Genomic DNA, 144179 nt, shown 5'->3' on the forward strand with positions numbered 1-144179 from the left:
TGAATAACATTCCTTCTCCTTGAAGCAAATAAATGGGAATCAGAATGGTCAGGAGTGTTCTATAATGCCACTATCTCTACACAGAAATGTGAGGAGTAGGGGGTAATTGTGGTAGAGGTGCACTTGTCTTCTCAAGTCTGTACTGTCTTTTTTCCCTAATGTTATAGCTTCTAATTTCACAGATTTGCAGTGAAACCTTGAATAAACAAAATATTTCCTTGCAACTAGATGTAGAGACATGACAAAATTCTGGCCCATCATAAGTGAAATGTGGTAATTTCTTTAAAAGATAATTGACACATATCTTTTGCCTTTCACTGATTCTTTTCTCCTTCATGTGGAATCCAATGTCAGGATAGTTAGTACCAGAACATCTTTCTTGGACCATGAGCTGATCTTGGGAGTGGAAATCATGAATAGTAGAATAAGACAGAAGAAACTTGAGTTGCTGAAGACTTCTTAGATACAGTACTGGACTGGGAACTCCTGCTGGGTCACTCACTCACCACCCCAGTCCTGGGTGGCTCTGGAAGTACACCACTGTGAGAACATGCCATCTTGGGACTGCATCCTATCCTCCCTTAGGAATCACAGCTCCTGTGTCTCCACATAATGGGAGTCCCTCTGACATTCCCCAGTGTATATCTAGAGGGCTTCAGTGCCACAGCACTGATTAGAACAAGGGTGTTTTGGGGTCTCCAGTGCTCTAGCCCACAGGGAGTACTATCTCACAGGAAAAGGGTGGTGCAACATGGCAAAAAGGCAGCTCTGGAGACAAAGGAAACTAAACTGCATACTTTCCTGCCTCACCAGCAGAGAGTGAATTCTCCTCTCACTGGCAGAGCAGCCTCTATGTTCCAGATCATGGGTAGAGAATAGGAATCCTCCCCACGTCCACACACCACTGCAGGCCCAGTCACTGCTGCTGTTTCCAGGAGAAACCAGAGTACATGAGCCAAGGGGTTGCTTCACTGAGGCCATCAGTGGTGACTGTGACCATACTGGTGGCATGCTTTCTGTGCCTAGGGATCCTGGGCAAAGAGCAGGACTCATCCACTCCTCTACCATTTCTGAGCAATGCTTTGGTACTAATGTTGCTGAGAGTAGGATAGCCTGAGAGCTGCATGCTTGGGCCTGTAAGTGGTGTCCCCACACTGTAGCCATTGGCATCACCTACCAGAATCATCCTGTCATTGCTATTAGAACTCACACACTTGGCTTGCCCACCACCTGCATCCGAGCAAAAACTACCACCTCTGCTGAGGAAGGGCAGGGCTCGCAGTCCTCTCCCTCAATTAGCTGCCCCTTCTGGAAGGAACCTATCATCCTCTGGCACAACTACACCTCCCCCACTAGAGCATTTGGGCCACAGCCCACAACCAATCTGGTAGTGTTGCACACAGCACGTTGAGATGTCTACACCACTTATGCTGCAGCTTGGCCAGGTTGTGAGCTGGCATCTGGGCAGTTTCTGCCCCTAAAAGAAAGAGAACACTGTCACTATGAAGAGAGGGGGGTGCAAGCAGTTGGTGTACCACACAGCTATCAGCCTCTGCTAACCTCAAGAGGGGTCTGCCCCTCTTGTTGCAGGCTCACAGTGCATCTGCCCTTCTCTTGCCTGAACATTCTTCCTGACCAGGTGATCATTCTACCCTTCACTATCATAGCCAGAGCCTGAACTCAGGGAATCTTGAGGACAAGTTTGCTAGCCTGGTCTTGTCTGGTACCCCAGGACTCAAATGCTCCATCCAGGGGATGGGGGCTGAAGATTACCTAATCTAGTTCACTGATGCTTGCACCTGAATACTCTCTCAGGGGTAAGAGGACCAACCAACCCAAATTGCAAGCAACATGACAGTGGATATCTACCTTCATAGCTGAAAGGCGGTGTACTTCTGACTGTACACTGAGAAGCAGAGTTCCCAGAAGAGGAGAAAAGATGAACAGCAAAGCTATTTGTCTTAAGCTGAGAGAAGAGGTTCCAGATGGGAAAGAACCAGCATAAAAGTTATGGCAATATAAATATAATAAAACAGGCTGTTTCAACATGCCCAAATAGACTCTAACCAAAAGGAAATGGTTAAAATGTCACATATAGAATTCAAAATATGGATTGCAAGTAAGCTCAATTGGATACATGAAAAGTTGAAAACCAGTCCAAAGAAAACAGAAAAATAATTCAGGACATGAATGAAAAATTCACTAAAGAGATAGATAGTTAAAAAAAATAACAGAACTTCTGGAAATGAAAGAGTCATTTAGGGAATTTCTGTTTTAACAACAGAATAGAACAAGCAGAGGAAAGCATCTCAGAGTTTGAAGGAAAGTCTTTTGAATTAACCGAGTCAGTAAAAAATAAAGAGAAAAGAATCAAGAGAAATGAACAAAGTATCTGAGAAATATGGGATTATGTAAATCACCCAAACATTAGAATCATAGATATCCCTGAGGGAGAAGAAGAAAAAGCAAAAAGCATGGAAAACCTATTTGAGGGAATCATGGAAGAAAATTTCCCTGATTTTGTTAGAGGTTTAGACATCTGGATACAAGAAGATCATCTAACTCCTTGAAGATTTGTTGCAAATAAGACATCACCAAAGCACATGGTCATAAGACTGGGCAAAGTGAAAGGAAAGGAGAAAATCCTACAAGCTAAGAGATGAAAGCATCAAATAACTTACAAAGGAAAACCCAGCAAACTAACAGCTGACTTCTCAGCAGAAAGTTTACAAGCAAGAAGGGAATGGGGTCCCATCATTAGTCTTCTTAAACAGAATAACTGTAAGCCAATAATTTTGTATCCTGAAAAATTAAGTTTCACAAATGGAGGAAAAAGAGTCTTTCCCAGACATGGAGATGATGAAGGAACTTGCCATCACTAAACCTGCCTACAACAAATGCTCAAAAGTGCTCTAAACACTGAAAAGAACAGTTGATAGCCACCAATGTAAAAAAAAAAAGAAACTCAAAAGTAAAACTTACAGCTCTTATAAAACAGTAATACAAGGGAGAATAGTAAGCAAATACACTCAACATGATGACTAGAACAATTTCTCACTTATCAATATTAACTTTGAATGTAAATGACCTAAATGCCCTACTTAAAAATATAGATTGGTGAAATGGATAAAAAGATACAACCCAAATATCTGCAGTTTCCAAGAAACCCATTTAACTCATATAGGGTTTCACAGACTCAAGGTAAAGCAGTGGAAAAAAATGTTTCATGTAAATGGAAACCAAAAGTGAGCAGGAGTAGATATTCTTATAACAGATAAAACAGATTTAAAACTAACAATAGTAAAAAAAAAAAAAGACAAATATGGCCATTATATAATGGATAAAATGATCAATTCCACAAGAAGATATAGCAATCCTAAATATATATGCACCTAATATTAGAGCTACAAGATTCATTAAAAAATACTATTAGACATAAGAAATGAAATAAACACCAAAAGAATAATAGTGGGGGACTTCAACACTTCAGTAACAGAAATAAATCATTGACTCAGAAAATCATCAAAGAATACTGGACTTAAATGGGGCTCTAGAATGAATGCACCTAGCAGACATTTACAGAACATTCTGCCCCCAAACCACAGAATATACTTTCTTGTAATCGGCACATGGAACATTTTCCAAGATAGACCATATGTTAAGCCACAAAATAAGTCTCAGAAAATTTTAAAAAATTGAAATCGTACCATGTATTGTCTCAGAACACAGGGGAATAAAACTAGAAATCAATTCCAACAGGAACTCTCAAAACTATACAAATATATGGAAATTAAACAACCCACTGTTAAATGATAAATAATGAAATCAAAATGGAAATCAAAATTTTTTTGAACTGAATGACAATGGCACCATTAGCTACCAGAATCTTAGTAAAAGCAGTGCTGAGAGGGTTGTTTAGAACATGATATGCCTACATCAAAAAGACAGAAAAATCACAAATTAAAATCTAATGTCAAACCTTAAGGAACTAGAAAAAAAAGAAAAGAACAAAAAGAACAAACCAAGCCCACAGTTAGCAGAAGACAAGAAATAACAAAGATCAGAGTAGAACTGAATGAAATTGAAACTAAAAATACATAAAAAGTATCAAGAAAATGAAAATTTGTTTCTTTTAAAAAGATAAATAAAATTAATAGACCACTAGTTAGATTAACCAAGAAAAGAAGAGAAAAGATTCAAATCAGTTCAATCAGAAATGAAAAAGAAGACATTACAACTGATACCACAAAAATATAAAAAATCATTCAAGACTACTATGAAAACCTCTATGCACAAAAACTAGAAAACATAGAGGAAATTGATAAATTTTGGGGAAATACACAACCCCACAAACCTGAATCAGAAAGAAATAGGCATCCTGAACAAACCAATAATGAGTAGAAATACTGAATCGATAATAAAAAATTTTTTCAATTAAAAGAAATCACAGGACCAGATGATTCACAGCCAAAGTCTACCAGACATACAAAGAAGAACTGCTATATATCCTGCTAAAACTCTTTGATAAATTGAGATGGAGGGAATCTTACCTAATTCATTGTATGGAGCCAGTATCACCCTGTTACCAAAGACAAGAAAGGACCACCCCCCCACACACACACACACAAGAAGAAGAAAAAGAAAGAAAGAAAATTACACAGCAATATCCTTTATGAACATAGATGCAAAAATCCTCAGTAAAATGCTAGCCAAAAAACCTCAACAGTATATCAAAAAATAATTCACCATATTCAAGTGGGTTTTGTCACAGGGACACAAGTATACAACATATGTAAGTCAATAAATGTGACTCACCTCATAAACAGAATAAAAATTGAAAACCATATGATCATGTCGATAGAGGCAGAAAAAGCATTCAATAAAATCCAGCAACCCTTCATGATAATAACTCTTAACAAACTAGTAATAGAAGGAATATACCTCAAAATAATAAAAACCATACATAACAAACACACAGCCAGCATAATACTGAATGGGAAAAATTGAAAGTATTCTCCCTAAGAACTAGAACAAGACAAGGATGCCCACTTTTACCACTTCTATTTCAACATAGTACTGGAAGTCCAAGCCATAACTATCAGGGAAGAGAAAGAAATAAAGGGCATCCAAATCAGAAAAGAGGAGGTCAAACTATTGCTGTTTTCCAATAATATGATCTTATATCTAGAAACCCTAAAGAGTCTTCCAAAGACTCATGGAATTGATAAGTGAATTCTGTAAAGTTTCTGGTTACAAAAATCAACATATTCAAATCAGTAGTATTTTTATAAATCAATAATGACCAAGCTGAGAATCAAATCAAGAACTCAATACCATTTACAATAGCTGCAAAATAAAATAAGTAGGAATATACTAAACCAAGGAGGTGAAAGACCTCTACAAGTACAACAACAAAACACTGATGACAGAAATGACACAAACAAATGGAAAAAATCCCATGTTCGTGGATTAGAAGAATCAATATAGTTAAAATGTCTATGCTGCCCAAAGTGGTTTACAGATTCAATGTGATTCTCATCAAAATACCAGCTTAATTTTTCATAGAATTAGAAAAAAACAATCCTAAATTTTATATGAAATAAAAAGAGAACCAAACAATAGCCAAATAATCCTAAGCAAAAACAGCAAATCTGAAGGCATCACATTACCTGAAATCAAATTATAGTACAAGGCTATAGGACCCAAAACAACATGATACTGGTATAAAAATAGACATATAGATCAAAGGAATAGAATGTAGAACCCAGAAATAAAATCATATGCCTATAACCAACTTATCTTCAAAAAAGCAGACAAAAATATACACTGGGGAAGGAAGGCCCTAGTCAATAAGTCTTGCTGGGAAAATTGGGTATCCTATCTCTCCCCATATACAAAGATTAACTTAAGATGGATTAAAGACTTAAATGTTAGACCTGAATCTACAAAAATTCTAGAAGAAAATTTAGAAAAAAATTCTTTCAAACATTGGTCTATCCAAAGAATTTATGATTAAGACCCTAAAAAAAAATCAAAATAAATAAATAGAACTTAATTAAACTAAAGAGCTTCTGCATAGCCAAAGAAATAATCATCAGAGTAAATAGACACCTACAGAATGGGAGAAAATATTCATCAACTTTGCATCCAGTGAGGGACTAATATTCAGAATCTATAAGAAGCTCAAACAAGTTAGCAAGAAAAAAACAAATAACTCCATTATAAAGTGGTCAAGAAACATGAATGGACATTTTCCAAAAGAAGATATACAATGGCTAACAAACATATGAAATAATGCTCAGTATCACAAATCACCAGGGAAATTCATATTAAAATCATAAGATACCACCTTACTCCTGTCAGAATGGCCATTACTAAAATGTCAACAAATAATAGATGTTGATGTAGATAAGTGAAAATGGAATGCTTATATACTGCTGATGGGAACGTAAACTTCTACAACCTCTATGGAAAATATTATGGAAATTCCTCAAAGAACAAAAAGTGAACCTACCATTTGATCTAGCAAGCCCACTAGTAGATATCTACTGAAAGGAAAATAAATCATTATATCAAAAAGACATGTACTTGTATGTTTATCACAGCACAATTCACAAGTACAAAGATGTGGAATCAACTAAGTGTCTATCAGTTGATGACTGGAAAAAGGAAATGTGGTATATATTTACACCATGGAATACTACTTAGTTATAGAAAAAAATTAAAGGATGTATTTTGTCTTGGATGAAACTAGAAACTATTATTATAAGTGAAGTATCTCAAGAATAGAAAAATAAACACCACATGTTCTCACTTATAAGTGGGAGTTAAAGTATGGGTATACATGGTTACATAGAGTGATATAATAGACTTTGGAGACTCAGAAGCAGGAAGGGTTAGAGGGGGTGAGGAGTCAAAAATTACCTATGGAGTACGATGCACACTATTTGGGTGATGGGTACACTAAGAGCCCTGACTTCACCATTATATAATTCATCCACATAACAAAAAGACCACTTTTATCCCCCAAATTAAAAAGAAAACTATGGAGATAATAAAAATTATCAGTGGCCAGGGGTTTGTGGTGAGTGAGGGATAAAGAGGCTCAGAACATTTCTAGGGTACTGAAATTACTCTGCATGACTCTACAATAGTGGAAACATATTATTATACATTTGTCCAAAGCCATACAATGTACAACTATAACAGTCAACTCTAATGTAAATTATTGACTTTAGGTGATAATGACTTGTCAATGTAGATTTACCAACCATAACAATCCATAACAATGTGCCACTCTCATGGAGGATGTTGATAATAGGGGAGGCTCTGCATTTATGGGGTTAGGATGTATATAAGAACACTGTACCTTCTGCTAAATTCTAATATGAATCTTAAACTTCTCTAAAAAATAAAGTCTATAAAAATAAAATTTATTAAACTTTATCGAATAGGACCTTTATTCTACTAGATTTTCCCAGTAAAATACACTTGTCCCTAGTCCAGAACATACTGTCACATCACAAACTCAAACTCCTGTAGAGGCCAGTTGAGTGACACAGTGAGTTAGGACAATCAGAGACTGTGGTAAACTGGAGACTACACAGAGTATCTAAAGGGAGAAGCTGATATTAATATTTAGCAACAACAGATTGTTCCATTGGAGCATGTGGGCCTTTGACGGACAGATTACCAGTCAGGATAGGCTAGATTATGCCGTCGTGACAACCCCAAGGTTTTAGCAGCCTATAAGAACAAAGAGTTGTCCCTCACTTACACTGTGGGTCCAATGCAGGCCATCAGGACGTGTCTATTCATCACAGTCACTCAAGGACCTGTGTTGGCAAAACTTCCATCGAGACTCAGGTTTCCATAAGTGCTAAGGGAGGGGAAAGTGGACACTGCAATTCATAGACTGGTTCTTAAAGTTTCTGCCCAGAGGTAATACATCTCACCTGCAGTCACAATTTATTGGCCAAATCGAGTCATATAGTTTAACTTCAAATGACTAGAATATGAAATCTTACCACATACCTAGAAGGAAAGATAATAGTTTGTAAATAACACCAACAACTTGTATTGCCCTGTTTTTTTTTCTGTCTTCTGTTTTTTCTTCAACATAGTGTGCAATCCAAAATATTATGTGGAATTTCCTATACATAAATATGGGCAGCTAGTTACATTTTAAAAACATATCTATTGGACGATGCTTGCTTCCGTCTCGTTTATTATTTCATGTTTATGAGCTCACAGCTAGGATTTAGTTGGCAGCTGAGTAGAAGCAGTGAAAGATCTGGGAAGAAATAATGGAAATAATACAGAGTTAAGTTGAAAAACACATAGTTACTCCTTCCTATGCTTGCTGGAAGGACCTGCTGGAAGGACAGGCAGAAGTACACAAATTGTTACTCACATCACAATTTATCTGCCCAGAATGGTTAAAATTTAAAAGATTGAGCATTCAAGTGTTGGTTGGGATACAGAATGACTGGAAATCTCATAAGTTGTTTCAACCACTTTGGAAAACCATTTCGAAAGTATCTACTAAAACTAAACATATACTTATCCTATGACCTAGAAATCCCACTCTTAGGTATATTTTCAAGAAAATTGCACATGTTTGCCAAAGGACATGTACAATAATATTCACAGCAGCTGTATTCATAACAGTTTCAAAATGCAAATATAGATTACCTGGAATGAAACAAGCCAAAATGAACAAAATACATACTGGATGATTCCATTTATATGAAGTTCAAGATCAGATAAGACGAATCTATGGTGATAGAAGTCAGAATAGTGATCACTGGGATAGCATGACTGGGAAGGAATGTAGGAACATTCTAGAGTGATAGAAATTTGTATACAGGTGGTTTTGGACCTGTGCATATGCATATAATATTGAATAATAATTATGTGCTCACTTAAGATTTGTGCCCTTACTGACTGCAAGTTAATCCTCAATTAGAAATGTTAAAAAGAATTTTCTTGCCAATTTACTGATACTTATTGAAGATAGAATTCTCCACATTTTGGTAAATGATTGAAAATCTTATAAGTTAAATATTAGTATGCTTAGTATAGGAAACACACACAGATCAAGGCTTTAACAGAAGATACCTCTGAAAAAGTAGAATTGAAAGAGCTCATCTTTATTTTAGATATTTCCACATTCCTTATATTTATGAAAATAAATATTCATTTCATAATTTAAAAAATTAAAGAAAAGTGGAAATACTATTCCTATAGCTGGAAATGCCCTAGGATACCACTTTTAGGCTATAATTTAGGGCTAACTAAATTATTAACTAAATTATTAAATTATTAAATAACTAAATTATTAAATTAACTGAAGGAACATTAACATTTACTGGAAACTTTTCCTAATAGCAGCACAAGGGTCTTGCCCCTAGAAACATCAATTAATTGTTCTGGTGTGGGATCTGGGCATGAGTACTGTTTAAAAGCCTCCTTGGTGTTTGTTAGGTGTAGGGCAGGTTAAGAAACACTGGACATCAGTCATCAGCTCCTTGCAACTGAAGAGTCACCTGGAATGCCTTGAAAAACTCTACACCTGGCCGAACCCACAGCAACTGCACTGGCATCTGGAGTTCTCCAGGTGATTCTAATGTGTGGGCAAGTTCGAGAACAGCTGTTACTGCCTGAAAGCCTCCAGGAAACTTTCCCCTAAGTTGCATGTAAGCCAATAAAATAAATTTTCTTGCTTTCTCCATGTCTTAGCCAAGTTGCTAAGTAAAATACATGATGCCAGATTAAATGAGAATTTCAGACATCAATTTTTAGTAAAAGTGTGTCCCATGCAATATTTGAGACTTACACAAAAAATTATTCATTGGTTATCTGAATGTCCCTGAAGGAAGTCAAATTTAATTGGAGGGTTTTCTGTGTTTTCCTTTATTTTTATCTGTGAAATTTGGCAGCCCTACAAACAACACAGAACAACACAATGGTAGTCTGAAAAGCACTTTAGAGTAATGTAGATTTCTTCTGTATGTGAAGTAGTGTTAAGGAGATTGAACATTGATGAGGAAGCAAAGGGGAATCTTCTTGCTAATGGCCAATAAAACCTCCAAATATTCTTTATTCATCTCCCTTCCCAAATACTCCTAAGCTTTATTAACAACTGGCTCAGTTTATTTGCTGGATTTTCTCACTTGACTCAACAAATAAGCACCCAACTCCCAAACTCTAATCCTATTACCCCCACCCTCAATCCATCCTCCTTTTGACCAGTTAAACCTACTTCGGTTTTTGCTAATCTTTTTTACTGAACCACACAGAAAGGTTCTACATCAAGAGAATGTACAGGTGGACTAGCCAGTATGTGTGTGTGTGTGTGTGTGTGTGTATCTGTGCACATGTGTGTAGAATTCTTAGGATCCTTTCTCCATGTATCATCCTGCTTTTATTCACGTGGAAATAGAAGCTTCGGGGTATAGCTGTCATTATTAAACTAGGAATTTGTGTAAATTTATCTCTTGACTGCTGCTTTCAGTGTCAGTTTCAGATATAAACTATAGAGTTTCCTTCTGTAAATGGTTCATTGAAGGGAAAGATGCACTATTATCTCTGCCAATTTGTAAATTCCATTTTCTAGAACCTCCACTAAAAACACAAATTGCCACTATAGATAGCCAGTATACAATAAGAAAGTGACAAATGCTTAAGGAGGAAGAATGTATCAAGTAAGTATGGGGTGTTTTCTACAGAGACATTGTGATGTACTAGAAAGAATCTACTAGATTTCATGGGGCCCAGACTTTGGCTGAGGCCAGTCCAGCAGCCATCGTGCTAAGTGACTTTAAGCTAGACAGGAAGCTCTGTGCTCTTCTGCTTCTACATCTGTAAAATTTAAGCCACAATGCCTGAATTGATTTGATAACTGTGTTACTATAAGAATTCTAATGAGATAATACATGTGGATAAAAATGGACTTTGAAAATTTAGCAGTTTTACTAGGCAAAAGAAAAGAAAGAAGTATAGTAACTGGGCTTGTTTTGCTCTATCCAAGGTAACTTAATCAGGCTCTTTTAAAGTCTTTTATGAGCTATCAAAGCAAATGGACACAGAAATACCCTTAAGGGATAAAATAAATGTTTGGTTAGCAGGCCAACTGTAAGCAACAATTTTTTTCAAGGAAAAAGAAAAGATGAAAAGTGCCAAGCCACAAGATTAGCCCCCTTGAGGCTCCTGGCATCCTAACTGGAGAGCATGGATTTGTTAAATAGTCATGTTCCCTTCCTTTGATTAGATGGAAGTATGAAGTCATCTGAAACTAAAACTGAGTCACAGACAAACTTTCGGGAAGATACCCAACGTCTCAGCGGTAAAGTAAATGAATTGGGAAAAAATGTGTATGGATACCATGTTTCCACATGTCTGTGTTAGCTAGTTTAAAGTTTCCCTAGTGAACCAGAACCCAGTTCTGTTTTTAGAGTTCAAGGGGATTGCATTGCTTTGGGCTTACGTCTGAATGTGTGATCATTTGGGCAAGCTCTGGTCTCAAATATACTGTTACAGTTTTCATGAAGAATTAAAAAAGTATATATACACCACATTTAACTTTCCCCAAAAGACAAAGAAAGCAATATGAGTAAGCAAGTTATTTGTTTACAGATAACTCAAATGTTCAAGTTTTAGACATAGTAAATTGTTCACAAACATAACTGCCTATTATATATATATATATATATATATATCCAGTGTTAACAATATATTTATTCTTAGTAGGCACTTATTTGTGGTGAGGATGGTGAGAGAAATCTCCTAAGGTCTCTTTGGCTAATATGTTTTGGAAATCATCTCTTAGAAATGACTCCCCACCCCCAAAATTACAAAACCCAGGTTTTACTGTAAACTCTATGCCTCAGTGGAATCACTTACCACATTCACACACTTATCTCAAATCCACTTTCAGAGATTTACCAAATTGTTACTCCCCTCGGAAAGCCTCCAGTGGCTTTCTATTTAAACCCACAAAGCAAGCTTTGTTTCCTCAAAAGGCCCTGGATCACTCTTCTTGTGTCTTAAGATAGCTTATTCTTTTTCTTCAGAAAAGCATGCCCTGACCCCTCTCTCTAAAAATTTCCAGTTCTCCAAGTCATTCTCTCTTTTTTCTCAGCACTTAACACCATCAAAAATATAATTTTTATATTGTTTGCTTATAAGCCTCGAAAATGCAAAGGTTTGTGTGCCATGTTTATACTATATTCTCACTGCCTACAACAGTGGCTAACAAGAAGCAGGGACTCAGTCAATGTTGGACAGATGCCATTAAGTATAGGCCTCAATGAAGAAAATTTCAAAAGAGGAGTTTAAAAAGAATATAGATGAAAATAGCATCATTAGAATAATTATGTCTCTATGATGGCTACTTTGAAGCAGACACAACTTATTTGAAAACATCCATTGGCCATAAAATGCAATACATTATATAATTTTTGTTTAAAAATGCAATACATTATATAATTAGCTTGATTCCCTCCTTTTATAATCTTCTAAGCCTTTTAGCAAGAGACATTTAACTTATGGCTAGAGTTTTGTCCTGTGATAAAAATCTGGGAATAACTTTTCTCCTCAGTGAATTGTTCTGCAGAGCCTTCCTGCTTTTGGAAGCTGAGGTTAGGAATGCAATATGTGTCTCAGAAGTAGGCACAGGAGCCTAGGGAGCTGTTAGTTGGCCTCTTTTATTTACTTTTGAATCTCAGAACAACCATTTGCTGGTAAATGAAGCTACTATTTGAGAGGACAGGAGTTATTATATTGTTTCAGATATTTGTTACAAGAAAATCAGATAAGATCTTAGTCTGTGGTCCCCAGCCCCCAGGCCACGGACCGATACCCATCAGTGGCCTGTTAGGAACCTGGGTGCAGGCAAAGCTTCATCTATATTTACAGCCGCTCCCCATCACTTGCATCACTACATAAGCACTGCCTCCTGTCAGATCACCTGCAGCATTAGACTCTCAAAGGAGTGTAAACCCCACTGTAAACTGCACACATGAAGGATCTAGTTGCATGATCCTTATAAGAATCTAATGCCTGATGTTCTGAGGCAGAGCTGAAGTAGTGATGCTAGCACTGGGGAAAAGCTGCAAATACAGATTATCATTAGCAGAGAGGTTTGGTTGCACAGAGACCATAGTAAATCAATTGCTTGCAGACTCATATCAAAACCTGATCAGTGAGCGGCAAGTGATAATTAAGCTGCACTGGTGGCAGGCTTTGTAGTGGCAAGTGAGTATCTTCATTGTAAAGCTGCATCTGGTGGCAGGCTTTAAGTCAGAATCTGACTCTTATTTTAGTCCATGTATATCCCGCCCATTATTTTATTTGCCACTTACATCTGCGCCTCTTTCCCACACTGCACACGTATCTCAGTCACAGTTTTGGTAAGCCCACAAGCTAATATTAACTAGCAAAAATGAGTAAAAACAAACATCATTGTAGAGCTTCTTTGAAAAGGAGGAAAGACCCGATGAGATGGCAGAAGACTCTAAGACTGCCAATAAAATGAAAGCTGCATTTAAAAGAAAATACCAAGAGTCCTACTTGAATTACAGGCTCACTGCAACAGGTGATTCATTCTCCAAGCCCACTTTGTATAATATGTGGTGACTGGCTATCCAATGAAGCCATAAAACCTTCAAAACTGCTTTGCCACGTGGACACCATGCACCCTGCATTAAAAGTCAAGCCTTTAGAGTTTTTCAAAAGAAAATAAATGTGAACATAAGGAACAGAAGCAATCACTGAAGGCCACAATTTCATCAAATATGCCTGCACTGAGAGCATCATTCTCAGTGGCTAACGGCATTGCTAAAGCTAAGAAGCCCTTTCCTATTGTTGGAGAGTTAATCCTGCCTGCTGCTCAGGACATTTGCCATGAACTTTTAGGAGAGGCTACAGCTCAAAAGGTGGCACGTGTTCTTTTGGCTACCCCCATAACTACACGAACTAATGAAATAGCAGAGGATATTGAAACAAAATTGTTAGAGAGGATTAATGAGTCACCATGGTATGAAATCCAGGTTGATAAGTCTACCAGTGTTGACAAGGCAGCAATGCTTGTTTTTGTATGATGCATTTTTTTCAGGAAGATGTGCATGAGGATATGTTATGTGCACTTTTGTGCCAGCCAACACCACAGCTGCAGAACTATTCAAGTCTTTGAATTATTGCATATCAGATAACTAAAATGGTCATTTTGGGTCAGTATATACATGGATGAAGTGGCTGCCATGACTGGACAGCTTTCTGGTTTCACTACTCAGGTCAAGGAGGTTGTTTCTTAATATGAGTCTACACACTGTGTCACCCATAAAGAAATGCTAGCTAGCTGAAAAATGTTACCTGAACTAAACAATATTTTGCAGGATATGACTAAAATTATCAGCCACATTAAAGTACATGCCCTTAACTCACATCTGTTCACACAGCTCTGTGAGGAGATGGATACAGAGCATACACATCTCCTCTTATACACAATAATGAGATGGCTTTCTAAAGGTAGATCACTGGTCAGAGTTTCTGAGTCATGAGAGCTGCTCCAGAGATTTCTTTCAGAAAAACAGTCACCACTGGCAGCCCATTTCAGTGACACAGAATGGGTCTCAAAAGTTGCTTACTTGTGTGATATATTCAACCTGTTCAAAAACTCAATCTGTCACTTCAGGGGAGAGTGACAACCGCGTTCAAGTTCGCAGATAAAGTGGTTGCATTCAAAGCCAAATTGAAATTATGGAGGCAATGAGTCAACATTGGGATTTTTGACATGTTTCAAACATTAGCAGAGATTTTGAAAGAGATTGAGCGAGGGCTTTCTTTCTCCCAGCTGGTGCATGATCACCTATCTTAGCTTTCAAAAGAGTTTGAGCATTACTTCTCAAGCATATAAGATTCCCAAACTGGGAAGGAATCGATCTGTGACTCATTTGTGAATAAGGCAGGTGAATAAACTTTGTTTATGCTAGAAGAGGATCAACAACTTGAGATCACAAATGATGGTGGCCTTACAAGTATGTTTGAGACAACTTCAAATCTCTGTACGTTCTGGATTAAAGTCAAGGTGGAATATCTTGAGACTGTCTTCAAAGCACTGAAAAGCCTTCTTCCATTTCCAACATCCTATCTTTGTGAAGCAGGATTTTCTGCAGTGATAGCAACCAAAACAAGATTATGGAGTAGACTGGACATAAGCAGCAACACACTTCAGGTGTCACTGTCTTCCATCACCCTCAGATCCTGCCCATCTAGGTGCAAGAAAACAAGCTCAGGGCTCCCACTAATTCTACATTATAGTGAGCTGTATAATTATTTTGTTATATATTACAACGTAATAATAATAGAAATAAAGTATGCAATAAATGTAATGGGCTTGAATAATCCTGAACCCATCCCTCCCACCCCCACCCCCACCCCAGTCCATGGAAAAATTGTCTTCCGTGAAACCAGTTCCTGGTGCCAAAAAGGTTGAGGACCACTGCCTTAGGTGGCCAAGTGTGCACCATGGGGTCATCTCAATAGTTTCTGTAAAAGATGAGTAATGGTTAGGGTAGTAACTTTTTCTTATCTTCTTTGCTGCTGTTACTGCTGTACCAGGAATGGCACATTGATGGAAGATGGCAGAGTCTGTTTAATAGGGCAGAAGCTTTGTTGTAATTGAGTCTTTTACCTTAGGTTTATAAATAGGAGTAATTAGTAACTTTGTTACCTTCTTGGTTGGAAAGTCTTTTACAAATTGATAAATACTTAAAAAGACAATAATAACAAATACTCAGGCAAGTTGTTGGCACCGTACCGAGAAACTTAGACAAGAGGGAACCCTTTCAACTCTAACTTAGCTGATTTAGTAGAAGTGAATAAAGCTGAAATATAAATCTCTTCAGTTGGATGCCAATGAGAAGTAAGCCAATTCTTGAGTTGAAAGACAGGACAAGAAACTGTCCATTACAATAATTGTAATGTTGCTCCACATACATGCTCACAGACACACACTATAGATAAATCACAAAAATCCATATGTACATACACAATACTAAAAGAAACACATCAAAATGTAAAATCTGGTTACTTCTGGGTGATTGGATTATGAGTGATTTAATTTTCTTTATTTTTATGGTATTCTCCATTTTCCTTCCAAGCTTTTCATTCAATCTCTTCATACCCAGCTCTGTTACCAAAGAACCTTTGATCCTTCTCAAGCCCAATCCAGCTTAGTCCCAAACTTGTCAAGTTTACCTCTGACTCCCAGGGCTCTGAAGCCTTTTGTTGCTTTCTTCTTTGTTCCCTATGCTGGGTCCAAGCTCACAGGATTAGACTGTTCTTTTACCATAAGCTCTAGGAATAGTTTCCTTGTCTGGAACTCAGGAAGCTTTAAAACATGGCCACAAAATTATGTGAAAGTACTCCTACAGAGAAATGGGGTCTTTGTCCCCTACCCTTGAATGTGGGCAGTCTTGTGACTATTACTGTCTAAACCAGCTGAGTATGGTGGGAGTGACACTTCAGGCTTATGAAGCCAGGACACAAAGGGCAATGTGGTTTCCAGCTTGTTTCTGGAACACTCCTGCTTAAAGCCCTAAGCCATTTTGCAAAGTCTGATTACCTTGAGGCTACCACATTGGGAATTAGCTCAAGTTCTATGGAGAGATTGCGTGTAGGCACTGAGCCCAAAAATGAGAGTGAATGACACTTCAGATGATTCCAGCTCTGTCGTGTTTCCCTCAGCCTTTGAATTTTCCCACCTGAGACACCAGCTGTGGAGAAGTGGAGTCAAGCTGTTTGTACTGTGGCCTGTCTGAATTCTTGATGACAGAATCCGTGAGCTTAATAAAATGTTTTTTGTAAGCTGTACTGCCAAATTTCGGGGTAATTTGTTACACAGCGATAGTAACCAAAACAGGAAATTTGAACCTAACTTGAGCCAGACTTCTCACAAAGGGCTGGTCAGCTATAGTTCTGTGGCCCAGGAGCCAAATGCAACTATTCTGCCAGGCTGACATAATGGTTTTCTCAAATGTTCCATCAACTCAAGGAGCCTGAGTTCTTCTTACAGAGATGCTTAAGGAGGCCCTAGGAATAGTTAGAGATTTCTCTCAATAAGTCATTGCCTTCCCTTAATAAGTCATATGCTTCACCTATGAAACTTTTGGAATCTGGGATTAGAGGACTCATTTACTTTGCTCTTCCAAATTCTAGACATTTTCTCACTTCCTAAAAAGCATGAATTAGCCTGTCTCCTGGTCCTCCAATTTAGATTTTTGTGGAAGATTTTAACCTAAGAATTTTCTTCAGTCAGGACCAAAGGCCACGTTTCCTGAATGTCCAATGCCAGAAGAGAAGACAAGGTGAAAGTAGAGAACATAAATATGAATTGAAAGCAGCGGAGAAAATTAGAAGTAAATGAAATGTAAAAAAGAATTATCATTCTTGGTCATTTCCTATGTGCCAGTATGTTACATAACAGCAATTCTGATCCTTTTGTAGTTCATAAGAATGAGATTGGGTTTTCATGAACATGTATGAGATGTGCCCCCACTCCCGTAAACATTGTTATGAAGTCAGCACATTACCCGTCTAATGTGAAAAAAAGTTCTAATGATATAGGTATTTTTGTTATACCTACGGTAAATGAAGGCACATATTTTTCTCAAGGTGGGCAGAGCTCATAGTCATATGTACTAATCTGACACCATACTCTTCTCCCTTAATTGCTAGACATACTATCTAGAAATAATCAAAACTATTTTTATAACAATATTAAAGTATAATTTACTTTTACTGCTCTCATTATTTCACAAGTATGTGCTGGAATTTTCCACTGTATATTTGGAAGATCTGCACAACTCAATAAACCAATATATTCCAAACTTCCAATGTTACAAAATCATACATGGGTAAAAGGTCCATTCAAAGTACAAAAATATTAATGGATTTGCATATAACAGAGTACCAAACATTCATTGACATGGTTTCAGATATTAATCTAACTAAAATTGTGACACACATTAGGAGAATTGGAGATGGAGTGTGTGTGTGTGTGATAAAAATATTGAATCTTTAACTTCCTTGATAGGTAGTCAACAAATAGGTAATGGACTATGTTGGTTATCTAATCATTTACACATTCTTCCTAATGGAACCTAAATTTTGTTTTTCAAATCAAGCTCTCTCCCATGTGATTAAGAGAAATCTGACCTCATCTATAGCTCCAGTGATAGATCCTGATCAGATAAATATGAGTGGCAACCACTTTCCCCTGCCACAGTTGGTTTAGGAATGACCATATGACCTAATTCTAGCCAATGACACAGGGGAAGTCTTCCGGGCGGTTTCTGGGCAAAGACAGAAATAAAGGCAGTTCCTTTTCTTTTTCTGGATAACTTCATTCCAACATATGCCCAGAACTGTTGCAAATATGTCAAAGAACTGTAGGAGGGTAGAGCCAAGAGCATCAGGGAGAAATAGAGATAGAGATCTCTGCAATGTGCCTGGCGACACATTGTCTCTGGGGACTTCCCTACCTTTGGACACCTTTATTTATTTAATATAAATTTTATTTAATTTCAGCCCAATCAAGAGGCTAAGAAACCAGCCCAGGATTCACAGATATTAAATGGCAGAATCAGGACTGAGATTCAGGTTGGCCAGAGTCAAAGACCTGAGTTAAACATGTCATATTGTCGTTGATGAGTAGTCTTTAGAGTGTCCTTTGAAAAGGGAAATCAATTTTGTGACAGAGAATGAAGTTTAGGACATACAAAAGTTAGGTGACATGCCCTATTGGTCAACAGTAAAGACTAGCAAAAAAATCCTAATAACTTGCCTTTCATTGCTTTTTTCTTGCAATAAAAGGTAACATTCTTGGTAATTTTTTTAGGTGGTTGCAGTATCAAAATTATTTCCTTGATTATGGAGTAATTCCATAACTTTTATTATTTAATTATACATCAATGTCAAAAACACCTTATCACTTCAAATGGCAACAAGACACTATGCTGAAAGGATAATTCAAATTATTATTTTATCTGAGTCATTTAAATATATTCAAAATAATCTAGTATCAAAAAATTCAGACCACTTAGTTTTTTCTTAATAGATTTTTATTTAGATATATTGTAGACTAAGGGAACTCATAATATGATTTAATTTATTATTTAGCACAGTGATTTGCTTTTGCATGTAGGTATTCAAAAACAGAGCAATGTCTAATTCATTTCAGAATCCTGAAGATGAAATAGAGTCTGGAATATGGTGCCTGCACAGTATTTGTCAAATGAATGAATGAACTACTATTCACCTACTTTGAGTAGAATAAAGAGAAAAAGATTTTCCACTTTTATGATTGATTTTTGGAAATCTTGTTGTGTGGCTACTAGATGTAACCTTTACTGGTTTTGATTTAGGCAATAAAATATTATTAAAAAACTGAAGAATTCAAAGAAGGCATTAAAGTAAATTTGATAATAGTTTATACTATCAGAGATTTAAAAATGTTTAAGGAAAAAACAATTTTTATTTAAAACTTGTTCTTTAAATAATTATTTGCCTTTTATAGTATATACCTGAAAAAAATTTTTGTTGGTAAATACTGATAATCCTTTCCACTTACATAGTATCTTCACTTTGTGATAAAACTGGTGTTAATAATCTCTAAATTGTAATTTTAAGAAAAATATTAACAGCTGAAAAAATAAGAAGGCCCACACACATTAACAAAATAACAGTATAACAGTAATTAAGAAAAACACTGTGATTGAAGTAAAAGATAAATTAGAGGGCAGTCACGAAATGGCTACCTTTCAATACTACAGTGGTGTGATGTTAATGTCAAAGAATTTTACAAAATATGATGTCTGCAGAGAGTTCACTGGACATTTCACATACACCAGTAAACGGGCTACATGATCATTATGGCAATCTTCAAAAAGGATGAAGGGGCTCTGTGCATTGTGATCTGTGCCTATAATATAGAAAATTATACCTGATGCGAACCATCTCTTTTGGAAACCTGTAATGAAAAATACTCTAAAAAAGACAACACTTAAAATTCTGAGGTGCTGTGTTCAGACTGGGCATGGCAGGGCATGTTGGCCAATGCCATGCTTTTCTCTACTGGCACACCCTTTAAAGTAAATTCTCCTTCCTTTCAGTTCTATTGCAAAAATATTTCCTTTAGTGTATGCCACATAATACATTTCCCAGATTTTAGAAAAGACAGATTAAGAACAGTATTCGCACTTCTTTGGCTTATTTCTGAATAATAACTACTTCCCTAAAACCAAAGACATATAATTTTCTATTATTTTATCTTATCTGTTCTTTTATAACATCTAATATTAGTTACTTACATCTTTTTATAATATCTAATACATTTATTGACATTTGTTTTTGTTGCATAATAGATCTCTATATTTTCTCAGGCTATGCATCATGCAAGTTATCATCCTTAGAGATCTCACCAAGTGGATTTTAATAGAATTATTTAAATCAAAGTATTCTAGTTGAATCAAACACCAGAATCAACCTGTCATAACAAATTTTAGAGATGACCAGAGCCAGTAGACCATCAGCCACAGGACAGGGCACATAAGGAAACACTCAAGAGCAAGTGGTAAGATAGCAGAATCAAGAGGCCTTGAGGAAGTTAGGAGGTTTGGGAAAGATACAAAACTCCATTCTCTGGAGACTTATCAGAAGATAAGGAGAGCGGATAAGGAACCTGTGGCCTTGGAGCCATTGTGTGGCCTTCTGGATCCTTGAGTGTGACCTTTTGACTGAATACAAATTTTACAGAACAAGTTCTTTGAATGAAGGGATTTGTTCTGTGAAGTTTGGACTTGGTTGAGGGCCCACATGTGGCCTTGAGGTCACAGTTTCCCCACCCACAATACCATTATTGAAAACTGGGGATAGCATATAAGCAGAGCTGACTCAGGAAGGCCCAATTCTATTCTGAGCCCAGGAATTATTGCTCATAGACTCCTTATATTCTCAATACTTATGGAAAAAGTGGTTCTAGATTCCAGGGGTAGGACAAGGAGCCAATCAAGGTTTAATAGGGGTCTAAAGCTTATACTAATTTAAAGATCTTTAAGAAAAAATTTATAAGAGTTATAAACATAAGATAAGATAAAGAAATATTTATTTATGATAAAAAAGAAAGGCTAATAATTTACTAGATCTTTGGAGCGCAGGCTCTTTTTTTCTAAGATCTCCACAGGCAATCTCTGAGAAATGCTTTCTTAGTGATTGTTCCCAATTATAATCTGGCTTCTTTCCCAATCTAGTGTATTGTACAACTCCCAGCCACTCCTAACCCCCACGGGGACTCTTGTAAGTGAGGGGCACTGACATTTAAACTTTATTAGTTCCAGGGCAAATATATCTCTGGGCAGAACAGATTCCAGAGAAAAGAGATGGTCTTGAGAATCATATTAACAGCATTCTCCTGAAGCAGGAGAATGAGGGACTATAAATGGCAGAGCCATAAAAAAAAAATATTTAAAACTACTGTTGAACAAGAAAATGTTCTCAGTATATTGTGGTTCATCATCATTAATGTCATTCTGGTGTGACCTGTGCCAACAAATATGTCATAGAATGGAACTTTGGTCAAACACATTTGGAAGACTCAATGTGAATGCTACAAATGATTGTTGACCCTGTACGGTGACTCATGGCCTAGACAGCTCTGTCCCAATAATTTCAACTAGTCACAAAACATCTGCTAGAATCATCTTCAAAATACTTGTGTGTTCTCTGGCACTCTTTGCTATTCTTGCCTGCTCTTGTTACTTTGAACTTGGCTGAATTTAGTTTTACATCTGACCTCATTTTGCTAAATACAAGGGTTTCACAACTCTTATCTACCCAGGGAAGATTCCAACTAAGCAGGCTAAGATGACTAAAACATATAATCAAGGTCAACAAAGTGATACTTTGGCTGGAAGTGTTGAATGTGAACTAGGATTTATAAATAAAGTGTCCTTATCCTTTCCTGAAGACAAATAAGAAACCAAAAGAGTAAAACACTTCAGAAGATAACTCATACTCACTTCCCCTGTGATAAATAATTGTTTTTATTGGGTGAAGAAACTTATTTTACTTATTATGTGTTAAGTAATTCACTTTATTTTCTCTTACTGGATTTATATGAAAGGATGTTCAACCTAGAAAAAGTGACCTGCTAAATGATTCCTGTCAAATTGCAGCTTAAAGAATTTAAAAAGAAAACTGCTGGGGCCCATGGAGTATGCTACAAACCTCTCATATATAAAGCACAGCTTTAGCTTTATGGCAACTTAATCACCCTAAAATTAGAGAAGTCACCCCTGATATCTGTAGGAGGGACTTGCTTTAGACTAAGAGTAACAGAATGGCTGCTCTGCTGAATGCTGTCCTCTATGCACTCGTCTCAGTTCCTATCTTATGTTCACTGTGGCTTCTGGTCTCATCTAAAGTTTTTATCTTAAATTTGTGTCCTCACTGCTAAATTCAATGACTTTCTCTCAGGCTTCCTCCTATTTCCCAAATCTCTCTTCTGTAGATATTTTCGGTTTTTCTGACTTTATCAGTCTCCTTTGCTGACTCCTTTTTCCTCCCTCCCCAAAAGGTTCTGCCTTCTCCGAGTTTCAGCTCTTGGTCATTTTTCCTCCTCATTCTTTCATTAACTTCCCCTTCTCTCTCCACTCACAGGGTTATTACATGTATTCTCAAACCTTTACTTCTTATTCACTCAACAAATATCCACTGAATAAATAGTCTCTGACTCCTTTTCCTCTCTCACATCACATTCAAACCATCAAATTTTGTTGCCTTTACATTAAAAATCTATCTGGAAGTTAACTCTCATTTACTGCTACAAACTTGGTTAAACCCACCATTGTCTCTCTCCTGGACCACTGCATTAGCTGACAAGTTGGTCTTCAGGCTTTGTGTTTCATTTTCTCCACCTCCTTCACTTAGTTTTCATCTAACCTGGCAGCTGGACTCTGGGATCCTTTTTAAACTCTACTTCAGATCATGTCACTGCTCTGCTTATAATTATCCAAAGGACTTTCCAATTCATTCAGAGTCTAGGACAAAGTTGTTATTGGGCTTTACACTTATTACACTATCTGTTTGCCTGCTGGCCTCTGCCCTATTTGTTACCTCCCAGGCTTTATCTCCTACTATTGTTACCCACAGTCACTGAATGCTTGTCACCCTCTTGCCTTCTTATGACACTCCAGATGCATTACAGCTTTGGTCTTTGCACTTCTTTTTTCTTCTGCCTAGACCACAATTCCCCCATACAGTATGGTCACCTCTTTCTCTCACCACTTCCAGGTCTTTGCTTAAACTATCATTTACTTGGTGAGGCCTTTCCAGGAACCCCTATTAAAGTTTCAGCATACCCCCTCCTTTTTGGTCCTTCCTAGTTATCATTCCTGATTTCCTTTCTCTGTACCACTTAATGCCATTATCTCTTTCTTCATCTGAAAGTTCTTTCTTCATCTGAAAGTAAAAGCTTCATAAAGATAGAGATTATTGTTTTTTTTTTTTCTTCACTGATATATTTGTTTCTACTAACATCTAGAACAGCACCTGAAATATAATAGCTTGGAATATTTTTTGAATGAACAAATGAATGAATGAATAACATGCTACTATGTCCAGTTACTTAGTATCCAACAATGAAGAACTGGATCCTGCACTCAATAAACTGTCTGACAACAGCAGCAGCAACAACAAAAAATCTGTCACAAATGAGAAAGGTTTGCTTAACGAGAGCATGAAACAGTGACACCTAACCCAGCCTGAGGTAGGGCAAGGTACTCCAGTGCCTGTAGGAAGTGGCACCTGAGCTGGATCAAAGTTAGCTTAATGAAGGAAGCAAGAGAGTTTTGTTATCCCTTTTTTAGATACAGGGATAACATGAACAAAGGCATTGTGGCTGAGTTGATGCCACTTCTCTTGTTTCTCCTTAGATTTCCTTACCATTTCTGAGCATGCTACCCTAACTTCTTACAGTCAAGATCTGTATCATCATTGGAGGGCTGCTATGCCTTTGAACCTAGCAGGCTGGAATGTCTGGGAATTAATGAGCATCCCCCAGCCCTTGCATCAATGACTAGTGGGTGTTTGGGTTAAACATTGCTCAGTTCTCTTGCCCCTTGGCCAGGATATTTCTTAGTGGTGTATTATACATCAGTTCTGTGGGATCAAGCTGCAGTCACACTGTGGTAGATTTTAAAATGCACCTATTTCTGGCTGTCTTCCCTTTCCTTTGTCACTTTAGCCTCACCTACCTTGTTTTCTTAAAACTCCTGACAATCTGCTGGTCATTGAATCTTGGCTCAGAGTTGGCCTCTAGAGGAACCCAGATGAAGATAGTGATTCCTACCTAAACTGTACAGAATAAAAATGACAATGTATTTAGTCTGCTTTGGAAGATAATAAAGCAAACCAGGTTAGTTAGGTATAAAGTATAGGAGAAGTGGTTTAGTTTGATATGAAGGAATTTGGATTGTTTTCAAGTTTGTTATAAAATCTGTGAGTTTGGGGATGAACTAATCAAAAGGATATCTGAGTATGATTAATCTATATCTGTGGTATACAGTGGCATTATATTAGGGGCAGGGAAATTCCACAGGAAGGGTGGCCAGTTAGGATATGGTTAAAACAGCACTATTAGGATATATTCAGGAGTGCATTAGTTAGTGAAGTGGCAGTGTGAATGGAAAGGGATTGATGGAGAGAAAATGTGAAGGGAAAAAATGACAGGATTTGGAGTCTAGCTCTGTGAGTTGGCAGGTAGCGGGTACAGGAAGAGGGAAGTAAAAAAGTGTCTGAGGCCATAGGCATTAGAGAGCAGTAGTGGTATCATTAACAAAGATGAGGAAGCTATGAGTGGGATCTGGATTTGCTGAGTTAAAAACATGTTGAGTTTGTGCCAGTGGAACATCCAAGTAGAAGTGTTTAGCAGACATCTGGAAATATAAGAAGCCAGGAAGGATTTGGTTTCAGAATTGGGGCTTTTTCAGACTGGCGATAGAAGTGTCTGGCTATTTTGAAGATCCTAAAGAAACACTTGTTTTATACAAGCCTTACAGTTCTGATGTTGTGACTCTAACAGAAAAGGAGGAATAACATACTCATCTGCAATTATTGGCAGACCTTGCAGTTTAAACACACATAAAGGTGATGCAGAGAGGCTGTACCTGTGTATAGAGGCAAGAGAAGGTGTGGGAGGGCAGAAAGCCAGGTTCTAGACATGCAAGTTCTTGAAGATACAGGAGATTGAGGGATGTGAGAAGTCAAGTTCAAAAGTTTGGTGGAGACAGGTTTGGAAATCTGGAGTTTGATATTTAGCCAAAAGACTAACCATTGCTAGCAGAGTCCTGCGACTCTGAAGATTGATGCTATTTGTTTTTTGCCTAGTTTTATGAAGCTGGGTGTGTCACACATGGAAGAATGGTATTAAAGAATCCATCTCTTAGCTTTTTCTTCTTCAGACTAAATAAACCTCATTTCATTTTTCACACAGGTCATACTTTCCATTTCTTTAATTATTTGTTACTCTTCCCTGAAGTTTCTCCAATTTTCCTCTTCTCTTAAAAAAAACTGAGACAAAACCTTCAAAACACAGTAATAGCTGGCTTAGTTTGGGACACAGGAAATGGTTCTTTTTCTAAAATGTCACATCCCAGGCAATATTTCTTTGCAAGGTTTCCACCTGCTTTTAATGCTTCCATAGTGCTCATCTTATCTTAACATCATGGTAATTTTAGACAATATGTGATCATACTGGAACGCATCTTTTCCAACTATTTTTTTTTTTTAATCTCAAAGGCTCAGAGTTAAAATGAGTGTTGGCTCGGATCTATTTTTTTTTTTTTTCTGTTTCATGAAAATGGTAGGTAAAAGATTCCAGAATGCTACCAGTCTGATTCTCTTTCTCCTGTAAGACAAACATGAGGCAAAATTGTCAAGCTTTCTCCTCATCTGTGCTTTTGCCCCTGCTCATTCCAACAGAGTTAATCCTGGGCCAGCTAAAATGTGAGGAAAAAAAAAAAAATATATATATATATATATATATATATATATGAATTTGCTTAGACAGTAGCAAAACTAGAAGCAGTGGGGGACCTGCCAAAGAACCAAGAGATCCCTCCGACTACATATTTGGGAGTAATTTTCCATGTGGACTGGAGGAAGATCTTGTAAAGCACAGTCCCAGATTACACACTCTGGGCTCCGATTCCGCAGGATTTACAAGACTCATTACTGGAAAGAGTCTAAGGCTCTCCTGGCACAAGCGGTGGAGGAAGAAATGTTCACCGGACAATAAAAACTTTCGGTTTACAGAGTAAAACAAAAACATGGCCTTTCTTTTACAGGGTGATGAACCTGAATTAATGGAGGGCGATCTATTTCCACGGCTTAGAGGCTGGCGAGGTCCCTTCCAGACAAGCTTGCTGAGGAACTGCCGTCACTCCTGCCTGGGGCGGAGGGCTGGGTGTATCCAAGTCCAGAGAAGAACAAATTATCACCCTTTGAGGCTGCTGTGGAAGCTTCTGGTGCTGAAGCAGCAGAGAGAGGCTCAGACAGGGCAGCACCGCCCTCCAGCCAGACTCCCGGCGGCTCCTCCTCCTCTCCCAGGCCCACTCCCACTCCCAAACCTAAGTGCAGGCTTCCCTGTTCCAGCCAGAAGCGCTGCGTGAGTCTCCACACGTAGCCGCAGACAGCTCCTTAAATAGTGTCCGAGCCGGGCAAACAGTCCCGACGTGGAGCCCGGGAAGGCGAGCGGAGGCGACCGCACCGGCGCACGCAGCGGCGCGGGTCAGACGGCGGCCAATAGCCGGGGCGCGGCCCGCCCCGTCGCCTCCCCCTCGGGGAGCCTATAAGTCGCCCGCGGCGCGGGTGGCGCTCGTTGCTCCGCGCCTCCGCCGACGGCCCGACTGCAGCTGCTTCTCCGCGCCTCCCGGGCTGCCGGCCGCGGCGACCGCAGCTCGCCCGCTCGCTCCAGCCAGCTCCCGCCGGCCGCGGGCGGACCAGGGGATTCCGCGCTCTCGCGAGAAGTGCGCCGCCGCAGGGCAGTGGGGGCGCCGGAGCCGGCGCGGGCCCTCGACGGGCCGAAGATGGGGTGGTGCGTGGTGATGCCTCCTTTGCTGCTGCTGGCGCTCGTCCTCCCCCTCTGGAGTCCCTGCCTAGGAACGGACTCGGAGAAGCCCTCTAGCATCCCCACAGGTGAGCAGCCCCGCGGCCCGCCGCTGTTCATTCATCCGCCGGCCCTCCGCGCCGGGCTTGTCAGGTGTGTAGGTGGGCGCCGCGCCCTCCCGTCCAGAGGGCCGAGGTCTTCCCCGGAACCGCGGTCGGGCGGCGCCGGTCCACAGGGAAGCGTGGGAACACCCGCCCTCGTGGGCTCTTGGAGTCCTCCGTGTTCTGAGCGCGCCCGAAATTCCCTTCAGAACAAGTTGGGGTTTCCTTTTGGTCTTGCAGGTCACTGGGCACCACCAACACCTTTCCTGCAACTTTTCCTTTCTTTTTCCATGTGGGAGTTGGCATGGATTCGTCCGTCATGGACGAGGCAGCACTCCCCCTGTGACCTAAACACGGAGCTCAGTGTACTTTTTGATTGATGGTGACACATTCCTTCCAGCACCCCAGGAAGCGGCCGGTAACACTTACCTCTTGCCAAAACCAACGCTCAAAAACCTTAGTTGTTTTCAGTAAGGCTGCCTGGCTACCTAATATCTCCAGGCGGCGGCTTTCCTCCTTTTGGGATTTGGAGGGGAAGCTGTGGATACACAGCTTCTCCCCTTAGTTACCCGTTTCTTAAGCCTGGTGCTGTTTCTTGTTTTTAGAAGCTGGAACTGCAGCGAATAGTCTAGTCAAGTTCATGTAAAACAAAACTTTCTACATTTAGCCAGTTTAAAGAGAGTCTCACCGTGTTTGTCTAAGCATGTTTTGCTACCATTTGCCACACATGAGAAATCCTTGGAGATTTCCACTTTTGTGCTCAACTCTCTGAAATTGGATCTTGGATTGAAATAACCTTTTCTTGATGTATCTCTTTTTTTTTTTTTTTTTTTAGTTAAGATCATTTGGGTACCTTCCCCTCCCCCCTTTGGTAAGTTAATAGGGTATTTTTCTGCTTGAATTTAACATAAGCCTAAAAACAGAAATTCCTATTTCGGAGTTATATTCAGAAGGTGACATTTGGTGTAGGGTGCAGATAATCCATGTAGCAATGGTTTGTCTTTATCTTTAAGTGTGTCAGAAAATTTCAACAGGCCACACTGCCCATCTTTCTACATTCTTGCCAAACAGAACAGTGCTTGCTTTGTTAGCTTGAACTTCAGCATTCAGATGGATTTCTGTGTTAAAGGATGCTTTTCTTTATGGCAGGTATTTGTGATGATTTAAAGACAAATTTCTGAAGCTGTGTGATTCCTCTAAATTTGAACTAAACTTTTTCCTAATTTAAAAATATTTCTTTTTTTTTTTATTTCGGCATATTATGGGGGTACAGATTTTAAGGTTTCAATAAATGCCCTTCCCCCCCTCCCCCCACAAGTCTGAGTCTCCAGCATGACCGTCCCTCAGATGGTGCGCATATCACTCGTTATGTATGTATATACCCGCCCCCCCCCAATACCCTATTACTGTAGTACCTATGTGTCCACTTAGGTGCTACTCAGTTAATACCAGTTTGCTGGAGAATATATCTGGTGCTTGTTTTTCCATTCTTGGGATAGTTCACTTAGTTAAAAATATTTCTTTTAGTGTAGTATTTAGAAAACAGACAAGTAAATGCCTTCAGCAAACTTGGAAATGGAGACATTAAACAAAACAAAACAAAACAAAACAGCAAACTTTCCCTAGAAAAATGTCTTTCTTTGTTAAAACACCTAAAGATACTTTTATCGGGGAAATAAAATAACCTCTAAGGACTTTGTTATATTTAGAAGGGCCTTTCTGGCCTTTGTATTTTCTATTCAACTTCATTACCAACACCCTTTACTTTTCCTAGAAGGCATCTCTTTTGTAGAGGCCTTTAAATTTATATTCGAAATTGACTTCCTTCTCACTGTGGCTTTTAAATTTCATGGAACTGAATGGTAAAGTTTTAATTGATTGTGTAACAACCGAGAAAGGGAATTTCAGATATGAATGTTTTCCTCAGAAAAAGAACACATAAAATTCACTGTTGGAATCTGAGGACTGTCACTTTTGGTAGGTGGGCATTCATTCAGTTATGGCCTAAGTGTGGGAAAATACTAATTTGTAATAGGTGGAGCCAGCAGCAGCCAGTTTGATCACAAACTTCTTTGTAGGTAGATGTTCTTATAGGTTATGCAATAAGCTAATACATGTTGAAGGTACACTGCTTGATAATGTGGCCAGAATCATGCACTGAGTAAATATTACAACTGAAAATTACTAAATGGAAATGTATTAATGTATATAAATATCAAGCTCTTTTTAAGGAGTCTATGTTGTCCAGTTTAATAGGAAGTCTTTAAGAAGTGTGTTTATCATCTCTAACCCCTTATATTTGTTATTATGTCTCAGCTAGCTGGAAAGAAAGGGTTTAGATCAGAATTTTTTGGCCCTGTTGACATTTTGAGCCAGACACTTGTTTACTGTTGGGGGCTATCTTGTGCATTGTAGGATATTTAGCAGTATCCTTGGCCTCTGTGCGCTAGATGCCTATAATACTACCTTCCATATATAAGAACAAAAAATGGCCAAATGTCCTCAGAGGGACAAAATTGCCCAGGGTTGAGAATCACTGAATTAGACAAATCTATGTATATCCGAGACAATGTGGCATTATGGTATTACTGGAATGATAATAGCAACTCTTTCTTGAAAAGAAATATTTATAGTGATTTTCCTTTTTTCATCTGTAGTAGGGAGTGTGCTGTTTGAATCACATTCATCAGTTTTTGGAATATAGTTTTTCCTAGCTTTGGTGCTTTGTTGAACAGGGTTGAAAAAACTGCTTTTTTGTTACATTTACTTAGAGTTCTGTGTTGATTCGTTTTTGGTTGCCACTTTATTCTTAGCATGAAAAGAATCTAAATAAGATTTTAGTTAAAAGTAACTATTTTCTCATAGAATCATTTATAGAAATGGTACCTGCAAATGATATCCTTATGGAAACTTTCACAGGTAGAATCCTCCTAATCAGTGTCAATAAATCATGTTCATACCTTGATTTATCTTTCCTGTGCTTTCTGCATTCTAGATGAGAGAAGGAGGGGGATGTAATCCAGCCAAATCTTTGCAATCAAGTCTGCAGATCTGGACCAAAACTTGTGTGTTTTCTGAGGCACCTTGACTATTTTATGATCTAAATTTGGGCAGAAACCAAGTTTTGGGCAAAAACAAAGGAAATGTTTCAGATGTTTCTGTCAAGACTGGTATTTTTCAACCATGTTCATTTATAAACTCTTTAATTTACCGTGGTACATTCAAGGAGGCAAGGGAAGGTTTGTTCCTATCTACTGATGCAAACTAGCAATTTACAGGGCAGAGAGGGAAAGAGCAAGATCCTAGAGAAACCGCTGGAAGGAAGAGAGAGGGGCTTGTCCTCTGTGCACTTTCTGTGCTCTGTGCTCCCATAGGGAACGGTGTATCATCCTTAAACAGACTGTTCCTTTTATTTCATACAGTGAAAAGAGATATATGAAATAACTCCCGAGAATGTGAAGTTAAGAAATAAAAATTAAATTGAGCTACCCCTTTCTATCCTTTACACAGGAGAAAATATTTTAAAAATAAACTGTAATCATAACAAATGTGAAGATGAGAACTCTCAAACTGTTGTCAAAAGCACAATGTCTTTGAAGAACAATTTAGTAATGTCTAGAAGAATTGAGAATTTATGTTTTATTATATAATCTTATGTACATTAATAGTACTTTGAAATTTCTGTTTTCCTGTTTTTTCCCCCCTATTCATTGTTTAAATCTAGCTCCTAGGAAATTCTTCCCCTTGCTGTCTTTTGTTTGGTTCGTTTTCTTTTTAACTTCTTAATGTAGTTGGTTTGTATAAGTCATACCTGCTTTGTATTATAAGTATTTATGTTTAATAAATTATACATTATTTAAAGTGAAAAACTGAGTTTTATTCATTTTCGTGCTCTTCAGTGTCTACCCTGTTCTTTTGCCACAAAGAAATTCTCAGTTTTTGTTTTTTGAGTTTTTGGCCTACTCTAAGAATTATGAAAAATAGCATGCAGTCAATGAGACTGCTTATTGCTCTGTTTCCAAAGATTTTAGCTAAATCCGCTGAAGCTTCATTTCCCTGCTGGGGGACCCATACACTACCTTGACCTAGCAACTTACGAGGGAAACGTCAAGCAAACCCTTGTTTCTGAACTGCAATTGGCAACTCTTCTCCACAGGTTATATTTCCACCTCAACCTGCCTTACTCAATATAAAGTGGCACCTTTTATTACTTTCAGGTTGCTGGGTACCATAATCCTTATAAAAATATGTGGTGAAATGAAGACTTGTACATAACTTACAGAAGCTCACATGGCTGTAAAGCAGTAGAAGAGGGCCTTATGCCCTTTCTACAGGATGTTTTCCTTGTCTTTCCTGACCTCGTAATTATTCTTTTGGACTTTTGGGAGCTATGGGAAGGAAACCGAGACTGGATATCAGTGACTTAGAGAAACAAAGGAAATGCTTTGCTAAAGGGGGAAGCACATAATTTGTAGGTTTATGTAAATGGAGAGGAAAGGAATAGGCACAGGCTGAAGGAACACTGGGTCCTAGGCCAGCGTGGCAAACTATGGCCTGTGAATGAAGGGCTGGGCAGAATCAGTTACCTGTTTTTGTATGGCCTGTGAACTAGCAATTATTTTTACATTTTGAAATGGTTGAAAAATATCAAAAGAGAAATATGTGACATGAAAACTATATGACATTAAAGTTATATTGACTTATAGCCACATTTTGTTTACGTATTATCCGTGGCTTGCTACAAGGCAGAGGTGAGTGGGTGCTACAGAGACTGTAAGGCCAGTGAAGTCTAAAATAGTTGCTATCTGACTACAGAAAATTTTTGCCTTAGGAGATGACACTCTCACTTAAGCTGTGGCTCATGCAGATCTGCTGCTGTGTTGGAAAGAGCTGGATTCTGGACAGTAGCAGCTGGCTCTGGGCATTTCAGAGACCTGTTTTTCATTTTAGACTTTGCCAGTGATTCCAATGGTGTTTTTAAATCAAACATAGAGCCTCTCTGTTACATCTTTTTAAACATGGCATTTGAAGCTAACTAGACATGTTTTTTTGGTGTAAATAGTGTTTTCATGTTAAAAAATGAATAAAACACTCTGATGGTTAGTTGGAAAGGAGATGCATATTTCATCTTTAGAGCCTAAGTGTATTCTAGAAATTTGTTCTGAAAACTTGGTTATGAATATGTGGTAGTTACTGGGAGAAAATGGTTAGCATATTTATCAATGAATATCTTTATTTTTCTTTAACCATTGCTATAAATTAGGTTAAACTGAGAAATGGTTGGCTTTTAAAGTGACAAATATTTTTTCATTTACATTTTACTAGTTTGCATTCGCTGTGGAGTGCTTGCCTCACTAAACAAAACTGAACTAATTTTCAAAGTGATTGAGATTGTAGTTAGCCAAGAAATAGTTATCTAGAGTGGTAGAATTATAGTCACTCTGCTATTATTTTTTGTCATTATTCTGTTTACTACTTTAAGTCCTATATGTTGCAATCTGAAGATCATGTAGCAATACACAATTGATTACTACCCTACTATGTCACAAAGATGCTTCTTCAAAATATACTGTTTATAGTTTTAAAATATAGTAACTTCAAATAAGTTTTCATGTTTCTCAGGATAACTTTACTTAAAAAAAGTTCAAAGAGCAGAGGTATATTATTTTTATATACAAAGGGAAGATTTCCATTACATATTTCCTTTTGTGTGTTAAAAGATAAAATCTAGTTATATAAATAATTTTGTTTTTTAAGCTATAAATCTCCTTATTAAAAAAAAGTAATTTAGGTCTATACATGGACATATTTAGTTACTGATGACTCTCGCATTTTTTTCAGGCCTAGATTGTTTTAGTAGCATATTGTTGCATTTTTAGGAAAATAATAATTTTTTAAATTTCCAATGAAATATGGCTATATCCTTCCCTTAAATTTATGTCTTAAAGAAGATGTAAGGAAGAAAATGCTTAATTTCTTAGTGTGAAAATACACTTCATGTTTACAACTTCCTTTTTGTTAAAAGAAATTTGGTTTAGAGTTTAGTTTGTTTAGGTTTATAATTAAATTCTATCATCTAACTTGGGAGAAATCTTTAAATAGCAAGTGGACAATCTTTGCTTTTCATTTCAAGAGCAATCAAGCTTAAATGTTTTCCTCACTGTTCTTTGTGAATGTTTCTCTTCTCACAGGAGAGTATCAGGTTCTATGCAAGTTTTGAGTAATGGGGACACTCCCCAGGCATTATCAAGACAGAGTGACAGGGTCTGCTACAATAGGGTATTTTCTCTTCTTAGTTAAGGGTTCGCATTTCTGAAGAACAACTGTATTTATAATCAAACTCTTCACTCAAAATTAAAAAATAACCCACATTTTAAATTTGAAATATGATTCAAAGAACATGTTTATTACTGTAAATATTCTCTAAAGCATTTGATACAAATAAGAGTTTTGGTGAACATATAGCTAAAATGAGGGCTAAATGAGGAAGATGGTCAAGAAAAATGTTTCTAACAAACGAGTGAGTTTTTAAAGTGGGTTATAGTTAAAATGAAATCTCATTTGTTATATTGATTTTTTATTGATTTTAGTATTGCCTGCATTATTTGAGATACATAAGACGTCCTGGTGTTTATTACATTACTAATGGTTTGCTCATTTTCTTTAGGGTTATATTCTCAAATTTTTAAGAGGAATTCCTCATTTGCATTCTAGTTACTTATAATCTGTTATAGGATTCCTTCCAAGGGGTAAGAGAGAGAGAATTCCTTTGGTTTAAATGCTGCGGTTCTACCCTAGTACTGTGGACAGGTAAAGATTCTTTATGGGACAAGGAACTTTTAAGCACACACAATTTTTATTGCTTGCAACACTACCCCTGGTCAGTCCCAGACACTCAGGTACACTAAGGAGATATTGCATGATGCTATACAGTTTGACCTTTGCACAGGCACAGTGGTAGATAGAATGTGTAGTGGATTCTGGCAGCCTTAGATTCCTGATGCTAGGGCACTGTTCTGGCCTGGGGAGAGGAATGACCCCAGAAGCTATACTTCTTTATACCAGAGCCCAAACAGTGTCCCATTGGCAAGGCTCTGTTTATTTTAATTGTTCTATTTTAATTAATTAATAGACTATTTAATTAGTCTATTTTAATTAGTTGGTTTTGAAGCCATATTTTTATGAGGTCTTAGGGTGTTAATTATTCCTAGGTGCTGAGTACAGGGCTAAGAAGGGAGTTATTAACCTTCAGATTTTTTTCCTTTTTTCTTTTTTTTAGAGAAAGGATCTCAACTGTTGCCCAGACTAGAGTACAGTGGCTCTGTCATAGCTCACTGAAGCCTCTAACTCCTGGGCTCAAGCGATCGTCCTACCTAAGCCTCTTGAGTCACTGGGATTACAGGCATGAGCCACCATGTCCAGCTCTAAATGTATTTTCTAACAGGTTGTTCAAACATTTAAACCTTTCCTTTCTGGTTCTAGCAGTATACTAAACAGCAGCAGCTATTTTATCCTTTTTTTAAAAAAATCTGCAAATATACAGTTTATTTCTTAAAAAAAGAAGAAACTGGCTAACAGTTTGTAGGCAGACTAAAATGACCTCCCTAATACAGTCACCTGGGGAAGTCTTACAGAACTGTTATGCTGAGGGCAAACTAGTTCATTGATGGGATTTTTCCAGTCTTGCCTAAGACAGTTCTGAGGCCCCTTGTCTTCAGATGTCCTCTTCTCCTGCTCTGGCCATGCTGGTGCTTTTCTGGTCTCCAGCTGGCACCACAACTGTGACCGGAATGCCTTGCTTGTCTAGGCCGTCTGAAATTCCTGTTGGCCACATCTAGAGAAGGACAATTCTCCTTTTCTTCTTAGTGTAGTTTAGATGAGGTTGGAATTTTATAAACAGTGACTTTACTAGGTAACCAAGGGCAAAACAAAACCAAACCCCAAAGTGGAAAATCACCAAAGCAAAGAAATGAACAGGCGTACAAAGTAGAAATTCAGAGTTTTTACTGTATTCTGACTTTACTCATTTTTGGAGATTCATCAGTTCTGTGTCCTTGCCCAGGTATTCTTTCTCCACTCTGCTCTCTCTCCTTGCATCTTCCTACCACTTTTGTTTATATAGTACAGCTCTTCCCCACAGTTGGAGTAGATAAGGGTTAATAGACCGGGTATATTTGTAGTTTGATAGGGACATCTAACCATGATCCTAGCTAGCCCTTAGGCACTTTGTTTTCTTCAGTAGGTGCAAGTTTTTATGCATTTTACTTTTAGTTATTTTTAAATATATAACTTACACCATAGTCACCCTGCTGTGCTAGCAAATATTAGATCTTGTTCCTTTTATCTAACTATATTTTTGGGCCCATTAACCATCCCCATTTTATCTCCCTTCTCCCGTGCCAGCCTCTCGTAACCATCATTTTTCTCTCTATCTCCATGAGATCAGTTGTTTTAATTTTTAGCTTCCACATATCCATGAGAACATATGAAATTTATCTTTCTGTGTTTGGCTTATTTCATTTAATATAATGCCTGTAAATATTTTGAATTGCTTTAAATCTTGGTTTTGAGTAGTAATTTGTATTTGCTTTTATGAACCTACATAATTTAATAAATCTACATTTATTTAATTAATTAAACTTTAAAAAATCTCCCATAATCCTTTTTTCCCCAGAGGTAACTAATAGTATTGTAACCTCTTAAATGCAAAGGTGTGTCAAGAATAATTCCCATTATATAATACTCTGAAATGTAACAATTAATGTTTTAAAATTTAACTCCAGTATTTATTTAATGTCTAGTCTGTATTCTGTTGCCTTGTGTGGAAGAAAAATAGAGAAACAAAACAAGACAAACAAACAAAAATAAATGCCAGGCTCAGTTACTGTTCCACATTGAAATTCTAAGATGCTTACAGGAAAAATAATGCATATGCAAAACTGAACAAATCAAGGAAGGACTTACAGTGAAGCAGCCTGAGCTGTGGGCAAGAGCACTGACATCTGGCATCAGGAAATCTCTTTCTAACTTTTAATCTTTCCTTTTGCCAACCTTCAGCCAATTACTGAGCCTCTCCAGACTTTGTAATTCATTGTCTGTACAGCTTTGTGATTTGATGTTTGTTGAATTCTAAGTATCAGGAAGGTGGTAGAGACAGAGCGCTGCAGGAATCAGAAAAGAGGCCTCAAGGGAACTTACTATTAATATATTAGGAATATATTAGGCCAAAAGAGGCATAGATACAAAGTTATTTTGTCTTTTGAATTCTATTTTGCTTCTAGTTATTATATCAGGAGTTGGACTTGGCCAAGACTTGATGTTGCTTTTTTCCTAATTAGCTTTTGATTTAGAGGTAAGGAAGTAAGGCCAACAATAACTAGAATGAAATTTACATTTAAAAATATTCCAAGTGTTTTTATATGAGAGGAGAAAACAGTCTGGTGTTTATATGAAGCTGTTTTCTGTCTTCTGAGAAGAATTGTGTACTCTTCAGTATATTTAAATACTGTAAGCTGTTAATAAATAAGTTTATATTCCTCTGTTTCAGTCCTGACTTTTAACAGATTAATAAAAATGATGCTGGTAACTCTTTAGAACTTAAAACTTTTATGATATGTGCTATTTAAAAATTGAGGACCCTCCTCCAGATTGTTACAGAAATAATTATCAAATCACCTAGGTCCACCTTTTAGATTCATTAAATATCTTTTTGAATATTATTACATTTAGTGAACCAGAAACATAGTAAATAAAAAGGAAATCAGTTTACGGGAGAAAAACATTTGTGTGCATATGAGTGTTTGTGTTTATACTCGTGTATGTTTACTAGCCATGAAATTACTGTTAAATCTTAAGAATGGACTAGGAAGTGTGAATGCCTTTTGATCTGGACTCTTCTTCTTTGATAGGTTGCTAGGTCATTGTCACAGTAGCATTTGTTCAACATGTGTTTGCATGTCTAGAATGGAATACATCTTGTGAGTGGCACAATGTTAGACCTAATCCTTGGAAGAGATGCTGACGTCCAGTGCTTTTTCTGCCTATTTTTCCTACTGTTTCCAGAATTGTTTTATGTAAATTGAAGGAAGCAGTTCAGATAGAACAATTGGAGGGGGAAAAAGGGTAACTTACTTTTGCAAACATATACAGTTATTTTTCAAGTGTAAGATTATAAAAAATTACAGAAGCATTTAGCCTGGCTGTTGTTTTTAGAAATTAATCATGATTTATTGAGCAAGCAAATAAATGTCAGCAATTATTTCTCCTGTATAATAGGTTCAGAAATATTTGGTTTTTTAATATGATAAACTAACCTTTATATTACTATGTAATATCATGTGCTTGATATTTTCATACTCCTTAAGCATAAGCATGTTTTTTCCATAGGGTATAACATCTTAAACATCCAAGCTCATTTTTTCCACAGCAAGTCATTGAATGCTTCTGTTATCATTACCAGCAGCTCCATGGTTTATGGCTGAGTGGATGAATGAGATTTTTCAAGTTGAGGTAAAAGATAAGCTAAGTCTACTTTAAACCATACACACAAACTAAAGAAATAACTGTAATTGATAGTTCTATCTACTTTTTTATAACTAGATTTAAATTCTTTATAGATGTAAGGAATGCATTTTTCTTAATAATTCTCAGAATAGCCCACACAAGAATTAGTTTAAAAGTATATTTGAATTGTGAAAAATCCTTTTGAAAAAGTATCCTATTTAAAAGGAGGTGATGGGAGATAGAGGATAAGTGGAGGAGAGGAGGTGAAATTGCTTGCAAGTGTGGTAGATAATTACAAAATATGTAATTTGAATGGGTTCAGACAATTAATTCAGAAAAATCTAAACTAGAAGCCACTGCTAAGTACCACTGCTAAGAGAAGGGGAATTTTGCATATGTAAAATTGGACACATGATTTGATGCTAAACAGGAATATGATTTGGGTAGTTTTGTCCTAGAGATTTATTTGTCTAGATTATGCTAATTGATGTTGTAGCACTTCCTATTAACCATAACAAATGGAATACTCCAGCCATTCTTGCCATGCTCTGACTTACAGCTTGTGGTCCAGTGTTCATGGACAGTGATGGGTGTATACACTGATGCAGTGTATAGTAGTGTATTTGCTTTTTATGTGATTACAGGAAGTCAGCTGGTTGCTTTAGTGATTAGCAGAGGATCAGAAACATAGATGCTATGACTATGATGCAACCGTGGATGTGTGTTCCATGTTGGATGAAGACACGTCACATGCCCCTTGTGTTAATTGAAGTAGAAGTCTGTTGTGCTTTTAATTATCTGGAGAGCTGTGTTCTTTCCTCTTTCATTCTGATTAAGTATATTACAAAGAATTTGAGGATGATGCTACTCTATTCTTCAAATATTAGGATAACTACAGAAGCAATACAGAAGAAAGTGTTTGCTCTGTGGAGATAGCCAGAGAGGGTTCATGATATAGGAAGGGGACTAGAGACCTCTAACTGTGAATTAAAGGTATGCATGATCTTGCTTGACTTACTAGGATACATGATTTATTTTAAGGCCAAATGCTTATAAACTGCTTGCTTGTGAGTTATGAAAGATGCCCTGTTGTCTTGAGAGTGCAGAGCAGGGGTCCTCAAACTTTTTAAACAGGGGGTCAGTTCACTGTCCCTTAGACTATTGGAAAGTGTGCACTGTGGGCCCGGGATGAGTCAGCTGCTAAGCAGGACAGGCAGCAGTGGCAAAAACACCTGGCGGGCCAGATAAATGTCCTAGGTGGGCAGCATGTGGCCCTGGGGCCGCAGTTTGAGGACACCTGGTGCAGAGTAACAATTAAGAGGATGTGGTTTTGAAATCAGACAGCCTGAATTTAAATCCTATCTCTACTACTTACTTCCTGATTGCCTCTGAAACAAGTTACTTTACCTCTATGAATTTTCGTAGTTTCTTTATATTAGCTTATAAGTATGGAATGTTCCATTTTCTTAAGTGCTGTTTGACAGTTGGTATCTCTGACATTTCACTTTGACACTTCTTGGGTTGTTTTTTTATTGTGAAGGTATATCCTCATTCTTTCAAATGCACATTTTGGTGTGTGACTATCTTTCAAATTTTTTTCTTTAGAGCAATTTTTTGAAACCATGGATAAGTCAAAAATTTGCGTTATTTTTTAACATGAGGTCCGTCATGGAACCGATGCAGCACAGGAAGCTCAAATTATCAATTAAGTATTTAGAAAGGATGTGGGTAATGAATGCACAGTATGTCTATGGGTTGAGAAGTTCCATTCTGGTGATTTTAATCTTGAAAATGAGCCTCATGGGCAGCCTGGGACCAAGGCGGATAATAATGAGCTGAAAGATGTAGTGGAAGCAAATGCATCTCAACCTATGCGTGAATTAGCAGCAACGTTTGAAGTTACTATTCCAACAATATTGGACCGTTTGAAACAAATGGACAAGGTACAGAAGCTGGATAGATGGGTACTGTGTGAATTAAACGAGCATTAACAGAGAAATTGTCTCGAAGTGTGCCTTTCTTTGCTGACACAACATAAAGCCGAGCCATAATTGTTATGTGAGATGAAAACCGGATTCTTTTTGACAATCACAACCATTCAGCACAATGGTCAGATAAAGATGCAGTGCTGAAACACAGTCCAAAACTGAATATTCATCAGAAAAAGCCAGTAGTGTCTGTTTGGTGGTCCAGTGCTGGTATTATCCACTAAAGCTTCATGAAACCCAGTCAATAAATTATAGTGGACGTGTACTGCAAGCAGTTGGACGAAATGATGAGGATGCTTGTGATGAAACAGCCAAAATTGGTCAAGAGAGACAGCCCAATCCTCTTGCAAGAGCACATGTCGTAAAAAACAATGCTGCTCAAACTACAGAAGCTGAACTTGAAACCTCTCTGTCATCCACTGTATTCGCCAGCCCTTGCACCAACTGACTACCACTTCTTCCAGGCTTTGGACCACTTCTTGCAAGGAAAAATATTCCATTCTCTACAGGCTGTGGAAAATGCCTTTTGGGATTTCATTGCCACGTGCTCTCTAGGCTTCTTTGCTACTGATATAAAAGCAAGCTACCATTAAGATGGCAAAACTGTGTTGATAGTTTCAGTGCATACTTTCATTGATTATACTGCTGCTTCTTTGAGATATAATACACTAAACTTTTAATTTGAAATTGGACATTTCACATTTAATGACCAAATAATAGTAATTGCCTCCTATGGTTGATATGAGGATTAAATGTGATAATACCTGTAATAAGCCTGGCACAGTGTCTGTAAACAGAAATTGCTTAGTGAGTCCTACTGCTATTGTTATTGTTTCAAATGATATAATTTTAGTTAGTATTTTTCAAAATGAAAACTAGAAGGTACAGAATTAATTCCTGTGTTCTGATAATGGAGAGAAAAGTGTAGGCATTCAGTGAATTCTAGAAAGAAGTTTTAAGAAGTTAAGATATAAAGACAACTTTTTTCCAGAGGAACCCAAAAGAAATAAATAAAATATTTAATGGTACAGGTGCTATCTCTTTAGTAATGTTATTGAATTACTCAAATTCAAAATTTTGAAGTCATTTTTTTCTCATCCCTCTGATTTATTCTTGATATTCAGGGATGTTGTTTCATCCATTATTTTCTCTTTCTCTGTTTTATTTCTTTTTTGCTTTCATATATAAGGAAAAGTATATGTATATATAAATAAACCATGAAATATCTCAAACAGGTAAGGACTTTTTTAAAAACATGATCTTAATACTGTTACCACATTCAACAGTGATTCCTTAATGTTATACCTACCCAAATTTACCTTTGCCCCCTTTTCTCAAAAATGTCTTTTGATAGTTGGTTTGTTTGATCAGGATCCATTATTTATCTTCCTAAACACCATTCCAAGTTGTCACCACCTATCTAGATGGCAGGACTCTGGCAGCCTTAGGGTCAAATTCAACCTGCATATTGCTTTTCAGAATACTCAAATTAAGTTCTGTTTTGTAAATCAGGAAATTTTGCTTAAAAATCTAAAGTTTTCTTGTCTTGGAGGAGGAAAAAAAAAAAAAAGAAAAGAAAAAGAAGCCATGTAAGAAGGCCTTCTTACATGGCAACAACAGCTGACTGACTCTAAGGTATACTCTCCTTATAGGTAGTGCTTACACCCTCCTGGCCTGGGTTTAAATCTTTACTACGTTGTTGGCTTTTTGACTTTAGGTGAGGGCTACATCCAGTCATTGTCTCTTCTGCTTGGCCTCTTCATTAATGTACATTTGCAACTCTTGGTCTGGGCATACATCACCAAATGAGATAATTGCTTCTTAAATTATTTCTCTTGTCTCATCTTTCTCTAGTTCAGTGACTCTTAAACAGGAGTGATTTTGCCCTCCAGGGAATATTTGGTAATATCTGGAGACATCTTGTCATGAGTGGTGGGTCCTACTGGCATCCTATGGGTAGAGCCCAGGGCCACTGCTAAAACATCTTAAAATGCAAGCATATGCCCTCATCTCCTACTAGAAAGACTTATTTGGCCCCAAATGTCAGTAGTGCTTGAGGTTGAGAAACTGCTCTAGTCTGATGGCATATTTCTAATTTCACTATCCTGCTTACAGTGCCTTCCCTATTTCCAAATGTATTTATCATTATTTGCCAATTTGCACACTGTATTCATACTGGACCCCTCACTGCTCAGCTGAGATGTCAGGCTTTTACCCCTCCCCACCCTTTTTTGGGTCCCTTGACTATGAAAAGCCTCGTTTTCATTTTTAAGGTCTCTGTCTAGCACATTCATGAAGCTATGTCTGGTGACACTTTATCACATTATTCTCCAAAAATAATCTTATTTTAACTGGAAGCTTTCTTAAAGATCTATTTTAACACTTTAATCCTTTATTGTGATCCCTGCTTCTCCAATCCAAGAAACTGAATCTACAGGTATTAAGTCTTATATACAAGGTTTTTCATAGTTCTTTGTTCTTCCCTCCATGGTGAACTCCTACAGTGTTATTCACTAATATATAAAATGTGATTTAATTAGTATGTAGTATGTTATTCTCGGTCTTTGCATGTGGACTAAGTATTAAATATATTCTTCACTAGATTTTAATCTGCAAGAGGACAGAGATAGTATTTCATATTGTTGGGTATCTAGTCTTTGAATTGCTATGCCTCAGAACTCAGCCTTTGGAAGCTGCTTTTCCTCTAGGCCCTGTGGGGCATAGTCAGGTTGCCCATGGCTCACCCTAGTCACAACTAATGGGAGAGGTGAGCACCTATATTGGTCAGGCTTCCATTCAGGAAAAGAAGCCATTATAGATATCTTGAACAGAAGTAGATTTAACAAAAGTGATAACGAGCTTTTATAGTTATTGGAAAGGCTAGAAGAGTGGGCTTTAGGGTGGGCCTCCAGAAGTAACTTCTAGAACAGCAGAGCTGACCAAACAAGGAAGATCTGTCCCAGTTGGAGATGGGAAACCAGCAGGCCGCCTTTAGAACTATGAAGTTCACAGAAGTGCGACCACAAATGTAATCCAGGGATTGGGAAGCTGTCTCCACTGACTTCTTATGCCCGTGAGGCTGGTAAGGAGACTCTAGAATGCAGAGTTCAGCTACTGCCTTTGTTGTTTATCTGTTCGTTTATGTGTCTGTCTGCCTCTGTCTTACTTTTCCTCTTTCTCCCCACCCTTCTCTTCAACTCCCATAAACTGAGAGACTGATCCTGGGACACTGATATAGGATAACCCCTTATATTTCTGACGAAGCTTACGAATGGAAATGGCCCAGAGTAGTTGGGTGAAGACCATCTGTCTTTCAAATCTCATAGGAATATATCTGAGAGGAGGAATAAAACTTTTGTCCAGATGTTTAGCTCCAAAGGAGTTGGGGGAGTACACCTTAATATTTTGTATTCCTATGACTTTCTCGAGTAATGTTCTTCTTGAAGCTTGGCAAATCATGCAATAATTTTAGAATTTTGTGGATGTCTTTTTTACACTAGGGATCCAAGTATGGGCTTAGAATTCCATGAAGTATGTGTTTTACTTATCAACATTGAGCTCTTTTATAAAGTTCTAAGAGTATTGAATGCTATACCAACTTTTAAGATGAATAATTACTGAAGAAATCATGGAAAAAACTAAATAAAACTTTGAAATAGAAATAACTAAGTAATAGAAATTTATGTCCCCTCATTCTCCTTTTTTTAGATTTGTGGATCATAACTTATGTGGAAGACAGTGTGGTGTAACTTATCTCTAATTATGATTTTATACTGTTTGTTTGACTTTCAGTGATTCATTTTCTTATTTTCTGGTGCTTTCATCTTAGACAGCACCCTATTATCTTTCAGTAAATACTTAGCTGACTAAAGTCACTTTTCTGATAGGAAACAAGTGGGGCTTCTGAGTTTTGAGAAGGCCAAGAGTAACAGAAAAATTCTGGTTCCTGTAGGAAGGGAGGATTTAATTTAACTCAGTCTTTTAAGTATTTATGAAAGCAAAAGTACAAAAGAAACTTTGTGGACCACCATAACTCTACTTTGTAATTATAAGTTTATTTTTAATGATTTTTATTTGACAGTTTGGTTTTCATGTAACTGGTTTTTGCTTTTGTAGTTTCTTCACTCATAGCAGAAACCTGTAAGTAAGCTTAGGACTGAAACTCCTGCTGAACAAATCTACAGAGGAGTATATTGCATTAGAATTAGAGTGTCTGTCTTCCTCACATTTTTTGCAGTTGGGACATGCAAATGTATTTCATTTTACTTGACTTTTCTAGACTTCCTCAGTTGCACATGTTATTTACTTATTTTTAAATTTCATTTGTTTTGCTTACTGCTTGTGACAGTTTCAGGTGGTAAGTAGAGATGCTTCAGTGTTTTAATGAACAAAAAATATCTAGACTGGGAATGGATGGATTAGATTTATACATAGTTTAATATGCTGCCTTGGAAATTTTAGCTTTGTGGTTTTGTATATGTGTGTTTAAAATGATACATCTCAAAAATGTTTACTTTCATTTTGATGAAGATACAATAAATATTTGGGGGAATCTGGATTTATTTTGAGACATGCACCCAGTACAATAACATGTGCTTAGTATGTAATCAGTTTAACCCTTTCTAATAATGTTTTATCTGTAAATCATTCTGAAAGCTCTAGTAAGAAATGACAGACCTCTTTTAAGAAATGTGGAAGCACCAGTAGAAATCAGTAAGAACTAGTATATGATAGGTTTAATGAAGATGGCATAACAATTTAAAAATTATATTTTTGGTTAAAATGAAAATAAATGCTTATAATTGCACATAAAGACAGCTAAGAATAAATTAAATTTGTCAATGATTACACTTTCAACTCTCAAAACAATATAAAACATGATAGTATTTTTTGTTCATATATCTTCATATGTTTTCTTTATAAAATTAAGATACCAATATATTGACACACATAAAGAGATAATTTTGTAGTCTGTCTTATTTGCAAAATACAATACTGTAGGCATTTCCCTTGGTATTGAATATTCTTCAAGTCTTGATTTTTAAGTAACATTTTAATATGTGTGACTGGATTATTTCATAACTTTTATAACTATTACTCTATTATTAGAGATAATGTTTGTTCTTTTACACTAATAGAAATAATATTGTATGGATATTATGGACAGTAAGTTTTAGTTTCCATTTTTACTTATAGGAAAATTTCAAGAAATATTTAAATCAAAAGATATGAACTCTTTCATATCTCTTGTTACATATCATTGAGACTTGTCTGGGTTGTTGTCTCCACCAGCAGTATACAAAATAGTATGGGATTCTCAGAAGCATTACTTTAAAAAAAATTTTCTTCCAGGTTTTACGAGTAAATCGTATCTTCCATTTTTCATTTCTTAAATTTATTATATAATTTTGTATTTATTTACTAAAATAAAAACCTTTTTTTTTGCTACTGCTGTTTCTTCTGTGATTTTCATATTTATATCAATGGTGTATACATTCTAGTAGAGTGAGAGAGGACAATAAACAAATATATAAGAAAGATATAAATCCTAAGACGAAAAAATAAGATTCGGGGCAATAGTGATGAGGTTGGGGAATGCCATTTTAGGTACTGTTTTCAGGGGAGGATTTTCATATTTGTTACATTGAGCAGAGACTTGAAGGGAGGGGCTGTTTTGGTGACAGGAGGCCTATAGGCAGCGGGAACCACAGTGCAACTGCCTTGAGCCAAGAATGTGTGTGCAGAGCAGCCAGGAGTCCAGTGTGCCTGCCGTGGGGGCAAGGAAGGGATGGTGATCAAAGTGGAGACCAATTGATAGTTGAGACCAGATCTTAGGGACTTGGAGACTGTGGTAAGGAGTTTGATTTCATTGAGAACAAGAAGGAAACCACTGGACAACTTTGAGGTGAAAAGAGGTCTCTGTGTGAATTAGAATATTACCTCCTCTGGACATAGGGTTGGTGAATGTAGGACAGACTGGGTTTCAGCCCCATTCTCCCCTTTGGCCCCTCTTCTGAGTGGCTCTGTGCAGTACAATTGCTAAGCTATATCCACTGTGGCCCTGAATTGATAAGAGGTGTAGCCATGTCTTCTTTACATGGGTGGCAGGCTGTGTAAAGAAGAGATTGACCAGGGCACGGGTAAATACAGGGAGAACCTTTAGGAGATGATTCAAGTAGTCCAGGGAGGAGATGATGGTGCCCAGATTTAGGCCAGTCACAGAAAAGGTGGTTAGGTAAGGCTGGGTTCTTTAATATGATAGAATTTGTGGATAGTTCAGATGAGGAATGTGAGAAGAAAACAGGAGTTAAAGATTGTTGTTCATAAATTTTTGCATGTTAAAAGTTTAAATTTGCCTAAATCTACACCAATTATATTCTCACTTACATTTAGGGAGATTGGAACTTCCTTGGGAAACTTTGGTGACTATTTTTCTGTTGCTTTAATATTCACTGTTAGTAAATTTTATAGTCTTTTTTGTGTCTATAATGTTATCTGAGTGTTTATTCAGTAGAGTGATAGTGCAAAAACAGGCCTCTAAAACAGAAATTTTGCAAAGGAAGTTGGAGTGTTAAACTCCAGGAAGAAGGCCAGAACAGCTGCTGTGATTCACTGAGCGTGAGTTTGGGAGAGAGCAGTCTGCAAAATGTTAGTTGTAGTATTGAAAAATTATGGAGCAGCTTGAAGCAGATTTTTAAGTTTACAGACATTTTCATATAACCAAAGCAAGGAAATGGAAACAAATGGGCGGGGGGAGGAATCTGGATACATGACTCTAGGATCAGTGCTGCTGTAGAGAGTCCCTGAGTCAGCTGTGGTTTGAACTAAGGCATCAAGTGTATTTGGTTTGATAGGAGATTGGAATTTGCTGACAATGCCCCTCTGTTATAATCTGGTGTGGTACATTAACTACAAAGCTTTATTTTGAGTTTAGCTTTTAGTATTTAGTATTTATTATTTATTATACTTAAATTATGTTTAAAGGCAAACACTAGGATATTTGTATGCTTACATTTTGTTTAAGGGCAAGCACTGGAGATTTATGTGCCTGGAAAATACCCTCCTGACCCACGCCTTGACCACTTTCTATTGAGGTCAGTGGGCAATTAATCCAGCGATAGGAGAGGGAGATTTGAGTTTTGTATTATTCGTACTCACCATCCTTTGCATAATAATGCAGCAGCTATGTAGTTGGAAAATGATACCTGGTGATTTTAATATGTGCCACACTTAGTTTTCAGAAACAAATGAAGGAAGGAAAACTGGAAAAAGAGACTGAGAATGAATAGGCAGAAAGATAGGGAGAAAAGAGAGAAGCATCATCAAAGAATAGATTAATACAGCTGGACAGTGAATCTGGCACAAAACTTTCTTGCTAACTTAATCAAATAAGGAAACTTGTTGGATTATATAATTTTCTATTTACTGAAAAAAAATATTCATATTGATTTAGGCAATATTTTTAATGACATATATATAGGAAAAATTAGTTCCTTTTAATAAAGTACATTAAATATCAGTAGATAGTAGCTTCAGTTGTAGTTTATTTAAAGATACTTTTAAAGGAATAACTATTTTTTTCATTTTTTGAAAGTAAGGGATTATGTTCAACTGTAACTTGGTAGTTGCTTTTCTAACAGGAACATTTAGTCAATGATATGGTAAAAGATGTTTTTACCAATCTTCTAACTCTCTAGGAACAGAAATGAAAAAAGCTGGAATACATGACAAAGACGGGGGCCCCTAAGATATAATTATTGCTGTTTCATATTGAATCTCATCTCCCCATAATACATACATTTCTTCACCTGGTGAACTCATATTTGTCCTTTAGATTTCAGTTTTAGCATGAATTTTTCACAATTCTTTCAAAACCATCCAATGTAAAACAGCTTCCTTTGTTTAAAATGTCTCATCTCTTGTTTTTGAATTCATTCTTAGCATTTACCACAGTTTCCACTTGAACTTGTTCAATTATTTGCTTACTCTTTGCCATCGCTACTACATTGTAACATCCATGAAGACAAGGATTTATTGAATGCCTGCCTTCCTTCCAAAAATACTTATGGAATGCCTACTATGTGTCAGCTAGGAGTTGGGGTTACATTAGGAGTTTGCATTCTCTTAAATTCTAGTGTTTGTGTTGTCACTGTTGTATCTCCAACATGTAGCACAGTGCCTGCTTCACAGTGAATGTCTATGTTTGTTGAAAGAATAAAGATGAGAGCCCTCTAAGGATTATTTGCAGGGCTCAGTTGTGGAGTGGAGTCACGGGTTAAGTGTGCACTGGAGGAGCACAAACTTCTTCTGAGGCTGGGGACTTCTTTCCCTATCACAAACTGAAATTTCCAAGTGTTCCTGTTCTTGTGGTTCTCCTTTGGTACACAAGAGTTTCTCTCTGATCTCTGGTGATCTTCCTTTCTAAAAGGGGAAAGAAGAATAGTCAAGAGATTCCGAATTATTAATTTATCTTGGGTAGGTCCAAGGCATCAGTATTTTTAAAAGCTCTTTGGTTGTCTGTATTATGCACAGAGTTTAAAATTACGTCTTGAGGAAAGAAGAGTATGGATTTTATGTGTAGAGAGTACTTTTCTCTTCAACTACTACTTGCTTTATTTTTGCAGAGGAATTTGTAGGTAGGGTATATATATATATGTGTGTGTGTGTGTGTATGCATGTGTGCATTTTTTCCCCAGGAGTTTTGAATTTTTTCCATGCCATTTTAAGAATTATCAAAGCAACACAATTTTTGACCAGATATGATGGAAGCTGAGATACTTTTCATTGCTTCAGCCTAGAAGTGTTTTAAATCAGTGTCCTTTCTCTTTCAATAAAAAACTCAATAAAAACTAGAACCTTTTTAGTGTTCAGTCCATTTTATAAACTGCGTCTGGGGAATGTATGCAGTTTAAGTAGGCTACAAGATAAATCTCTGGAGAGTTCGTGTAGTAGTGGTCATTTTTTATCGGTTCACATTTATGGGATACAGCAATTTTAATTTTAACTTAGTTAACTTTGTACTGTCTTAGACTATAATTACTCCAAACATCCAGCTGTTTGTTTATGTTATTAAGTACTTATGATCAAAGATAGAAAAGCCATTTACTGACTTAATTTAATACATGGTATGAATAAATGAGTTCTCTGCCTCTCAAAACATAATCCATAAGCCTTATTAGGGGCAGTAAATAAAGAAACATGCTGTGTTGTTAGTAGAAGCAGATACACTGACACTAAGATATTAACATGGAGACCAAGAAATTAAAGGTCAGAAGCAGCATGTGAAAAATATTCTGTCTGGGGCTACTTGTTATTGGGATAAACAGCTCTGTAAAAAGTCAGATGTGTTCTAGGGAATTACAGTATCACTTGAAAGTACACTAAGAAATGATTATTAGACCTTAATAGGTTATGTTTGTTTGATATTATTTGCTAATTATAGTATTTTACAGAATAGTTTCTATTAAAAAGTATTTAGAGAAAGATCCAAGGCACCATGGTTTAATTGGCTGGAATGCTTTATGGCTAATAATGCAGAGAGTAATTTATGAATTTTCAGAAACTTTTCTATTCGTGTGTTAAAGAATATTGTATATTTCTGAAAAATTATACATAATATAGTGCAATCCAGACTCTTAGAGCTATGTACATTTTTAATGATATACTGGTTTATGAAATCACTGTGAATTTCCTTTTACTTTGAGAAATTCTGAAATTAAGAACCAGTGATGAACATTCGGAAACTTGGTCATAGATGCTGAGAAAACACTGGAAGCTTATCCCTGCTTCTAGGTCACAGTGAAATCAGACTTCACTAGAGAACAATTATCTTGATGAGTAATGTCATGAACTCTTTCAGAAGTGGGAATGTCTCCTTCTTTATCTCTGTAGTGTAGCTCTCTTGAGGAGAGCTTGGACCGTTGAGGATTCCTCATAGGAACTGGCCCCATATGACACCAACTGAGCTTTCCAACAAGGAGGTTCTCATTTCCTGCTACACAAGTTCCCTGAATGAAGTGCTGGCTCTTTCAGATGCAACGTGATACAGTACACTGGAGCATCTTGACCCGATATGGATTTTACTGCTGAGATTAGATTGCATTCAAAAGAGAGCTATTTTATGAACATCTGCTTTAAATATGTGTCTTGTTTATGACTAATTAATCCTTGCTATGCTTTTTGTGGAGTAGTCATAAATCTTAGAGAAATAGTTTGTAAGCCATTCATTTCTAATGTGTTTCAGGTAGAAGTTAATTGAATATGATTGTGCAAGAGACAGGAAAGAGAAAGGGAGGAGGCAGAGAGGGAGGGATAGACCGACTTTCTCACAGTGACCTTCTTCTAACAATGTTTTTTGCCAACAGCTTATATTTTTCCCCCAGTTTCATTTCAATATAAACGTTCTAAGCCTTGCAACAAATTTCTTGCTAATGACTTAAAGTGATGGCATTTATACAGGAATGTGCACTGTTGGCTTGCTTGTTCTATAGCTTGGTTAAAGGAGAAGAGAAAAACCTCTGCATATTGATTTCTTCTTAAATCCATTGAAAATCTATGTAAAATATTTTAAAGTATAGAAAAGCTTTACATTTTAGGATGAATTCAGTCATTATCCTGTTTTATGCATCATAATAAAATTCTTAATACTATAATTAGGTTGTCTGAGAGTTGGTGTCCATAACTTTCCCAGGAGGGGGCAAGTATTAACACAAGAGAAATTATGTGTCCCCTTCAAGATAGGGAATATGGCATTTACATTTCTTATTATCTAGAATGTCACAGCAAATACTTTAAATTTAAACATTTTCTTAGCATTTTATCTATGCAATAGATTCATCTTTTAAGATTAGCTTTCTTAAATTTGAAGTCCTTCTTCACTCTCCTTTCTCACAAATCCCATTTAATCTGTTAGCCAGTCTTTTCGTTTACCTTTGAGATGTATCCAAACTGATTACTTTTTACTTCCTTCACTGCTACTCCTTGGTCCATGTCACCATGGTCTCTAGCCTAGAATATTGTTGTAAACACTCTTTTAACTAGGCTTCCTAACTTTCCCCTTTAAAGTCTTTCAGTGATAGCAACCAGAGTAATCCTGTTAAACTTTAGTCAGATTATGAGCTGTGGTATTGCACAGCATTTAAGGGCACAGACTCTGGAGCCAGGCTCCCTGGGTTCAAATCTGGACCCTGCCACTTACAATATATTTAATTTTGAGCAACATATTTAAATGTAAAATTGGAAGAGCAGTAGTGCTTAGATTAACTGAGTTAATATAATAGTATCTATATGGTAGACATTGTTATTATTGTTGTTATTATTTTAGCAGCTACCTGTCATCCCTTTTTGCTTAAAATCCTCTAATAGCTTCCCATTGCTTGGAGTAAAAGCCAAAATATTTACAATAACCTAGTAGGCCCTGAACAACCTATTTACTCTGACTTCTGAACTGATCTCATTTTTCTCTTATTCAGTCCCTTCTGGCCATTTTGGTTATCTATAGTGAGTGCCGTTCCCTCTCTCTCCTGCCTGAACCTGGATCAGTCAGATTCCTGGCTAAGTCAGATGCTTTGTACTTGTTTCCTCTAACTGGAAAGCTTTCCCTCAGATTTCTGCATAGCCCACTTCTCCTGATTCAGGTCACCCTCTCAGTGAAATTTGGTTATAGGATCCAAAATTGCAACCCAGTCAAGACTCCCCGTGTCCCTTCTCTGTTTCTCATTAGCCCTGTAAGTTGGAGGCAAATATTTTGCTTGGTTATTATCTCCCTGTATTAGAATATAAACCCCATGATGGCAGAGATTTATTTTTTGTCTCTTTCATTCACTCTTAAATACTGAACGTCTAGAGCATTGTCAGGCACATAGTAGGCACACAGTAAGTATTGAAGGAATGAGTAAAATTCTGGTACCTTCAGAATGTTAATTCTCTGCTCAACCTCAGGTGGTAGCATCTATCCCTTTGCCCAGTTGATCTCTTAGTTGTGGCCTCCATGGTCTGCCCCATCTTGTCTTTCAAACGGTTTTCTCTGAATTCTAAATGTTGATTTGCAATAAACTATTTCCTGTCTTTTGTTTATTTGTTTCTTTTTTTAATTTGAAACTATTATGGGCGTACAAATGTTTTTGGTTAAATGTATTGATTTTGTCAGGTTTATAAGTGTACCCATCACCCAGCTAGTGTTCATTGTACCTGTGAGGTAGGTTTTTGCCCATCCCCCCTGCTTGATTTCCACTGAGTTTTGCTTCCCTCTGTGCACATGTGTGGTGATCATTTAGTTCCAAGTTAAAAGTGAGTACATGCGGTATTTTTCCATGTTTTAGATACTTAGGATAATGGTCTCCAGTTCCACCCAAATTCTTGCAAAAGGCCTTAATTCATCCTTCTTCACGAATGAGTAGTATTACATAGCATACATATGTCACATTTTGTTAACCCACTAATTAATTGATGGGCACTTGGGTTGATTCCACATCTTTGCAATTATGAATTATCATGCAATAAACATTTATGTGCAGGTGTCTTTTTGATAAAATGACTTCTTTTCCTTTGGGTAAATATCCAATAGTGGGATTACTGGATCAAATGGTAGGTCTACCTTTAGTTCTTTGAGGCACCTCCATACTGTTTTCCATATAAGTTGTACTAATTTTCCCTTCCACCAACAGTGTATAAGCATTCCTTTTTCTTTGCATCTTTGCCAGCATCTGTTGTTTTTGGATTATTTAATAAAAGGCATTCTAACTGAGGTACGGTGATACATCATCATGGCTTTAATTTGCATTTCTCTCATGATTAGTGATGTTGAGCATTTTTTCACACGCTTACTGGCCATTTGTCTATCTTCCTTGAAAAGCTTCTGTTCATGTCTTTTGCCCACTTTCAAATGGGGTTGTTTGTTTTTTTCTTGCTGATTTGTTTAAGTTCTTTGTAGATTCTGGTTATTACCTCTTTTCCAGATGTATAGTTGGCAAATATTTTCTCCCGTTCTGTAGGTTGTTTATTTGCTCTGTTGATTATTCCCTTAGCTGTGCAGAAGTCTTTTAATTTAATCAAGTCCCATTTATTTATTTTTGTTGTTGCTGTGATTGCCCTTGGAGTCTCCTTCATAAATTCTTTACTTAGGCTGATATCTAGAAGAGATTTTCCAACATTTTCCTTTAGAATTCCTATGGTTTCATGTCTTACATTTAAGTCATTTATCCATCTTGAATTAAATTTTGTGAGTGGTGAGAGATATGGATCCTGTGTCATTCTTCTGCGTGTGGCTGTCCAGTTTTCCCAGCACCATTTATTGAATAGGCCTTCTTTTCTCTAGTGTATATTATTGTCTGCTTTTTCAAAGATCAATTGGCTGTATGTGCATGGTTTTATACCATGTTTCCCTGAAAATAAGACCTACCCATAAAATAAGCCCTAGCAGGATTTCTAAGCATTTGCACAATATAAACCCTACCCCGAAAAAAAGACCTAGTGATGGGCGTGGCTGTGCAGCATATCTGCACAACCCATGCATTTCGTTGTGGAATGGTAAAGAAGATGAGCTGCCCTTCTCATCTGCCCCATCATGACAGCTACTGTCCCAGAGGTGACTGGAAAGGTGCAGGCAGTCCCACCAACAAGGTCAGCTCCCCCTGTCAGGTCCCGCCATCCTGTGTGTGCTACAGGCTGAGGCTTTGAGGGGAAAATAACACATCCCCTGTAAATAAGCCCTAGGGTGTCTTCTTGAGGAAAAATAAATATAAGATCCTGTCTTATTTTCGGGGAAACACAGTATCTGGATTCTCTGTTCTGTTCCATTGGTCTGTGTCTCTATTTTTGTGTCAATTCTGTGCTGTTCTGGTTACTGTAGCCTTGTGGTAGAGTTTGAAATCTGGTAACCTGATACCTCTAGATTTGTTGCTTTTGCTTAGGATTGCTATGGCTATTCAGGCTCTTCTGGTTCCAAATGAAGCATAAAGTTATTTTTTTCTAGATTTGTGGAATATGACATTGGGATTTTGATGGGGATTGCATTGAATCTGTAAATCACTTTGGGTAGTATGGATATTTTAACAATGTTTATGCTATTGATCCATGAGCATGATATATTTTTCCATTTGTTTGTGTTATCTGTGATTTCTTTCCTTAGTGTTTCATAATTCTCTTTGTAGAGACCTTTCACTGCCTTGGTTAAGTATATTCCTAAGTATTTTATTTTCTTTGCAGTTATTATGAATGGTATTGAGTCTTTGGTTTGATTCTCAGCTTGTCTTTTATTGGTGTATAGGAATGCTACTGATTCGTGGAAATTGATTTTATAGCCTGAGCCTTTGCTGAATTTGTTTATCAATTCCAGGAGTCTCTTGGTGGAGTCTTTGGGATTTTCTAGATATAAGACTATATCATCAGCAAAAAGTGATAGTTTGACTTCCTCTTTCCTGATTTGGATACCATTTCTTTCTTTCTTTCTCTTGCCTGATTGTTTTGGCTGGGACTTCCAGCGCTATGTTGAATAGAAGTGGTGACAATGGGCACTCTTGCCTTATTCCAGTTCTAAGTGGTAGTGCTTTCAGCTTTTTCCCATTCAGTATGAAGTTGGCCATGGGTTTGTCATGTATGGCTTTTATAATCTTGAGTTGTGTGCCTTCTATGGCTAGTTTTTTGAGGTTGTTTTTTTTTTTTTTTATCATGAAAGGGTGAATTTTGTTGAATGCTTTTTCTGCATCTATAGAGATGATCATATGGTCTTTGTGCTTCTGTTTATGTAGTAAATCACATTTATTGATTTACCTATTTTGAACCATCCTTGCATCCCTGGGATGAAGCCCATTTGGTTATAATGGATTATTTTTTTGATGTTGGATTTTGTTTGCTAGTACTTTATTGAAGATTTTTGCATCTTTATGCATAAGGGATATTGGTCTGTAGTTTTCTTTTCTTGTGTCCTTTCCTAGCTTTTGTATTAAGTTGATACTGGCTTTGTAGAATGAGTTGGAAAGGATTCCCTACTTCTTGATGTTGTGGAATGGTTTCTGCAATCTGGGTACCAGTTCTTCTTTGTAGTTCTGATAAAATTTGGCTGTGAATCTATCTAATGTGGGCTTTTTTTTGTTGGATGAATTTTTATTACTGCATCAGTCTCAGTGCTCATTCTTGGTCTGTTCAGGAGTTCTGTTTCTTCCTGATTGAGTCTTGGGAGGTCCTGTGTTTCCAGGAAATTTTCCATTTCCTCTGTGTTTTCTAGTTTATGTGCTTAGACATTTTCAATAGTATTCATAGATGATACTATACTTTATATTTTTGTGGTATCAGTTGTAATATCTTATTGAGCCTATTTGGGTCATTTGTCTTCTTTCCTGATTAATCTAGCATGAGGTCTGTTAATTTTGTATATCTTTTCAAAGATCCAAGGGTTTTTTTTATTGATCCTTGCTATATTTTTGTTTTCTATTTTGTTTAGTTCTGCTCTGACCTTGGTTATTTCTTTTGTTTTGATGGCTTTAGGTTTGGTTTGGTCTTCCTTTCCTTGTTCTTATCTTTTTGAATACTGAAAACACTATTATTCTCTCTCCATTTCTGACTAGTTAAATATTCTCTATGTTTGAGGCCTACCTAAAATGTTTTCTGTGTGTGGCATTATCCCAACTACTCCTGATTTCTTGTTCCTCTGAATTATTATTGTACTGCATTGTTTAACCTCCTTATTGGGATGCTATCTAGAATCAGATAATTAAGTGTGCATACTCACTGGCATATGTTGGATGGTAGTTCTTATGGGATCCCTGTTCAGCATCATTAATATCTCCTGGTGCTGATGCCTAATGCTCAGAAACTTACCCTCTAACACCTCCCATATATATTGAATCAGAAACTCTGAGAGTGTGACTCAGAAATCTATGTTTTAACAAGACTTTGAGTACTTCTAATGCATACTAATGTTTGAGAACCACTGGACAAGGTCATTGGCAGGATGGAACAGTGGGAATGTCTGATGTTAAAGGTCCAGTTGGATCTTCAGGGTTCAACAATCCACAGGAATGGAAGAAAACTACAATGGGAGTAGAAGGGCCAGAAGTACAATGTTTAAAGAACAAGTAAACAAAAACATTTTTCTGAAATGTGTTAGAAACTAAAAAATATGTCTTCCAGATAAAGGGCAGTCAGGGAAATGAAAATCTGTTAATGCTTTAGTTTATGATGCAGACTTTCTTCTGTTGAGTAAATTTTGGACATTAGGGTGGTTAACAGAGATTTTGGAAACCATAGGGTTAGGATTGGGCACATCTTGAGAATGGTAAGCTGTTTAGAGATGAAGTCAGTGCATATGGTCTCTTTTGGGTGATGAGCATTTGGGGTGGAATTTGACATCAGGAATAAACATTGAAAAAGAGGATACAAAACTGGAATCTGACCTCTGATGGGAGAAATTAAGGGACAGGGAAACTTTTTATTAAATTAAAAGCTATGTTTTTAAAAAATGGTAGAACCCAAGTGCTGAAAGTGCTTCTTAACAAGGTTAAGTGGCCTCAGGTGTGGTGACTAGAGGACTAGATGGGCAAGTTATCACATAAATCATTAAGGCCCATAAAGTGTCTTCTGTTTGCTACACATCAAATTATTAGGTCATTAAGTATGAAATGTCCAATTTTCTTAAGTACTAAGTTTGACAATTCCTGTCTCTGACATTTCACTCTGATACTTCTTGTTTTATTTTTATGATGAGGATACATCATTTTTTCAAACACATGGTTTGGCTTATGATTTTCTTTCAGCTATTTTTTAGAGCAATTTTTGTAAAACCACAGATAAGTAAAAAATTGGGGTTATTTTTGAAAATGAGTTCTGTGGTGGAAACCATGCAGCACAGACAGCTGAAAATGTCAACAAAGTATTTGGGAAGGTTGTGGCTAATGAATGCACATTACGTCAATGGTTTGATAAGTTCCATTTTGGTGATTTTAATCTTGAAAATGAGCCTTGTGGGTGATCTGAGACCAGGGTTGATAATGATGAAGTGAAAGCTATAGTGGAAGTGATTCCTTCTTAACCTATGGGTGAATTAGCAGCAAGGGTTGACATTACTATTTCAACAATATTGGACCATTTGAAACAAATGGACAAGGGCTGGATAGATGGGTTCTGCATGAACCCATCAGAAGAGAAATCATCTCAAAGCTTGTTTTTCTTTGCTGTCATAATATAAAGGCAAACCATTTGTACACCTTATTGTTATGTGTGATGAATAATGGAGTCTTTTTGACAACTGCAAGTGTTCAGCACAGTACCTGGATAATGATGAAGGTCCACAACACAATGTAAAACCGAATATTCATCCAAAAAATCTAATGATGTCCTTTTGTTGGTCCAGTGCTGGTATTATCCACTACAGCTTCATGAAACTTGGTCAGTTGATTACAGTGTATGTCTACTGCCTAGACTTCTTCATTAATGACTTGAGAGTGAGAAGGGTCCATGTATGTCTTTTAATGTATGACATACAGAATTCAAGGAAGTCACTATTGAAAATTCAGGGAAGAAATAGGAAGAGAGGAAAATAAGGCACTTAAACTACAGGAAACTAATTGAGTAAGAGGTCATTACCTCTTAGGGTAGTTTTTGTGACTATGGTAGATAGAGTTTTTTCCTTAATCAAATCATACAAAAAACCCAATTACTTAGAAAAAGCAAATTATGGAGCTATATTATCTTCCTGTTATGTTTTGTGTTTTCAGAATTTGTATACTTTGATACATAAAAAATACCTTTTGGTTAATTTTGTTTTTTTTTAAAAAATCACAGGTCATCTTGCAATCATGGTTGAATTAAATGTTTCTCATTAAATCATTAACAGGTCAATTCATCATATGTTTGGTAATTCAGAATGGAACCTAAGGACTTCATTTTTTTGGAATACAGGTTGAATATCCATTATCTAAAATGTGTGGGCCCATAAGTATTTCAGATTTCATGTTTTTACAGATTTTGTAATAGTCATATGTTGCTTAGCAGTGGAGATAGGTTATGAGAAATTTATCATTAGGAGATTTTGCTGTTGCACAAACATCATAGAGTATACCTACACAAACCTAGGTGGAATAGCCTACAACATACTTCGGCTATATGGTATAGACTAATGTTCCTAAGCTACAAACCTGCACAGCATATTACTGTACTGACACTGTAGGCAATTAACACAGTAGTATTTGTGTATCTAAACCTATCTAAAATGAGAGAAAAGGTATTGTGTTGCACTATGACCACTATGAAGTCACCAAGTGGTAGGAATTTTTCAGCTCCATTATAATATTGAGACCACTGTCATATATGTGATTCATCATTTACTGAAACGTCATGTGGCATATGACTTTATTTACATAATGTAATAAGATATCCTGGGTGAGACCCAAATCTAAATATGAAATTCATTTTTGTTTCATATATACCTTATACATGAGCTTGAAGGCAATTTTATATAGTATTTTTAATAATTTTATGCATGAAACAAAGTTTTGACTACATTTTTACTGCAGGCAATCACAGTAGGCCAGGTGTAGAATTTTATTTTCCACTGTGGCAATCATTCAACACTCAAAAAGTTTCGGATTTTGGAGTGTTACAGATTTTTGGATTAGGGATACTCAATCTTTAATATGAGTTAAAGTGTAAAAAATGAAACTATAAAAGTACTAGAAGAAAATATGGAAGAATTATTTTATAATTGCAGCATATGGAAGGCCTTTCTAAAGTATAAGACACAAATCCCAGAAGATATAAGAATTAATGGCTGATAAATAGAATTTCATAGAAAAAGAAAATTCTATCTGGCAAAAATCATACAGTCAAAACAAATTTAATAGATAAATGGCAAATGTAAAGAAAATGTTCAACCCAAAATTCTATTTGGAATTTATTATACAGAAACAGTCTTACATGTAAGAAATTATTTATGAACATCATTATCAATCACAACTTTTTATTTTTTTTAGTACAACAATGGATTAGAAACAGCTTGAATGTGTAACCGGCATGACATTAATTATATTATGGTTTATCCATTCAGTGAAATACTATGCAGCTACATTCCATTTAAAACTATTTCAGAGATATATAAAATTAAAACAAAGATATGGGGTATAGAGTATGCTCACGTATGAGAGTATGATGTATTTGCTTAGGAATGCATTGGAATAGCTCTTGAAGCATACATCAGAACCAGTATCATTGGTGTCCTCCTGAGGGGAAGTCAGCTAAATGTCTAGTAAAGAATATCACTTTATTACTTTACCTAATCCAAAAGTTAAATAACAAAGAAGGAAAATCAGCCACATATGTACATATGTTTTTTAAATGTCTAACTTGACACCGTGAATGCTAGAATGTTTCTTATGTTTTCTGGGATATACTCCCAAAAATATAATACATTTTACGTAAAGATGAGAGTTTATGACAATTTACAACACAAAGTGATTAATAAACTACTTTTTTTGGAGTCTTGTAGTAATTCCATAGAAGATGATATCTGTAGTTGATGTTATTAAATTATCTACACTTAGTTTTATGTTGTGAAGTATCTAATATGCCAATTCAATTTTCTTATAACTTCTTATATGGCAACTTCAACTCATTGAGCAATGTGGAGAACTAGCAAGTTGTAGTGGGAAGATTCTGAACTGCCAAAATAGATGCCATAAAACTTTAAAGACAATGTGAGGAAGGGCTGCTGCTCAGTTTAAATGTACTCATTTTATGCAAGATAAATACAATGGAAAATGTCCTCTTTTGGAAATAATATTATAATGTGTTCATGGCAACGTGGAGTCAGTGAAGCAAATGTTTCACTATCATTGAGGATGATAAATGGAAGTTTTTTCCTTTTGTTCCAATTTCAGCCACATCACACTTTATCAGGTCTGCTTTTAATTTTCTATCTCCGATTCATTTATTTTCATTCCTTTAGGTTAGGCAGATTTGTACAAAATATTTTTCCTTTTCCATTTTAGAGAAGAGAATGTTCTCATGGTTCAGGCACCTCACACTTACAACTTTCTTTTAGAGCATGACTTGCCTAAGCACAAATACAACTCAAAGTTGTCTCTGCTCCAGGGAAACTCTTACTATTCATAGGTGAATTGGCAAGAATACATTATCTCAGTCTCTGCTGGTTTGCCTTGGTTCCTAACTTTACTATTGATGCCATTTTCATATGAACATTGGAAGTATTTTTAATGCTGGTGTAAAATACGGAATAAATGGTAACAGATCAAATGTGTTTCAACAAACTACATAAACTTGGTACCAGATTTTTGGCAGACAGTTTATAGTCTCTGATCAAGCATTTGGCTACCAGATGGGTTGCTCCAACCCACTCAAAGGAGGTTCTGGTACATCTTTCTTTTTTGGAGGTTGCTGAAACCTTGGAACCCTTGGAATTCAGATTAAAGTTTGCTCTGTCTGTGAAGGGGGCAGATTATTTTCCCTTTGACATTAAAATTATATCTAGTGTATAAATTTCATAACATCTGAAGGGATCAAATGTGCTTTCCACATAATAAACTCTGGAAAATGGTCCTATAATTTTTATAGTATATATAAAGATAGGAAACATGCTGTTTTTCCAAGATAGTTTATTCATTCTGGATGCTTTTTATTGTACTTTGTATTGATATAAAATCTGCCTTTCCCTATTAATTTCCCTCCTCACTCTCATCCCAGCCAATTCCTTTGTCTAAAATAATATAGAGGAAATCTACTTTTTTCTCTTCAAATATGATGAGTTGATAGGATGATGAATGTTTTTTTGATGTGGAAAAATTCTCAATCCCTCAACTATCCAATATATGATATGATTGCCAGACCTGTCAGCATGCTTGTCAAACTCAATGTGTGTCAAAATCCTCCTTAATGTAGCATTCCAGGTGTCTTGTAATTTTCCACTCAAGGGCTATACAGCTTACAGTGGAATCATGACCTCTCTTGTTAAGATAGCTTTTGTTTTTGTTTGTTTGCATTGGGTAGCTATTTCATGTATTGGCTCATTTTTGAGCTTGTATTCAAGTAAGGCACATAGCATACATTTTTTCCCCTTCAGTTTTTAAAGTCAGGTTTTATGTACTCTGAATGAAGTCTCCCTTAGCATGGTAATTCTTTGGTGTTTGACTTTTACGTTTCCCTTCTGAACTGTGGAAAGAGTTCTCTGGAGCTAAGTGTATAGATTTTGGCTGCAATCCAGTCTTTGCATTTTATCCTCATGTTTCTCGGAGGGGATTGGCATGGATGTGGAGGAGTGGGTTCTCTTTATTTTTCTTCATCTTGTTTATCACGTTTAGGTTGAGTTCATAATATTTAGGTCATGGATAGTTGTTGAGAGGCAGAAGTAGGGACATGTCGGGTTGGCGAGGGAGAGTGGGATGTTACTGAAGAGAGTTATTGCACAAGTAGGTTTTGAATAGAGTGGTTTTTAAAAACAGATTGAATAAATTGTATGGTTCATCTATATATATTAATGATTTTATAAAGTATGTGAATACTGTTGAGATTAGGAGAACATAAATTTAGTTAAATGTGTTGCTGTATTTATATCAAGGTTTTCTCATTATAATTTTCTTGATCATGGTTGTGGTAATCGATGTGGTTATAGAGCAGCCCACAATATTTTATATTAAAAATTACACTGCACACTAGGAAAAATTGTCTTTTAAAACTCCAATCTTTATATAATATTAATTCTAGTTTTTGTTGACTAAAAATATACTAATTTTGATTTTTTTTGCAATATAATAATCTATTTGTATGTTTTTCTTAGAGGTTTTTCTTAGGTAGCACTTGAAAGCAACTAGCTACTGTGATTCTTGAACATGATATTAATATCCCTTTCAATTCTGTCTTGTAATTTGTCTTCCACTCACTATTAGGTTACCCGACAGACAAAACTAAACAGGTACATATATCACTGGAAAACATGGGTTCCAAAAGGAAAATCAGAAAACCTAAAAAAAGTTTTAATTTTAGCATATGTACAATTTTTATTCAAAATGTTTTTATGCTTTAAAGTATTTATAAAAACGGGGATAGTTTTACTTTGATATTTTAGATATCTATCACCTCCTGAAGTTTCAGTCTGGTCCTTCTTCACTTGATATCTATCTAGTGTTGACCTTCTAGTTCTAGAAGAGTTTACTTTTAAATTAATGCCTCCTGTCCAGGACCATTTGTCATATAGTCTTCTATAAATAACTGGCGATACTCGCCCCCCTCCATCCCACTGCACATCTGCTATGGTGACTAACTCATCCCAGTTTGTCCAGGACTTTCCCAGGTTTAAAACTGAAAGTTCAGTGTTTTGGGAACCTCCTCAGCCCTGGGCAGACTGGGGTGGTGGGTCACCCTACATACTAATCCCTAACTCCCAGCACATCTCTTAATTTAATGTTTGTCTGTATATTGTCCAGAGTGGGCTGTGGAAGCCCAGGCATCCATCTGAATGCTAACGTGTGTGAAGATGCCCTGTATGTTGCATTAGTGGTTGGAAGTTTATTATTATTTTTTCTTTAAGCATTCCATTTTCTCCCCTTTTTGCTATGAAAATGGTAGGGAATCCTCTGACATCTCCTGACATATCTTTTTTTAGATTTTATTTCTTGTTGAAACTGGGACGTGAATTGCTCTTCAGGAATTTTTGCCTTGAATTTCTTTCAACAATTCCACAAAATAGAATTTGTTCCCTTGCCACCTAGACTATATGGCTTCAGTTTATTTGTCATAGTGTTTGGGTGACTCAGTACTTAACAAAGCAACAAAATTGTGCAGTAAGACTTAAGAAACCATATTTTTTAGTCATTATGAATCTTCAATTCAGTCCTACATTGGTTACTACCTAGTTGTAGAATCCTGGACAAGTCTTGTTTTCTCTTTAGATCTTGATATCCTCCTTTATAAAAGAAGTGGGTTTTGTTAGACTGACCCTGAAATCATAATTTACATTAAAATGCAATGACTCTCAGTCAGTGGAAGATCAGGGCATGATTGCCTCATGTATCAAATATTTCTTTTCTAGATCTTTTTGTTTTGGAGTCATTTATGTGTCTTTCTGGCTCCTGAGCCAAGAATCTGTACCCAGCCCTATATCACAAACATAACCAATTAGCCCCATAGTTCCTCTTACCAATAAGACTTGCTGCCTGTAGCTTAGAAGCATAATATATCGGATATCCTCCAGACCACCTCTAGGTTCAGTTATTTACTAGGATCCAGTGTATGGTTGTACTCATGTCTATGATTTATTACAGGAAAAGGATACAAAGCAAAATCAGCAGAAGGAAAAGGCACTTGGGTGAGATCTAAGGCAACCAGGCATGAGCTTTCAGCAGTCCTTCCTCATGAAGTCACAACACAGGATATGCTTAATTCTCTCAGCAACTAACTAGTTCTGATAACTTGTGTGAAATGTTATCTATCAGGAAAGCTCATTAGAGATTCAGTACCCACAGTTTTTATTGGGGGCTGGTCACATAGGCAACCTCTGTATCAATATTTTAAACTTCTAGAAGGAAAGCAGGTGTTCAGCATAAACCACATTGTTTGTACAATTTAGGAGCAGTGAGCCAGTCTTATCCAGGAATAGTGGGAACCCTTCTCATTGGAAAACCATCTGGACACCATCAGGAATCCAACTTTCAGATGCCAATCAAAGGTCAACCTTGCAAGCAGGTCTTTCTAAGGATAGAAGTCACAAGTTGCTATCTCTTTCTTAAACACATAATATAGCTCAAAGTTTGTTTCTAGTCCCTTGATCCCTTGCCACCAAATGAGGCCACATGAAATACTGGGGGAAAAATGAGTTTTGAAGAATAACTCTGAATTTCCAATCCTAGTTCTATTAGTACCTTGTTAGATGACTTTGGCTAAGTTGTTTAACATATTTAAACCTTACTTGCTTCCTCTGTAAATTTGAGATCATAATGCTACCTACATAGGGATTTTTTTGAAAACAGATTATTTTATACACACATACACACCCTAGACATGTAGACTCACTAACATAGACATATGGAATCACTAACATGGACTCATTTAACCCTCACAGAAATCCCATTAGGTAGATGCTATTATTATATACATATTATAGATGAGAATCAGACAAGAAACAGAGTTTAAGTAACTGACCAATTTGGAACTATTAAATTGTATAGCTGGGATTTGAATCCAAGTAGTTTGTCTTCAGATCAATATGGCCAAACATAGTACCAAACTATAACCTTAGGCCAAATCCAGTCCATACCTGATTTTGTACAGCCAACCAGAAAGACTAAAAAGAATTGTTAAAACAAGAAAGAAAGAAAAGAAGTGAAAAGAAAAAGAAAAAAAAAGAATTGTGACAAAGAGTGTATGAAGCCTGAAATATTTACTATTTGGCCTTTTACAGCAGAAGTTTGCCAAGATCTCTACTATGCTAACCATTATTAAGAAAACATGTTTTTTCAATAGAAAGTTGAGAACCACACTGATCCTTACGGATGAAGGACATGTCTGGTCATAAAATGGGCTAGTTGCAGAGTGAGAACAGTGTACTCAGTGCTCTTTCAGTGGTAGAATAATTTTTTTTTTTTATTTTCCAATTTTAAAATAAGGACTGTGTAAAATTACTTGGGAAGATAGAGATCAAACACAGCTGGTCTAGTGCTGAGTTACTTAATATTATGCCCTCTGGACAATGGATTTCAGATTGACTTTATATGCTGTGATAGCACTTGGTGACAGGATACATTGGCAAAAAAACTTCTACTGTAAAACCATGGGTTTGTTGGGTTTGTTTTTGAAAAAGAAACATTGGTCCACCACTTAATATTGATAAATTCTGCTCAGATATCAACAGCTAAGTGGAAAGAAAAATGGCTCTTACAATGCATTTTTTCCTCCTAGAACTGTAAGTGCCTTAAAAAGAGAACAGCATGTTTTGACCTTTCTAAATAAACTAACATCTTGATTTCTGTACAGTTTCCGAAATTCATCTGAATTTCCATAGTGAGCTAAATATTTAGCCATTTAACAAATATTTAATAAATCTTACTTGGGGGAGTATATAAAGATGATGCAGAATATTGTTTTCTTTTATTTTTTCTTTTTTTACTGTGAAGTATTTTTGTTTGGTAGGTGGTTGTTCAAATCTACTATGCTGTATAGATGCATCACATATTTATTATTCATACAAACCATATTAACCTGTTTTCTAATAGAGTCAGAAGGTGGTAATAGAGGTTAAAGATGGTTATAGATGCACTTCCATTTTCCTGTTCTTCAACACCACAGTGCCACATTCTTGCTAAAACCCAGAAGATGAGAAAACCTTTGCATTATAGATTGGTGATAATGGTTGGTGGGTGCCTATTAGTGAAGCCTATTTCCTCATTCATCTCACTTTATCATTCATTCTGCTTGCCGAGGGTGGGTTGGGTAAGGTATTAATTATAGTTATTTAAATTATATTATTGTTTGGTTAAAAAAAACTTTCATTCTGTATATTCACCTTTCCTTTAACTTAGATGATTCAGACTTTTAAAAGATTTCTGTTTTCTATTGGAAGATTAAAGGTTTTGCATAAAGTTGATCTCTCTTTTTTTTAACTATAGTAATTTTTAAACCTATACGAATGTAATCCAGTTTCCACAGTCATCACATATGGCCAATCTTTTTTAATCTTTATCTTCCTCCTTTGTTGTCTCCTATCTATATTTCCCTCCCTCCTTTATTTGCCTCCCCAAATAACTTTCAAAGGAATTGCAGACACTATATCATTTCATTGGGTAAATACTTCATTGTATTTCTCTAAGTGATAAGAACTTTTAAAAAAATGTAAATACCATTACCATGCTAAAAAATTAACAATAATTTCTCACTATCAACAAATATCCAATTAATGCTCAGATTTCCCTAATTTTCTCATAAATGCCTTTAGAGTTAGTTTTTCTTTTTCAAATCAGGACCCTACTAAGTTCTGTGATTTACATTTATTTGAAATGATTGTTAATTATGTCAATATATAATTGCCATTGATTGTATAGGGTTTTTTCCCCCCTTTTGTCATTGATTGTATAGAAATTTATCCTGTAGAAATTTTCATGTTTTTGGATTTTATTGATAGATTTTTCCATCACTTACAGTGTTCTTCTGTCTCTTTATTTCTGGTAAATTTGTAGTATAAATCATAGTGGAATCTAAAATATATATCAAATTTGGACTAAAATTTCTGACAGTAATACTTTGTAAATGGTGAGAATGTTGGATTCTTGGATTGGTTCATAAAAGTGTGTGATACATGTCAGCACTTTCTTCTTGTACTTTGTCCAATTGAGTAAGATGTATTTGTTATAGTAATGATACTGAACAGCAGGTTAGAGGAAACATAAATGTAATATTATTAGGTATACTTTCCTTTAACAAAATTTCATATTTATGTTTTGGTTTGGTTTGTTATAATGAGAAACAGTGCTGAAACAGTAGGAGTTCTACTTTTGGCATAGGATTGCTGGACATGGTCAAACTGCACATTTTTAAGCTTTGCCTTCTGAGTCATTGGATGTGGTAACATTTTTGTCTACCCAGGGGTCTGGCCGACTTTACTTTTCCTATTAAGGATGATGAAATCCTTGCTGTTAACTTTATACTGGAAATGTTAAGCATGAAAATTCATCTAGTGAAAGATCTAAATTTGTGGTTAATTCTTATGACTTCTGTAGAACAACTTAAGTAAGAAAGTTATCTTTAAATAGAATAATTTTATTACAGAGAACAGAGGCTAAAAATAGTATTCGTTTTTACTCCTATAAAATAAAATCTGATATTCTCAATTTCAAACTTTATTATGAATGAATAATATGTGAAATTTTATTGGTCAGTTAAGCCCTGTTTGAAACTTTATAAATGAAATTTTGTTTTTAAAAAATAATAGTTAATTTAAAAAGTACTCTTAAAATATACTTACTAGAACCATGACAACTTCAGTGAAAATGACTTTATTTCTTTTGATGAAAGTTACATAAGAAATATCTCTTTCTTGAAAAAAAAATCTAAAAATGTTAATATTTATCCTCTTGGAAATGTTCTTCCTTTTTTGGAGGTTGACTGATGAATGTGTGAATTTATTTCTTTATGTATATTGTACTTATTTATGTTGTTGTAGTTATTTTCAGAATTTGGTGGAGAATTACCTTGGTTCATATGATATTATTTTAAACTAATTCCTTTAATGCATTAATGCTATATGTTCAGTGATTGTTGTTTAAAGGACACTTAACGCCCTCTGAACTTTTTCTTTTTAATAGAGGGCAGGTGAGGAGCAAATGTTACCACTCAGTGCCTAGAATGTTGAGAAGATGTTAGTTTTGCTTTCTTAATCCATGGATCCTCTTAAATCTTCAAATTAAAAAAGAGTACATATCTTAGGCCCTTTGGGAATTGTTGATACACTTGTTTCTTTTACACATTTTCCCATATACCTTTTTCTGACAAGTGTTATCCTCAGTAGCTTCTATAGGTATTTTGAAGTAACTACTTAAATCTACCTCATTCTGAGAAGACGTGTTACCATTATACAATGGTAGTTAAAAGCTGTATGTTTATTAGGGCAGTGGTGATTTTGATTTCTCTTATTCTTTTTTTTTTTTTTTTTTTTTGAGACAGAGTCTCACTTTGTTGCCCAGGCTAGAGTGAGTGCCGTGGCATCAGCCTAGCTCACAGCAACCTCAAACTCCTGGGCTCAAGCAATCCTACTGCCTCAGCCTCCCGAGTAGCTGGGACTACAGGCATGCGCCACCATGCCCGGCTAATTTTTTCTATATGTATTAGTTGGCCAATTAATTTCTTTTGTATTTATAGTAGAGACGGGGTCTGGCTCTTGCTCAGGCTGGTTTCGAACTCCTGACCTTGAGCAATCCACCCGCCTCGGCCTCCCAGAGAGCTAGGATTACAGGCGTGAGCCACCGCCCCTGGCCATTTCTCTTATTCTTTAAAGAAAAAATAAAACACTGCATAAATTAATAATGTAATTATTGTGGCTTTAATGACTTTTCATATAAAAATCATGAATTAAATGAAAAAATTAAGATGTTTCTAAATATTTTCTCCCAGCTTATCACAATTTATTTTAGAGAATTAGAATCAGACTTATGATTTGGTCTTTTTTTTTTTTTTTTTTGCATATGTCAAGCGTTTAGCAGAATGTAATTTGCACACATTTTAAGTATGTGTCATAAACCAGGGATTATTTATAGGTGACAGTGAAGCTGGTTGAGCAGATAATACCTTAGGAGTCTTAATCTTTACAGATTAAACAAAATGTGCATTTTATGGAAGATTTTCTCTTAATGTTGAAATGAGAACATTCATTCCCTTAAGCAATAATGCACTTTTTTTTTTTACCATTAAATTATTTTGTCATATGATGGTTTATCATTTGGCAGTAATAAACCAATTTGAATTGCCTATTTTTCAGCAGCATTTTTGTTTAGTCTTATGTAGATTAACAAACCAGAACATTCCCATGAGTTTAATGAGTTCTCTAATCACTATAGTGAGTTGTAAAGTGTTAGTATTTAACTTTTTGGTAAACCTTATATTATTTTCTTCTGTCTCTGCAGATAAATTATTAGTCATAACTGTAGCAACAAAAGAAACTGATGGATTCCATCGATTTATGCAGTCAGCCAAATATTTCAATTACACTGTGAAGGTATGGTATATCCTTTAATCCACATTAGAATGTGTGTCTAAAGCACGTTTTTTATAATAACAACACTACAATGAAGATTAAATTCAATTATATAATTGCTGTTAGTTTAAACAATTTTAAAGATACATTTTGGTCTTATTAATACTTTGCCATGCAGACAATTATTACTTAATTTCTGCTAATGTTTTATATGAACATGTTATATAATATAACGGATAAATATATTAATATGTATTTGTATATGTGTATATATATAATTTGGGGGGATGTGTCATGTACAAACACAACATAACTAAGATTTGACAGTAATTATTTTCACTGAATTTGAATAATTTTTTCTGTAATAGGTTTATCTGTCATAGTATGTTTGTTTGTTTGTTTAGACTGTAAGAGTTTGCCTTTTCTGTCCATGATTGAGAATTGCTTTTTTTGTTTTTTTGTTTGTTTTAGAGGAATTTTGGACTATTATAAAAGTATAAAAGGATTTTAGAAAATTTATCTCCAGTGATCATCTTATTGATAAGTGATCAGAGGAAACTTGAGGAAGTTGATAGAACTATTAAACTGAGCTATGAGAGGCCTGCCTTTTTTATTCATTTATTTATTTTTTATAATAATAGAAAGAAAGATTTGTCAGCCAGATCTTTTCTACAAATGAGAATGAGACAGTATCTATGTAGGATATTAAAAAAAAATTTAAAAGATGAAGATTACTTTATGCTTGGGGAAAAACTGAACTGTTTGAGTATGTGTTATAGTATAGAAGAAAGGTAGCATTCATTACATAACTACTGGAAGAGTAGGTACAATTGCTAATATATAACAACTATTAAAGAGTCTAAACTTTGCTGGAGAAGAGATCTAGTGATAACAACTAGATGTTTAATGCAGCATAAATGAAAACTATGTTAGAAATAGGATAGATGATAAATATATTAATAGCAGAGTATATACTGATTAGAGACACTATGGAAGTAATAGAAAAAAAATAGCATAAATTATGCTGAAATCTAGTGGGAGAATCTCCCCAATCTGATCTAGAGTTCAAACTGGGGAGAGATTGAAATGTTTTGTACCTGTAAGGTATTTGTTAGGAACTTTACATGCGGTATGCTGTTAATTCATTATGTGAACCACATAAGGTAGATATTACTTTTTTTATGGGTAAGGAAAAACTTGCAACAAGGTCCATGGCTATAAAGTGTCAAATCTTGCATCCCAGTGCCACTTGACAAACTCAAGAGTTTATAATCCTCCTGCTGTCTTCCCTTATGTAATTAAGTCCTTCAGTAAGTATGGACTCCAGACCATCAACATCTGCATCATCTGGACACTATTTAGAAAGGACATTGCTCAGGCTCCACCTGAGACCAACTGAATCATAAATTCTGGGAGTGGTACCCAGTAGTCTGCATTCTAAAAAGCTCTCCACATCATTCTGATGCTCACTAAATTCTGACAACCTAGAACATAGAGAGTAGTGTTTAGCATAGTGTACTGTACAAAGTAAGCTCTCAGATGTGGTTGGGCCCAATATTATTAATACTTCAGGATTAGGGAATCCAGATGGGTTATACAACAAATCTCAGGGGGCAAGAACTAATAATTCTACTAGATTAGCCCCAATTTGACACCAGATCCACAACAGCTTGAGTTTTCTTGGGTGGTATTTTCCCCTCAACCTTCAACATAGGCAGTGATGAAGTTGTAAGAGATTTGAGACAGGGAGCCCCATAGGCTTTGTCAGCCAGATTTATATTTCGCTCAGTGTTAAGTAAAATTGCAGCTAATAGTATTTATTTCCTAATTTAGTCTATCCTTTTCACATTTATTTTTAATTTCTTTCCCCCTTAATTTCCCCGATCTTCTAATAGATTATTATCTTGACAACTTCAGATGAAACTAAGGTAAAAGGTGTGTGTGAAGAGAGAGGGACACATATTGTACTTCCTCATTCTTGTGAACAAAATTTTTCTGAAAAGGAATTTGGAGGAAAGAGACCATCCCAGTGAATAGTTTACAAACCAAACTGGGAAGAAGGTGCCTTCCAGAGAATAATGGTAGGGTTCAGTCCCATTTATGCAAATGAAGGATTCATATTTGCTTAGTTCTGATTGGCCACCACCTCTGAGTTCTCATTGGTTGGTATAGCTGAGTCCTGATTGGTTGATAGACCTGAGTCCTGATTAGTTAGTTCAGATGAGCTCTCAAAGTGGGCAATAGGGGTGTGGATTTTCAGAGAACTCAGATTATCTATATAAACTCTAATTTGCTAATGGCCATTTGGCTTGTGCTTAGGTAATTTCTTGCATTGATAAATTCTTATTAAGCTTTTGAAGATTATATAAGTTTAAAAATTAATAAGGTACAGAAGGTAACATTTTACTTGATGTGCTCTGCAATTTCCTGAACAACACATTTTGGTTCAGTAGGAAAATTGCTTAAAGGGCCAATCCGGGAGTCAAGGGTTTTCGGTTTTGATCATACAGATTTCCTGCCAGATTGAAAAAAAGTGATATGGAAGGTTTCTTCATTTTCTTTTTCATTTTGGTCTGATCATATAGGAGTGGATAATAAAATATGAGAAATACTGTTTGAGTCCACCTCCTTGAATTGGCTTTTAGCTTTTAAAATGGCAAAATTGGAAATGGCATTTTTGGGGTGGCTAACATTAAAGAATTACAACTTGACGTAGGCATCAAATTTTGTTGTTTTGTTTTTCTTTCTAGCATCATGATTTAATGACACATTTAGATTGGTTTGGTGCAATACTATGCGCATTGCTGGTGTCTTTCAGTTTTTCATTCTAGTATCATAATTTGAGCTTTGCTTAGGGATGAAATGTTGATTTTGTTTATAGGTCCTTGGTCGAGGAGAAGAGTGGAGAGGTGGTTATGGAATTAATAGTATTGGAGGGGGCCAAAAAGTGAGATTAATGAAAAAAGTCATGGAACGTTATGCTCATCAAGATGATCTGATTGTCATGTTTACTGAATGGTAAGAGAAATATTCTGTGGATTTTAAAATCTATATTAAATTATTTTTTAAGAGTCAAAATTTGTATTTGTAGATTATGTATTGAATTATTTTATTGACAAAGAATCATAATTTTAAAAAGTAGATATTACTCATAGTTATATAACCCTGGTCTAACCTAACGATCTGATCAAAGTTGATGAGTTACTATAAACACTAATGGAGAAATGTCACAAGCTAACATTTTTGTGAAGTGAATGTTTTAATCTTGAGTTAAAGATAAAGATCATGCTGAGCTTTTCTATTGAGAAGGGTGACTTAATGGATTCTGGTCAACCAGGAGAAAATAGATCATGTAGAGTTATAAATACAAGTGAGACATAAGGAAGTCTATGTTATTAAGAAAGAAGAACCTTTCTAATATAAATATATTTTAATGTAATACTTCACTCTTCTAATTTCTTTGAAGTATCTACTGTCTTTCTTTACTGTCTTCCTGCAGTTATGATTTTTATAATAAGGTCAGTTGTCAAACTGACATAATAGTTGTCATGTCTTTTCTTTCATTCTGTATAGTTTCTGTTGTGTGTGTGTCTGTGTGTGTGTGTTTGGTGATTTATTGCTCATTTCATTTCAAATCCCCCTGCATTTTCCCTTCTAATATAGCAAAGTCTTTTTTTTAATATTTTTTCTTAATTTTAAAATGCACAGACACAATTATTTGTAGATGAAAATAAGAGTAATTTTATGCAAGTCAGTAAATGCATAAATTTGAAATGAAAATAGATATATAAAGTCCCAGTGTCATCAACACTTAAAAGTTTTGAAAGGATCCATAAAACTTGCATCTTTAGAATTTTTCTGATATCACTTAGACCAAAAAATCAAATTCTACTTGTGGTTACCTATTCTTGCAAGATGAAGATATGGTATGGCAGGTGTTAGCTTGTGTGCTGGGAATTTTTCTATGGCATCTATTATTATATATTTTTTACTTTTAGAAAAAGAATAAGCTCATTATCATAGCTATTTAGATTAAATGTTGAGTATGTTTGGGTTTAAAATTACCATGGATTTCAAACAACCATATTAGTTATTTTGATTTTGGCTCTAAAGCAGATTCTCCTTATAAAAGTTACCACATATGAATAAACAATGATTCCAGATTCCTAAGCCTCCTTTTGGGTTTTAGGAAGAACTCCTTTCCTCTACTTCAAATACATTGCACTGCTTTCTGGTTCATTCAGAATATTGTAAAGTGTGTTTAGAAATTAAGTAGAAAATGAGTGATTTTTGTTTTTTCAAATTGTTCATATGTTCTTGCTAATATTTACTGAGAATTGACTGAGCATATTGGTGGTTATGTAGGAATAAAGAAAGATCAGCTGATATACAAAAGAAGTATTGGGTATTCATGTATGTCTGGATTGATTATACCTGGCATATGTGATTATTTTGTCTGACTATTGTGAGTGTGTATGTATTCCAAAACTACATCATCTACTTTTTGAATTTCTGTCTTCTAGACATGTATTAAGCATTTGTTATGTTCAAAATATCGTGCTAGTTGCAATAGCTGGGTATATATAGTATATGTGGTACTAGTAGCTGTGGTTGGGGGACTGACTGGGACAGAAATCCTGCCCTCTGGATATATTTCTCTCAACAAATCTGTATGTGTTGTATTTGGCATGTTGTCCTACATCGTAATAGATGCTAGTGATTAAAAAAAGATTTCTTTATTTCTTCATTGATTCAATGAACACTGAGCCCAAAATATACATCAGATTTGAAAGTTCTAATGTCATAGGGATAAACTTAACTATGATTTTTAAACTAGAGGGAAATTGTCATTTAATTTATTGCATTATTTTGCAAATAAAAAGATTGACCCAGAAACAAGTAGTGATGACTTATGATCCCATAGATAGCAGCTCGATTAGCTTTCTGTCTTTGCTACCATTCCCTTCTTTTGTTACATGCACAGAATGTGTAATGACCAAGTCAGAGTATTTATGATATCCATCATCTTGAGCATTTATTATGTCTGTGTGTTGGGAACATTTCAACACCTCTCCTTTAGCTACTTTTAAATATATAATGCATTGTTGTTAACTATAGCCACCCTACCATGCTACACATAGAACATTAGAACTTATTCCTTTTATTTAATATATGTTTTTACACATTAACCAGCCTCTTTTCATTCCACCCAAACTCCACCCCATATCCTTCCCAGGCTCTAGTAACTATCATTCTACTCTCTACCTATATGATATCAACTTTATAGCTTCCACATATGAGTGAGAACATGTAATTTTTATCTTTTGTGCTTGGCTTATTTCATTTAATATGCTGACCTCCAGTTTCATCCATATGGCTGCAAATGACAGGATTTCATTCCTTTTTATGGGTCAGATAGTATTCCATTGTGTATATATACCACACTTTATTTGTCCCTTTATCTGTTTGTGGGCACTTGGGTTGGTTCCATATCTTTGATATTGTGAATAAACATGGGGCATCACTTTGATATGCTAACATCATTTCCAATAACACATCACAAACATAATACACCATTATTAAATGGGATTTATGCCAAGGATGCAAGGACAGTTCAATATTTTGCTTTTATACTTCTAGCTAATTCCCTTTCCTTCTCTTCAAAAGTCCTAAGATAAATTTAAGCATTTTACTATGTTTTTATTGTAATTTATTGTGCAAAGTCAAAACTGTATAGATGGGTATTTTCAACTGTGTGTGTGTGTATTTGTGTTGGTGGAGTTAGAGTGGTTCCAAAGGATTGGTTTGTGGTGTTAATTATCTCTGGAAATATAGAGATATATTTGAGGTAAAGATATGATGAAAGAGAATTATCAGGTGTGGAGCTACTTCTGTGCTCTAGTTTCATTAGACTTTATTTAAACTTTTATACAGTAGCTGCTAATAGTTTGGATCAGTATGATTTTTTGCTGAATTTTATTCCAGTGATGATGAAGAAAGTATTGGATTGGGGAAAAATAACAAATAAGGTTAGGGAACACTTCCGTGGCTTTCTTTTTTGGCTACCTGGGAGCTTTTGCTTCTTGTTGAGACTAGGGATGATTCATAGATTCATTCACTCATTTGTTCAACCAGTATTCATTGACTGTCTTCAAAATACAAGGCTAAGGGGATATACACATGAAACAAGATGTGGATCTAGCATGTCAAGGTGTGACAGTCAATCTGTTGTAAGATAGATAGTCTTAACACAAAGAGCAGAAAGTAAAACGTTCAATGAAAGGGAGAGGAAAAGAGCTGTGGGAGTTAAGAGAAGGAAAACAATCTTTTCAATTATGCTAATCAAGGAGGAATTTATAAAGAAGGTGGCATATGGAATGGGCCTTGAAGGTAAATGGTTTGGACCCAATTGTGAAAAGATGTACTAACAGGAGTAATATCATGAGTGAAGGCATAGATGACAGATCAAATAATTCAGTTTGGCTTCAGAATAGGTTATTTAATGAACTATTATTAATGTGAGGCTGATACATTTGGAATTCCTTCTATAGGCCAAGGTGAGTAAACTATGGGTCCATATTGCTGCCTATTTTTGTAAAAAGTTTTATTGAAACATGCTCACTTGTTTACATATTGTCTATAGCTGTGTTTGCACTGTAATAGCAGAGTATAGTCATTACAAAAGAGACCATATGTCTCTCAAAGTCTAAAATATTTTCTGGAAAAGGCCAAAGAGTAAATATTAATAATATTTGCTGATTCCTGCTTTAGGCCATAGTTGAAAACCGCTGACCCAGTCTGGGAACTGGCACAGAATGATTTTTTAGGAGAGATTTTCAGACAGTCCTAATTATAAGAGGGGAGGGTGATGAGTAATGTGGAAACCTGTGGGTTTTTTGAACTAATCTAGGCCAGTATCTTCTAGTGGGTGTGGGGAGAATCTGAATGTAAAATAGATTAAGTAGATGGAATCAGTAGGGTTAGGCAAAAGATTTGAAGAGAGAGGCCATGGAAAGGGAAGAGTCAAAGCCGAATAAAAGAATTTCAACCTCGGTGACTGTGTGGTTGCTGGTGCCACAGAAACAGGGAACGCAGAAGGCTGGCCCTGGTGGCTCACAGCCTGTCATCCCAGCACTATGGGAGGCCTAGGTGGGAGAATCACTTGAGGCCAAGAGTTCAAGACCAGCCTGAGCAACCTAGCAAGTCCCTCGTCTCCATGAAAAAACTCAGCTGAGTATGGTGGCACGCACCTGTAGCATCAGCCACTCAGGAGGCTGAGCCCAGGAGTTAGAAATTGCAGCGAGCTATGATGACACCACGGCTCTCCCGCCTAGGCAGCAGAGTAAGACCTGTCTAAAAAAGAAAAAGAAAAAAAAAGAAAAGAAAAAGGAAGAGAAGACAAGACAAGACAATACAAAAGAAACCAACCAGGAACACGGACAAACAAACACTTGTAAAAATCTCAGTGATCAGTTGGAAATCAAACACTGGCATGTCTGGTAGAAGACTCAATATGACTACATAAAGTAGAATCTTACAGCTTTTGCAGGCCCGAGGCGTATTTACCACAGTGAAATGTGGAAAGTTATTTTATTCTTCATATTTAAATGGACTGAATTCCTATGAGAATTATTTTTATGACCTCCGTGTGTTCTTTTTAACAAAAAAATTGACAATTTGAGCTTTCATAACCAAAACAATTTTAAGTAGAAAACATTTCTTGCCCTGTGAGAAGTTTTAAAAAGGTTCAAAGAACTTTTCTAAAGTATTTAAACACAGAAATAACAATGCTAGTAGAATGAAATGGAAAAATTTTCAGCAACCTTAAATTTTTATTGTCAGATTCTTTTTTTGTCATGTCAGCTACTTTATTATCTTAATTTCTAATGTTACAAAAAGATATGAAAATATGAACGTATCTTTCTATCTATCTGTTAATATTTAACAGGCTTTACAAATATAAGCCTGAATTACTTGTATTTTACATAAATTTTATTCTTGATTGAGGTTTCAAAAATTTTGATTTTGGTGATATGTGATTATAGAAAAAATATTAAGTCTAGCACTAAAAAGGCTGTCTTGAATTTGGACTTCATTTGGTAATGTAATACAAACACTAATAATTTAATACAATCCATGTAATTTAAGCTGAAGGAAATTGGTATACTCTGTAAATATTACAGGTATTAATCTTGCATTGGATTCTAAATTCTGACATTTATTAGAGACCTTTTCTTATTTTATGTGCCTAAATTCTGACATGTGTATTTTGAAACTTCTTTTTTCACCATTAAACAGCTTTGATGTCATATTTGCTGGTGGTCCAGAAGAAGTTCTAAAAAAGTTCCAAAAGATGAACCACAAAGTGGTCTTTGCAGCAGATGGAATTCTGTGGCCAGATAAAAAACTAGCAGACAAGTATCCCATTGTGCACATTGGGAAACGCTACCTGAATTCAGGAGGTGGGTAAGATACTGGCAGAAAAATTTAATGCAAGTTAAAATATAAACATTGATGAAACAACCTTTTAAAATACATGTAGTCACTGTAGACATGAAATAACCATTATCGTATTACTATGGAAAATAATAGTTTAAAATCCATAGTGCATTTTATAGTTGACAAAGCATTTTCCCATATATTATGTCATTTGATGCTTCTAACAATACTAGACAATATAGATATTATTATTATTTCTACTTTATAAATAAGGAAACTCATGTTACCACAATCTAAGTGACTTTTCCTAGACATTCTGTTGTTGAAGGAAAAACAACATGGATCCAGGTCTTCCAATTATGATTCATTAAGAAATTTCTGGCTAGAAGATAATAGGGTTAGTAAGTTTCCTCACTTGGGAAAAATATTAGTCTTAATTTCCAATAATGTAGCTCCTAAAAATAAGCATTGCTTAATTATATATATTTCTGAATATTATTGGAATAAATAAGTTATTTGTCTTGAAATCAGTAATCAACAAGATTCAACATTGAGTGTCTGGGTATACTTAAAGTGTTGGATTATCTATTCCACCATGGATTAAAAGGAACAAATTACTATATATCCCACCCCCTCTGCCTCTGAAAAAGTAAAATAAAATTTGATTTTGGACATTATTATGACTCCAAAATTTGTTTTACTTAGATTGAGATTAATGTAAACATATGGCCAGAAGACATAACCAAGGGGCATGTTAGAAAAACAAACTGGGTGCAAATTGCAGGGCACATTTGGAAAATGGATTGTTTGGGTGATCCACATGTATATAACTGATACTATTCAGGCTAGGTAAAATAAGTGCTGCTTGAGGTAGCAGCATATCTGGGTTCTAGTCTTTGCTCAGCCACTTAAGGCAATGAAACCTTTAGGAAATAATTTAAATGTTTTGTGATGCCTCAATTCCAGTTCTTTTCACCTGTTCTTTATTTTAGCAACCCATTCACATAGTTGTACCTTGGAACTTTGTCAGCCCATATAGATATTGTACTTCTGAAACCTTAACATTCCAATTTCCACTGCCTAGTTTCAGATCCTTTTTTTCTCTTCATCTCAGTACTTCCACAGTGCATACTTTTTTTTTTTTTTTTTTGAGACAGAGTCTCTCTTTGTTGCCCAGGCTAGAGTGAGTGCCATGGCATCAGCCTAGCTCACAGCAACCTCAAACTCCTGGGCTCAAGGGATCCTCCTGCCTCAGCCTCCCAAGTAGCTGGGACTACAGGCATGCGCCACCATGCCCGGCTAGTTTTTTCTATATATATTATTTGGCCAATTAATTTCTTTCTATTTATAGTAGAGACGGGGTCTCGCTCTTGCTCAGGCTGGTCTCGAACTCCTGACCTCAAGCAATCCGCCCGCCTCGGCCTCCCAGAGTGCTAGGATTACAGGCGTGAGCCACCTCGCCCGGCCCACAGTGCATACTTTTTAGGATCTCTTGAACATTATATTTTCTTGCAATTTATCTACTACCCTTGGGTTTCATTTCCATATTCAGTCAGAACCTAGGGTTTATCAGGTTGTTCACTCTGTCCTTGTTGCCTTAGCAGTCTTTCCTCTTGGATTTCTAGTTGGTGAATTGTCAAAGTCTCTCTCTGAGATGGCTGCCCACTCTCCCTCCTATGCTTGAGCACTTGGTGACTTGTGACTTGGTGCCACTTCCATGTCATGGCCTCCAAACTGTTGAGCCTGCAGTAACACATGGCTAATCTTTCAATTTTTTCTAAGTCCTACATAGTTTAAAAACCAGTTTGTAAAGGAAGTACTTAGCTATGGAACTCTGGGATAGGTTTTATTTTACTTATTAAGATTTTCCCAAAGAGGACATGCATAGTGAAATGTCATATGTAAATTTATCTAGATAGTGATATATCTACTTAGGTGGCTGAATTTCAAACAGACTCACAGTGTTGTGGAAACAGCAAAAAATTAGCAAATAAGTACAGTTGTGAGCCAGTTTAATTAAGAAAAAGCATTTTTAAATGTGAAAGTGATCATACATGGTCATCAAAGCATCATCCTTGTGCTTTCTGTAGTCAAAATAATTACAGAGATGGTAAAAAATATAAATATGTTCAATACAAGTTTGTGTAATTTCATTAATGATGTATTGAGGGTTATTTAAGGGATGTGAGTTATGTTTGTACATATATCATTTAGTTTTTAAAAACAATTTTTGATAGAAATTTGATAGAATTTGATAGAAAACAATTTTTTAAATTTATTTTTTATCTCAAATTCTATGGGTACAAATATTGTTAGGGTTACATATCTTGCCCCTGCCCCCCTCCCCACCCCGCTCTGCCAGAGCTTCAAGCGTGTCCAGTCTCCAAGTGGTGCGCCCTGCACCCACCATGAAAGTGCGTACCCTTCCTCTTCTCCACCCTTCCACCTGTTCACTTCCCATTAACAATTTTTTTTTTTTAGACATTTTGGTTACAGTGTGTTTCTTTGCCTCTCCCTAAAAAGGGATAGAGGTAATCCTTCCCCCCTACAATGCTCATCACATCCTTAAGATGTGGGTCTCCCCCACCAGATCCCTGTTGAACACTACAATTTTTTGAGCACCATAGTTTTAGTCTGTCGAAAACAATTTTTAATATAAATCACATAAATATATATTATTTACCGTGAAAACATATAATTACTTTTCATTTATTAAGGATATTTGGGATTTATAAAAAAGGATAAACATAATTTTTGAAGAATGGCAATATAAACTATTGGAAAATATATGTGGCCACTTGGTATATTTTTCATCACAGAAGGCTTGTTATAGGAGTTAAAAAATGTATCTTTTAATGTTCTAGGATTTTTTTATTTGCAAGAGTAAGGAAAAATAAGTAACCAGTTAGTGGTTTTTGTCCTGTTTTCATTTTGTCTTGTTTTCTCTAGGTAACAGTAATTTTTCCTGGATCTATTTCTTTTAATTCTTTTAGGAGAAAATTTTAACCTTGAGGGTAAAAAATTAGATTTTCTTTGAATTCACAGAGTAACATTGGTCCCTTTTTAGAAGTATTGTATGTCAATGAAACCTAGCAGCTTGGCTACATTTCCAAAATTCAGAGGAAGACTCAAACAGGAAAATGATCCTGTCTGTGTCTTTCATAGACAAAGGTTATTGGCAGATTTAATGCTTATGCTCTGAGGCCAAGGGGAACAATCCAATTTTAGACTTCCTTTTTCCAGACTATGACACACAAAACCTAGCCAGAAAATGGTTTAGCAGGCACAGGAATGATTTGCCCAAGTAATGGAAAAATTCCCAAAATTCTAGATATAAAATGTCTTTGGGATATTTGCAGTCAATGACAAATCCAGCATTCCTTTGATTGCATTAGTGTGTCTGGCACTGACAGTAAAACCACTGTAGTAGAGATTTTCTTCTTCCAGAAACAGTCCTTTGCAGAAGATCCAAGAAGAGCTTTTTAGAAGGTCAGAGAGAAAATTCTTATGTATTACTCTATTCTTTTCCTAGTAACTTTTTCCCCTTAGGAGCCTTGGAAAACATTAGCTCTCCCTCTTATGTCAAGTAATTTGGGGAATGTATTTATTTAAAGAGAGTGTTTGATTATTTTCTGTTTTGCGGTTGATAGTAATGCTCATTCTATTGTAGTTTATTTGTAAAACAAAGGGCACTTAATAATAACTGGTATTTCTTTTATGGTGAGCTATGAAATTCCAACCTAAGGATTAAGCCTAATGTCTTCACAGCTCTGCAACTGGTCAGTGGAATTAACATAGACATGAGTTTTGGTCTTTGAATCCAAAATTCTCTACTCTCTCTGTGCTGTGTTGCAGGATTTATTGGCTATGCTCCATACATCAGTCGTATAGTTCAGCAATGGAATCTCCAGGATAATGATGATGATCAGCTCTTTTACACTAAAATTTACATTGATCCACTGAAAAGGGTATGTGACTGTCTGCATTTTCCTTTTGTTTTCTTTTTGTTACTTTGTTATATTGATAATATAGAGTGGTCAGAAACAAAGGATTTCATTGTGGAGTGGTCACAAACAAAGATAGTGTGGCAACTGGAAAACTGAATTTTAAAATGTTCTTGTCAATAACATATTTTATTTTTTTATTTTTATTTTTTTTAGATTGGCTACATCTGTGGAAATTAACATATTTTAAATAATATAAGTCAGTGAAACAAATAGTAAATAAGTGAGATTGGTTTCTCTCACCTAGCTGGGTGTCAACACTAGCTTAATGTGTCCTTATGGCTCCTTTTTGGTGGCCAAGACAGCAACCTTGCCAGACTTGGGTGGATCAGGGAGAAGGAGAGGAGGAAAGATGGGAGGCCCTACTCTTTCTTCATAGCTATATTGAAACACAGTGAAATGACCTGTTACTAAAATGAAGTGGCAGCTGTCACACCAGTGTTATGGCCCCACCTCCATTGTATACTCATTTCCAGGGCTGCCTTGTAATAATAGAATGATTTATATCATCAAAACTTTTGAGTTTTGAGATTTAAAGAGACAATAATGAAATCCCAAAGACTCTAGAGAATGAATTATGTCATTCTTGAACAGATAATTGTCATTTAATAAGACACAAAGCATTGGAAATATGTGTTCTCTTAGTCACTCTATCTTGCAGCTATGATGCTTTCTAACAAAATTTACTCCAAAGCTATTTGATACCAGTATACTCTTGTTATTTAATGAAACAGTGTATTCAAAATCCATTGTACATCCTTTGTGAGCTTCTAAAATTCTAAATAGGTGAGAGACCAGCATCTACATCTATAGTTTACCAATAGGGAAACTGAGGCCACATAGTCAGTGAGTGACACAGCAGGAATTGAATCCTGGGTTCCCTGAATCAAGGTTTTCCTTGTATTCATATTTCATAGGATGGTGACATTGAACTCATGTGTTTACTTGACTACATTTGTAAAATAATAATATTTTTGGATATTTTGAATTGGCATGTGAATAAGGCTTCTCAATAGGCAGTTTTTAGTTTTAAACTTACCTGTGACCCCACTGAGGTTAGGGACTTTCCTATGGTATTTGGAGGCTAGAGATCAGGGTACTGGGGAAATATTGAGGTTAAAAGCCTTGATCTGTGTCCAGTGTTTGGTGGCCCAGAGTAAAGACAGCCTGTGGGTATAGTTGTTCAAGTATAATCCTTTAATGGAATCCTATGGGACTAGATAGCCAATTTTTGGATTTAGGATATTTGAGAATTTGGATCCTGGGGATTTAAAGAAATAATGATAATTTCCCAAAGAAGTTAGAGCCTGAGGATCCATGGGACTATGATACAGACACAACCATATACCTTTTGTTAATAGGAATACTGCAGTTGTCACAAATAAAGCAACTCAAAATAGCAGTGGCTTAAATAATATAGATTTTTCAAAACATTTTCCCCTTTATCAAAACATTTTAAAAAATTAAGAGATAGGGGGAGGGTACAGAAGAGTATTTAGTGACTTTATGGTATTTACCATTAATTAATTAATTCATGCTCTACCATTAGCCTATCGCTCTCTCAATGTAATATCCTGGTCCCAAATGGCAACTTGAGTTTCAGCCATTGCATTCTGGGCAGCTAAAAGGCAGAATAGTAAAAAAAAATGGGGCATCTTAGTTGCATCAACTCTCTTTTAGTGCCCTATCTAGAAGTCTGACAGAATACTTTCTCATACCTTTCTTTGACCAGAACATAGTTATATAGCCACACATAATATATGAAAGTAATTATGTTTTTTATTTCAAGCACATGTGTCCTACTGAAAATTTGAGTTCTGGGGGGGTAGAGGGATGTTGGGGACAATAAGCAGTCTTCTATAGACCTCAGGGGGAATATTCCTAAAATTGAATTAAGTAAAACTTTGGACTAAAGTAAAACTACAGTTTTCTAATTTGAGAATATTTTTATTATATTTATCTAATAAAAGTTAATATTTCATAAATTTATTACATACAATAAATACAGCCATAAAACTTCCTGAATTGTATATTTGTTAGTGCTGTCATTAGAAACGTAAGATTTTCTTTCAATGTATTTTACAGTGAGTTGCAACTAATAGCTGTTTCTGTGTTTTAGTTAAATACTTCAGTTATCTGAATATATTCATTATACACTTATTACATAAGAATTTTAAATTCCACCCCCAAAACAGACCATATTAACAGGATAGTGGTATTATTTGCTGTTTTGGTTGTCATTTTCATTATTATTTCTACTCTTATTTTTTAGGAAGCTATTAACATCACATTGGATCACAAATGCAAAATTTTCCAGACCTTAAATGGAGCCGTAGGTATGCTTCCTAAATACTGGATTGTTCATGAATACAAATGAACACTTGTTGCTTTCAGCTATCTTTCTTTTGTTATTTCAATTTGGGGGCTGTGACTAAGATTTACAGTGTAGATATTGTATTCTTTAAGAAGTATTGGACTTGAGCTTAGGTCAATATAGTTTAGTACATTATGTTAAAATCATTTCTTAAGTCTAGTGGGAAAAAGATAAGCTTCTGTCCTTAGGTAACTTAAAATTTAGTGTCTCACCATCTGGGAACTTTATTGTAGTAGTGAGATCATTGCTTACTGAAGCCTCAAATTCCTGGGCTCAAGTGATCCTCCTACGTCAGCCTCCAGAGTAGCTAGGATTACAGGAGTGTGCTGCCACACTTGGCTAATTTTTTTTTTTTTTTTGTAGAGACAGGGTCTTGCTGTGTTGCCTCAGCTTGTCTCAAACTCCTAGACTCAAACAATCCTCAAACTTCAGCCTTCTAAAGTGCTGGGATTATAGACGTCAGCTACCAGGCTTGGCCCATCGAGGACTTTAGATATATTTATGAATTAACTATACTTTATTAGTATACAGTTTTCAGTGTGAGTTCTTTGTATTGTGAATTATGAAGAAATGTTAGAGTAGATCCTTTAGACCTAGCTGAAAAGTAACTGGAGACAACTAGACAGGTAGACTATGGAAGAGTGTGTATGTATATATGTGTGCGTTTGTGCTCATGTGCATATGCTTGTGTGCCTGTGTGTGTTTTCCTAGGGATATATAGGTCTTGATAAAAATGTATTAATATATTAGAATTAATCAATACATAAAATTAAAATGCCTTAATTCACTAGTACATTACTTTAAAAATTAAAAAATACATTGCAAGTCAATACAATTCTTCGGTTTATAAGGAGTACTCAGGAATATGAGGAAAGGAACCTGAAAACAGAAAACTGCTTCTGCTCCCCTCCAACTTGTATTATTACTGGATGATTGTATGCTTTATTTTTGAGAACTGGAAATGCTATCAATGGTGACAAATTGCAGAAACCTTGCTTATGCCAGGCAGTGTTCTATTCACCATTCGTATATTGTTACTATCTTCATCATAACCCTACAAGGCAAGCATGGATCCCATTTTACATATGAATAAATTGAGAAAATATTTTTACTCAGCTAGGATCCCATTACTATCAAGAAGGAAAGAATTTGGAGATACCTCAAACAGCTAAAAATAGAAATACCATTGCACCCAGCAATAGCATTATTAGGCATCTACCCAAAAGAGCATAAGACATTCTATTATAAAGACATCTGCACCCGAATGTTTTTGGCAGCACAATTCATTATTGCAAGGACGTGGAAACAACCCAAGTGCCTGTCAATTCATGACTGGATAATTAAAATTTGGTATATGTTTACAATGGAATATTACTCAATTCTAAGAAATGACAGCGAGCTAACACCACTTATATTATCCTGGATTGAGCGTAAGCCCATTATCCAAAGTGAGGTGACACAAGATCAGAAAAATAGGCTCCATATGTAGTCACCATCACATTGGTACTGACTGATTTTCAATATGGTGATCAAAGGGTGGTTGTGTTCACCAGAGATTCGGTGGGTAGGGAGATAGACCTACATCTGAAAGAGGCGGTGAACAATGTGGAGGGTAAGGGCATACCTCTAACCTTAGCTAAGTAAAGGCAAAATTATAAAATCTAACCAAAATGTTATTTTTAAAAAATATATTTATTGGGTGTTGGGCAGGTGGGGCGGAGGGGATGGGTTTATATATATACGTTATAAGTGCATTGTGCCTTGTAGGGGGCATGGGCACACTTGAAGCTCTGACTCGAGGGGGGAGGGAAGGCAATAGCAATGCTTGTAACCTTAACATTTGTACCCCCATATTATGCTGAAGTAAATAAATACATAAAAAGAAGCAGAGGCAGGAATGCCAAGATGCTTTGCTTCTACCAGACAGCCCAGTGGCTTAGTATCTCAGTCCTTTTGCTAGTGTCAGCTTGGAGTGAGTGAGTAAGGCACACTTGAACCTGTATCTGTGTCAGTGCCATCCTTCATTTTGGGTATCTGCTCACTTGAAATAGGCAAAGTTCCTAAAAGTGGGGTAGCACATAGAATTTGTATCCATGAGAAATTTTGTAATCATCTCACACACACACACACACACACACACTTTAAAATATTAAAATCTGTTTTCTCTTTTTAAACCAGATGAAGTTGTTTTAAAATTTGAAAATGGCAAAGCCAGAGCTAAGAATACATTTTATGAAACATTACCAGTGGCAATTAATGGAAATGGACCCACCAAGGTGAGTCACTGCGACTTTTTCCTGGCTCCCTATTTCTTGGAGATAGACTACGGTGTGATATGTGGAATGTCATCTTTAAAAAAAAGTTATTTCAAAGGCTTTATTTTGGTGCCAACATTTTTCTGTCTTTATCTTTTACATAGTATATTGTCTGTTTTCATGTTAACTAATCAAACTGACTATTTTTCCTCAGCAGAGTGATAGCTTTTCATTCTATTTGTAGAATGTTTCACTTCGGTGTTTTATTTAATAACAACAGCTAACTTGAGAGTGAGCCATATTTCCCTCCTGCAGGGTACCTTCTCGGAATAGGAATTGTTCGGTCATCAAGGAATCATTTGTTTCACCTGACTTGCCGTGTTCTCAGTTAATACTGTTAAGATTGGAGTGTAACTGTGTTGCCAGAAAGCTGCTTCTTGCTCTTATTTTTACCAAAGTTAATGACAGAAATGTAATTGTTTCAAATATATATAATTGAGCTTGATGAGAATTTTATTGACTACAAAATTTATAGATGGAAAATTTGTATTACTTGTGTCCCATCAAAGCAAAAGATACAGTGCATTGAAAAAATATACATATAGTATTATTGTGCTTAAAATGATGTTCTGATGTGCTGAGATGCCTTGTTTAAGTACCTACAAAATAGAGTGGCAGGTACATTTATAAGTATGAGAAGAGAGGATGAGAGCATGTAACTCCTCTGCTGTTTCAGAGGAGTGAGTAATCTGAATTCCAATAAAAGATGAATAAATGGAAAGAAATTCAAAGGAAAGCCCACATTGGCAGTGTATCCTCCATCAAAGAGGAAGAAGTAGATTGCCCTTCTTTTCTAGCCAGTCTTTCCCCCTTGCTTTTTCATATCATTCCAGCCTTCCTACAAAGTAATCATCCCCATGTGCTCTCCTTTCTCTATCTTGTGATCAGTTTCCCCAGCTCTGTTCTCTCCTCATCAACATTTTAAAGACCCTCAAGTCTTTCCTGTCCTATAAATAAAACAACAACTAAGCCAACACAAAGGAAAATGTCTTCCTCAGTCTACATTGTCTTCCAGCCTACATCTGTCTTTTCTCTTCCCCTTCACAGCCAAACTTTGTGTAAGTATAGACAACTCCCAACACCACTACTCCCCTTCCCACCACACCAGCAAACACTCCTGTCAAGGTCTGTTGTCACATCCTTGTTGAGTAGTGGACACTCTTCAGACCTCATTTTTATTTCACTCAAAGGCAGCATTTGACAGTATGCTGATCTTGTTGGTCCTACTTCAAATGCTCTTTCTGTGATGCTCTGCTGCTTTGTCTATTAATTTTCTGGTCTTTCCTCTTTAATATTTCTTTCTTTTTTCTTTGTTGATATACATTTTTAAAATTTTACAGCTGAATGTTTGTGGTGACCCTGTGCTTGCACAATTGTTGTAGATATTCACAGGTGTCTCTCTGAGGCCTCTTCCTTTTCAGTTCTGCGCACATTGTTGAGTAACTTGCTTCATTCCCTTGTCAGCAAATCCTTACTCTAGCTCCTGTGTTTCTCCTTAGCTTCAGGTCTGAATACTCACCTGGCAGATTTGTTTTTGTGTCGTATATACTCAGAGCTCAAGACCTTCAGCTCTGCCTTCTCTTCTGTCCCAGTTATGAACCAGAACTTGGGTTTGGTCTTGGCTCCAGATACTTCCCACTCCCACTCCAAGTGCTTTGTGTTCTACCTCCCATGAATTGGGATTTTATTTAATTTTCTCAGTGTCCATACCAACTTCTTTAATTCAGGCCATCTGCAAATTACTGGTAGCACCCCCATCCCCAGCAGCCTGAAATTAGAGTATTCTGCCAAAGAAGAAACCCTATCACTCTACTAACCTCTGTGATGCCTTTCTGTGGACTTAGGTATGAAGTTCCAAATTCTCAACTTGTCTTACAAGGCTCTTTGTTTTCCTTCTGCTTTAGTATCCACCAATCTACCACCCCATTCAATCTCCCTCTTCCAGCTCTGCACACATCCACGAGTCTCAGACCCATTCTCTTGTTTCTTTCCCTTAGCTCCTGCCATGCTAAATTACTTTCAACTTTGAGAAAGTTTCATCTTTCCTCTGTCTGCAAGTCTTCTGTGTATGCTTTTCACTCACTCTGAAATCCTTTGCCCCTAGTTTAAACCTGTTGTGTTATCTTAAAGTATCAGCTTATTCCTTACTCCTCAGGTCTCCTGTGTGTTTTTATACTATCTGGAACTCATTCCATTACAGTACGTACCACATTCTGGACAGGGATTGTGTTTACCTGTTTTCCTGTGTCTCTAATCAGGCCTGTAGCTTAGGGATTACAGAAATCATATCAATCTCATTCATTTTTGTTTCCACAGGGTCCACCACATGTACAGCATATATTAGGCTTTCCATAAATCTTAATAGAATGCTAGAGTCTATAAACAATTTAATGACCTATTATTCTCGGGAGAGAGATTTGTTTTCTTCTGGTGAGGAAAACAATTATAAAATGACTGTGAGTCACAGTAAATTTCCCTAGGCAAATTTGATAAATGGACATATTTTGTCTATGAAGTCCTTTACCATGTGTGTAGTTTCTGTTTTAGCTCTCTGTCTGTGATACTGTCAGTACTAGTTAAGCAAGAGCTGGTGCAGCCCAACGTCTCCCATAATTAAATGATATGCTGTTCCTCCTTAATGTCTTTAAAGAGTGAGCTTGGTCCTGAGAATTGAGCTGTTGTTGTTCAGGTCTGATGTTCAGTAATTTCAATGTGATCACTACTTCCTTCCAAATTTCTAGGATGATGCTGACTAGAGCATTAAAATGTGACCAAAGGACTTATCACAAGGAAAGGAACACTAATCATTAATAATTTAGAAAGACCTATGTATACTAAGAAATTTTAAGTCTTCTTGAAACCATATTCAATTTGGGTTATCCTGGTTTTTGTCATTTCAGGCTGTGTAAGGATCCTATTGTCTTTTCTTCTTCATGATCTTATCTAGTTCATTTTCTTACGATTCTGTTTGACAATAAAAAAATGGAGTTAGTTTTATTATAAAAATTATGTTTGCTATAAAATAAAAGCTTGAGGGAAATTGTATATATAAGCGTTCAACTAATGCTAATATTTTATTTCATGTATTATGCTAAAGTTTAAGGCATTCACATGAGTATGTCATATTCCCCTTGTCTAAGCTGATAGGGAAAGAAAGCAGATTATTATTGATACAAACTTCTTTTAAGCTTTCTTAAGGGGTGAAAGATCTTTTTTGCATCAATCTTTGTTCATTGCTCTCAATTATTACCTTGTTTAGTGGGGGCTAATTATGTCAGTTTTTTTGAACCATAATATTGAACTCAGTGATAGCATTTAAGCCATTTTATTCATTTAAAAATATATACTTAATCTGTAAATGATAATTTATTAGTAGTGTATTGTTAGTAACAAAGTATATAAAAATGAGTTTATTTCTTCGTTACTTTCTCTAAATCTCTTGCTTTCAGAAAGAATAATTTTAAATTATAAGTATTTTTAAAAATCACTTATAATCTGCCACCCTCCCATTTGGTTTTTATTCATAGCTTCTTTTAGTTTTTATGTCTTTTCAGTATATATCTGTGAGAATTCATATTTTTTATTTGTTTTCACAATGGTATATAAACAATTTTGTGTTTCTTCATTAACATTTTATTCAAAACATGTATTTGTATTCTAAATAATTATATTCCTACTTGTCTAGATAGTAATATAATATAAATCAATTTTTACATAGATACTATGATTTTAGGCTTGAAGCTTTACTTTTTATTCTTGAAGCTCATTTATTGTTAGTAATATAAGATGCTTACTTTAATGCCTAGCCTCTTCTTTTAAATATTGGATAATATTTAAATTAAATTATTAATTTATCTTAAGGTAATCATGAAATTGGTGATATTTTTATACAAAGAGAAATTAAATAAAGGAAGTCAAATTACCTGATCTAGATATGAAAATAAGTCATTTGTGAAACTCATTTGATTTATAATAAAAAAAGGGACCTTAATTTTCTATATGAAAACCACAGTGCTTGGTTCATGGTGACCTTGAATAATTAGATAAATTTTAAAAAGAAAGAAGGAAAGGATTTGGTTGGAAAAGTTTCTCTGCCAATGAAAATGACATCATACTTGAAAACATTTTGATATTGTGAAAGAAGAATAAGGAAAATACTACCACCTATTAGCCAGGGAGTGCCCAGAACAGCTTAACTATATAAACAGTCTTCTGCACCTTCCACAGCTGCCAGCAGAAATATCTGCAGTTTTTATGAAGAAAACAAGTGTAAATGGGGTTGGCAGTGGTGAATGACCTCTGCCTGTGTGGTGAGAGATCCAAAAGAGAGAAGTTTCCAGTCAAAAGTGAAATAACTTGAACAGAAAGTCAAATACCACATGTTCTCACTTATAAGTAAGAGCGAAATAATGTGTACACATGAACAAAGAGAGTGGAATAATAGACATTGGATGGGGAAGGGAGAGTGGGAGCAGGGTGAGGGATGAGATATTACTTAATGGGTACCATGTACACTATTTGGATGATGGTTACACTACAAGCCCCAGACTTTACCACTGTGCAATATATTCCTGTATCAAAACTCTATCAACCCCCCTAAATTTATACAAATTAAAAGAAATATAATGTTTCTAAAATATCTTAATTATCTATGAAACAAATTGTGGTAAAAAGCAGAAAGTAGAAAAGTTACAAAATAAAGTTTTAATTCTGAAAACGAATGCTTTTTATATTCTGTCATTTTGAAACTATTGATCATTTTCATATTCATATAGAGATTCAGTTAGACTAATCAGTAATTCATGCTATCAAAATAAATTTTTATGATATTTCTAAGATAGAGAATATACCAGTATTTATATGTTATGAGCAGTTTAGATATGACCAAAATATTAGGGGAAGTTTTTCCTTTCTTTTTAACAAATTCTTTCCCAGGATATTTTAAACAAATATCCTGGGAAAGGATACAAGTGTGAATGTCACACTTGTATAATTTTCATCTTTTAAAAATAATGCTTACTAGATGATTGATTTTCACATAAATTTCTTACTTTTTCCTTTAAAACCTTCTATTATTTTGTAGAACATGAGTGATTAATGTTTGCATTTACCATTTGACAGTTAACAAAATTTTATTTCTATTTTTATTATGAAGGTACATAAAAGTAAGCACATTGACTTTTTTTTTTTTGAAACAGAGTTTTGTTCTGTCTCTCTCTCAGGGTAGAGTGCTGTGATGTCATCACAGTTCACTACAACCTTAAACTCCTGGGCTCAAGCAATCCTCCTGCCTCAGCCTCCCACGTAGCCGAGACTACAGGCACATACTGCAATATATGGCTAATTTTTCTATTTTTAGTAGGAATGGGGTCTCATTCTTGCTCAGCCTGGCCTTGAGCTCCCGAGCTCAAGGAACCCTCCTGCCTTTGCCTTCCAGAGTACTAGGATTACAGGCATGAGCCACACCATGCCCAGCCCACATTGTCTCTTAAAACGATGTCATCAATAAACATCATGACTACATATTTCCTGCCTTATAATTTGTTTCTTGAATTATTATGTAGTCCAAAATATATGTGAATGCATTACTTGTCCATGTCTTCGGATTTTGCTGTAGAGATTAAATATAGCCATATCTACAATGTCTGTATAACACAAAGATTTTTCCCATTTTTAAATTGATAGTGTTCTTGTTTCAGCAGCATTTGCTTCAAAGTTTCAGTATAATAAAAATATTTGAGCATAATCCCAAGTATTTTTTGAGGACTTTGGTAAAATGATACTTGACTACCTACCTCATCTATTCTGCCTTTAACATCTCCTTTAGGGTCATAGGAAGCTAGAAAAATCTAGTTGTCACTTGTCTACATCTTTTGACCACCATATTTAGCACATAGATATTTTTCTTTTTATTTCACCTCACCTATCCAATAAAAAAAATACTGATTGCAAAAGCATAATGAGGATTTTAGGTGCTTTTAATAGTATGAGGCAAAATTATAGCTTATAGAAAGAAAGAATAAGAAAAAACTACAAATGCCCATACCACTACTAGGTATTAAAATCATGGCAAATGTAATTTTATTTATTATTTATCAGCAGGATTTTCCCTAAAATGTTCAAATTTTAGGAATAGTCAAGACTTTTTTTGAGGATTTACAGCAAATCTTATTGTGTTTACCTTTGTCCCCCATCCATCTTTGCTCACTTCTCCCACAAACACAGATACACACACTCTCTCTCTGTCTCTCTCAAGATCACAGATTTTATAGTTAAAATGAATGCCAGCAGCTGCTTTAGGCAAGAGTAGACACAGCACAGATGCTCTGAGTGATCTGAAAGAAGGTGGGTGGATAAGCAATATCGTCCTTTAGCTTATTGTCCGATAGGATTTGTGGGGTAGTTGTATTAGATCTTTTTAAAATGTAAGCTGTCTGTTCCTGATAAGTACCCCTGAGTCACTGCCCAGATGCCTAATTTATAATAGCATAATTCCCCAGAAGAGCTTAGTGCCTTTTGGTGATGAAGCTCACTCAGTATTTGTTTTGTGTGGCGATGTGTTGGTCAGAGGTCACATGACTACTGCTCCATTTACTGTAGGTGTCTGTGCTGGGCCTTTAAACATATCTATCTTATTACTAAATTACTGAGCATATGACTTTGTGTTTTTGCTAATAGGTCTCAACCCATTTAAAATTGTTTCATTGTTTGATAGATGTCTTTTTCATTGTGTTTTCCAGTATTATTACTTATATAGTATGAAATTAAATGACTTTTATGATTTATAACACATTTTTGGCATTTATAGATTCAGTCTGTCCTACTTTATGATTTATAGTCTGTAGCAAACTGTTCAGTGTGCAATTACTAAAGGAATGTACCTAATGCAGAAAATAATGCTTTGAAGTTAGGTGATTATGGAATGAAAACATATTGATGGTAGAGAGGCCTACTTTTGTTAATACCATTTTCCTTCATTTTAGATTCTTCTGAATTATTTTGGAAACTATGTGCCTAATTCGTGGACACAGGATAATGGCTGCACTCTTTGTGAATCTGATACAATTGATTTGTCTGCGCTAGATGTAAGTGGAATTGACTATGTGTGGAATGTAGTAATAAAAAGCACAGTATCATAAAATGCTGTGATTTATAGGAAAAAAGTAGTAAACTATTTTATAGTTTTGATTAAATGGTAGATAATGGACTTATAATGTTAAAACACAGTGACTCAGAAAACTACTAGATTTGTGTTTCTGAACTATTTTAAAAGCAAAACCAGTTAATAATTGAACCCAATGGAAGGGTCCTGGAGGTTCATATTTAATAACTTACTATGATTGGATGATCTTGTGTTATTTTAGTCTGTTTGGTCAAAGCATTGAGAAAAAATAAAAAATCAGTACAATGCTTCAACATTTTCATTGACTAATTTTTCTGTGCTTGATTTTCAAATTTGATGATTTGAAAAATAATATATAATTTCACAACTAAAGTTTGTTCTAACTACATGTAAGTAATAACTCATTTAAATCTCACAAAGCCTCTAAAGCAAGTCATGCTAATGACTCAGTTTTACAGATGAGAAATTTGAGGTACATAAAGGTAAGTAACTTGCCTGGAACACACAGTTTTTAAGTATTAGAGTGGGTATTTGAATTTAGGTAATCTGGCTCCAGACCTTATGTTCTTGGCCACTGGGAAATTTTACCTGTATGTCATGTACTTACTAAATGTCAGACATGATGCTACTTGTATGTATTTCATAGAGAATTTTATTTTATCATTTATACTCTGAGGGTGAACAACGGTTGGAGATATTTATTATTAATCTATAAAACATTTTTATGGTTCTTTGTTCTATCATCAGCCAGAACAGTTTTAGGATATCCTGTAGTAACATTATTCTTCAAAAAAATTGCTCTAGTAACTTAGAAGAATATTATGTGTATGAACAATTGTATTCTAGGGAGCTATTTTGTTATTAAGACTGATTCTTCCCTTTAATCAACATAGGTTTATTGGGTGCCTACAGCATGCCAAATAAATATTAATAGAAGCAGTGTAGGCAAAAATGAAATTCCCAGGAATATAGTTCTGGTAACTCCTGAACCCATGCAAATACAAAATACTTAAATTGTAATATACTCAAGCTCCCGAACTAAATTATTACCACTGTTTGAAAGGAGGATAAAGAGTAACTTGTGAACATTTAGGAGTTTATGAATAGAACTCTATTTTACTTGAAAATAAGTTTTTTGGCTAGTCTCTCAAATAACAAACAGAATGTTTCCTATCTGGAAAGAATGCCAGAATTTCTATTTCTGAATGAAGCTGCATCGTGAAGTTTTAAAATTAATCTTTTGCTGAAAGTAGTGCTGTACTCTGGAGGATGAGTTAATACTTTTTATCTGTTTTGTTTCATTTCATATAAACCTTGTGGTGCAAAGATAGAAAAATATTTTTATTAAATTTTTTTTGCATGTAGGAGTATATTACTTAATTCTTAAGCTATTTTGCCTTACTGCCTGATAAAAATATGCTAGAAAGGTAAATTGTTCATTCCATTATGCAAAATGAAATTATGTGCTTTCTATGTATAGTTATTTGTGGAATAAGAATATAAAAATTAAAATTATGTGGATAGTTAAATCCTAAGCGTACAATGTTTTAGATGTTGACCAAAGCCAAGTTTCTTTATATGTAAAAATAATAGTGAGCATCTCGGAGGGTTGGTAAGAAGGTTAAATGAAACTTTACATGCATATATATGGCAAATATATTATATATGTATAAATTTTATATGAAGTTATCTGTTAATAAATGTTAACTGTTATATTGTTATTATTATATAAAAATAAACTTACATTAATAATGGAGATGTAGTGTGTTGAAGCCTAGCTTTTTACCTACTAGTTTATGTGTTCAGGGTCACTTCTCTAAATTACATTTTCCTTATGTGCAAATTTGCAATAATAAATCACTTCTAAGGCTATTATGAAATTTAAATGAAATGTATCATCTCATCTGGTAAGGGAGAGTTATCGACTTTTTAATTTATTTTTCTTGTTAAATAGAGAACTTTTATAGGGAAGATACTTTGTGTTATTTCTTTGCATTTGTTTATTCATTTAATAATATTTGGGGAAGTGAATGAATTAACAGACTAAAGAGAAATATGACAGCATACAAAGTGTACTTTTTTGCAAACAAAGATTAAGTTATAATACAGATAATTGAGGAATATGTAGAGTGCCATGTGTGAAAAGATGGGAGGAGGCAACAAATTCTGGACTTAAAATTATGGTATTTTAAATAATCTGTAACCTTAAAATGTGGCTTAAGACATGGTTTTAATAAAACATTATAAAGTCTTCCATTTAGCTCTGATAATAACACTGTTACAGGGTAGTTATGTTTCTGTCTTCCCCATCCAGTTGTAAGTTTTTAAAGCTAGGAACTTTCATTCCTTTTGCTAAATGTTGCTCATCATGAGGACTGACATGTCTAATGGATGTTTCAGATGTTTTTATACAATGAATGAAAGATACAGTACACATTAAAACCTTCCCTAAAAGATTTGAGAAAATATATAAAATAGATATACTACATTAAGATAAAATATATTAATGAAAGAAAATAGCTTTTCTAATAACACATTAATGAAGGAAAGTAAAAGACAATCAGTAAAATGAGATTAAAGGAATGTCTGAGGGTAAAAATAAAGTCTCCAGTCCTCCATGATCACTTTATTTGAACTACAAATTAAGCTCTGAACTTTAAGCTATGATAACAAAATGGAAACACAATTAACATTTTGGTTTCTTAGATGAAGCTTTCAAAAAAGCATTCAGATCTCAGAAGCTTCTTCCGAGAGCTATTATAAAGGAAGCATTGAGTAGTAGAATAGGCAGTATCCTTAATTACATTCATATAATTAATATGACAATGAGTTTCCTTTTTGAACCTAACTCATAACCAAGATGTGGTTCAGTAAAATCACTTTAATGGGGTCCACAAAAATTTATTTCCAGTGTTAGAGAACTGCCATAGAGCAATTGGAATTTAGCAGATTATGTTGAACTGAGATTTTATTTTTTATGTTGTACTGATTAAGATTTGCATAGAATATAAAATAAAACCATACTAATGATAATTTGTTTTTGTGTTTGGTATAAAACAAAGGTCCATCCAAATGTAACAATAGGTGTTTTTATTGAGCAACCAACTCCATTCCTACCTCGATTTTTGGACCTACTTTTGACACTGGATTACCCAAAAGAAGCACTTAAACTTTTTATTCATAACAAAGTAAGTATTTAAGAAATGGATATGTTATATGAAAGGTATTTTTTTACTTTTTGGGGAGCTATTTGTTATTTATGTCTAAAAAAATTCATTGGGCTAAATTCAGTGAAGGATTTTTAGAATAATTAAAGCTTTGCCTTTGTAGGACTTCAGGATTTTAGAGTCTGGAAACTAGCATCATTGTGTTGGGATAAGCTACATGAAAATGCCAATTTTTGTAGAACAAAATGGCTGAATATTATTAGCCATTTTCATATGGCTCAACTTAGTATATAATGAAGGAGATGTCAAAGGGTTTATATTCCTTTCCCTTGTGCTAGTTCTGGTACTTTCTTTTATAGAACTGGGCATTAAATTATTTGCAATTTAAGATAATATCATAACATCAGAACTTGAAACAGCTTCCAGATAATTATGTTGATTAATCACATGACATGCTCTCCCCCTAGGATTTTGATACTCTCATTTCCTTCAAAAATATTCAGAGCCTCCCAAATACCTCCCACATATAATCTAAACTTAAAGATATTTTCCCTAAATATCTTATTTATTTATTTATTTATTTATTGCTGTTAAAATAGTTGGTATTTAACATCTAGAAAAGCTCCATAGTTGTGAAATACGTCATTTTCTACTTTCTGTCCCAATGCTCTTTGTTTTGCATTGTTCTTTATCCTTATGTGCAAGTCAGCTTTTCCACAGAACATTTCAAATTTGTAGAAAACCGGCTTAAATGGATCTAAAAGAGTGGAACATTTAGTATTTCCTTTGTAAAATGTGTGGTAATATATGTACTTACACTAAATTGTTTTTATGTATTGTATCTTTTTTTTTTTTTTTTTTTTTTTTTGAGACAGAGTCTCACTTTGTTGCCCAGGCTAAAGTGAGTGCCGTGGCGTCAGCCTGGCTCACAGCAACCTCAATCTCCGGGGCTCAGCGATCCTATTGCCTCAGCCTCCTGAGTAGCTGGGACTACAGGCATGCGCCACCATGCCCGGCTAATTTTTTGTATATATATTTTTAGTTGGTCAATTAATTTATTTCTATTTTTTTTGGTAGAGACGGGGTCTTGCTCAGGCTGGTTTTGAACTCCTGACCTTGAGCAATCCGCCCGCCTCGGCCTCCCAAAGTGCTAGGATTACAGGCGTGAGCCACCATGCCCAGCCTGTATTGTATCTTTTATTTATATTTTTCCTGCTTGCATAGAGCCTTAAACTCCTTGAGGGGAGGAGATTTTATCTTTTATTTAACATTAACTCTGTGCTGCTTTTATATGATAAGTGATTTTTAACAAGCTGTGAAAAGTATCAAATGTTCAGAAAGCTTTGAGACTTGAAACAAGAAAAACTGAAATGCTCTAATGATGAAGACAATAGTCTTATCTGAATTTTAGCATAGTTGAATTAAATCATACGAAATTGATAATGTTTGTGTTGATGGCTTTCCCATTACTCTGTCTATAAAATTTCGTTAAACTTCCTCCTTTTTTCTAATCACAAAAGTTTGTATATAACCATTCATTTTTCTTTCTGGTTTTAAAGAATATTATGTAACATTTTATTTCGTGAAATGTGATTATTTACATTTACAGGTCAAATAGATGAGCATTAGGTTTAATAGACATTTTAATAGACATTAAGATAAAATATATTAATGAAAGAAAGTAGCTTTTCTTATATTAATGAAGGAAAGTTAAAGACAATCAGTAAAATGAGATTAAAGGGATGTCTGAGAATAAAAATAAAGTCTCCAGTCCTCCATGATCACTTTATTTGAACAACAAATTAAGGACTGAACTTTAAGCCACGAAAACAGTATTTTACAATATATATCTAAGATTCTCAGGCTATAAGCCGTGTTTCCTTCTCTAATTGGAAATATTTTGTATTAATAGTATTCAGGATTTAAATATTTATACAAGTACCTGTGAAGGATTTAAGTTATTTATGCAAGGACCTGTCTAGCAATAGATGTTGAAAGAATTTTCAGCTATCTTCTTTTTTAAGAATATTGACATGTATGTATTTTAGATTTTTCATGTGCCATTTAAGTGATATTTACATATAACATGTACAATATGATTATTATTTTGTCTGTAATTGAAAGAATATGTGAATTGTGGAATTTACAACTTTGAATTTGATGCATTCCATACATATGAGTACTTCAGTCATCTTATTGTCTTAATTTCTCTCTAATTTTTGATTTTTAAAATATGTTACAGGAAGTTTATCATGAAAAGGACATCAAGGCATTTTTTGATAAAGCTAAACATGAAATCAATACTATAAAAATAGTAGGACCAGAAGAAAATCTAAGTCAAGCGGAAGCCAGAAACATGGGAATGTATGTTTTAATAAATTTAAGCTAAATGTATTGAATTATTCTACTAAAGAAACTTTAATAAAACAAAATTCTCAAAAATTAATATGCTAAACTTGGGTATCTCGACTATTTGTATGTGTATACATACACACACCGCAGCAAGACTCTACTGTTAGACTCTGTCTGTGTTTGTACTTATTTACATGTAAAGGGCCATGGAAGTTACTTACATTTTTCTTTTAATGGCTAGGAGTCAACATATTTAATCAAACTAAGAATTGAACTAGAGATCAAGATTTAAAAAACTGCAGATAAATGAATAGTGTGACTGCTATAGCAGTGACTTAAAATTATGTTTACTATCTGAGGGTTGTATCTGCTAAAACTGTTTTTGACTGTGGGTAAAAATGGGCATTCCTATTTTCCAGTTACGTACTGATCTAGATAATACTATAATCCCCAGAAGAGATATTTTAGGTTCTATGTTTAGAGGCTTTAATACTTCAGACTACTACTAAAACTCTGGTAATAGTAATGACAATCATTTATTCAATAATGTTAATCGAATATGCCAGGCGGTGTGTTAAGAGCTGCTGATAAAAAGGTGAAGACATGGTGCTTTATTATCAGACAACACCCTTGTCTGTTCCTAACCCTAATGCTTTGAGCTGTGGAAGCTCAGGGCCCAAAGTGATGGATTCTACAGGGGTGGGGTTTGGAATAGGCAGAAAGCAGGCCCTGAAAAATCCAAACTAATGGTTCTATAATTTATTCATTGGAGAATCCCTGAACCCACTTTCAGAACTTATTTTCTTTAATTTTTTTGCACAATTGTAACAAGTTTTTCTATCTGGCATCCTGTTTGGCAGTTGCTTAGATATATGTGGAGATACACACTGACAACCGCAAAAAGTGATAACTGGGACCAGCGGTGTGGGAAGGGACCTCAGAACTGGGAAACAGATAACCCCAAATGTAGAAGCCATATATGTAGAAGTATTTCATATGTCATCCCATATCAGGTGGTTCATTCCTTGGTATTCCTGATGATGCTGTTACAGACTCTGCCAGCAAAAGCAGACATAGCTTACCTCTGGAAAGAAGGCAGGAGAATAACTATCTTAGAAATAATTCCATGTAAATTAAGTTTAAAAATATTAATACCTTAAGAGTCATATACTTGTATTTCCAAGATTCATTTAAATCTGAGTTACTGAATATACAAGACACAATTATATGCATGTGTATGTAAAAAACATTTTGATTTGTGAAAAAAATTAATAAATACATTGAGGTGGATTATTTTGCCCTTTCAGAGAGGATTAGACACTAAATTAGAAGTTGCCATTTTGACTAGATGTTTTATACCTTAAATATTTAGTGGCTTGAAAATATATTTTACCTGGCCTAATATTTTAGTGTTGATCTACCTGTGAATATCTGTGTTGATAAGTTGAACATTTTGAAAGTTAAGACAAGATATATATCCTTTTGGATATTGTCTCACTCTTCTGATTAATACCTTATCTTTCATATAAGAAGCTTTATGTTAACATTTTTCAACCAGCAGTTATTTGTTTTATCTAATTTTTATTTCTTTTTCTTTTTCAATGTCAGGGATTTTTGCCGTCAGGATGAGAAGTGTGATTACTACTTTAGTGTGGATGCAGATGTTGTTTTGACAAACCCAAGGACTTTAAAAATTTTGATTGAACAAAACAGGTACTTTTTAAGATTCAATATCAATTTATTAAAATGATAATTTTCCACATTGATGTGGATATACTGTAATTAATTACTTATCAGTGTTTAGTAAATTGTGGGAACTCACATTATTTTCCATACCTTACAAACGTTCTGTTCTAATTAATTACATTTCTTTTAAAGGAGTCATAGAAAACAACCCAATGACAGCTAGAAGTATTTAATATTAGTTATAATCACAAATATGATTACATTTGGTCTATTTTTCTATTTAAGTCTAGGTAAACTTATGATATATATGATACTAATAAAATTTAGAATTGCTTTGTTCTCTGTAGATATTTTTAAATAGAATTTCATAAAACTTACGACCGAAAAAGTTATTGCATAGAATTGTAGTTCTTAGAATCTAAAATAAATTTCAGAGGTACAAATCATTCCACAGCTAGTTTTGTAGTTTTATTTACTCTTAAAATAATTATCATTGGGCAATGCCTATTTTCATTTAATTGAATTGGGAAAAAGACACTATGTATATTAGTTTATAATGATATTAATCTTCATTTGTTAATAGTACTGATACTACTAATAATACCACTATTACTACACCTACAATAGCTTAATTTTAATGAGCGCTTACTAAGTACCAAATGTTGTTCTAAGTATGTTTACATATATTAACACAATTATTTCTCATAATGAATAGAATGTTTAGTTGATGAAATGTTAGAATGCCTTTTTGTTTTGCTAAGTAAAATATATGGGATATCTATTATGCTTTATTAACCCACCCTATATGCAAAGGATATGTCACTAGTATTTGTCAATTTGAGGATTCAGTCTTTACTTGAAAATCTAAGACCTCTCTGAAGCAATCTGTATATATAGCCACACTGTATAACTATCTATAAATATTTGTCTAAGCTATCTACAAATTGCAGGTACTTTTTCAAAGTATATGAATAAAGTTTTGATCATTTGATAAGAAAAAGCAGTAGAAATACCACAGATATATTGAAAAGAATATGATTTGTAACTCTTAACACCTAGTCCAATTCAGGAATATTTTCTTTAATTTGCATTGTTAATTCCCTCTTAAGTTGATTGAAATGCAATAGTGTGTAGTGAACATACACTTCTAATAATATTTAGATGTTTTTATTTTATGACACTTTGGTAGATAACTATTCTCTTAGTGAACTATTTAATGAATTCATACTATGTGTTTAACATATATTCCCCTTAGAAAGAAAAAATTTCCTTCATGAGGAACTCAACTGCCATCTGGGGCCCTTGTCCCTTAAAGAGTCAGTAAAACTCAGGTTGTGTCTCTAGTTCCATGGATTTCTGTTAGTTATCAAAGGTTTAGGTTCATGTGATACCTATAGTTTTTCCTTTTGTATCCATGTATGTGGTTTCCATAATAAATTTACATGTACCAAGAATGTTGTGAGCATTAGCTTATTTGACTGAAGGCTAGAGGGACAGAGAATGGGACACATCTTCGGCACGTGGCTTTCCAGCATCTCATCAGCTCTTTTTTCCCTCTCCTCTTCCTACCTCTGCTATTTATTCCCTTGTTCCAAATTTTACTCCTTCAGTTGTCTAATACAATTCATCGTTCCTCAGCTGCTACCCCTACATTTCTATTCTCAGAAACATTGAGGCACAGAGCAGGTGGATTTTGGGTTTTCAGACTTCTTGGTTCAACCCTTTTTAGGAGGAAGCTGGGATTATAATTTACAAGGTTGGTTTTTCTATTAAAAAGATGATATTGTCAGTTGTTGACATTGGATTATTATTCCCTAAATTAGTATCTATAAAGATTCAAATTTATGTTATTTCCAATATTTTAAATATTCTAAACAAAATAAAATACGTGTTTCTGGTTAATAATTTATTTTAATGGGAACCAGGAAAAATAAAATTATTATTTTGCATGATATGTATTTATTTTATTTTACTTTCGTGCATGTAAAAGAAAGAGCCCAGCTGGTCTTCACAAGATTGGGATATTGTGAAAGGGTTTTTTTGTGTGTGGAGAATGATTGGTCCATAAACTTCTTCTTGGAGGAGTTGTGTGATCTTTTCTTAAAAATTGTGTGGCACTACTGCATTTTAGAAATAATTTTAGAATAACTTCAGATTTTGTTATCTCATTTGGAAAATGCTGACATTACAAATTAGATTTCCCTAAGGGGAAATCTGGCATGTTTTAAATTTGTACCATATGTTTCTCTCAAATGGACCACTTTCCTGCTAGGTAGTGAAACAGAACATTATGGCAGTTATCCTCTATTTCCTCTATTTTGTTTTCTAAAATAGTTAAAGGACCAAAAAAAAAATTAATTTTGCCAGGGCTAGCATGCTATAACTATAACCCATTTTTAAAAGTCATAAAATAATGGAAACATACTTTAAAGTAATTTGAGACTTAATATAAAAACCAACTGGCCTATTCATAAATGTCTCAGCCCATCTTCATATTTTTTCATTCAACAAATATTTATTAGATACCTTAATGTACAAGGGACTATTGTCTGCACAATGAAAATGAAAATATTTAATTTCATTTTGAAATACTTGCATTAAATTTAAATATAAGCTGGGTAGTTTTACTCTCTTCACTGTAAGTAGAGTACATTTAAAAGTCATTTTTATATATCAATTAGCATTTTAAATGACTTTTTCCTTTTTTGTTACTCTTTTTAAGGCATATGGTTGAAAATTAGCAGTGTGTACTCATTTAAGAAAAGATGCTGGGAAGAAATTCTTTTTTTCATTTTATTTTTATTTTTTTTACATTAACTGCATGTATGTTAAATGAACTTTATTGTATTATGTGTCATGCTAAGCCCAAAACACATAATTGTGTGGTGATTTAAAAATAAACAATTGTGTGACTTTCTCCCTCTCTCTCTCTGTGTCTTTAGAAAGATCATTGCTCCTCTTGTAACTCGTCATGGAAAGCTATGGTCCAACTTCTGGGGAGCATTGAGTCCTGATGGATACTATGCCCGATCTGAAGATTATGTGGATATTGTTCAAGGGAATAGAGTGTAAGTTGTTTGATTTAATCTTTTAATGTAAAATACCATAACCTAAGGATGTAGTCTTGTTAATATTACTTGAAAGTTTTTGGTATTTATCTCTTTTCTTTATATTTAGTGGAAATTTGAGAATTTAGAGACTACTTGGAATCCTGAAATAGAAGTGTAAAACAAATATTTTAAGAAAAGTGTTTTTAAGGTTCTAAATCTTCAATGAAACAAACTCATTGTTGTAGGAAATACTAAGAGACACTAACTATATGGTTATCATGAGTATCCCATGTTATGGTTGGTGGAAGAGTAATACTTTTCATTTAAAAGTTTAGAAAGAGAATTTAGCTAATTTATTTAATGGCATGATTAGGTATTGTTTGGATGGTTTTTAAAATTTATAATTAAGCAAGCAATAACAACACCACCAAACTTTCCAGTATTCCTGGTTTGTGCATTTTCTGTGTGAAATAGCTAATTGTCTGCTTTAAAGATAGGTTTTTTCTCAACAATATCTAATTTCTGTTTCTAGAGACTGAAAAGAATATACATGGCACAAAATGGGTGGATGATGGATAATTATTTCAGAGACAACAGTTGATATTTTTTAAACTAAAAAGTAATCGCAATTGAAATAGTTTTGCTAAGGAAATATTGGGGGGAGAATATAATTTGTTTTTTCATACAGATGGTAGAACAGAGTGACTGAGTCATTAAGTGCTTTGCCTCAGTGCTCAAATATGGCGGTTGATTAAAAGGAGAAATATGCTCTCAGGACTAAATTAGAAAAAAATCATGGTGATGAGATGTTTTACTTGTGAAAATAGTAATTGGTGTAGAAAGCTTACATTTGAATGATGTAAATATGATAAAGGTTTTTGTTAGCTGCAATAAAAAGCATGATAGCTATTGTTTTGAAATACTTTTATTGACCCTGAGATAATTTGTATAGACCATATGCCTGAAATTACCTGGGGATACAGCTGAAGTCAGGTTTCACAAAAATAGAATAGAGAATTCATGTTTTCAAATTGCTTTTGGCACTGTTGACTTTTCTGTTTTTCTCCTGTCATTGCTGTCTTAAATGTAAGGAAAAGAATATGGTAAAGACTTTGATCTAGTTAATATATTAATAAGAATACCCTTCATGTCCAAAAGCTTCACTAAGGAATAGCATCTTACAACATGTAAGTGTGTGTGTGTGTGTGTAATTTTTTCTTCAAAATTTTTTAAAAAATGCATACTCCACCAGAGATTAATTTCTGAATTTACTGATATATTGTATGCAGTAGTCCCCTCTTACCTGCAGTTTTGCTTTTCATAGTTGCAATTACCCATGGTTAACTGTGGTCTGAAAATATTAAGATAATTTGAGAGGGAGGGAGAGATTACATTTATAAACCTTTTATTATAGTGTATTGTTATAATAGTTTTATAATTTTTATAAATTAAACTTTATCATAAGCATGTATGTGTAGGAAAAGCATAGTACTATATATACAGGATTCAGTATGATCCATGGCTTCAGGCATCCATTGGGGGTCTTAGAACAGGTCCCCCACAGGTAAGGGGGACCTACTGTACTTCTTAAATCAGTTTAGGCAGTTTTCTTTGAGGCTGGTCTAATAAAACAAAATGATTTCATATTCTTATTCGTATCTAACTACATTTCCTTCGTCAAGATCTTTTCTTGCTATTCACTAAAAGCAACAGGCACAGCCCTTCTGGCAAAACTGTTCTTATGCTGTTCTTAGGAAATGATTCATGTTCAGAAGAAGGATATAGGTGTAGGAAAGAATGCAAGACAAGAGAATCTCCCAACATTCATGCACTTCCAGCTGTGTTTCATCATATTTTTTCTTTTTCTACAAAAGATTTGAGATGGCTTAATGAATTTCAAAAGAATATAATTTAGGAGAATTTTAGGCTATTTTCAGTGGCTCTTGGAGGTAGGGGATGCCCTGTGAAATGGTTGACATTTCCTGTGGTTTAAATATTTCTACTATGGCTAATTTGAAGTTCCCAATGTGAAATCACTGAACATGGATGTGGCACTAAAAGTCAGCCCTAGGGTGCCAGTAGGAACTGGCTTTAGCACACCACTGGTTGTATGTTGTTATTTTTGCTATCAAACTCTTTAATCTTAAGTGGAAACACATTCTGTAAAACAGAATATTATGCTTTAACTGCAACAACTAAGAGATAATAGGCAAAAATGGCAAATGGATATCAATCCTAAATTGAAGTTTATCTAGAAAGACAATGGTTTGTCTCCTGAATTTCCTAAAAATATAGTGTATACCAAGTAATCTCTTGTGTGTGTGTGTGTGTGTATCAAATGTCATTAAATGTATTTATGTGTGGATTCAATAATTTATATGAACAAAATTTAAAGACATACAAAACATTTTAAAAATATAAAAATAAACCTTAAAATTATATTTGTGATATTTTGGAATCTCTTTACTTTCAGAGGCGTTTGGAATGTCCCATACATGGCTAACGTGTACTTAATTAAAGGAAAGACACTCCGATCAGAGATGAATGAAAGAAACTATTTTGTTCGCGATAAATTGGATCCTGATATGGCTCTTTGCCGAAGTGCTAGAGAAATGGTAAGATGTACAATGATGGCTTGCTTGAATGTTTTATACGATGGCTTGCTTTATCACTTGGTGTGTCAATGTGTTTTGATTCCTTTTTTCTTTCTAATTTATAAGTACTAGCCAATTTTTTTGGTTCTGTGTTGAAAATTTGGGAGCAATTTTGGAAAATAATTTGTGAACCTTTATCTGTAGAAACGATTTGAAAAATATTAGGTTTAGTGGTGAGGCTGACTCATAAGCAACAGAATAGTATTTCAGTAATAAAGATAGAATCGTTACAAATTAGCTTTGCTCTTTTAAGATTATATCTTTACTTCTATTTGAAATTCTGTAGTCAAAACTCGACTTAATTAAAATTAATTAGATAAATCCTGGGTAAGATGATCCTGGGTAAAATGTTACACATTTAAGAAGAACACATTTTTGTTCTGACATCAATGTCCATATTTTCTCTAACTAAGTGTAATTTATATCATTATTAGCTTCAGATTGTTAAAAATCAGGTTGTTTACCACTAAACTGGGAGAAGGGTTGAGATACATATATTTAATCTATATGATAAACTAATGATACATTGCTGTTCCATAAATATACTTTCATTATACAGCTTAAATGACTTTAGAAAATAATTTGCTTTTGAAAGTGAATAAATATGTTTTATAACATATTTATATGATTTTCTGTTTTAGAAATGATTGGGCTATTTCCAAATTTATATAAATAATTGTGATTTTCGGAAAAATCAGAAAAGTTGGCAAGTATTTTTTTTCTTAGTTTAACAGGCATGTGTTGTTTGAATATGTTTGTTTTTCCTTACAAACCTATGCATTGTTGTTATTGAATATCCTCAATACCTGTTATTGTATTTTGTGCTCATGTTTGGCTAATTTGACTCAACAGCGCATCCTGGAATGGCCTCTCTCACTCATTTTTTTCCTTTGCCTTATTTATGTGTCTAATGTAAGTTCTACTAAGGAATGAGCTTGGATTTATGTTTTACAAAAAAAAAAAAATAGGAAAGAAAGGGCAGAAAGGGCTGAAAGGGCTGGAGATGTTTCTTTGTGTGCGCTATAAGCTTTGCTTGTTCTGCATGTTGTCTGTGAAGGACATTTCAGAATGTCAGCTTCTGATCAAGAGCTGCTATTTTTATTTACGAAAGAATACCTGAGAGAATGAGTGTGCAGGTCAACTTACCCAATGCTTCTCTTCATTTTAGACTTTACAAAGGGAAAAAGACTCCCCTACTCCGGAAACATTCCAAATGCTCAGCCCCCCAAAGGTGTTATTTTTATTTATTTTTATTTATTTTTGTTTATTTAATTAATATTTGATATGGTATATTGCCTAGCATTAAAGTTTCTTTAAGAGCCTTCTTTGCATTTAGCTTGGTAAAATGTTGGTGTTCATTGGTTAGTAATCTGTATATGTGTGTGTGTTTCTTTTGTGTGATATAAGGGTGTGCATTGTGTGATAGTTCATGGTTCTTTGGGCAGATTTACATTTTATGGTTGACAAGTGAGAAATTTAAAGTTAATGAAGTTCATTTCATTCATTTTTTTTCTAGTTTTCTTTTTTTTTTCCAAAGGAGAAGAAGAAGTAAGAGTAGGTATAAAGTACATCTTGATTAAATTGGGTACTCTTCATTGATTTATTCTATTAATCACTAACTGTTTACTATTAAAACAGGTACAAAAAGAAACAACCTTACCTCAGTGGTGTTTGCCACATTTATTTCATTTGGGACAAGGATATAAGACTGGTTTTATTTAGTTGCCTTTATAATACATGACTCTCTGCTATGTTTAGTCTTTAAATGTTAGAAAAATAAAAGAATGAAATAGACTGATGAAATATTATTGACACTTTGAATTCTTGCTTAAAAATGTGACTTTGTCTTCTTTGAAAGGGAAAGAAGCCAAAAGAGGTATAATTTATTGCACTGTGGTGTCTCAAAAATATTTCTGCTTTCAAACAGGAATTTTTTTCCCCGATGTCTACATCTAGGATCAATGAGAAAGGGACAAAAACAGTCCATTCTTCTTTTTTCAGTTGAGTGTCAGTGCTATCTACTAGTTTTGTGTGGTGTCTGAATTCATTAATCAAAATTTTATTTCTTTTATTTTAAATCATGCACGTTTTATATGAAAAGTTAAAATGCATGTTTGTAAAGGAAATATAAAAACTGAAATTAATATATTCTATATATTATTCCTATGGCTAAATTTATTTTTTATACTTACATGTAAGATTAATACTGTTTTTTTGGCATATAGGGTGTATTTATGTACATTTCTAATAGACATGAATTTGGAAGGCTATTATCAACTGCTAATTACAACACTTCGCATTATAACAATGATCTCTGGCAGATTTTTGAAAATCCTGTGGTATGTATTTCATATTCAACTTCATTTATTATTTTCTTATAATTCTTAATGGATATAAATCATTTGGGTAACAACATGAAAATAGGGTAAGATGCTTTTTTAAAAATGGCATAATATATTTCATGACAGACCCATACAGTAGATCTAAACTTGACTGAGAACTTTTTAATTAAGACATATATTAGGTTTGGTGGATGGAATTATCAGTCTTTGCTTTCATTGTTTTTATTTTATGTATTCAAAAGCACAATCCCATTTTAAATCACAATTTCAGAGAAATGTTTACAAATAGCTCACATACGATGATATTTTGATTTTTCAGGAAGGAAATTCAAGAATTTAGTTTGGGAAAATACGTATCATATTATCATTTTGTTAATTTTTTAAAGCCATTTTGTGAATATACGCCAAAGATGCCAAAGATAGCCAGAGAAAATTGTAGAGTAAGCCAATTCAGCATATAACAAAGTCTTAAATTGGGGAAACTACTTTCTTTAAAGTGAAAATATTTTTCGTTTTTTAAAAATGTGAATCATACAGCATTTAGCTCCTTTTTTGTTTTATGGGGATCTCCTTTCTTTAGTCAAGTTGGCACATTTATTCCAGGAAAAATACTGTCTTGAACAGTCATCCCCATAACACTGCTACCTATGATTTCCCCTCTGCTGATAGCAAAACTTTTAAATTACAAAGACTCAATCCACCTGATGAGAATTTTCTTTTATTTTATAGAAATAATTGAAATCTGGGAATAGGAAATTTAATAATCTCTGATTACTCTGTTAAATAAAAAAAGAATATATTTTGATACTTTGTTATTTTAAAAGTGTTTCTTTCATTTTAGCCACATATCTTCATCTTTCACAGGAGTAGAGTTGAAAAGAGACCCACATCTTAGGGATGTGGTGAGCATTGTGGAGGGGAAGGGCATACCTCTAACCCTTCTTAGGGAGAGGCAAAGATATAAAATGTAACCAAAATGTCACACACACAAAAAAACCTTTTATCGGGTACTGGGCAGGTGGGTGGGGCAGAGGAGGGGATGGGTGTAACACTTACATAATGAATGTGATACGTACCACCTGGGGGATGGACAAGCTTGAAGCTCTAACATGGTAGTGGGGGGGGAGATGGCAAGGGCAATATCTGTAACCTTAACAGTATTTGTACCCCCATATATGATGAAATAAAAAGGAAAAAAAATGAAAGAAAAGAGACTTTTTAGTGCTGAGACTGGAATTCCATATTTCACTTTGGCACTGAATCTTTTTGTATCTTGAGGAATAGAATCATTTGATTTCTTGGGTAATACTAGCTTCCTTGTAAGATATCCTAAATTATATCCTAAATTGTGGACATTTGTGTAAGAATTCAAGTCTTTAGAGAGTATGCAATGAAAATACCAGAATGGAGTAAGAATTACTTTCTTTCCATGGCATTCTTTGTTTTGTTTTTTATTTATTTTTTAAATATTAAAATGGTACAATTGTTTTTGATACATGGCTTGAGGAAGGGCTATAAATGTGTCCATCACCGAATACTGTTCACTGTAACCCTTAGGTACATTTTTGCCGCCCCTCCACTCTCCTCCCCTGCTTGATTTCCTATGACTTACTTCCCTCTGTGCACTTGTGTGCACGTCAGTTAGTTCCAATTTATTACCCAGTACATGCGGTATTTTTCCATTCTTGAGCTACTTCGCCTAGAATACTAGTCTCCAGTTCCTTCTAAATTGCTCCAAAAGGCATTAACTCATCCTTTATTGTAGCTGAGTAGTACTCCATGATATACATACACCACATTTTGTTAATCCTCTCACGAAAGCTTGTTTGATATGCCTCATGAGGGATAACCCATAGCAGAATACTTAGAGATTATCCCATTGTGAGAATTTCTAACAAAGTAGTAAAGTCCCAGTTTGTTCAATGCTTTGAAAGGTGGTCTAAAATTAAAAGTATCAATGTCCTAATGTAAAATCTTAGGATTTTTCTCCTGGAATTTCAGAAAAATTGATATTGAAACATAGGAAAAAATGCCATAGCTAAAAATTATTAAAATTTATTGGTGATTATTTACTTCTAAAATTTTCCCATATTTAGGAATCAGAAAACTAATAAATATTAGAGGGATTATATGTTATATATAATATTAAATTATATTGAATATCACAATATAGAAATCTTATTCTTATATACTATGTATAAATAAAATTTATTAAGGAATTTGAAGATAGGCTTGTTTCTTCCACATCCAAAATATCTGAGCTACATATAAACTGATATGTAAAATAAAGAATGATATAAATTATCTTGATATAAATTATCAGCCACTCTGATACCTAACACAAAAGATATATTTCAAACAAATATTTTTGAAACATATTTTTATTGGGTCTATTTTAAGTCCATGCCTCCATTTTTCCCTGCTGGCTTTCTGAATTTGTACTTTGTAAAGAGATAATTAAGAATTTTGTTCAAGTTTCTAAATAAATTTAAGATGAGATCTTTTTAGATATTCAAATCACTCAATATTTTAATATATCCAAATTTTAATAAATACTTATATTTAAATAAAGCATACGAGCCAGGATAACTTCGCATGTGATTTTTATACCAGAGATTGATCAAAGAGAAGAATTAAGTTCATGAATTAGAATGAACAGGAACTATTTTTTAATATATGGCCCATATCTTAATTTTAGTAAGTAAAAGAAGTGAAAGTATTAGTAACCCTATAATCATTCTTTCATAAATATTAAAAACTGAAATAAAGGCAGAAATTTTAAATTCATTCAAAGAATTAAAAAATTTTTAGAATAGTTTATGATAGAAGTATAAGACAGACCCTAGTTAATTTATTTACCACTTAATTTTTACTAATATTTGCTGATAGGATTTTGTTCCTTATCTTTTACTTTTAAACACATACATATTTACCGTAACATACATCAAACACTGACAGTCCTGGACTTAGGATAGTTCGACTTATGATAGTTTTGACCTTATGATGGGTTTATCAGATTATTAAATGCATTTTCAATTTATGGTGAGTTTATTGGGATGTAATCCTATTGTTAGTCAGGGAGCATCTGTAAAGAATGCAAATCTAGTCAATGTAAGATTGCTCAAGTTTTAATATCCTGAAGCATAAAACTTTATAAATAAAAATGTGTTTCATAGAACAATGTAAGCATACAGAGAATCAGGCAAATATTAAAACAGATATTGTGGTTTCTGAAAATTCCTGTTTTGTCCACTATACATAATCATTTATAAATTGTTTGATTTCTAAAATGCATATAGTTTATATTTTCCAGTAAAGTATTTACCAAAAAGATATTTGTTTTAATGATATGTACTTTTTTTTTTTGGTAGGACTGGAAGGAAAAGTATATAAACCGTGATTATTCAAAGATTTTCACTGAAAATATAGTTGAGCAGGTTTGTATTAATACCAATTATGATGTATGGAACATTTTTGCATTGTTTGGCAGAAAGCAATATTTAATAATTCAATACTACTTGAATGGAAGATGTTGTGAAAACAGAAAAACTATCCTTTAGGTAAAATTTATATGACTTAATTACCAGTTATAGAGCCCTAAGGATCATGTAGTTGCAAAAATGTTACATGTTAAACATGGAGATTAACACTAATTTTAAGATCATGCCTTTTTTAAGAAGCATGCGCTTAAGTGCCATACCCTCCTAAAACCATTCAAAATAAGGAACCTTTGACAGATCTCTGATGTAGGCTTCTTTCAGTGAAATCTTTATCTTTGAAAGAAAATGGGTTGTTTCTGAAAGAAGAGTCTTTTCTGAAGTCTTTTAAAAAATGAATTTAGATTAACATTCAAAACTGTTGCTAATACCTTTTTTTCAGACACACCATTATTTTATGTACCATGAAAAAGAAAACAAATGTTACTAATTAAACTATGACAGTCTTCTCTAGTCATTTAGGATTTTTAATTTTATACATATAGAAAGAATTGTTTTATTTTTTTTTTTTTTTTTTTTTTTTTTTTTGAGACAGAGTCTCTCTTTGTTGCCCAGGCTAGAGTGAGTGCCATGGCGTCAGCCTAGCTCACAGCAACCTCAAACTCCTGGGCTCAAGTGATCCTTCTGCCTCAGCCTCCCGAGTAGCTGGGACTACAGGCATGCGCCACCATGCCCGGCTAATTTTTTATATATATATCAGTTGGCCAATTAATTTCTTTCTATTTATAGTAGAGACGGGGTCTCGCTCTTGCTCAGGCTGGTTTTGAACTCCTGACCTTGAGCAATCCGCCCGCCTCGGCCTCCCAAGAGCTAGGATTACAGGCGTGAGCCACAGCGCCCGGCCTGAAAGAATTGTTTTAGACTATTAACACACAGATGTTATTATGTCTTCTAATGGTGATGCCATGTTTTATAGCCTTGTCCAGATGTCTTTTGGTTCCCCGTATTTTCTGAAAAAGCCTGTGATGAATTGGTAGAAGAAATGGAGCATTATGGCCAGTGGTCGGGGGGAAAACATCATGTAAGTTGTAATTTTATACAAAGAACTAAAACGTGTGTGTGGGGGGGGATAGGGAGTTTCAAGAATTCAGAGGAGGTATGCCCTTTTTGTCATACATATTTGAGTTCTAGACCTAAATGAACTGGCTAGCCAAGTTTGTCAGGGGAACTCTGTTTGCAGTCTAATTCTGCCACAACCTAATTGTTTAACACATAAGAAGTCATTTAATCTTTTTGGACCCCTGTTTCTCATTTGCGCATGTAATTACACTGGATGATCCCTAAGGGTCATTGTCTCAGAGCTGGGGATTATTAGGTAATACTTGTCTTTACTGAGTGATATTACTCTATTCTAAGGCCACTTTCACTCCCTGAATTCTCACAGTTAACTGTAGTGAGAATACTAGGAGAAATATCTGATCGACTGTCAAAACATTTTCTGGTGTATAAACATAAGAAGGAGGGGTCTATTTAAGTGCCTTTGGTGTCATTGAGTTTTGCATTCACATTTGGTATTAAAGGTCTTGGGAGGAAGTATTATTAAGGGTTCAATTTGTTTCTTATTCTCTGAGAACCCACAGATGCCATCTCTTTAACAATATCAAGGAATTCTAGTGGGATACTTTGGAATATTACTGCCTCTGCTCAATTATTTACCCCAGGTAGTTAGCTGATCAGGGAGAGAAGTTCAAAGTATAAGGAAGAACTTGAAATCAATAGGTTGTAGAATAATGAAAAGCAATCATTGAAAGACTTTGGGTGTTACAAAATAGAAGTAAGGAACAGCAGGGAAAGTTTGTTTTCAGTCGTTTGGTAATCCAAAGAGTATGTGTAATCTGGGGTCATTAAGCAACTAAGACTGCCTGAAGGCTCTCTGAAAAATACTCATTTTTTAGGTGGGTTGTGTTGGGGCTTGGGAAACGAATTTTATTTACTTTATAATTAAACCTCACATATACATTTAATAAATAAGCAAGAAAGGAGTCTACTGACTTTGCAATACTTTGCTTCATCATTGATACATTTGCAAAGACATGTTATCAAAGTCATTTTTATAGTTTTACAATTACAGCAGATGGTGCACCATAATTGAACAACTGTTATTTTTATTGTCTGTTATAATCTGTGGTTGAAAAAAATACCATAATATAAATTGTGAATTGCACATGGACTACCCTTTATGATTTTTTAATTATAAAATTAAAACATTTGTTATGTTTCTAGGATAGCCGTATATCTGGTGGTTATGAAAATGTCCCAACTGATGATATCCACATGAAGCAAATTGGTCTGGAGAATGTATGGCTTCATTTTATCCGGGAGTTTATTGCACCAGTTACACTGAAGGTCTTTGCAGGCTATTATACAAAGGTAGTTATCCCCTCAGCCCTCCTGCCTACTCCCTGCTAATTTTAACACAATTGTGCTTTTTTATGTTTTTATTGATAAGCAAGTCCACTGGCTTCTTTTGCTGTTTCAGGGATTTGCACTACTAAATTTTGTAGTAAAATATTCACCTGAGAGACAGCGTTCGCTTCGCCCTCATCATGATGCTTCTACCTTTACCATCAACATTGCACTCAACAGCGTGGGAGAAGATTTTCAGGTAATTGTTAATTTTTTTGATTTTTCAAAAAAAATACATCATCATGAAAATGACATTTTACTTTAGTTTCTTTTTTATTTTTCGTTCAAATGTCATAGTTTGAATATTGCCTCTGATTAAAATTAAAAATAATAAGCTAATTTATTTGTTTTAACTTTTTTAGGGAGGTGGATGCAAATTTCTAAGGTACAATTGTTCTATTGAATCACCACGAAAAGGTTGGAGCTTCATGCATCCTGGGAGGCTCACACATTTGCATGAAGGACTTCCTGTTAAAAATGGAACAAGATACATTGCAGTGTCATTTATAGATCCCTAAGTTATTTACTTTTCATTGAATTGAATTTTCTTTTGAATGGATGACTGGCATGAACATGTCTTTGAAGTTGTGCTTGAGAAGATAAGAAGAATATTTAAATAACTTCAACAGAACGACTTCACTTTGGGCGAAACGTTTGAAAAACTTTCTATAAAAAATTGTTTGATATTTCTTAATGTCTGCTCTGAGCCTTAAAACACAGGTTGAAGAAGAAAAGAAAGAAAAAGTAAAAGAAAATATTTATTTCTATGCTTTCTTGTCTCTGAGAATAATGACAGTTTTATGAATTTATGTTTCAAGTTGATAAAATATTCAGGTACAAATATACAAGTGACAAATAACATTAATAATATTTCTTATTTAAGAAAGCCTGGGAAGAATTTTGTTTATCAACATGTAGAGGAAATGTAGACAAAATGGACATAAATGAAAATTACAAGTCTCAAAAGCTCGGAAATCTGATTCTAACTGAATTTGTATGCTGTTGTTCAAGTACTTTTTTGAGCACCTACTCGGGTGTCATTTACAGTAGTTACTAAGGGAACACAAAATATTATACAATGTTTTTCCTTAAGAAAATTAGTATGGAACACAACCAAGAAGCATATCCAGTTGAAAACATATTTGTTTAGACTGTTAGATTATTTTACATTTGTAATAGAAAAATATCTGTTTCTTCAGATGAATCTTCCAACATGGATTATATTAAGTAGATATTATTAGATTTAGGAAAGCCTTTCCATTTCTTAAAGTATACCTAGCATTGACTTATGATCAGCAAATATCCTTAAGTCAAAACAGGTTTTTTTGTTTGGTTTGGTTCCTTTTTTTAAAAAAAGTTATTGAAAATAGTGAAAAAAAGAAAACTTTCATTGAGATTAGTAGTGTATTTTATGATGATTTAAAAACACTTTTTAAGTACTTGAATTTTATATCAGGACTATAAAGTTGTTGAGCCTTGCTCTTCCTTCTGCCCTTTGTCTCTTTCCTTATTCTTTTTCTGGAGAGGGTTATTCATTTTATTCTCATCCTGGCACAATCTCCATTTTATCCTTCTTAGTATCTTTATTACCTTTCATCTTTGCTTTTAAAAAATTTCCCAACAAAAATATGTGTTGACTTGATTTTTTACCATTTCTCTGAGTAAGGTTTAAATATCCTTATTGTAGCTACTGTTTTTAATTTAAAGGTTAAACTTGAAAAAAGTTCTTAATCATGGTGCCAAAATTCATTTTCTAACACCATGTGTTAGAAAATTATGAAAAATAAAATAATTTAAAATAAGTGTTCTTGTTCTCTTTATTATTGGTGATTTGTCTTTACTAAATATGTCATGGAATAGTCTAAAAGAATGTCTGGATATAAAGGCTATGATTTTTTTCATTTTGTTTAGTCAATTTAATGATATAACTTTTCAAAACTATTAAACTATAAAATCATGAGTCTTAGTGTGTGACTAGGAAATTTGATCTAGCTAATTTTACAAGTGAGGAAATAGAGAGTAAATATTTATTCAATATATGTTTGTTTTGTCAGTGGTGGTTTTTGATTCTCTTCTATGGGGCAGGCACTGCTCCAGGCACTGAGGATATAGTGATGAAGAAGACATTATTATCACTAGGACTAAGTCCATTGATTTAGGAAATAAGGAAGTGGGTTCTACCTCTGTTCTCTTCTTTGGTGGCACTTAATATCCAAAGCACATTCCTACTATCCATCAACGAGTATAGTATTTTACTATACTTCATGGATGGTGTTCAAAACATGTAACAACTGGTATGGTGTGTACGCCAATCAATTGGAACAGATTCTACTTATCAAAGCAGATAAGAGTTCTACCAATGTAAGCCAGCTTATTGTCACTTGTGGTACAATTCAGAGGAAAGACATCTACCAGATACTAGCTCTTTTCAGTTTTGCTATATGTGAGTAGTCACCCATTGTAGCTATTTTAATCTTATGCCATGTTTCCAGAAATTGACCAAGGCAGTCAACTGAGGACATTTTTCTGGCTTCCCTCTTATCCCAGAAGCCATGAAATAATATAAAATGTACCTTTAAAAATAATGATTCATAATTAGGGAAAATGAGAAAAATTCCCATAAGTAGGAAAAAATGCCCATAAGTAGGAAAATTTGAAAAACATAAAACAAGTGGGATTGAATGGATGGAGAAAACTACAGCCTGAAATATACTCAGCAGAAGACTGTTCCAGGAACCACTTCTATTGTGTGATTCATTTGTTTTATATAATATTATAAAATCTTTCAACAGAGTAAGGTATAGAGATAGATAGATAGATAGATAGATAGATAGATAGATAGATAGATAAACATATGTATGCAGTTGGCCTTTTGAACAATGTGGGGATGTGGGGGCTAGGGAAACTGACCCCCTGCAGTTGAAAATCGATGTATAACTTTTGACTTCTCAAAAACTTAACTGTTAATACTGTTAGCCCCATGTTGACCAGAAGCCTTACTCATAACAAACAGTTAACACAAACTTTGTATATGTATTATATACTGTATTCTTACAGTATACAATATATATACTGTATTCTTACAGCATATAATACAAGTATATAAGTAAGCTAGAGAAAAGAAAGTGTTATTAAGAAAATCATTAAAGAAGACTAAATATATTTACTATTCATTAAGTGGATCATCATAAAGTTCTTCATCCTCATTGTCTTTACATTGAGTAGACGGAGGAGGAGGAGGAGAGATTGGTCTAACTGTCTCGGGTGGTAGAAGCAGATGAAAACCCCATGTATAAATGGACCTGTGCTGTTCAGCCTGTGTTGTTCAAGGGTCAGTTGTACATCTCTAACAATCAGTTATCTCTAAGAGAGAGGAACCTGAGAAAAAGTCATGCTATTTAGAGTATAATGCCATTTGTGTTTTTTTTTAAAAAAACTATGTGTGTATAAATTTGCAGAAAATTTTCTAGAAGTGAACATATTCTAGATATAGAGGTGTGGGATTATGGAGGAGTAAACTGGATTTATGCCTTTTACATTTTATACTTCTGTGTTCTTTAAATCTTTTACTATGAAAATATATTTGTGTATTATTTAATTTAACCACTTCAGTACGAACGTCGACTATGGTCGATAGCCACAGATGAACGCGCACAGCCCAGCATCGACTTTAGCGTTAATAACAAAACTTGACTTTTCTAATTTTTCATTTATCAAAATAAAATTGTGAACATTTAAAAATAATAAAAACATACATGTATATGTTTCCTATTCTGATTTACATTACAAGTAAAGCTTTCTGTAAAGTAAAACAAGCTTTCAGTGCTTTAAAGCTTTCCTCATCACACAAGAGCAAAATGGATTCGTCATCAATGCACAGCACAAACTATCGTGCCTTTGAATGCCGGCTGTGGGCAAAGTTTGCGGCCGGTGAGCACGGTACCAAAGTGGTTAAAGAAAAAAATAATAGAAAGAAAACAGGAATTACTACCATAATTAATTTAATTTGAACAAGTGGAAGTTTGTTGATGTCAGTAGTAACTGTGTATGTGTACACATTACTAAAAGGCTTTACCCGATCATTACAGTGGCATTTTTAAAAAAATTTTTAATGTGTGTAGGAATCAATATAAATAGTATTCCCTAATATAAATTTTTCACTAGCCGTCCAATCTATTAATATTCTCCATTTTGCTTCATTTTTTAAAACACTAGTAATTTACCTGTATTGATAACTTACTGAACAGGTCGAAGACCTCTCTATGGAATAAAAATATGAAAACAATAAACATATGAGTTGAGTGGTCCATCCTAGTTACAGAATGTCTTTAATATTCCCTCACCTCTATTTTCCTGTCATATGTGCATCTTATTTCCCTGCTTGCTAAGCCCTAAAGCCCATCCTATAGGACATTTTTGGAACTTGTGATTCATTTGGAATATGGAATTTTTTACTCAACATATTTCTTCAAGTTGTAGAAGAGTCCAATAGAATTTTTAGTTACAGTTCAGAGTCAGACTGTGTAAATAACTCTCTCTGAGTAGATGTTAACTGTTTTGGAAAATTAAAGTCTTTAAACTTCATGAAAGGAGCTTTGTCAAACAGCACTGTTTTATTGTGCTCTTTTTAGAATAGCAAACTACAGGTTTCTTTCAGAATAACTCTACTAAGAAAAAGCCATTGAGGAGAAAAATAGGGAAACTATATAAATTCTTTATTGAAAACAGTGAATTTTGGATTAAAATTGAAGAGAAGTACACTAAAAAATAATGAGAGTGGAAAATGACATGTAGACATGCTTTAAAAATTCAAAATAGTGTATATAGCTAAATGATTTGGATACAAGGAATTAGAAAAATTGGGAAGGTGAATATATATACTAGTCATTTTGTGAACTTTATGAATCTTATATCTAACAGCATTTTTAAAATTTTTGAAAATTATATTTTTGTTTCATTCTTAACATTAAAATAGATTAGAAAACATTTATTTGGAAAAGTGGTTTAATTTCTGACATGTCATTGAGGAGGTGGTAATGTTTAATTTATTTGATAAATTTAGTAACAACAATTAGTTTTGCATCCTATTCTATCTTCATTAAAAATGGTTGACTAAAAATATGAATATTTATTATACTTTTTTGAAAACTAGAACAAAATATCTGCCTGTGTCACCATACAAAGCACAAGTAATCAACTTTAAGAATAATCTTACCAGATGAAATGGAAAAGAGTATGAATGCCATAAATAAAGATAGTACAGTTCCTTTCAAATCATCTTCACCCTAAAGATAATATTAGATTACAAAGACAGAAAAAATGGAATTAAGGGATGGAGAAGGAAAAAAAATATTTTGTGTAGATTCATAATGATTAATGAATCACTCTGTACTAAAATAATTTTAAAAGACATTATTTTTAACACTGGTTTAAACTCAGTACCTTCCTTTAGGGATATAATGGGAAATAGTAGAAAACATCCCTAAGGAAATTACATGGTGATACACAAGTCAATTTTATATTTGACAAAGCTCAATAACTTCTAAGTGAGAGCTGGACAAATTAAAGGATGGTTTTCTGCTGAGCATATCATAATGGTTAGATAATTTGAAATAGTGCATATCTGAAAAATGATATCATCCTTTTAAACATTACATTATTTCATCTGTGTTTACATAGTTTATATATTTTATAAATCTTGCCAAATTGTGACATCACAGCCCCACCTTGTGGTGAAAATAGCTAATAGAGTCTAAATTTCAAGTAAAATGCAAAAGCTTTACATTTTTAAAAAAAACAATGCTCTCAAAATTTTTCTTAAAGGCCTAGTACAAATAAACTGATAAATAGTGAATTATATTTTTCAAGAATTCCTTTTGAATTTTGAATTTATGGCACAATGCAATACTTTAAAAGGAAGAATTGTGATACCTTATTCTGAAATAAGGGGTAGCTAGCATATTTGTAGTTAATAATGATGAAATGATTTGTTTTCTATTCATATCTACCTTGAAAACTGCTAATCTATGTTTACCAGGGCACATGTGCCTGGGTTAATAAAGAAGCATTAAAGTAGTCAATTACAACTGATAAAATGGTTGGTTAGCAGTAGACAAAATTATTTAATTTACAGAATATTACAGGAATAGTTCTATAGGGCCCTATTGTAAAAACAGAAATGTTTTAATTGCTGTGTGTCAGGGAAAGGTAAACCATAATTTTTCTTCATTATTAGCACAGGCTGGTAAGTGCAACAGTGAGGACAAAATTCTTGTGGTACAAAAATTTGGGTGATCCAGACACTGTGGAAGCTATAATCTCTTTTTTGGGGGGGGTGTTGAAGATTAATGAAATTTGTTCCTGCTGAAGTTGTTGAGAAGAGGTGCACTAAAGTGGTTCTCATTTATGCCAGCCTCTGCATATTCAAATGTTGGCACATCCTTCCTGATCACTCTTTCCCTCCTTTGGGTTATCTTGTGCCCTGGCTGTTTGGCTGAATCAAGGGGCTCTTCAGCTAACTCTAGAGTAGCATTGTTGATTTTCATATTGTCCCAAGACAGCTTTCCCATTGATTTTCTGTGATCCAAGAGGAGAGGGAATTTAAAAATACGTATTATTGAAGTTATTGGTGCTTCTGAGTACAAATCTCCAAAGACGGTCCTCAATGAACCATGCCTCCCACGATGCGTCCCCTTGTATAGTTTCCCTCCCATGTTGAACCCAGGTGGGCCCTCTGTAACAGAATGCAGTAGCAGTGCCTCTATATAACTTCCAAATTGAGGATATGAGAAACCCTGGGGCTTTGATCTTCACTCTTAGGGCACTCTCTCTAGAATCCAGGTACCATGCTGTGCAAAGGCTATGCCACATGGAAGGGCCACATGCAGTCACTCTAGCCAACAGCTAAATCTGAACTCCCACATCACTCCCACAATGTGAGTGAATTATTTCAACATCAAGCCCAATCAAACCATCAGATTAATGTAGTCCCTATCAACATCTGCCTGTAACCACTCGAGACCCCAATCCCTGCTGCCCAGCAAGAAACACCAAACTGAGCCCAGCCAACCCATAGAGCTATGAGAGAAAATGATAATTTATTGTTACACCACTAAATTCATGGTTTTTTACACAGTAATAGAGAACTGAAAACAGGATTAATTGCCTGTACTGCATGTTTATTAGGTTTTCCTTCTCAGAGCAGTTCGCATACTGGATTGTTTATTTATCTTTCATTCTCCACAATGAAGCCATGAGCTCCTTGAGGGCAAGGACTGGGCCTTATTCTGTCTTTTCAGTCCTAGACCCTCGCCTGCAGTCTGGCATACACTAGGTATTTCTGTGTGAATGAGTAATTGGGAGTTTGTTTTATATCTGACATTTTATTGTATTTGAATCAAAATCATCCCTGATGGGGTATAAGAGTTTTGAATTTAATGGGTAGACAAAAAATACAAATAAGTCTCTGTGTACTTTAATTATAATGTATAAAGACTTGAGAAAGTTTATATGGTTCGTTCCTGAATAAACGGATATGTAAGTGACCCCACCCTAACTTGGTTAGAGTAGTTTACTAAGACATTATAAAAAAGAAACTGCTATCACTGTTACCCTCAACTTTCTGGGCCAAAGGACTGAGATAGGGTGTGGTCAGTTTATGAGTAACTTGCTTAGTATATGCATGCACATTAAACTTTTAGTATTTTGAATGTAATGAATTTGGTTTTACACATCTTAAAACAGTTTTTAAAAATGCTTTAAAGAGTGTTATGTCTATGTGCTAAGTAAAAACTTTATATTTTATCTTCTAACTTTAAAAATATTTCTAGAGTAGAAATGTATGAGGACGGTGGATTTTCAAATGCCAAGGAGGGTGTAGCCTTGATGAGCGTTGATACTGGAACTACTGCTGTCACCCTGGCTACAGATTCCATTGTTCCTTGTGCGTGGCTTGCTGATTTTGGCCGAATATCATTTTAGCATCTATTAAGGATGTTTTAAAAATGTGATCAATAATAGAATTAAAACTTTATAATTTTGAAATTATAGACCTATATATCTGTGTTTAAAAAAATCAATTAGGAGAGTTATACATGGGGTGATGTCAGAATAAAACAACCTAGAAACTTTCTTGACTGCATGTAAATAATAGTTTGAATAAGACAGACTTGGGAAGTAATATCTTTGCATAAATACAGAGGAGATATTTTTAACTTCTTAAAGTTGGTAAATGGTCAGTCTGAGACATTTAAAAGGTAACAAACTGACTTTAAATGTGTAAAGTAATAAAGAAGAGAGAACAATGAGATTCATGAGTTATGATCAATCTAATTATATTTCAAAGTAAGTATGTGAAGAATGATTGTACATAAACCCACATCTAACTTGGAATTGATTAGAGGGGTTTCATCTACTAATTTGGGACATTTGTTTTGGCATTAAGACTTTAGATTATTCTATTAATTTTGGACAGCATATTGTCTGCACTGTATTTCAGACAGTTTCATCCTTAAACATATTTTCTTGGAAATATTTAATCAAATATTACTTGTTTTTTAAAGTCTAAAATGAGGACAGAGTAAGAATTGCAGAATATGTATTTGTCTGTATGACATAGTTTGTGTCCACCCTCAGATGCTTGTATCCTGTAATCTTAATCTTCAATGTTAGTTTACTTTTGTGAGTTACATGTACTGCTCACTGAATATACATGTGATTCCCAGATTTCTTATCTGCTCATAGTTAGGTGGGGCCAGGGAACTTTTGTTGAGTGGCCAAAGAGCAAAAGTGATGTGGAATGCTCCCAAAGCCAAGCATTTAAGAGCCCATTTTAGAGACCCTTGAAGTAGACATATTGAGATGCCTGGATTCCTGAATCACTATTTGGAAAGGAGTTGCCTTTAAGAGCTGCCAGGCCCCACCAGATTTGTAGGAGAGAGAAATAAAGTTTTAGATGTTAACTCACTGAGGTTTCAAAGCTTGCAAGTCAGTTTATTTTAACCAAACGAAAACAACAATCATGTGTATGAGAAAAAGATACATACATTATTTGGAGAAGATAGCCTTAGTATGCATTGATTTTCAAATAATAAAAACCTAGAGTTATCGTAAGATTCAGTGATTTAATTTATGTCACCTTACAATAGAATCTGAGGGTTGGAAGTAGTGTCAAACGCTAAGTAGTTCAAGCTCGCTCCTACCTTCACCCTAAAGGAATCCTCTTTCAAGCTTCCCTGGCTGTTGATCAACCAGACTCAAAAACTTCATTCAGTGTATGTTGTAATCTTATCAATGTACCTGAAATCATACCCATCACATAGACATCATCCCTACATTACAACCTAGTGACAGGCAATTTACTGCGTCTCCTGACACAGAAACAGCAAAGCTTTTTCATAAATGCTGAAATCTGTCTTTTTTAACTTCTTAAATATATAAACTTAAAGTTTATATTTGTACATTTGGGAATGATATGAAAAAATAATACCTTTTAATATGGGCTTATTAATATTTAATAGGGGTAATTGCAACCATTCCCTTCCTCCTTGCCACCTCCCCCCCCCCCCCCGTGCCTTACTCCATTATCTTTCCCACACTTAAAAATATCAGATCCTTCACTAAGTCCTTGTGTGATCACCTTTGGAGGCTGCTCCCAGCTATGTGTGCCTTGCTGATTTTACAAAATGTTAATATCAGTTCAGGCACTTTCCTCTACAATTCGAATGATTTCTCAACACGGCCATGGAAGTGTGGTGGCCAGATCTGAGTTTAACATGCTAGATGTAAGTGGCATAGAAACAAAGAGACGAATTACTCATATTTTGTGTTTTTATTAACACAAATTTAGTATCAGTTTTGGTGAGGGATGGGCAACTGTATTATACCGCTGGTAATTTGCAGTCAGGTAAAGTTTCAGTTTTCTTCACATTTTAAGCTGTTAGGCCATGAATTCATTTTATAGAACTTTCATGTTTTTGTTGAACCAATTATAGAATGCTATTAAATTGAGTTTCGTTTTATGGGTTTTAAATTATAGTTTTAGCCTGTTGTAATCTTTGTGAAAGCTGATTCTTTCATTCAACAAAATTGGTCATTTTCCCCCTGGCTCATGTCACCCAAAATGATGAGCAATCTTTCAATAACAGCAACTCGGTAATTTATAAAACTATTCAGAAAGACCAAGCCAAATTTGGAATGGCTTACCATGTTCTATAAAACTTTCTAGTCAGAGTGCTGATTATGGCTGCAATTTTTCAACTTTTTTTTTTCCCCAATAAATGATATGCTTATATGCAATTAAATGAAAATAAACATTGGATCCTGAAGTTTTAGAGAAGTGTCTTAGAAATTAAGTAGTTCAATGGTTCTCAGCCTTGGCCTCCTATTGGAATCACCCAGGAAGTTTTAAAAGCATTTAATGCTGTGACCTGACCTAGACCTATTAAATTCCATTCTTAGAGGATGAGGGCAGGCCATTAGCTATTTTAAAAGCTCTCTAAGTGCTTCTAAAATGCAGTAAAGTTTGAGAGGATCTGATCTAGCTCCATCCTTGGTTAGTGATTATTTCTTTTACTACATAACACTTCTCTGCTCAGTTTACTGCATGAGAATTTTCAGCTAATTAATGGAAACATGTTAAATGTCTGATCAATCGTTAAACATCAATTTAAGTGAAATCTACAACTAAAATTCCTATTTTGAAAGACAAAAATGAAAACTAATTTCTCTCAGAGGGTATGCAACATCCAGAATCTCGGCCAGGGATAAGAAGAGCATGTTAGTCCTAGTGAGAACACACAAAGAAAAACTAGCTGCTGCTTATCGTTGGCAACTTTGATTTCATCCAATAGTCTGAGTTCCCTCAGTCACGTGCTGCTTCTGCTTTAGCCCACAAACCGCTAGGGCACAGTTTGAGAAGTTTCACGAAGCTGCAAGATGTTCTTTCAGGCTATTTGGACAAGGAGAAAGAAAATATCATGTAGTCCAAACTCTTAGATCTGGGAAAGATCTCTTGGCCTTTGCTTGAGTATTTGCAGATTGTCCATTTGTGGTTGAAAAGCTCTTGTTATCAGAAACTCTTCCTTATATCCCGCTGATAAGCAGTTGCCCTCCTGACTTACTCCTTGGCTGTAGTTCTCCTGGAAGAACACAGACTAACTGCCTTTTCCCTGTGTTAGAAATGCAAATGGATTGTAATTTTCCTAAGTCTGGTCTTCAAAATAAACATTTCAGGTTTTCACAACCATATTATTATCCTGTCCTCTGTGACTCTGTTTTTTTCAACTTTGTCAACATCATACTTCACAGTGTGTCACCCAAAAGAGGAGACAGAACCACCTGGCTACGGCAGTGTTATGATTGCCTCCTTTTGTCTGGTCACTCTGCTTCTAGAAATAAAGCCTAAGATTTCGTCATCTTTGATAGGTGTCATATGACATTGAATTAAAAGATCAGTAGATTTCAAACCAGGCTGCACATTAAAATCAGCTGGGGAAACTTTTAACCTTGACCAATTAAGCCATAATCTCTGTGGGTAGAACCCAGGTATATTTTTAGAAGTTTTTCACTGATTCTAATGTGCATCCAAATGAATTCTGCTCTTAAAGGAGATTTCTCTCATCGTGTATGTAAATACAATTTTCTTATTGGTGTTCGAATATGAATATCAAGCTTTTGCTCTGTTCCAGTTCAATTATCTCTGGTAATAGTAGTCCCATCATTTCCAAATGTAATTTTTTAAGTTCAATCTTTAAGAAAGTGAGAACTTAAAGTTATTATTTATGTCCATAAATGTTTAGATAAGTTTGGAAAAGATTTTGAGAAAGTATAAGATTAAATAATTTAATTTTAATATTTCCTATATCGTTGGATTTTGGCATATTATAATTTGCCTAATGTGTACCATAAATAAAAGTATCTTAAGATCACATTATGAACTTGAACTTGGATGATCATTGATAGCAAATGACATAGCCCAGTAAGAAAGGGATCCAGAAATGGTTTTCCTAATTCAAGGTCTTTCCAAATAAAACAAGTTTTAATGCTATGCCAGTTCATTCTCTTTTTATTTAAACCACTGGGTTTTAAGGCCTAACCAAAATAAACAACTTTTTATTCTTTTGATTTTTGATATCTTTTAGCTATTAAAAGGAGTGTTTCAGAAAGCTTGGCAGAAAATTTTCAATCTTTCACATCTGAAATTAATCATAGTATTGAATAAGAGTTAATATGAACTGTAGTGATTTAAATCTGTGTCCTTGGGTCATTTGGCAAAGGCATGTTTTTTCCAAAGTTGTTGAAACTGCCTGAATATGAATAGAATACCATAAAAATCAATGTTATTAGCTCTTCATCTAAAAGGCATGGAGCAGTCCTCATGTGGTATCCTCCACTATTCTTGGAATATTGAGTACAGTGTTGATGATAAAGTACGATTTCAAGGCACTAGTTCATAGGCTAAAGTATGGTACATCTATATTCATAATATTTGTCACATCCACTTAAAATGAATTAGAGATAATCCAAAGGAATGATGTTGAAATATCATTAAAATGAAGACAAGAAAGGTCAGAAAACATTTAGTGAAAGTGGTGATAAGCTTATTGTAACTGATAAAAAAAAAACTTATCATTAAGCTCTCTTGATAGCCAACGCAAAAGAAACATAATGGGCTATCTATATAGAGGTCATTTCATATTGCCACAGAGGTATTCCTCTCTCCCCCACTAACCATCAGTTTTTCTTTATCTGTATCTATTAGACCTTCACCTAAAGATTCAGTATTGCTTTCCACTCTGAGTTCTAATCCTCCCTGTGTTTAACGTCTCCAAGTTTGTAACAAGCAACAAGTAACAAGTTAACAGTGATGCCTGTTTTGCTTTGACTTTTTCCTTTCATATCTGTAAAGCAAGGTCGATTTTGAGCCTATGGACAAACCATACATTCTACTTCCTAGAACTGGATTTGTCTTGTTCTTTTTGTCTGAATATCTTTCTATATATCTTGATTCTCATGGCTGTGACCCTAAAACTGCAGTCTTGTTAGCAACTAGAGGTCAGTTTGTGCTTTAGAAAGATACCAGTTAGACTTTACCACACAAAAGATTGTATTAACAAACCACTCTCAAAACACAGTGCCTTAGAATTCAAGCAATTTATTTATTTATAAATAAATTTATTATTTTTATTTATAAATAAATACATTTTATTTTATTTTATTTTTTATGAGACAGAGTCTCACTCTGTTGCCTGGGCTAGAATGCCATGGCATCATCCTAGCTTACAGCAACCTCAAACTCCTGGGCTCAAGCGATCCTCCTGCCTCGGCCTCCTGAGTAGCTGGGATTAAAGGTGTGAGCCACCATGCCCAGCTAATTTTTTGTTTCTATTTTTAGTAGAGCCAGGGTCTCCTATTTTTAGTAGAGCCAGGGTCTCGCTCTTTCTCAGGCTGGTCTCAAACTCCTGAGCTTAAGCAATCCAACCATATAGGGGTCCCAGAGTGCTAGAATTATAGGCATGAGCCACTGTGCCCAGCTAAATTCCAGTAATTTAATCTCATGGATCTGTGGATATAGTTAGTTTAGTGGGATTTTCTCTGCTACCCATCTCTCATCTTCTTCCCAGGCCTAGTGGGCTCATCCCAGCAATGTTTTACTCATGGCAATACCAGAAGTATGAGGGCAAGTGGCAACATACAAGGCATTTAGGCTTAGAACTGGTACATGGTCAATTCACCTTATTCTTTTGCCAAAGCATGGCATATAGCAGAACCCAAATTGAGGGATAGAGAAACATATTTGAAACTTTTATTAGGAGAAACAGCAGTCACATGGCAGAGAATGGTAAAGCAGGGAATGTTGTTGAAAGGTATAAAGTTATTTAAACACATTAAAAATTATTGTGATTAAAAATTAATTGTATTAATGCATTACCAAATTCCTATTATAATATTCATCAGTAGGCTGTTGTTTCATTTATCAATTCATCTCTTTCAACAAATGTTTTAGGTCCCAGTCAGAAAAGCATTTACCTTTTCTTCTGACTCATCACATAAAAGTCACATAATCTTAAGCAACTCACTTAAGATTTAAAAAAACAAAACTTTCTTTTGGGTGTATAGCTCTATAAGTTTTAACATATACATAGATTTTTGTAACAACCACCATAATAAAAATATAGAAAAGCCACATTACACCAACAAAATTCCTTTTCATATCTCCTTTATAGTTAAAGCTGCCCCCTACTCCTCTCTGCTAACAGCAACGAATCTGTTCTTATTCCATGTTGTTTTGCCTTTTCTGGATTGACATATAAATTGAATCATACAGTATGTAATCTTTTGAGAATGCTTCTTTCACTCAGCATAATACCTTTGGGAACTCATCCATGCTGTTGCATGTATAAATTGTTTCTCTTTTTTTTGTTAGTAGTAATCCAGTGTATGGCTGAATCAGTTTTTAATCCATTTACTTATTAAAAGACAATTGGGTCGCTTCCAGTTTGAGTGACTACAAATGAAACTTCTATAAACACTCATGTACATGTTTTGTGTAACATTTTCATTACTCTAAAGTAAATAGCTAAGAGTGGGATTGATGTATCAAATAATTTTAGAAGCCTCTGTTTTCCATTCCACTGTATTTGTCTTTTCTGAGATTATTCAAATGTGTTAAGTATTTGTTTTAATTTATCTAATAGGTTTTGAATATCTTTTTGTATATTTCCCCAGTGGCTTCCCTAGAGATTATAATATGCAATCTTAACTTTTCACATTATACTTAGAATTAATATTTTACTGTTTCTAGTCAAATATAACTGTATCACCATATCCCCTATTATGTTTGTAATATTCATTAATTCTATATAAATTGAACAACCCACCATAAATGTTATAATTTTTGCTTTCAACAATTTTATATAATTTTAGAAACTTAGGAGAAAAAATCTATTATATTTATGCAGAGGTTTACCATCTGTGTTGCTCTTCTTTTATTTCTAAAGTTCTAAGTTTCCCTCCGGTATTTTTTCCCTTCCACCTGAAAAACTTCTTTTTGCATTTCCTTCATAGCTGATTTGCTGGTGATGAATTCTTTTAGTTTTCATTCATCTGAGACCATTTTTGTTTTACCTTCATTTGTGAGTGTAGATTATTTTTACCAGATAAGAATTCTAGGTTGACAGTATCTTTCTTTCAGTACAGTAAAATTTTTACTTCACTGACTTTTTTTCTGATGAGAAATTCACAATCATTCAAATAATTATTCTCCTATATGTAATACATTACTTTTGTCTGGCTTCTTTCAATATCTTTTCTATATATTTTGTTTTTATCAGTTTGATTTTGATGTGTATGGGTATAGATTTCTTTGAGTTTATTCTGTTTGGGGTTTGCTGAACTTATTAAATTAGTAAGTTTTCAGGCAATGATTTCTTCAAATATTTTTTCTGTCTCACAATCTTTCTCTTTTCTTTGTGGAATTCTAATGACACAAATGTTAGACATTTTGATATTGTTTCCAGGTTCCTGAGACTGTTCACTATTTTTTTTTTCAAATTTTTTCCTATTGTTCAAATTGGCTAATTTCTACTAATTTATCTACAAGTTCATTAAGACTTTCCTCTATTGTCTCCATTCTGCTATTCAATCCATCCAGTGCTTTCTAAAAAAAAAATTAGAAGATTTAAAATATTTTATCAGATTTTAAATAAAAATTAATGGCTGCGTTTTTTGGTTCTAAAATTTCCACATGGTTCTCCTTTATAATGTCTATTTTTCTGATGAGATTATCTTTTCATTTGTCTTAAGAGTCTTGTTACTTATTTGAGCATTTTATATTAGCCTCTTTGGTTTCATAGTGGGTTGGTATCTGTTGGTTTTCTTTTGGTAATCTTCCAGATTTTTCTGATGCTTTTATATGTTGAAACATTTTAGATTGGAGGTTGAACATTTTAAATATTAAGTTATAAGAGTCTGGGTCTTTATCGAATCCTTTGGAAAATTTTTTGTTGTTATTTTGTTTTGTTTTAGTAGGGAATAGCTCCTGTGTGGTGCTGGCTGCAATTTTTGCATGTTCACATGGACTGTGATTCAAGTGCCAGTATATTTTTCAAAGCCTTTACAACACGGTTCAGCTCTCTCCTGCGTGAGTGCCACCCATGGGCCAGTCCAAGCCCTGGGTCATAGTCTACCTCATGCTTCTGTTCTCAAAGCTGTTTAGAGTCAGATCCACCACTCAGCTCACAGGTGAGCCCAAGAGTTCATAGAAAAATTCCTGGGATCCCGTTTGAGCCCCGTTATCTCCAGTTTTCCCCAGACTGTCTCACTCCCAGGGGTCTTCCTTCTCGGTTTTCTCCTCAGTCTCCTCACCTTACCATGCACGTCCTGAATCTCACTCCACCTCCAGATCCAAGTGGAAGGAGAAAGAGGGGGAAAAATGAGAATTTTCTTCCATAGTTTTTGAACCACCTGGTTATTCTTGTTAGACGATTCTCCTCCCTCAGAGCTTTAGGTACCTGCCTGGCTGTTGCTGACACTACCACAAGGAGTTGCGGGTTCAGGAGTGGAGCTTGCACTGGGCAAAGCAGAGAGAGAAACACGAAAATGTTTTCCCGAACTCTGTCACATATAGACTACACTTCCTAGACCTACGACCAAATAAATAAATACATAAAATACAAAGGAAAATAAAAAAGAAAAGAAAAAAAAGGAATTTCAGAGGAGTTTCTTTTGGAGCTCTTTCTGTCCATGTCAGTACACTGTTCTGGGATATCTGCTGACTCTAAGGCAAGATTATATGAATGGAAAAAAGGGAACACAGGGAAATTTCTCACTGGATTGCTTGTACTTTGGGTTCTGTGTTTTTTCTCAGACCACTCCCTGTCATTTACTTGTCAGAGTTCTCAAGTAGCTGCTTCCTGCATTCTGGGAAAGGCTCTGGATTGTTCCATTCAGTTAGAGAGACAGAGTAGAGTTGTTTACTTCATCTTCACTGGATCTGGAACCCTCACTTAAGTTTTGCACACATTTGTTACTTCATCTTCAAAATCAATGTGAGTGATTCTTGCCCTTTCTAACTCACAAGATGTATGTAGAGGTAAAATAAAACGGTATATTTGGAAGTGTTTTGTAAACTGTAAACTATTATGAATGTGTGGTGGTGGTGATATATTGACCTTTTAATATATGTACACAGTTGGAAATAATTTTATCCATTTCAACTTTACCATTCTTGGCAATTCTCCAAATAGGCATTGCCATACTAATAAGTATTGCAGTGTCTGAAAAGTTTGGAAACCCTGTGTTAAACAAAGCTAAACAGGTTTCCTTAAGCCCCTGATTGAATTCCCAGAAGGTAACTGAACAGTTAGGAATTTACCTGTCAGCTGTTTTATTTTCTATTGGTCTTTTAAAAAGAAATAAATGTGCAATTGTTATTTTATAAGCATTCTAGAAAACTCTTTCTCTAACATGAATAGGAATGTTGTAAGCTTTGGTAGAACCTTTTACTCCCTCTTTAAATCAGGTTTCAAGACTTGCTAACGGATAGGCATATGGCTAGAGAAAGAAAAGATATTTTGGGGGAACATGAGGCTTTAAATAAACACGATACAAAACAAAATACTGTCTATCAGGGTATCATTTCTCATGTTTCATTTAAGTAAAAGGGCTCTGTGGCTTCATTTTTTAAAACATGATCTATTAGTGTGAAAATAATAAACAGACATTCTCAAAATCAGGTACAACAATGAAAATCCAGGCTGCATACTCATATAAAGTGTGGTTCTTAAACTGGAGATAAAGTCTATGTCTTTAGGAAAGTTTTTTATAAATCCTAGTACATTTATCCTTCCTGCTTCTTTCAGTTAAAAAATAATTTTTAGAATTTAGGAATATAACACAGTAAGTTTCATGTATGTAACCTCATTTTCCTGTTGACCTGCTAATTATTTCCCATTTATAATGGTTAAAATTAGAAATAATTCTAAATAGTTTATCAATTCTACTTAAGACTTTGTGTATCAACAAAAAGTATATGCAGAATCTAAACTGCTTAAAAAAGAAATGAATATTTTCTCCCATTTTATGTATTGTCTGTTTGTTCTCATGATAGTTTCCTTGGCTATACAGGAGCTTTTTAATTTGATCAGATCCCATTTATTTATTTTTGTTGTTGCTGTGTTTGCCTTTGGAGTCTTCTTCATAAATTCCTTCCCTAGGCCGATGTCTATAAGAGTTTTTCCAACATTTTCTTCTAGAATTCTTATGGTTTTATGTCTTAGGTTTAAGTCTGTTATCAACTGTGAGTTGATTTTTGTGAGAGGTGAAAGGTGCGAATCTGTTTCAGTCTTCTATATGTAGCTATCCAATTTTCCCAGCACCATTTATGGAATAAGGATTCTTTTTCCCAGTGTATGGTTTTATATGCTTTGTTAAAGACTAGATGGCTGTATGAGGATGGTTTTTTAACTGTGCATGCTACACATCCGACAGAGGGCTAATAACTAGAATCTATATAGAACTCAGGAAAATCAGCAAGGAAAAATCAAAACCTCATTAAAAAGCAGGTAAAGGACATGAACAGAAACTTTTCAAAAGAAGACAGAGTAATGGCTAACAAACATATGAAAAAATGCTCAATATCTCTTATCATCAGGAAAATGCAAATCAAAACCTCAATAAGATATCATTTAACTCCCCTGAGAATGGCTTTTATCAAAAAGTTCCAAAACAAAAAGTGTTGGTGTGGATGCAGAGAGATAGGAATACTCCTACACTGCTGGTGGGGCTATAAACTAGTACAACCTCTGTGTAAAGTAATATGGAGATACCTCTGAGAGCTACAAGTAGAACTATTATTTGATCCAGCAATCCCATTACTGGGCATCTACCCAAAGGAAAAAAGACATTCTATAAAAAAGACATCTGCTCTGCACTCAAATGTTTATAGCAGCACAATTCACAATTGCAAAGATATGGAAACAACCCAGGTACCCATCAATAGATGAGTGGATTAATAAAATGTGATATATATATATATATATATATATATATATATATATATATATATTTCTCAAGGATTTCTACTCAGCCACAAGAAATAATAGTGATCTAGCACCTCTTGTATTATCCTGGATAGAGCTAGAGCCCATTTTACTAAGTGAAGTAACCCAAGAATGGAAAAACAAGCACCATATGTACTCACCATCAAATTGATATTAACTGATCAACACTTATGTGCACATATAGTAGTAACATTCATCAGGTGTCAGGCAGGTGGAAGGGGTAGAGGGGATGGGTATATTCACACCTAATGGGTGCAGTGCACAGCATCTAGGGGATAAACACGCTTGAAGCTCAGACTCGGGTGGGGCAAAGGCAATATATGTAACCTAAACATTTGTACCCCTGTAATATGCTGAAATAAAAAAAAATAAATAAATTTAAATATATATATATGAGAAAAGAAAAAGAAAAAATAAACAAAGACAATATAACTTTAGATAAAAATAATTTAACATCATGAAGGTAAAATACTGACATTAGCTTATAAATCTGTTTAGAATTCACCAAAAAAGGAAATAATTCTAGAAGAGTCACTGGGTCGTCAACATATTGATATGTACGTATGCTGTAGAAGAGAGTAAGTAGGGGAATTTACATTCACAAAAGTCCTGAACTTGGACCAAGTATCAACTTTTAACAAAATAATCATTATGCATTTAATCATGTTATACTCTAGTTCTAACTGTGGCCCTATTTCACCACTATCTCTCCCTGGAATAACCTATCAGCCCCCATATGTTTGTAGGTTATGCCACGCAGACAGTCCTGGGGTTTTCCATACAAGCAGTCTTGAAACACAGACTACCATTTCTTGCAAATTTACAAGCCTTGGTTAAATAAAGCATAGAGAGCAGTAATTCAAGCTTAACCACAGTAACAGAAAAGTCACATTTGGGGTCAAGTCGGGATATTTCTAGCATCTGACCAACATCTGTTCTGTATTATTGAGAGATCAACTATACTTTCTGAAGAACAACATTTTATGAACTCTATCTTAAGGCACACTACAAACACTCCAGGTTTTTTTCTATTTAAACAATTTACATAGTTCACCTTTTTTTTTTTTTTAAGCAGGGATAAAAACTTTTGTGAATGGCTGCATTATAACAAGCTAATATTCTCCATATTTGTGCAGAAGAATTTCATCTAGAAAGCAAGTTTTGGTGTCTTATTTGTCTCGTTATCAAGTCATCCAAATGTCAAAGTCTGTGGTCAGATGTGGGCACTGGCTACCTACAAGCCACTCAAATTTCTCATTTCTTTCCACTACTGAGGTTGGAAAGTGGAAATATTCCATTTCCAATCCTCCCTTTGCAAAACATCATATCAGCTCTCAATGAAAAGTCTGTATTTTGGAAAAATGTGGTTTTAAAAGATTGTAGAGATGCCCTAGATTCTATATCTCTGTGTATTATATAATAAATAAATAAATACATAAGGTGTTTTAAATTCTCAGGATTAAAGCAAACAAAAAAGTTTGTATTTTCTTTGACTAGCCAATATAGAAATGTTTTTAAATTATAAAACCACTTTATGTCTGTTTTAAAATTCTTATTCAGTTTTAGTTTGAAACTGTTTTTCAAAATGTGACCATCTGTGATAAGGGTCACAAGCTGTTTTGGAAAGTGCCTGCATCAGAAAGCAAGTTGTTAAGAGTTGCAGGTTGTTGATTTCACTCTTCAGGCTAGCAGATGAAAAGTGCTGTTGCACTTCAAATTTAGTTTATTTCAGAAGCTTCCTAAGGAGTCAGAGATCTGAGGTTAGGGGTAGCCCACGCCTTTTGAAGAAACCAGCAAAATCTCAAGGAAATCTCTAACTGGGGAAAGTTTACTTTGTGGGTGTTTTACACAGAGGGTCACTGAATGATACTAATCTCTTCTGTCAGCTTCTGCCAATCAGGAAGGGAAGGGGTGTGAGTTGAGGATTAGAAATACCAATGGGAGGGAAAAGTTCTGATGTTTAGCAGAAGTATGTGATATCACTTGCTCCCTGGGGCCTCTTTGAACACTTGTACAGCTGCAGTAATCTGGACCTGTAGGAGTCTGATTTTTTTACACAGCTAAGATGTACAAAGTATAAGCTCATTAAAACAATATAATGGTTTAATCAAAATTCTCTAAGAGGTTTATTAAAATAAATTGATAACTGAGATAGTGATAAAAGGGCGAAAAGTACATTATTTTCTTTAAAAATTTGCTAATTGGGTATTCATGTTTAATTTTGCACTTGGTAGAAATAATTGCATTTAGCTATTTTAATAGCATATTTTTGGCAGTAAAACTAATTTTAGTAGCGGTATAACCAATATGCAGTGAAGTGCATAGATTTTACATGTAAAATTTATAGTTTGAATAAAATTTATAGTTTGAATATAATCTATACCCTATCAAGATATAAAACATTTTCAGCAGCCTAGAAACTCTTTCTAGTTAATCCTTACTACCAACTCTACCTCAAAGCAACCACTCTTATATTTGACCACGGCTTAGTTTTCTTTCTCTAGAACTTGTTATACGTAAAATGATACAGCATATATTCCTTGTGGATAACTTTTTTCACTCAACATATTATTTCTAAGATTCTTCCATGCCGTTAGTCGGTATCAGTAGGGGTTTTTTCTACCAAATACTATTTCATTGTATAAAGCACAATTTTTAAATCCATTCACAGTTGATAAACATTTGATTATTTTTAGTTTTTGGCTACTATGACTAAGGCTGCTATGAACATTTTTGCACACATTTTTTATAGACATGTACTTTTCATTTCTCTTTGATAAGTACCTAGGGATGGAATTTGTGGGTCATAGAGTAGAAAGATGTTCAGTTTTATAAGAAATTGACAGACCAATTTTCAAACTAACTCGACCAATTTATACTCTAGCAATGTATCAGAGTTTCAGTTGTTTCACAACCTTGCCAATATTTGGCATTATCAGTCTTTTTGATTTTAGCTGCTCTAGTGGATATGTAATGGCATCTCATTGTGACTTTCATTTGCATTTCCCTGATGACTAAAGGTGTTGAACATCCATACATGTTCATTGGTCATTTATATTTCACCCTAGTGAAGTGCCTATATAAAGCTTTTGCTCATTTTTAAAATGGGCATTTTTCTTCTTATTATTAAGTTGATGGAATTGCTTATACGTACAGTTGTCCCTTGGTGTTAGTGGTGGAATGAGTCCAGGGCTTCTCATAGAGATCAAAATCCATAGATGCTCAAGTCCCTGATATGAAATGGTGTAGTATTTGCATATAAACTATGAACGTCCTTCCATAAACTTTGCAGCATCTCTACATTACATATAATACCAAATACAACATAAATGCTATGTAGATCATTATTATACTATACTGTTTAGGAAATAATGACAAGGAAAAAGTCTGTACATATTCAGTACAGATGTAATTTAAAAAAGAAATATTTTCGATCCATGATTGGTTGAATCCATAGGTACAGAAGCCATGGATACAGAGAGCTGATTGTGTGGTAAATATTTCCCCCAGTTCATGGCTTATCTATTCAATTTCTCAGTAGTATCTTTTAATGAACAGAAGTGTTAAATTTTGATGAAGTCTATTGTATCAATTTTCTTTTTTTTTAAGACAGAGTCTCACTCTGTTGCCCTAGCTAGAGTGCAGTGGCATGATCATAGCTCACTGCAACCTCAAACTCCTGGACTCAAGTGATCTTCTTGCCTCAGCCTCCAGAGTAGCTGGGACTATAGGCACGCACCACCATCCACAGCTAATTTTTTTTTTTTTTTTTAATTTTTGTGGAGACAAGGTGGCACTATGTTGCTTGGATTGGGCTTGAACTCCTGGCTCCAGCAATCTTCCTGCTTTGGCCTCCCAAAGTGCTGGAACTATAAGTGTTAGCCACTCTGCCCAGCCCATTTTATCAATTTTTAAAAGTTTAATAGTTGATAGTTAAAAACAGTTAATTTTTCAATAATTTAGAATAATTAATTCTAGATCCTGTATTATAAATCTTTGCCTACCCCAACTTTATGAAGATACTCTGTTATGCTTTTTTCTAGCAACTCTATAGCTTTATTTTTTACATTTAGGTCTGAGGCCTATCTCAAATTTTCTGTCTGGTATGAGGTATGGATTGAGGCTTCTATTTCTCCTTATATATTCCTGGGTTTTGTTTAGGTGTTGATATTTAAGAAATAGGAATTTCTGGGTTTTCTACAACTTTTTCCTAATATACACTGATTAGATCTCTTAATGATGGTGGTAGGAGGGTACATAACCACCCTAAAGACACAGCAGCCACTCATTCCTAGCCAACTATTGTCATACCTGAAGGCTGGCCTAGTGTTCCTTAATATTATAATTTTTGTTATTTTTTAAAAAGCATAAATATAAATAAAATTATTTTGTTATTTATTTGTTGACAGTTAATTTTCTTTTACCACTGTGCAGGCCAACATTGAATATATTCAGATCTAGATTGTAAGGGAACTTTACAAACTGCTGCCTATGCTTTACAGTGACTGCTGCCTAGAGGCAATTGTCTCTATTTCATTGTAGTCATAAAGAGAGAATGATTTGGCCCATCATAAAGTGAACTCTGGAAACAAAGCCCATTAAGTATGCATTGGATAAAAAGTCATAGATTCATAGACCTTGACTAGAAATAAAATTTTTCAAACTAAACAATTACACAAATAGTTCATCCAGTAAGAAATAATTGTTTTTGGTTTGCTGCTGTTACAGAGGGCACTTTGCCATAGTGAACAATTACTCAAATGCCCTATTCACGTTGGTTCTTACTTAAAAAAATAAAATTACAGGATCATTGGTGGTAGCTCAGAAATCATCAAAAATACCTAAGGAGTTCTTCAAATCATTAAACTAGAAATTCATTTATACATTCATTCATCAAACAACAATTACTTATTGAATACTTGCTCTGTGCAAGTATTTCTATGCGAGGCACAGAAATTTAACAGCTAGAAAGAAGAAAAGGGCCTGTGCTCACATAGTTTCATTTCAAGGTGTGATTAAGAGAGCACACTTAATTTGAAGTCCCATTCATATACCCAACTGATATTCCACGTCTCAACTTGGATCTCTAATGGGCATCTCAAACTTACCATATCCAAAACTGAATTCTTAATATCCTGTTCCTAAATCTGGCTCTGCCATAGTCTTCCCTGTCTCATTATACAGAAGTCTCCCCTTTTCCCTGGTCAACCAAGGTCTGAAACTATAAATGGAAAATGTCAAATTAAATAATTCATAAATTTATGAGTAGGATGATGCAATCTTACACAATCTTACTCTATTGAACCTGGGACATGAAACATCCTTTTGTCCAGCATGTCCACCTACCCATTAATCACTTAGTATCTTGCTTATTGACTATTGTGATATTGCATTGATTTTGTTCAAGCAGCCTTTATTTTACTTAATAATGGTCCAAAAGTGCAAAAGTAGTGATGCTGACAATTTAGATATGCCAGATAGAAACTGCAAAATGCTTCCTTTAAGTGAAGAGGTGAAAGTTCTTGACTTAAGGAAAGCAAAAAAATCAAATGCTAAAGTTACACACACACACACACACACACACACACACACACACATTTAGAATGAGTCTTCTATCCATGAAATTGTGAAGAAACAGAAAGAAATTTGTGTCAGTTTTGCCATCGTACCTCAATTAGTTTTGTTGTTGCACAAATTTCAGCCATAGTGCATGATGGATGTTTAGTTAAGATGGAAAAGGTGCTAAATTTATGGATGGAAGACATGAACTAAAAAGAAAACATGTTCAGATTGGTGGCAACGTGTTTCACCAGGAAGCAGTGAGCCTGTATGAAGACTTCGGCAAAAGATCCCCTGAAAGTGGTGACATCAAGCCATTTACTGCAAGTAAGGGACTGTTATACAGATTCAGGAATAGTTTTGGACAGAAAATATAAACATTACCGACAAGGTTGCATCTGCCAATGAAGAAGCTGCTGTCACATTTCCAGAAGAATTGAATAAGTTAAGTAAGGAGAAAGTATACCATCCAAAGCAAGTCTTCAATGTCTATAAAACTGAGCTCTTTTGGAAGAAGATGCCCAATAGAACATACATTTTTAAAAGTGCAAAACTGTCACCAAAACATAGGATATGGCAGGAACGATTAACTCTGGTAGTATGTGGCAATGCTGCAGGGCGTATGATAAAGCTGGCAGCAGTACAAAGTGAAGAAACCACATGCTCTCAAAAACAAAAACAAAAATTATTTTCCATGTCTAGCAACATAATCAGAAAGCATAGAGCCAACTTGTTCATGAAATAGTTCCACCAATTCTTCATCCCAGAAATGAAAAGATACTTGGAAGATGAAGGATTGAAATTTAAAATCCCGTTAATAATAGGCAATGTACCTAACCATCCTGAATCTGTTTGATATGCAAATGAAACTTGTTGAGGTTGATTTTTTACCTCCAAATACAACCTCATTGCTTTAGCCCCTGATAAAGGCATCCTTGGTTTGTCAAGGCCACACACACCTGCCTGGTATTTGATCACATTCCATCAGCAATTGATGCAGACCCCAATCTGGACATAGTGCAGTGCTGGAAATCATTCACTGTTGCTGACACAATAACATTAATCAAACTGCAATCAATAAATCAAAACCAGAAACTGTAAATGCCTGCTGGAAGAACTTATGGAATGAAATTATGAATGAACTTTAAAGGCTTCCTGGGGATCAATGGAAAAGTTAGAAAAATCATTCACACAGCAAGATAAATTAGTGGGAAAGGATTTACCAACAAGTGGAAGAACATATTGAAGGCCATCAAGAAGTGTTAAATAGCCGGGCGTGGTGGCTCACGCCTGTAATCCTAGCACTCTGGGAGGCCGAGGCGGGTGGATTGCTCGAGGTCAGGAGTTCAAAACCAGCCTGAACAAGAGCGAGACCCCGTCTCTACTATAAATAGAAAGAAAATTAATTGGCCAACTAATACATACAGAAAAAATTAGCCGGGCATGGTGGCGCATGCCTGTAGTCCCAGCTACTCGGGAGGCTGAGGCAGTAGGATCGCTTGAGCCCAGGAGTTTGAGGTTGCTGTGAGCTAGGCTGACGCCATGGAACTCACTCTAGCCTGGGCAACAAAGTGAGACTCTGTCTCAAAAAAAAAAAAAAAAAAAAAAAAAAAAGTGTTAAATAAGGTGTTGGAAGAACTTGATTCATCTACAGTGGAAGAGGAAGATGAAAAAGGAAAACCTGAAGCAGAATGAGCAATACAGACATTACCACAACTTACTGAAGTGTTTCGAATTGCATAGACATTGAAGAACAAATCATGGAATATGGTCTTCCTGTGGATTGCAGAATTAAATTCACCTGTGTGATTACTGATGTATTACAACCCCTGCAGCAACACTTTGATGAGGATCCCTAACCACCCCTGTCTGCTCTTGATAGCGGACCATTGACATCCTCGTGGTTCAATGATTCAAGATCACTGAAAGCAGATGATCCTCCTTCTGACGTGCTGTCAGAAGCCCAGTAGTAGTCTCGCACTCCATCATAATGCCTATGTCATTCACCTCACTTCATCTCATCACGCACATAGGCATTGTATCATCCAGCATCGTCACAAAAAGAAGGGTGAGTACAGTAAAATAAGATATTTTGAGAAAGAGAGAGGGAGAGAATGAGGGAGAGACCATGTTTATACAACTTTTGTTACAGTGTACTGTTATAATTGTTCTATTTTATTATTAGTTATTGTTGTTAATCTGTTACTGTGCCTAATTTATAAAATAAACTCCATCATAGGTATGTATGCATCCACTGGAGGACTTGGAACATAACATATGGCCTGTGGATAAGGGTTACTGCAATGCTAACTCTGCTGGTTGCTCAGACAAAAAATGTGGTGTGATCCTTGACTCCTTTCTTTCTCTCATATCTTATGTCCAGCCCATCTGCACTTTACTTTTAAAATATGCTCCCAAAACACCCACTTCCTGCTGACTCCACCACTGTACAGAAGTCCCAGCCACTATCTTCTCTTTTCAGGACCCTTGAAAGCAACTGTCTTCTAAATGGTCTCTCATTTCTCAGCTTTTGTTTCTTATAGTCTTTTCTCCACACAGGAGTCAGAGTCTGTGCATATCACAACTCTCTCAAAGCTCTCCATGGCTTCCATTCCAGGCAAAATCAAACCCAAAGGCTACATCAGGACCTCAGTGCCCTATGTGATTGTGCCATTCTGCCTCTCACTGCCACCACGTGGACCTCATCCTGTCACCCTCCCCCTTGCTGGTCCTTTCCTTGTCCTGGATTCAGCCAAGTTCATTTCTATTGTAGTGTGTTTGTGTGTGTTCTTCTACTGCCTGGAATCCTCTTTCTCGGAGGCCCACATGACTTGCTCCCCCACTTCCATGTCTCAGCTACCCTGCTGGCTTATCAGAGAAGACTTCCCTCATTCCCCTGAATTAAAGGTTTCTTCTTGCCCCCATCACATTCTCTCTTCTTATTCTGCTCCATACTTCTTCATGACAACCATCACTCTCCAACATGTATTTATTTGTTGATTTAATAACCTCCATTGAAATATAAATCCATGAGAGTGGAAACTTGTCTTTTTTGTTTACCTCTGTACTTCCAGCATCTAGAATAACACTTGGCATATAATGGACACTCAATAAATCTCTGTTGAATTCAGAAACATGTAATTGCATTACAGTACTCTCAGTGCCAATTGAGAAAAACACATTATGCCTGTGAAGTACATAGGGAATGTCAAGGGAAGCTTTCAAGGGAAGTTATATCTAAGCTGAGCTATGATGAATAAGTTAGACAATTAAAGTTGGAATAAGAGAGTAAATTGATCAGAATGGGAAAAGTAGTCCAGGAGAAGCTAAAGGCAGTTACATTGACCAGGTAAGCCACATAGGGCTTCAGCTTTACCTTAAGAGCAATGGGGAACTATTGAAGTGCTTTACCAGCTGAGCATTACAGTTTTTAAAGGTCAATCAGCCTACAGAAATGAATTAATTGTAGAGGTTTAAAAAAATTGAGAAGCTATCCCAGTTACAAAGAGATGGCAATGATTTAGGAAGCATCTCATGCTCTCCAATGAGAATATAAAGAAAATTTGGCAAATATTTTTAGGCAAATGAAATTGCTGAATAAAACTGATATGCATAATTGATTGGCTGTAGGAAAAGAGGGAGAATGAGAGAGAGGAGCCAACATTTACAATCAGGTTTCTGTCTTGGGCAACTGGGTGAATGGTAGTTCTACTACTGTGATAAAAGCATGTTTGTGTTCAGGGGATGACAATGAGCTCATTTGGGTATGGTGAATTTTAGGTATCTTTGAGGCAGTTAGATATATGAGCCTTAAATGAAGAAAAGGGACTTTATCTAAAAAGAGATAGATGTGGGAATCTTCAGTGTCAATGTTGTATTTGCCACCATGGGACTAGAGGAAACATGCCCCTCTCCCAGGTATATTTTTAGATCATGAGATGAAGCAGCCTCCACAAGTTCATCTGAGGGATCACGGAAGCTGAGGAATTGTGGGATAGAGAAGCAAGTTTCTAATGATGGATCTGCTGAGGGGAGGATCCTATGTTTATCAGTCACCTTAGGAGGTTCTGTGACTTCTACATAGGCTGAGCCTTAGGCAACCTCAGTAGGAAAGCAAAGCAAAAGGAAAAGACTTCTCTAGAGAGATAAGATAAATGGTATTCTGAATTTTGAAATATATTCCTGTATTATTTCCTCTATGGTAATAACATTTATTGAAATTAATTTGATATTGAAAAGCAGAATCTTTACTAATAGTAGCAGAGAAAAAGAATTCAAACCCCATATCTTTGTTACTTGAATCTTTCTTTTTCTTCCACAATTTTAATAGTGAATCCCACACACATGCCTTCCCCTTCCCAAAGCTTTTGTGTCTTGTCGACTGAAGCTGTCAGTACCAGTAGACAACTCTGAAGATTTGGTTAAAAAATATACAACATAGCAATCATATTTAATTAAATTCTGTTGGTTAAAAGCACATGAAAGAATTTTCTATTTACGCATAAGTCCTTATTGCTTTTATTAAAATCTCTAAGCCTTTGAAAGAGACTGCTGATGACAATAACCACATCAGCTCCCAAGAATAGAATAGTGCTCTGGTCTTCCAGGGATCACCAATTCTTTTCCAGTATTATCAAATAAATCCCGCCCAACTCTCTCATGTATTTAAATAGTAAACATCTTTGGTACAAAAGAAGACATTATAAATATTTATAATTCATATCTGCCATGATTCATAACATAATCATGAATATAGGAGATTTCTCTAGCAATTCAGCAAGTCAAGTCCTGGGTAGGAGCCATTTTTAGGGTACAGAACAGACATATATATGATGCTTGGTGACTGGGAGTTTTGATATTGAAGGAGCTACAATCTGTAGCTGCTTTTCCATTTATTTTATAAAATTACTCTTCAAATACTGTCTTAAACTTCTTTTTCCTTTGCATGATTTGTGTTTTGAGGGATATCTTTACTACAATATACCTTTTAAACCATATTTATGGTACAGTCATGCATCCATTTGCAATAGGGATGCATTCTGAGGAATGCGTCATTAGGCCATTTTGTTGTGTGAACAACAAAATGTATTTCAAGTGTATTTATATAAGCCTAGATGATATAGCCTAGTGCATACTAGGCTACATGGTAGAGCCTATTGCTTCTAGGCTACAAACCTGTACAGCATATTATTGTACTGAATACTGTAGGCAATTCTAAAGCAATGGTATTTGTTATCTAAACGTATTTAAACATAAAAATGATACAGAAAAAATACAGTATAAAATATAAAAATAATATACCTGTATAGGATACTTACCATCAATGGAGCTTGCAGGACTAGAAGTTGCTCTGGGTGAGTCAGTGAGTCAATGGTGGGTGAATGTGAGGTCTAGGACATTACTGTACACTACTGTGGACTTCAAGAATGCTGTACACTTAGGCTAAACTACATTTATAAAGATTGTTTTTCTTTCTTCATTAATAAATAACCTTAGCTTAGTGCAACTTTTTACTGAGTATACTTCTTAGTTTATAAAATTTTTAAGTCTGTTGTAATAACACTTTAGCTTAAAACATACATTGTACAGTGGTACAAAAAATTTTCTTTTTTTATATCAGTTATTCTATAAGCTTTTTTATTTTTAAAATTTTTATTTATCTATTTTTTCCTTTTTAAACTTTTTTGCTAAAAACTAAGACACACCTCCAA

At 34.9% G+C, this 144179-nt stretch overlaps 1 protein-coding gene and 1 non-coding gene across 3 annotated transcripts; both read left to right on the forward strand.

Moving 5' to 3' along the window:
- The first annotated feature begins 17496 nt into the window (after positions 1 to 17496).
- On the forward strand, positions 17497 to 17604 carry LOC142875505 (small nucleolar RNA U13). The gene has a single exon (XR_012922865.1). It is a non-coding gene; the product is annotated as a small nucleolar RNA U13 (small nucleolar RNA).
- Positions 17605 to 26777: 9173 nt separating this feature from the next.
- On the forward strand, positions 26778 to 115650 carry PLOD2 (procollagen-lysine,2-oxoglutarate 5-dioxygenase 2). 2 transcript variants are annotated; one of them, XM_012762400.3, is made up of 20 exons: positions 26940 to 27255; positions 68369 to 68460; positions 71321 to 71457; positions 76738 to 76901; positions 80734 to 80846; positions 83155 to 83218; positions 85435 to 85532; positions 92555 to 92656; positions 95757 to 95882; positions 98104 to 98225; positions 99822 to 99926; positions 102842 to 102967; positions 105423 to 105564; positions 106772 to 106834; positions 107829 to 107942; positions 111317 to 111382; positions 112359 to 112463; positions 113666 to 113812; positions 113922 to 114047; positions 114211 to 115650. In XM_012762400.3, exons 1-20 carry the CDS (start codon positions 27147 to 27149, stop codon positions 114364 to 114366), a joined length of 2277 nt encoding a protein of 758 aa, XP_012617854.1. In that variant the 5' UTR covers positions 26940 to 27146; the 3' UTR covers positions 114367 to 115650. The 2 variants fall into 2 exon arrangements, with proteins under 2 accessions (XP_012617855.1, XP_012617854.1); XM_012762401.3 differs by lacking the exon at positions 106772 to 106834 and having other exon boundaries at positions 26778 to 27255.
- Positions 115651 to 144179: the final 28529 nt, after the last annotated feature.

The sequence above is a fragment of the Microcebus murinus genome, chromosome 1 (genome assembly GCF_040939455.1).
Source record: "Microcebus murinus isolate Inina chromosome 1, M.murinus_Inina_mat1.0, whole genome shotgun sequence".
NCBI lineage: Eukaryota > Metazoa > Chordata > Mammalia > Primates > Cheirogaleidae > Microcebus > Microcebus murinus.

Bases quoted from the DNA above. Each gene is read 5' to 3' on its own strand.
- PLOD2 (XM_012762400.3), top strand. From the start codon at position 27,147: ATGGGGTGGTGCGTGGTGATGCCTCCTTTGCTGCTGCTGGCGCTCGTC. The intron at 105,565-106,771 runs GTAAGATGTACA...TCTTCATTTTAG, and splicing joins GCCGAAGTGCTAGAGAAATG to ACTTTACAAAGGGAAAAAGA. The intron at 111,383-112,358 runs GTTTGTATTAAT...CATGTTTTATAG, and splicing joins CTGAAAATATAGTTGAGCAG to CCTTGTCCAGATGTCTTTTG.